The sequence below is a fragment of the Bubalus kerabau genome, chromosome 6 (genome assembly GCF_029407905.1).
Source record: "Bubalus kerabau isolate K-KA32 ecotype Philippines breed swamp buffalo chromosome 6, PCC_UOA_SB_1v2, whole genome shotgun sequence".
Taxonomy (NCBI): domain Eukaryota; kingdom Metazoa; phylum Chordata; class Mammalia; order Artiodactyla; family Bovidae; genus Bubalus; species Bubalus kerabau.
Genome location: NC_073629.1, coordinates 34,725,959 through 34,861,021, shown reverse-complemented (window position 1 = coordinate 34,861,021; position 135,063 = coordinate 34,725,959). Strand labels below are relative to the sequence as shown.

At 44.6% G+C, this 135,063-nt stretch overlaps 4 protein-coding genes and 1 long non-coding RNA gene across 9 annotated transcripts; 3 read left to right on the top strand and 2 right to left on the bottom strand.

Moving 5' to 3' along the window:
* Nucleotides 1-33,022: 33,022 nt before the first annotated feature.
* LOC129655007 (uncharacterized) lies at nt 33,023-39,544 on the bottom strand. Its single transcript, XR_008715704.1, has 3 exons — nt 38,970-39,544; nt 33,646-33,698; nt 33,023-33,118 (listed from the first exon to the last, which is right to left on the bottom strand). It is a non-coding gene; the product is annotated as an uncharacterized LOC129655007 (long non-coding RNA).
* Nucleotides 33,778-36,520, top strand: GPR61 (G protein-coupled receptor 61). The gene is made up of 2 exons (XM_055584825.1): nt 33,778-35,767; nt 36,441-36,520. The coding sequence occupies exon 1, from the start codon at nt 34,161-34,163 to the stop codon at nt 35,514-35,516; it is 1,356 nt and encodes a 451-aa protein (XP_055440800.1). The 5' UTR covers nt 33,778-34,160; the 3' UTR covers nt 35,517-35,767; nt 36,441-36,520.
* Nucleotides 36,182-84,292, top strand: GNAI3 (G protein subunit alpha i3). Of its 2 annotated transcripts, XM_055584827.1 has the most exons (10): nt 36,182-36,242; nt 36,441-36,518; nt 67,383-67,425; nt 67,547-67,688; nt 71,913-72,070; nt 74,414-74,542; nt 77,685-77,814; nt 78,382-78,535; nt 82,802-83,016; nt 83,107-84,292. In XM_055584827.1, exons 3-9 carry the CDS (start codon nt 67,421-67,423, stop codon nt 82,990-82,992), a joined length of 909 nt encoding a protein of 302 aa, XP_055440802.1. In that variant the 5' UTR covers nt 36,182-36,242; nt 36,441-36,518; nt 67,383-67,420; the 3' UTR covers nt 82,993-83,016; nt 83,107-84,292. The 2 variants fall into 2 exon arrangements, with proteins under 2 accessions (XP_055440802.1, XP_055440801.1); XM_055584826.1 differs by lacking the exons at nt 36,182-36,242; nt 36,441-36,518 and adding an exon at nt 39,607-39,868.
* An 8,320-nt stretch (nt 84,293-92,612) lies between these two features.
* GNAT2 (G protein subunit alpha transducin 2) lies at nt 92,613-101,387 on the bottom strand. The gene is made up of 8 exons (XM_055584829.1): nt 101,270-101,387; nt 99,537-99,579; nt 99,102-99,243; nt 97,996-98,153; nt 95,895-96,023; nt 95,534-95,663; nt 93,341-93,494; nt 92,613-92,803 (listed from the first exon to the last, which is right to left on the bottom strand). The coding sequence occupies exons 1-8, from the start codon at nt 101,385-101,387 to the stop codon at nt 92,613-92,615; spliced, it is 1,065 nt and encodes a 354-aa protein (XP_055440804.1).
* Nucleotides 101,388-108,714: 7,327 nt separating this feature from the next.
* On the top strand, nt 108,715-120,690 carry AMPD2 (adenosine monophosphate deaminase 2). 4 transcript variants are annotated; one of them, XM_055584823.1, is made up of 18 exons: nt 108,715-109,154; nt 113,980-114,110; nt 114,334-114,464; nt 114,960-115,028; nt 115,118-115,229; nt 115,466-115,652; nt 115,872-116,013; nt 116,140-116,229; nt 116,481-116,610; nt 116,750-116,944; nt 117,031-117,162; nt 117,325-117,488; nt 117,725-117,851; nt 117,940-118,103; nt 118,444-118,564; nt 118,836-119,009; nt 119,193-119,303; nt 119,626-120,690. In XM_055584823.1, exons 1-18 carry the CDS (start codon nt 109,145-109,147, stop codon nt 119,833-119,835), a joined length of 2,400 nt encoding a protein of 799 aa, XP_055440798.1. In that variant the 5' UTR covers nt 108,715-109,144; the 3' UTR covers nt 119,836-120,690. The 4 variants fall into 4 exon arrangements, 3 of the variants coding, with proteins under 3 accessions (XP_055440798.1, XP_055440799.1, XP_055440797.1); XM_055584822.1 differs by lacking the exon at nt 108,715-109,154 and adding an exon at nt 109,182-110,112; XR_008715703.1 differs by lacking the exons at nt 108,715-109,154; nt 118,444-118,564 and adding an exon at nt 109,176-110,112 and having other exon boundaries at nt 119,626-119,662.
* The last annotated feature ends 14,373 nt before the right edge of the window (nt 120,691-135,063 follow it).

Here is a 135,063-nt window from a genome sequence, read left to right as displayed (position 1 = left end):
GGCAGGAGTAGGGGTACACCCTGTGAAGCAATCTCTCGTTCTCTGTCAAACACACACACACACACACGTACACACACACACACAACCCGATTTCATGCAAGCCAGGGACAAGTTTCCATTTCTGGAAGCTCAAAAATCTTTCCCAGCCTGGGGGAACTCATTCCTCCCTTAGGCCTGGCCACTTGCTGTCTTCCTAAACCAGTATAATTTCTTTCCACTTCCTTCATGGGGCAATTCCAGCATAGTTTCTCTGTTACCTAATCCTCAAAATGAAGGGGGTGGGAGGCTTGTCATCTTTAGGGTAATCCCTGAAACACCAAGAAGCTGTTAACCAGTGTGGGTTTTAGGGTTGGGCATGGGAAGAAGGGCATATAAGCACAGTCTAGATCTTATAATTAAAACTTTAGCTGTTCTTCAGATGCTAGAACCTAAGGGAGAATTTACCTTTCTATTCTTTCTAGTCTCTTACAACAGCAAGAGCAAGACTGAAATTAATGTCTCAATACATTAGCCTGCTAAGAGTTTTAAAAGGAAAGAATATATATCTGTCACAAATTTTACCATAAATTTAAGGGAATGTATTATCTCTTCAAGGGGTTATGTTGTTAAGTTGCTAAGTCGTGTCCAACTTTGTGATCACATGGACTGCAGCACACGAGGTTCCTCTGTCCTCCACTACCTCCCACAGTTTGCTCAAATTCATGTCCATTGAGTTGGTGATGCTATCTAACCCTCTAATCCTCTGCTGCTCCCTTCTCCTTTTGCTTTCAATCTTTCCCAGTATCAGGGTCTTTTCCAGTGACTGGGCTTTTTGTGTCAAAGTATTGGAGCTTCAGTTTCAGCATCAGTCCTTCCAATGGATATTCCGGGCTGATTTCCTTTAGTGTTGACTGGTTTGATTTCCTTACAATCCAAGGGACTCTCGAGAGTCTTCTCCAGTGCCACGATTTGAAAGCATCAATTTCTCGGCTCCCAGCCTTCAAGGGGTATTAGCATGTTAACCCTATGCACAGTATGAAAAGGTCTTTCCTATTTATTTCAGGCATCAGTGATAAGATAGGGAAGGTATTGAGGGGGTGGGAAATTTTGAAGTCACATTGTATTAGTTCTTTATTGCAGCATAAAAATTACCCCCAAACTCACTGTTTTAATATAAGAATATACATTTATTGCCTTTCACAGTTTCTGTCGGTCAGAGATTCAGGAGTGGCTTGAAAGGCAGTTCTGACTTGGTCGTTGCAGTCAAATGGAGCTACAGTCAATGGAAGGCTTGACTGGGGCTGGAGAATCAACTTCTGCAGAGGCTCAGTTCTATGGCTCACTTGTAGGATGGGCTGGCTCTTGGCCAGAGGGCTTGAGTCCTGTCCATAAAGGCTTCTCTATGAGACTGAGTTTCCTCACAGCACAGTAGCTAATTTCCCTCAGAGCAAGAGATCCAAGGGAGAACAAGGCAGAAGTCACCATGACTTAGCTTCCTGAGGTCACACCTGTCACCTCCACTTTGGTCACAAGGATCAGTCCTAATTCATTTTTGCAGGAGACTACACAAAGGTATGAATACAGGAGGAGATGATTTTGGAGGCCATTCTTGAAGGCTGAATATCACATTCATCATCTCTAAAAATCACGTCTATTTTTCAATTTTGAAAAATTTCAAACATACACCAAAGAAAAGAGTCCTGTGAATGCCCATATACCCATCATCCATATTTAATAATCATCAAGGAAATTTCATCATTTTATTTTGCAGAGGTATCCCTGAGAAACTCTTGTTCTTTCCATCCCATTCCCATATCCTGTATTAACTTTCCTAAAACCCAGTGTACCAGGCTTTCTCCTTTTCCTGTTCACTACGTTTATGGATGGATGAGAGACAGATACAAAGAAGGTCTTTTATGCTGGACACTGGCCTCAGAGGTGGGTGTCTGCAATTTGAAGAGGTCACCACAGATATGGTGGTCAATCCCTTAAAAAAATTTTTTTTAGATCATTCAGAAGTAACCTTACCATTTTCAAATTTTAATGTGCATACAGATCACCTGGGGATATTGTTAACATGTAGATTCTGAATCCTAGGTAGGGGGTGGGGCCTGAGATTCTGTGTTTCTAAGAAGCTAATAATTTTTGTGATGCAGACACTGCTGATCCACAGGGCACATTTTGAGTACCAAGGATCTGGAGCTATGACGTCCAAGACAGTAGCCACTAGCTACACGTGGCTATTTAAATTAATTAAAATTAAATAACATGATAAATAATTTCCTTAGTTGCCCCTTATTAAGCACTTAATGGCTACATTTGACTAGCTACCCTTTTGAACATAATCATGGAAAGTTCCACTGGATGGCACTGGTATAAAAATTAACTCATGATAGGTCTGCCACAGGTGCTTTTTAGACCAGAACAACCGTCTATTAATTCACAACAAAAAGAGGACTTTGGCAGGATAAATAGCAACAGGTTATTTATAGTGGGTGTTTATTTCCTCTTGCTGGAGTGCGTCAACCCAGTGTTCCTAAGTAAAATTTGAAAGGTTGTTTGGTCAGCTCAGCATTTGAGCAAAAAAGGTTGGATATGTCTACCAGGTTATGAAACTGGATGAATTGCTTTTCTCTGTACTAGAAGTGTTTTTTTTTTCTTTTTTCTTTTTCAATAACCAGCACTGGGCACTTCAGTCAGAGGTGGTGAAAGACACCTTGTTAGGAAGTTACCTTTTGACTTCTTTCTAAAGACTCCAGGCAGCTGGCCACTCTTGTTTTAGGACAACATAGTCTAATTTGCTGGGCACACTTAGTTGTTTTTTTCTTATATATATGTCCTTATGGGATTCCCAGGTGTAGTGGTAAAGAACCCACATGCCAATGCAGGAGATGTAAGAGACATGGGTTTGATCCCTGGGTCGGGAAGATCCCCTGGAGGAGGGCATGGCAACCCACTCCAGGATTCTTGCCTGGAGAATCCCATGGACAGAATAGCCTGGCAGGCTACAATCCATAGGGTCACAGACTCGAACATGACTTAAGCCACTTAGTGAGCACACATACATATATTCTTATAAAACTTTTCACTTACAATTCTATTTACATATCTGCTTTCCCATTAGACTGTAAGCTCCTTGGGAGCAGGGATTTACCCTTGGTCTGGCTCCTAATAGGCATTAAAACATGTTTGTTGAATTAATTCATTAATTAATAATTGCATTAAATTAGCACATTCATTATATGTTAATCTCAATGCCTAGTGTAGGGCTGTTGGGCTTCAAGCCTTGTAATTGCCCAGCCTTGAGACTGAAGAAACAACCCAGAGACAGAGACATCAATGGTTTATTAGATAGGGGAGTCTTACACACCTGAAACAAAATATCTTGGAGCTACACCCCCACTGTGTATGGCAGGCGGCAGGCAGGACATGGCATCTATCTTCGCTACTCAGGGTAGGCTGCTCAGGAGGCTACCATTTATAGGGGGGATTGACATCAGTTTGGCTCATCAGTTACTAAGGAAACTCGAGGCTGGGTCAGGGGCAAACACATAGGCATTTACCGTTTAAGTGCTATAATTAAGATTGGATAGTCATGTGAGTGAAGCAGGGACTGGTTTATATAAAGAGAGCAAGAGAACAGCCACTTTGGGGAACTTCCCCATGGTCCAGTGGCTAAAAATTCACTTTCTCAATACCGGGAACTTGGGTTCAATCCTTGGTCAGGGAACTAAGATCCCACAATTCGTAGGGCAATGAAGACCCAGCACAGCCAGAAAGAAAGGAAAGAGGAACCCCACACTCATGTTGAATGGCCTGACCATACAATAGGTAAGGGTGAAGCATAATATTTGGTCTTGGAGAAGTCAGCTGTATACTGGCTCTGTGACCTTCGGTATTTCAGTTTATTTTTACTGAATCTCATTCCATTATCTATAACTTGGGAACAATAATAGCACCTGAGCTTATTTCATAGGATTGTTTGGGAGATCAAATGAGCTAATAGTTGTGAATGTGTTTTATTATTTATAAGTATTATCTTTTTAAAAACCTAATTTTCTCCATGAAAGTTAGGAGATCCCCTGGTCTTGATGTAAACATATATACATATCAAAACATCAAAGATAAATAAATAAACAAAAGTAAAAAACCCAACCTCCTCCCCCCAAAATGTACAGATCACCTTGCACATCTGTCTGCCTTGTTCCCACGTTCTAGGGTTTTGCCTGTTTAGAGCATTCACTCATATTTTTAAGCTCTCACTCTCTGGGCTATCTTTTCAATTTAAAAATATTTATAAATTTAAACTTGAAAATTTAGTTTTAAAAATATTCATTTTGTGGAGAACCTCAGTGGTATTGCTGCTGTCAAGATGAGTTTTGTCATTCTTAGAGTTATCTCCAAAAAGCTGGGGCACCGGGATGAAGCCATTTCTGGGAGGGTTAGCAATAAAGGTGAGTGCTTGGCTAAGTATTGCTTAAAGGGTTGAAATTTAAGCCCTTCCCATTTGAGTTGAGCCATTTCATATCTAGCAATTGACCAATGTTTCCGTTTCTAGTTTGTCCCCGAAGGCACTCAATCTGGAGGATTCCTGTTCCTCCCATCTTCAGTCCTAAACTGCCATTCATTTCTCTGATTCTTTTAACTTGCCTTTTAGCATGCTCACCCATTGTTTACTGTCTTTTTGTTTAATGTCTTTTTGGACATCTGACATCCAACTCCCTTTTTGCTACTCCTTATTCTTTTCTTTTTGCTACTCCTTACTCTTTTCCGCCTCCACCCTGCACACTTTCTGGAAACTCTGCAAGGATGTGAATACTGACCAGGGGCAGAAGAGGAATCATTGGTGTGGGTAGAAGGGTGCCATAGACATCTTTCAGTGTCTTGATATCTTCAGTTTTGTCAAATAATTCTTTTTTTATTAAACTTTTTATTTTGTATTGAAGTGAACCCCTTATTGCCAAATTCAGACTTAAATTGAAGAAAGTAGGGAAAACCACTAGACCACTCAGGTATGACCTAAATCAAATCCCTTATGATTATACAGTGGAAGTGAGAAATAGATTTAAGGGCCTAGATCTGATAGATAGAGTGCCTGATGAACTATGGAATGAGGTTCGTGACATTGTACAGGAGACAGGGATCAAGACCATTCCCATAGAAAAGAAATGCAAAAAACCAAAATGGCTGTCTGGGGAGGCCTTACAAATAGCTATGAAAAGAAGAGAAGCGAAAAGCAAAGGAGAAAAGGAAAGATATAAACATCTGAATGCAGAGTTCCAAAGAATAGCAAGAAGAGATAAGAAAGCCTTCTTCAGCGATGCAAAGAAATAGAGGAAAACAACAGAATGGGAAAGACTAGGGATCTCTTCAAGAAAATCAGAGATACCAAAGGAACATTTCATGCAAAGATGAGCTCGATAAAGGACAGAAATGGTATGGACCTAACAGAAGCAGAAGATATTAAGAAGAGATGGCAAGAATACACAGCTGCTGCTGCTGCTGCTAAGTCGCTTCAGTCGTGTCTGACCCTGTGCGACCCCATAGACGGCAGCCCACCAGGCTTCCCCGTCCCTGGGATTCTCCAGGCAAGAACACTGGAGTGGGTTGCCATTTCCTTCTCCAATGCATGAAAGTGAAAAGTGAAAGTGAAGTTGCTCAGTCATGTCCGACTCTTAGCGACCCCACGGACTGTAGCCTATCAGGCTCCTCTGTCCATGGGATTTTCCAGGCAAGAGTACTGGAGTGGGTTGCCATTGCCTTCTCTGAGAATACACAGAAGAACTGTACAAAAAAGATCTTCACGACCAAGATAATCATGATGGTGTGATCACTGACCTAGAGCCAGACATCCTGGAATGTGAAGTCAAGTGGGCCTTAGAAAGCATCACTACGAACAAAGCTAGTGGAGGTGATGGAATTCCAGTTGAGCTATTCCAAATCCTGAAAGATGATGCTGTGAAAGTGCTGCACTCAATATGCCAGCAAATTTGGAAAACTCAGCAGTGGCCACAGGACTGGAAAAGGTCAGTTTTCATTCCAGTCCCAAAGAAAGGCAATGCCAAAGAATGCTCAAACTACCACACAATTGCACTCATCTCACACGCTAGTAAAGTAATGCTCAAAATTCTCCAAGCCAGGCTTCAGCAATATGTGAACCATGAACTTCCTGATGTTCAAGCTGATTTTACAAAAGGCAGAGGAACCAGAGATCAAATTGCCAACATCCGCTGGATCATGGAAAAAGCAAGAGAGTTCCAGAAAAACATCTATTTCTGCTTTATTGACTATGCCAAAGCCTTTGACTGTGTGGATCACAATAAACTGTGGAAAATTCTTCAAGAGATGGGAATACCAGACCACCTGATCTGTCTCTTGAGAAATTTGTATGCAGGTCAGGAAGCAACAGTTAGAAGTGGACATGGAACAACAGACTGGTTCCAAATAGGAAAAGGAGTTTGTCAAGGCTGTATATTGTCACCCTGCTTATTTAACTTATATGCAGAGTACATTATGAGAAATGCTGGACTGGAAGAAACACAAGCTGGAATCAAGATTGCCAGGAGAAATATCAATAACCTCAGATATGCAGATGACACCACCCTTATGGCAGAAAGTGAAGAGGAACTCAAAAGCCTCTTGATGAAAGTGAAAGTGGAGAGTGAAAAAGTTGGCTTAAAGCTCAACATTCAGAAAACAAAGATCATGGCATCCGGTCCCACCACTTCATGGGAAATAGATGGGGAAACAGTGGAAACAGTGTCACACTTTATTTTTCTGGGCTCCAAAATCACTACAGATGGTGACTGCAACCATGAAATTAAAAGGCGCTTACTCCTTGGAAGGAAAGTTATGACCAACCTAGATAGCATATTCAAAAGCAGAGACATTACTTTGCCAACAAAGGTCCGGCTAGTCAAGGCTATGGTTTTTCCAGTGGTCATGTATGGATGTGAGAGTTGGACTGTGAAGAAGGCTGAGCGCCGAAGAATTGATGCTTTTGAACTGTGGTGTTGGAGAAGACTCTTGAGAGTCCCTTGGACTGCAAGGAGATCCAACCAGTCCATTCTGAAGGAGATCAGCCCTGGGATTTCTTTGGAAGGAATGATGCTAAAGCTGAAACTCCGGTACTTTGGCCACCTCATGCAAAGAGTTGACTCATTGGAAAAGACTCTGATGCTGGGAGGGATTGGGGGCAGGAGGAGAAGGGGATGACAGAGGATGAGATGGCTGGATGGCATCACTGACTCGATGGACGTGAATCTGAGTGAACTCCGGGAGTTGGTGATGGACAGGGAGGCCTGGCGTGCTTCAATTCATGGGGTCGCAAAGAGTTGGACACGACTGAGCGACTGATCTGATCTGTAGCCAGTTAGTAATGTTGTGATAGTTTCAGGTGGAGATAAAGGGACTCAGCCATCCATATACATGTATCTATTCTCCCCCAAACTCCCCTTCCATCCTGGCTGCCACATAACATTGAACAGAGTTCCCTGTGCTATACAGTAGGACCTTGTTGGTTATCCATTTTAAATATAGCAGTGGGTACATGTCCATCCCAAACTCCCTAACTATCCCTTCCCCTGCATTCTCCCACCAATTCCCTGCAACCATAAGTTCATTCTTTAAGTCTGTTTCTGTTATGTAAATAAGTTCATTTGTATCATGTCTTTTTAGATTCCGTATATAAGGGATGTCATATGATGTTTCAGCATCTCTGTCTGGCTTACTTCACTCAGTATGATAATCTCTAGGCCTGGTGGGCTGCCGTCTATGGGGTCGCACAGAGTTGGACACGACTGAAGCGACTTAGCAGCAGCAGCAGGTCCATCCATGTAAATTGCATTATTCCATTTTTTATGATGACTGAGTAATATTCCATTGCACATATGTATTGTCTAATAATTCTAAAGTCATCTTGTTCAGTCTGTAGCACTTGCTCATGGTCAGGGTTGTTCTGCTTCTATAGAGATGATCATTCCTGATGGCTAAATCATACACACTTTCTTGACTTTTGACATCCACATATGGACCTCTCAAAGTAGTTCTGCAACAGGTCATCAGATAGATGTGTCTTTGAAATATTGCTGACAGATAAATTCATGGTTCAGAATAATATTTTAGCCTTTAGCAGTGGGGTTCGCCTACCTCAGTCAGCCTGCAGCTGACCATATATCTCAGAAATGAAAGACTTTTGTTCCAAGGCATTGTGACAAATAAGACTACTCTGGAGCTCCTCCCTGGAAGTCTGGATAACCAGGAGGTCCTCCGAAAGGAATTTGGGTTTTCTTTTTTTTTTTTTTTTTAACAAGTTTTAAGAAGTTAAAAGAAGTTTTGTTAGTCTGAAAATATTTTCTCTTCCTGCACATGCAACACTCTCTTTTGATTTTGAAAGGCTTTACATTTAAAATTAAAATTTAACTAACACGAGACTTCTAAGCTAGTTCACATTGTATGAATCTTTGATTCGTTTTTATTATATGTGGAGTTAGTATTCCAGTGTAGGAAGCTGGTATTTTTATGATTTGGTAAAGGATTATAGTTAAACTAAATGATAAACTTGCAGTTAAGGATTTTTTTTTTTCCTCTTGTCTAAGGCCATTGGGCTAACTCTTTGAATTAATAAAGTGTTTCCCTGTAATCATACTTTTTGAGTCTTTACCTATTCATTTGTGCCTGAAATTTATACTCTTTGACCACTTACATTCTACTGTTCTTAGCCTGTTCTCAGGCTAATCCCACTGCACCTGGGCTGGTACTAATTTATGAGATGAGAGAAGTTTAGACTACCAGTGCTGGAAGATGCCTTAGCAGTCAAGTTCACAAGCTGGGTCAAGGCAGAACTGAGTTAACCTTGAAAGAGAGTATAACTTTGTGGTTAAGACCACAATGTTTGGAGTGAGGCTCCTCAGGATCAAATCTTGGCTCTGCCACTCACTGGATGACCTGAACCAATTACTTAACCTGTAAAAAGGGCATAAAGTATCTACCTAATGATGTTGTGTATTTAATAGGCTCATGTGCCTAATAGAGGGCTTCCTAGGTGGTGTTAGTGGTAAAGAACACGCCTGCCAATGCAGGAGACATAAGAGACAGGGGTTTGATCCCTGGGTTGGGAAGATTCCCTGGAGAAGGGCCTGGCAACCCACTCCAGGATTCTTGCCTGGAGAATCCCATGAACAGAGGAGCCTGGCAGGCTACAGTCCATAGGGGTCACACAGAGTCGGATACAACTAAAGTAATTTAGCATGCATGCTCCTATGGAGTATGTAACGTGTGATATGCATTCTGTAAATGTGGGGAGGTAAGAATGGTCTGGTGCCCATCATCCTTGTTTAGGGTTCTTTTCTAGGAGTAGTGCAAAGAACTACTGGGGGAAAGCTGTCAAGGTTATGGGTATAGCAGAGTTCTAAGTGTCGATGAATGGGAAGCTAGAATTAGGAAGCCACAGTGGAGGCTGAAGGAGGGAGGAGGCCCAGGACCAGTAATAGAGCTGCCAGCTCCTCTTGGTTTCATGAGGGCACACCCCAGACTGGCAGGAAGGGCAAGGTCCTGTTCCCCAGAACAGACAGGAGTTCCTATAAAAACATGGGCAAAGGAGACCCTGCCATCCTCAGTTTGGGTCAGACCACCACTCGTGTATCAAGCTCAGTTCTGGGCAGCTCATTTACAATCTGGAGCACAGCCAGAGGAAGGAGATAGAGCAGCATAGAGTCCAGTAATCATACAATAATGCGTTCTCTCACAAACATCTGTTGAGCCCCTAGGGCAGACCACTGTATTACGTGCCTTGGGGTGAGGCTGGGTGGAACAAGATGCAAATATGCTTTATAGAAATAGTTTCTTCCCTCTAGAACCTGCGTGGATTCTATTTAACAAACCTCTATCCATTGCTTATTATGTCCAGGCCTCTATACAGGTGGTGTGGCCTTTGTAACCCAGCAGAAAGAGTGTGGGACTGAGTGTCAAGAGAGCTGGATTCTAATCTCACCCCTGTTGTCAACTATCTATATGACTGTGGATAAGTTACTCTGGGGCTCAGTTTTCTCACAGATAAAATGGACATTATGCTTGGTGCATGTTCAGTTGTGTCCAATTCTTTGCAATCCCATGGACTGTGGCCCACCAGAGTCCTCTGTCCATGGAATTTTCCAGGCAAGGATACTGGAGTGGGTTGTCATTTCCTCCTCTAGGGGATCCTCCTGACCCAGGGATCGAACCCGTGCCTCTTGGGTCTCCTGCATTGGCAGGCGGATTCTTTACCACTATGCCACCTGGGAAGTCTTGAACATCAAGATGCCTACCCTATTAAAATTCCAGAGCCCCTTATCCACTAAATCAGAACTTCTATGGGCAGAGTCTGAGAGGCATTTTGATCATCAAGGCAGTTGGGAAAAACTCCCAGGGCAGTGTTCTTCTTGTGAGGGATTTAGACTACCAACATCAGAATCTCCAAGTAACTTGTTTAAAAAATGAATATCAAGGCCCACCCCAGACTTACTTAGAAGTGGTGGAGATGGGGGCTTGGGAATCTATATTTAAGGTGGAGTCAGGTGGTTATTTGTACCCTACCCAAGTTGAGAATGACTACTGTAGGATTTTATAAGGATTTAATGAGAATGTGTGTGAATACTTATTTTGGTAGCTCATATATGAAGGATAGCTTAGCAATGAGGATCTTATACTTTAGAAGGAAGTCATAATAACCACTTGTGAAAGTTGGAGGGTTGTGTATTAGTCAGAATCTTTGAAACTGCAAAGAAGAGTCACACCTAATAGGTTTCAGGAAGACAGGTTTATTGCAGGACCCAGCAGAGGTTTATTGTAACTGGGGAGTTGCCTTATTAGCTGTAGTCACTATGAGCCCAGTGCTTCCAAGATTTGGAGAATTGAAAAAGTGATTTGAATTGGCAAAAAGAGGCTTGCAACTCCAAAGTCACCCACTTTCTGTGAGTATCACCAAAGATATTTATTTCCCCATGAAGAGCCTCTGAATGAGTCAAATTGCTGCCATCCAACATGGTGCGCCCTTTTGATCACAATTCCTATCAAACTCTTTCCTTCAGCTTCCTGTGTGCCCCACCCACTCATGGTTAACTTCAGTATGTGAGTTAATCCCTGTCTAATCATCCGTGGTTAGAGTAGCAGAGCTAGTTTTGCTCAAGATACATAACAACCTGGGAGGCTGCTTTCTTTGGAAAAGTAGGAGGGAAAAAATATAAAACAGTAAGCATTTTTGAGGACTCTTGATTTGTCTAGTATACATTTCATGGGGGAGTAAACAAATGAAGTGTGGCTCTAAAATTTGGAAATACAGGGATTTCCCTGGTGATCCAGTGGCTTAAGACTTCGTGTTCCCAATGCAGGGGGCCTGGGTTGGATCCCTGGTGAGGGAACTAGATCCCACATGTCACAACTAAAGATTCCTGCATGCTACAACAAAGACCAGGTGCAGCCAAATAAATAAATAAATACTTAAATAAATAAAATGTGGCAATAGGACTCCTTTGTGGAGCCATGGATCCCCTACCCCTAAGTACATGGGCAGACACACAGAATTTTACACATATTTCTTGGGGGGAGTGATCTCATAAGACTTATATGTGGTATCCTAGATTGAGGACCTCTGTGCTTCTGGGCCTCTAAAGGGAAGAACTGTTCTATAGAAGTGTCATAAGAGCAGATTTACATTCCACATGCAGAAACATCTTCTGACATTTCACCTGTCCTGTATTGGATCTTTCCCATCTTGAGGTAATGAACTCCTCCTCACAGGAAGTGTTAAAGCAGGGGCTGGATGACTGTTTTGCTCAGATGTCCCTTCATTTGTTTTTTCATTCATTCTATCACACATACCCCGATTCACATATAGCAAGAACTCCTGTGAGTGTTCAGGAATGGAAAAGTGAAATACAAAGGTGAAGGCACAAGAAGCCTTGTCTGTTCTCAAGGATCACTGGCTAAGGAAACTGAGATATCGATGTTCACAATGCATGGTGGCAGGTGCTATAAAAGCCTGTGTGTAAAGGGCTTACGAGGCCAGAGAGGAGAAGGGAGAAGACTTACAGCGGAATCCTGTGTAGGACCCAAGCTCCTACAGATGACTCCTAAGTTCTCTTCCAGTTCTGGGATCCTATGTAGTATTTGGGACTAGAGAGTCCCTTGGACTGCAAGGAGATCAGTCCTGAATATTCATTGGAAGGACCGACGCTGAAGCTGAAGCTCCAATACTTTGGCCACCTGATGTGAAGAACTGACTTATTGGAAAAGATCCTGATGCTGGGAAAGATCGAAGGCAGGAGGAGAAGGGGATGACAGAGGATGAGATGGTTGGATGGCATCACCAGTTCAAAGGACATGAGATTGAGCAAGCTCCAGGAGTTGGTTGAAGGACAGGGAAACCTGGCATGCTGCAGTCCGTGGGGTCACAAAGAGTCGGACATGACTGAGCAACTGACAAACAACAACAAATGTAGCAGTGGGGCCAATAAGTGGTTTGGGTGGGCTTTATGCATGCCCTCCATGCCCTACAGATGTATGACCTATGTAGGAAAAGAAAAAAAAAAAAACACCAATGTCTTTGCTACGCAAAGTACAAGTTTTCTGGTTCCCTCACTTCCTGCCGCTCCAATCAAAAAGCAGCCTCATAGCCTGCCCTATGCAGAAATTCTGAAACTGCTACTGATTCTAAGGTTGTGTATCTTGCAGTTATCAAGTCATAAGCCTGACCCCTTTCCAGAGGTTGTTGTTTGATGGAGCATCCTCAGTCTACTATTGGGCTGGAAAGGCAGGTATTGCCGGTGAGAACGAGCTACTGAGGATGAGGAAGGGGCCAGGAGGGAGCGTGGTTGAGCACATCCTCCAACCCTGAGTCATCTCTCTGTGTTTGTTCCAACAACTTTGAGGCTTGAAAGCATTTCCTTCCCTCTAGGTTTTCCTCATTTTCTTTGCCTGCTTCCACAGACAGTACACCCGCCCTCTCTCCCTCCCACCAAGGTCACCACTCAGCAGACTTTGATAAATGTCATCTTTTTTTTCTGAAAGTCGCCTTGGAAAAAGGCAATTTGACTGCAGTGAGGCAGAACAGGGAGCTGAACGCCAGCCGCCCTTTATCGACCAAAGCCCAACTCCAGGAACAAAATGAAGCAGAGTGTAATGCTGCCCGGGGCTCCTGGTGATTCCCAGCTGCCTCTGCCCAGGGATTTGTTTGCTGTGCAGAGCCCAGCAGCGCCTGGGTCCTGTGGTCAAGGCTCTCCCTCCCTCTTTTTGTCTCCCCAGCCTTTTGTCTTTTGCCACTTGTTTCCTGGCTGGTAACTAAAGGTCCCTGAGAACCCCCACTGCTCTGGGGGTGGGAGCCCTCTCTACTGTGCAAGCAGTGGGCTGCTGATTAGAGCAGGGAATAAATAACAGCAAGCTAATTATCTCCTGATTGCGGCTTGCCTCACTAACAAGGCCGGGCTGGAGTGGTGATGCAGCGGTACTATTCCAAACATGCTTCTGGGTTCAGGGAAATTTCCATGCCTTTCCAGTCTGGAGACTCTTTCCCCTCCCAGATGCTCTGGAGTTTTAGCTTGGAGATGTTCCCACTCTTGCTTCACCTTGGAATTGAGCGACTCACCCCAGACATGTTTGTGTCAGACCCTGGTGGGTGATGGGTGCTGGCTTCTCATATAAGCAGGGAAAGGCTTTCAGGGAGGCTTGGAGGTTGGCCAAGGTCATGGACAGATGTGTCCTCAGGGACCACACTCTCCAGCACTTAGTATCCTAATTACATCTGCTGCTACAACTCCTTGAACTGAGTGGCTCCCATCAGACCTGCAAGCAAAGCAGAAAAGCGCTAAGAGCACTGTTCTGGGGTCTAGTCCTAGCCTTGACTATCTCTGTGACGTTAAACATGCTCCTTAATCACTCAGGTCATCAATTCCCTCTCTATGAAGTGACAGTTAGGCTTTTCTCTATGAAATGAAGGCTAGGCAAACCTTGGAGTTTTGCCCAACTCTGGAAATATGAGTTTGTGAATTACTATAAAATTTAGACTGTGATACTGAGAAAACTCCCAAGGCCTTTCATGGCCACATCTCCAGTCAGAGGTTTCCTTTCCCCTGTATTATTGCATTGTTTCCCACCCTCCCCACCCACTTGACCTGATCTCTTTAGCTCTCTTAGTCTCTAAAACTTGTCTTGTCTGGAGAGAGGAAGGTGAGGAACATCCTGTTCAAGAAGATATATGTTTTAGCAGCCTGGACTGTGCCGACACGCTGAACCAGTAGCTATCAGCCTATGAATAAGCCAGGGTGTAGGACTGACCAGGAACCCCTGCTGACCTCCTGTGTCAGAGGAGGGAATCAGCTTGTCCCCCAAGCCCTTTGGACCATCCAAACTTTGGGCTGTGTTACCACTGCCACACCAACCACAGAGTCTGCTTGCAGGAAAGGGCAGTCACCTTTCATCAGAGACCTCTACAGGGTGAGTAAGTCTCCTGTCAGAGGTCAGGTGTTAGGCAAGTGAGGTGCCTTCATTTGGTGAAGATGAATCCATGAAACAGCAAATGTGGGCCATGGTTCCCTTGGGAAAGGGGAAGGGCTAAAAGGGGGGCTAGTGTCATGCTTGGGCCAAAAGGAAAATGTTACTTTTGACTTGGTCTGATGGATAGGAAGGGGCTTTCCAGGTGGCTCAGTGGTAAAGAATCCACCTGCCAATGCAGGAGATGCAGGAAACTTGTGTCTGATCCTTAGGTCAGAAAGATTCCCTGGAGGAAGAAATGGCAACCCACTCCAGTATTCTTGCCTGGAAAACTCCAGAGAAGCCTGGTGGGCTACAGTCCATGGGGTCGCAAAGAGCATGTGAGCACACACACCCACAGACACACACACACACATGCACAATCTGATAGAAAGAACCCTCAAGTAGGGATCAGAAGGTCACGTTCCACATGATACTTTACCACTTCTAAAGGGTAAACATGGGCAATTTGTTTACTTTCTGTATTACTTAGGGTGAGCTAACTGACCTGACTAATAACCCTGAAGTCTCAGCGGCTTATCACAATACAAATGGACATCACATTCACATAAGGGTTGAATGCAGATGTTCAGTTGATGGCCTCCCACAGGGTGATTCAAGAACCTAGAATTATCCGTCTTGTGGCTCTGCTAACTGTTTTAGGCGTTGGAATCCTCTACTGAATCCTCTGTATTCAGTCAGCCGATGGAGTAGAGGCTGAGAGCTTGCAGAACTGTGTGGAAGGTTTTATGAGTCTAGAAGTGGCTTTCATTACTTCTGCCCACATTCCACTGGCTAGAACTTAGTCATATGACCACACCTGATTGCAAGGGAGACAGAAATGTAGTCCAGCTTGCACCCAGGAGGCAAAAGAAATGGTTTGGTAAACAACTAGTCTCTGACATACCTTTTTAAAAAGTTTGTTCCTGAACTTACCAGTAGAACAAAGATTCTCTTCTTTGTCATCTTTACAAAGTTAGAATCGATATAAAATAAGAAAACAGATTATGAGAGTTTTAAAAATATAGAATGAAGAATACATACATATTATAGTCTGTTTTTCAGATTCATCTAGAAATAATTTCATAAATACTGGCTCTATTAGAAACATTAAAAGTGCTCTGTTACTGGAACAAATATCTTTAGGTTATGTGATGTGTCTGAATGACTGTAACTGATTTCACTATGTGATGAGGACGAACTTCAATAAGTCCAATCCTTAAAAAAAATGACAAAATGTGCCCTTCCTCTCCTATTTCCCTTCGATATAGATGGAGGATTCAGCCAGCATAGCTGATGTGGTCAGTGAGACGAGGGTCAAAATTTGGCCAGTGCAACCAGAATGTTTGGTGAGGCTGGGGCAGAGAATATGGCCCGTATAGTTAGGAGATTGATTGCAAGTAGAGGACCTGAGAAAATATGTTGAGGATAATGGGAGCCATATTTCTCATGGCTTCTTAGTGAAAGGAGTTACATTTATAAAAAGGAAATAAGCCATCAGAATGGGCATAATTAGTTTGAACCCATGTTTTAAACATAGATACATAGATGTAGGGGTGTGTGCGTGTGTACATACATATTTCTGTTTCTGTCTGCTGAGAGGTCCTATAAGCAATGATACCCAAATAGCAGTGAACACACCAATCACTCAGGTCTTTATTTCCAAAGACCATTTTCCACTAAAAAGAACCAAGACTGATCAGCCTAAAAATTTATAGTTGAACCTAGAGCATCTCCTTGTGCTAAGAAAGTATGGAAGTGCTCAAAGAATGATGGAAACAAAAGGATACATAATCCAGATTGAAAGGATACATGCAGGCCAAGTCTGGGACAATTTAGGCATCAAAGTAACTAATGTTAGTATTAGTATGCAGTATAGTAACCCACTGATTAAAATAGGAAAGGATGAGTTAACACAGATACAAATAAATACATGGTGAGAAGGGAAGGCACTGACTTACACTGGAATGCCAATGATAAAGACAGAAAAGAGAGGAAATTAGAAAATCACCATTTGGTCACCATCATCATAATAAAGGACTTACTTAGGTAAGAACATGGCTGCTAAAACCTGTGGGTGAAAATTTGATGAGGAACCTGATATTTACACAATTTCAGCATACCTCCCCACAAATGCTTATTAATCTATAACCAGAGTACTTATAACTGTATTTACAGTAGAGAAATTTGGCTGACATGATCCTAACCAACTGATAGAAGTTAGCATGCCTGGGGACTTCCCTGGCCATGGGAACCGTGGTCCAGTGGTTAGGAATCTGCCTTCCAATGCAGGGGACATGGGTTTGATCCCTGGTTGGGGAACTAAGACTCCAAATGCCATGGGGCAACTAAGCCCGTGCACACTGCAACTGGAGAAGCGCGTGAATAGCAGTGAGAATCCCGTGGGTCTCAACAAGAGAAGCCCATAGGTGCCTCAACTAGAGAAAAGCTAGTGTGCAGCCAAAAATAAAAAATAAAAAAAAGTTAGCATGACGGAAACAGAACAAGTCAACATTTGTGTCTTTTTGGAGATGAATTGACAATACAGCATCATTGCTGTAGCATTCCTGATAAAAATGCTTAACCTGAATCTCTGCTCATTAGGAACATCAGCCAAACCCAAACTGAGGGACATTCTACAAAATAATTGGACAGTAGTGTTTGAAAATATCAAGGTCATGAACTGTGAAGACAAGGAAAAGCCCTTCAACTCTCCGAGCCTCGGATAATAGTATGCATCTCCTAAGAGTGCCATGTGGCTTAAATAGAAATGTATGTGACACTCTTTTTTAAGTCATTAAATATGATACCAAATATAAATCATTAATAGTACCTTTTTCCCGGAAAACTAAAACTAATAAATGCAAAATTGTCCCTTCAGTCCTGACATTTCTCTTAATTCTTCAACCAGTTACCATCACAACATGTTATACCCAGAGAGACTGATCCTTTAACGGACTGTGAGCTGAGAAGGCCCAGCACCTAGGGAGGAAGGACAATTGATGGCAGAGCCATGGATTGCTGTGATGAGTGTGCCTGTGTTCCTGTGTGTGCCTGTGTGTGTACGCACTCACATCCTGGCTGCTTCAATCTTAGGCCTCTTCTCTGTGAGCAGATGGACCCTGGGGGGACTGATGAGTGCTGTTATAGATTCATAAACATCTGCTGGTGGGGCCGGGGTAGTCCCTTCCTGGAGGAAAGGCCCTTTGCTTCTGTCCCTCCTGACCGAGTCCTTGTGTACACAATGTTGTGATACAAACCACTGCTGGCAACTTGGGCACCGGAGTCCTAGCACCACACACCACACAGGCACTAGGGTAATGAAAATCATCATTCCTGTTTTCTGAAGCCTCTCACAGACATTCCCGCCGTGAGCCTTAAAGCTGCAGCAACCTGTGAGGCAAACATTGCTCTCTGCATCTTGTCACAGATCAGGAAAGTCTGACGGTCAGAGAGACCAGGCCTTGCCCCAGCCCACAGGGCTAATAAATGGCCCTTGCGGGATGCCCAGCCAGGACAAGGGCTCTCCTCATCATGGACATTCTGACGGACACTCTGATGGGAGAGGGTTTAGCGCTGGTGCCTTTCTGTCCCTTTCCAGGCTCAGGGGGTTTGATTCCTGTGCCCCTGGCTTCTCAGAGCTCTTGTGCCACAAGATCCCCATCTGAGGCACCCTATGCTAGGGTTCCCTCACTAGGCTGTCCGACCACCCCTGCCCCCCTACGTTCTGACTAGAACCATGGGGTTCAGCATCTTAGCCCCTCCTGCTTAAGGCTGTCAGTCTTTCTTCCGGAGTCAAAGGAGAAGACAACGAGGATGAGGCCATCCTGCTGATGGCCCCGGGAAGCTGGCCTCTAGAGCTCATTCCTGTGTTCTTCCTGATTCTGAGGCCAGTTGCTGTGTCATCTTCAAGTCCACATAGACATTTCTTTCCTCACGACGCCAGCAGAAGGAGCAATACTTAATTTCTTCCAATTCGCTCTATCTCTGTGAATCAGGCAGGAGGAAGTTCAGCAAGGCCAGGTTACCACCCGACTCCCTCTGCTCTCGGCACCTCCTGCACCCAGACAGACAGATGGATGAACATCAGACACTGCCGTGCCCAGCTGGTCTCTGCTCCATCAGCTCCCTTGGTAGCAGCTGCTCCTGACTGGATAGAGACTCCAGGAGGAGAAGCTGTTTCTGTCAGCAGCGGCAACCAACCTGCATTCTGCTTGGTTCTCAGAGGCCTGAGGAAGAGGGTGCACTCTGGGCTTGTTAGGAATCAATTTGTTGGATTTGTCAGGATGTGCTGGATCAGTCAGGGGCTTCCCCGATGGCTCAAGCAGTAAAGAATCCACCTGCAATGTAAGATACGTAGGAAACATGAGTTCGATCCCTGTGTCAGGAAGATCCCTTGGCGGAGGAAATGGCAACTACTCCAGTATTCTTGCCTGGAGAATTCCATGGAGAGAGGAGCCTGGACCCATGGACAGAGTTACAGCCCATGGGGTCACAAAAAGTTGGACATGACTTAACAACTGAACACACAGGCACAGTGGATGGGTCAAGGGGGATCCACTAGACTTTGATCTGTGGCTTTGGGAACTTAGAGCCAAGGCTTTGTGGTGGAATAGAACCAACGCTGACCAGCTGGGAGCTGGCAAACTCAGTCTCAGATCTGCTCTAACCAGCTGGGCAAACAGCTTCTGCTCACTGGGACACAGGTTCCTCATCCATAACACAAGGAATGCATTCTAAGGGTCCTCTGTCCTCTGTGCTCATCTAGTCAAACCAGTCCACCATCTCTGCATGACTGGAGCCGAGCCTAGCAGGAACTCAAGTCTGGAGTTCAGGCCTTCTGACTCCCAGGCTCAATTCATTGCTGATTCTGGAAACAGAGGCGAGGGTGGGACGTCTGGGGAGCAGAGGGCGTGGCTCATCCTGGCCTCTGTTCATGGGATAAGGGAACTGCCCAGTAAGCAGCAGCTGGACCCAGGGTGGTGCTCAGGGTGGGGTGGGGTGGAGGCAGGATGGAGGGGAACCCGGTGGTTCCCACAACTCTACTGGTAGCCTAAGGACATGTGACTGAAAGTCCCCAGGGCTCCATTAGAACTCATATAGAAGCAGTAGGAAAGGACAGAGAGAACTAAAGCAAAATGCTGAGAGTATTTGGCCAAGCATAGAGAGCCTAAGGCATGTTAGTGGTTGCTTGGGCTTCCCGAGTAGCGCTAGTGGTAAAGAACCTGCCTGCCAATGCAGGAGACATGAGATGAGGGTTCAATCCCCTGAAGGAGGGCATGGCAACCCACTCCAGTATTCTTGCCTGGAGAATTGCATAGACAGAGGAGCCTGGGGGGTTCCGGCCCATAGGGTCACAAAGAGTCAGACATGACTGAGGCGACTTAGCAGCAGCAGAGTTTGCTTTTTCTCTCTGTAAACTGAGAAGTATCGTTTGGGGGATTTTAGAGGTCTTGACACCTTCTAACTCTGTAAGTAAAAAGCCAGTTCATTGAATAAAGCTGAACTCCCCTCTGACAGCGGGCCTCCTGGGGGTGAGGCCATGTGGGCAGTTTGCTCCTGTCTTGGGTCCCGCTCAGCTGACCTGCTTGCCTCCCTCCTCTACCACCTGCCATTCCCCAAGGTTTGGAGCGTCCCCACCCATCTCCCCCCGCCCCCGCTCCCTGGAAACCAAGCCTGGCTCAGGCCGGGGGCACAGAGAGGTGGGCGTGGGCCAGCAGAAACAGCTGCCATAGGTGTCATCTTGCCTAGGGGGTGGAGAGAAGCTGGACTTTAAAGGTCCCCTCTGAGCCCAGCGTGGGTAACCTGAAACTCTTTCCTGCCCTTCTCATCCCCAGAGAGAGAATACTCAGGGGGTCCCCGTGGATCGGATCAGGTCAGAGTTTGTCTCTCCTGCCTCCAGGCTGGAAGGAGCTGAGCCTGGTGTGTGAATTCCAAGGAGCTCAGCACACAGGCAGGCCGCTCCAGAGAGGAGAAGGCTGGCCCTGAGTGCAGAAGGAGGCAGCCACGAGGCGCTTCCCCCACAGACAGACAGGGTATTGATCCTGCTCACACGCCCCCTCCCTCTCTCCACTTCATGGCGCAGCTAATGGCCTGGAAAAAACTGGCCAGCTGTTCCCCAGCTGTGACATAATGAGCTCAGGGACGATCAATGCCTGTTCCGGTCTCTAATTAGGCCGGGGAGCTGGCTGGGGTGAGACTGTGGCCTGTTTCCTGAGGCCACCACTTCCACTCTAGTCCCCAGCTGCTGTCTGCTGGCTGCCACCTGGGCCCATGCATCTGTGGCCAGGAGGTAGCAAGGCCTTTGAGTGGCCCTGGGGAGTCTTCTGACCCAGAGCTCCTTCTCCAGCAGCAAAGAAGGAACTCTGCAACCATGTTAGTGCAGGTGGATAGGCTGGTGGGGAGGACCCGAAGATCCACCCCCCCAGATTCCTGTCACATCCTCTCTCTGCCCGGGTCTGCCACCCTGTACAGGGGCTTTCAATCCCAATCCTCTAACTCTCTGCCCTGGACCCTTCCCACCACTGGTCCCGAATGCCCAAGCCTGGGGCTGCAAGGAAGAGGCTGGTAGCAAGTCTGGCTCCTAGCCCAGCCTCCCTTTGCTATTTATACCTTCAGTCCAGGGAGGAATGGATCGAATTCTCAATGTATTCACTGCAGAGGAGGAAGTGAGGGAGGAGAGAGATAGAAAGGAAAGGTGTACGCTGAGGCAAAGAAACAGAGACGGGGGAGCAAAGGCCCAGGGCAAAGAGGCTCTGAGACTTAGAGAGTTCTGAGAACAGGCTAGGGAGGGCACAGGAGAGAGATTGAAGGAGGGAAGCCAAATAAGAGACAAAACAGTGAGAAATGAGGCCAGCAGGGAAGAAAGAGAAGACAGGATGCAAGAAGCAGAACACACCCTGTACTGGGTAAGGTCAGGCCCCAGGTGTCGGATCAGATGGCTACCAGGGAAGCTGAGGTGCTGGGCAGAGTGTGTCCAGGGGCCTGGTGTGGAATGGCTGGAGTCAGGAGACACTGTTTTGTGCCGACAAAGCGGCACAGGGAACAGAGCTGGTCTGGAGGGATGCCGGGTGGGCAGGGAGTCCCTGCTCACAGAGATGGGTTGGTCAGGCAGGGACCCTCCCCTAGAATCGAGGCTGTGAACTTAGCTTTCTGGGGATGAGGGTGTGGGCTGGAAGCAGGGCAGGGGTCAGAGCAATGTGGGGAGAAGGGGACAAGGTGACTGTTAGGGGATTTGGAGAGCAAAGGCCAAGGGAAGGGGTGTAGGCTTCCTGTAGCCTCCATTTTGGGTCTGTCGAATCTGGCCCTGTGGCTTTCTGGGTAGCCTGGGCCTGGGAGGGGACACTGCTCAGCCAGCCTCCAGCCCTCCTACCATTCACACCATCATATAAAAACCAATCCAATCGAACCCTTTAGAGGAGTCTTTCTGGGGCCTGGCTGATGCCATTCATCCCTTCCTGGGTCCCTTCTCAGTCTTAGGACTGAATCTCTTTCCAGCTGTAATTCCCAGAGGAATGACCTGGTTGGTGGAGAGTAGAAGTGCCCACTGCTATTTCCTGCATCCACTCCCTTACCTCCAGGCCCTGATTCTCTCAAGCTGCCAGGGCCCTGGAGAGAGAAGCCACTTGACGACAGCAGCTAAGACTCAGACTCAAAATCTAGAGCTGCAAAGGACCTTAGAGAGCACCTACAGGTCTAGTCCAACCCTCATTTGGAGCTGGGGCTCAGAGAAGTGGGGAGAGTAGCCACGAGTGCACTGTTCACTCACGCGGGTGCAGCCTGTGAACTCTGAAATCAGTGCTCCTTCCAGGATGCTAGCCTGCCTACTTCTTCCTACCCACCTCCTAGGAGTAGGAGAGATTTTTCTCTTGGGATCCTTGGCCCACTTATCTGGCCTTCCATGCATATATTGTGCGAGTCTAAAAGGTGAAAATTGGGGCCCACAAGACAGCAAGTCCCCCAGGAAGGATATCCCTGATGAGGGTTTGGAAGTGAGGCGCCTCTACCTGGAAACAGCAGTTGACTATTTGCAGCTCTGTGATCAACACTGCCCTCTTGTGGCTACTTACTGTCAGGGCAGCCTAGAGGCCCTGAAATGCAGCAAGCCGTTGGTGTCTTCTCTCCTTCAGGTCCTCACTATCTAGGATCGATCCCCCCGTTCCCGGGGCTGATTTAGATCCTCCGGGGCTACCTTTCCAGGCTAGGCCATCTGAGAGAACAAGCTTTCACACATCATTCTCCAATAGAGTCCTCATGTGGGTGGGCCAGGGCTGACAATCCGTCCCTCTCCACCTTGCCCAGAGGGACTATGCACAGGCTGTCTCTCCATCCCTAAGGAGCTCTGGCTCTAGAAGTCTGGCCCTTCCTCGGACGTAAGGGCATGAGAGTTGAATGGGGATGGGGATCCTGGTTTTAGGTGGGTCAGAAATGAAGGGAGAGGACTTTGGAGGAAAGAAAATTGGGAAAGAAGCCTAGGGCTCGTATCCTTGTGCCCAGCTATGCCCAGTCCAGAGAAGGAAGGGTCAGGTTACCCCACCTCTCAGTTTGTCCCCAAGGGCTGAGTACACGTCACTTAGGGGGCACTGTCCCAAAGATGTAGAGCAAGGATGCCCCCTACAGGCCAAGACCAGGCACTGCTGAAAGTACTCTGTGGAACCCAAGTTGGGAAACCCAGCTCAGCTCTTTGTTCTTAGATCAGAGCCCAGGACCTGGCAGTGAGTGGGCAGCTGGGCAACCTGCCCTGGAATGAACAGCTGGGTGGCCCAGTATGCCCTGTCCCTGCAGATCAGGCTGGGCAACATCTTATGACACGTAAATCTAGAAGGGACAGTCTCCAGGCATTTGAATTACCACTCCGCTCTTCACCTCCCCCACAGAATAGATATGCAGGTCACCTGTGAGAGCCCCACCTGGGACGCAGGGGTATCATCTGGTCTCTACATCACTTCATCGCTGATGGCCCCTTTCCTCTGAGTTCACCCCTTTCCTCGTACGTTCACACACACTGTCTCCATGATGATCTATGTGTTTTTTTGCTCCTCTCTCTAGGCTGGAATGATAAGGAAAATTTCCAGCCTTGAGTTCAACCCCTCACTCTGGAACTTGTGGGTTCAGTAAATACTTATCAACTGACTCACTGAAAGACTGGAGGTGGGGCACATTTGTGGCCCTGTGCTTCCTTGCTCAAAACACTTTTCAGTGCTAACTTTTCAGTCTGGCTTACCAGGCCTTCAGTCTAGCCAGTCTACTTCTCTATTCTCACTTCTTCTCTACATATGTATTATTTTCAGCCAAACTGGACAACTTCTCTTGCCTTGATATTCCATATCATGGAATGTTTTTCCATGTTTTTCCAAGACCTGCTGCTTCCACCTGAACTACTCTCCTCTTCTCCTCTTTCAATTATTGTTGTTCAGTCACTCAGTCATGTCTGACTCTTTGTGACATCATGGACTGCAGCATCCCAGGCTTCCCTGTCCTTCACTATCTCCTGGAGTTTGCTCAGACTCATGTCCATTGAGTCAATGATGCCATCCAACCATCTCATCCTCTGTCACCTCCTTCTCCTCCTGTCCTCAATCTTTCCCAGCATCAGGATCCTCTCCAGTGAGTCGGCTCTTCACATCATGTGGCTATAGTATTGGAGCTTCAGCATCAGTCCTCCCAATGAATATTGAGGGTTGATTTCCTTTAGGATTGACTGATTTGATCTCCTTGCTTTCCAAGGGACTCTCAAGAGTCTTCTCTCAGCACTATAGTTCAACAGCATCAATTCTTTGATTTACTTGGAGTTTAAATCCTATTCCTCCTTTAAGACCCCTGCCACTTCCTTCAGGAAGCCTTCCCAGATTTCCTGAGCGAGTGGGTTCACTTTTTCCTTTGAACCTCCACAGCATTTTGATTCTCCTTTGAAGGTGATAATCTGCTTCATCTCTGTCCTAGACTGTAAGCACCAAGAGGGCAATGTTTGTATTTGTTTCACCTTTGTACCCTCTTTCTTACCTCCTAAACAGAGCTTTGCATATAGAAGGTGCTCAAGAAATAGTTCATGAATTGAGTAACATGAAGCCTGTAGTTCGGGCTGCTGGGAGTTGCAGGAGGTGAGAATGGGATGCTTCAAGGCTTTAGGCGATGATAGGAGTGTCATCAGAATGCGGAGACAAGACATGTACAAGGAGCTGAGTGGGGAGTCTGGGCCTCCTTAGACCTTGGTTGGGGAGGAGCACTTTCCTTAAGAGAACAGGCAGGTGGGAGGGCCTTGGAGATGTGGCAGTTCGAGGAAGGGAACCTGGTATTGGGGAAACTTCGGGTTTGCCCTAGCGCCAAGTATGACAGACCCCCAGCTGTCCTTAGTGACAGGCACAAAAAAAGGGGATAGGAATCCAGAGGCTTAGATTCTGGTCATTTCTCCTTTGCCCTCTAGCTGTTGTAGCCTTGGGCAATTTACTTCCTGTCTCTGGGCCTATTCATCTGTAAAATTGCTATCTGACCTCCTATGGGGCTCTCTTCCCGGCCCAGGAATCACACTGGGGTCTCCTGCATTGCGGGTGGATTCTTCACCAACTGAGCTATCAGGGAAGCCCCTATGACCCTCAAGTGTGTGTTAGTTGCTCAGTCATGTCTGACTCTTTGTAACTGCGTGGGCTGTAGTCCGCCAGGCTCCTCTGTCCATGGAATTTTCCAGGCAAGAAGCTGGAGTAGGTAGCCATTCCCTTCTCCAGGGGATCTTCCTGACCCAGGGATTGAACCCAGTCTCCTGCATTGCAGGCAGATTATTTACTGTTTGAGCCACCAGGGGCTTTCCAGGTGGCACTAGTGGTAAAGAACCTGCCTGCCAATGCAGGAGATGCAAGAGATGTGGATTTGACCCCTGGGTCAGGGAGATCCCCTGCAGAAGGGCATGGCAACCCACTCCAGTATTCTTGCCTGGAAAATTCCATGGACAGAGGAGCCTGGTGGGCTGTAGTTCATGGGGTCGCAGAGAGTCAGACACAACTGAGCACGAACCCATGATGAGCCTCAAAGCTCTGCTATTTTGACTGCAGGTCAAGGTTCTGAAGTAGAAGGGTAATGATTACTAGGGATTTGTACATGACTCTCTCAGGCCTGAGCATCAGGAATGACCCCATCTAGGTCCTGGACCAGAGAAGGTGACAGAACCCAAAGCCATAAAGGAGGCAGGTGGTCTGGGTCAGCTGTGACTGGTCTCAGGATGTGGAAGTGAGTAGCAGAGAGAGACAGCACTCCCAACTCAAAGTAAAGTGTCCAGCTATCAGGCTCCAGGGAAGGGATTTCAGGGACCCCTACTTCCCTTCCCTCTGCTTCCCTGTCCTTTTCCTTGTCCCATCTCCAGAATGAGTAAATAGAGATCTGGGATTTCTAGCTGCTTAGCTGTGTGACTCTGAGAAAGTCACTTAACCTCTCTGAGCCTCAGTTTCCACATGTGTAAATGGAGTTTTTGAAACTAACTCAAGAGATTGTTGTGACATTTCTCCTGTCAAAGTGCCTAGTTCTGGGGTGACTGCTAGATCTCCCTCCCTCCCGGAGTCTGGAAAAAGGCAACTGGCACAGACCGGCCCTCTGGCCACAGGGCAAATGATTAATGGTGCTTTGCAGATACACTGGGATGGGGCGGGGCATGTGAAGGCGCAGGCTGGATGGGAAGAAGAGGCAGAGAGGTATCGCCCAACCAGCCCCTGATACTAGTGAGGAAGGGCCACTCTGCCTGGATACCTATTTATAGTGCAATTAGCAAGGGTCCAGCAGCTCTCTGGGTATTTTTCTTTGGAGGTCCAGCATTGAGCTCCAGCTGATGGATGGGGGGTGGGTAGGCAGCAAGGGAAAGGTTCTGCGGTCTCATAGCAGGCCTGGCCTGCGCAGGCACTGTGGGTGTTCCTGTCACTCTTGTGAGTCTGGTTCATCCAAGGCCCTCAGTTTCTAATCTGGTTGGGAAGGATTTATTTTTGGGTCCCTGTAACCTAGCAATGGGCTCACATGACCAGTGGCAGCTGCAGGCTGAATATACTGTCGGATCTTGGCTCCTGGCAGGGGGTGTAGGCCAGACTGTGGGGGAATAAAGGGAATGGAAAGGCTTTCACCTCTGCTTTCCTCCGACTCCCTCTTCAGCCCCTCAGCTTGGCCACAGATGGTGGGCAGGGGGCTGGCTGCCTGGGGAGCGGGTGCAGCTGGTGCTGGCACAGGGGGCTTTTGGACAGCCAGGAGCTGAGCTGCGGTGGGGAGGTCCCAGCTGTGAGCCTGCTCTCCACATGGGGAGGCTTGCATGTCCATGTGGGTGTGGTGGGGGCTGGGAGGGCGTCATGTCGGCGTCCTGGGGGGCAACACCAGTCTTTGCTGTGGGATCTCGGGGACACCCCTTGTCGATGCTGGAAGCCCAACATTCGGCTTCTTCCCTTTGTTCCCTGTTAAATTACTAATATTCCTTGGAGAGAGAACACATTAAGCTGCTATCAGTGTGAATGGATTTATCAACCTCTTTCTCAAGAGCAGGTTTTGACAGACCCAGAGAGAGGAGAGGAGGAGGGCAGTGGGTGCCACTAAGCAGGCAAAGGGCCGTGGGAAGGGGCTGTGGGAACATACGGAACATTCGAGAGACTTCTGAATACATGGGTGGATGAATGAAAGATAAACTTGGTCCATTTCAAGGCCTCATCTTGCGGAGGCAGGAGTGGGAGGGGTGGACATAATCCCATCAAGGGGATCGAGTAGTTAGGACTCAACACTTTCACTGCTGGGGTCTGGGTTCAATCCCTGGTTGGGGAAGTGAGATCCCATAAGCCATGCGGCATGGCCAAAAATAAAAAAGAGGTGATGGTGGGCAAGGGTCAGGCAGGGCAAGGAGCAAGCCTGGGATGAAATCAGACCTCAGTACTAAATCAGACTTCAGTACCAAGGACCCCGCCAGGATCCTGGGAGGGACTTCAGGACCAGGAAACTTGGCCTGCTGGCCCCCACCCCAGTTGTTTGACCAGCTAGGGTAACTGTATTAGCTCCCCCAAGCCTGAGAAGCAGGCTATGTATTGTAGGCTTCTTATTCCTATTAGATAGGCTTCCCAGGGGGCGCAGTGGTGAAGAATCGGCCTGTCAAGCAGGAGACATGGGTTCAATCCCTGGCTTGGGACGATCCCCTGGAGAAGGAAATGGCAACCCACTCCAGTGTTCCTGCCTGGGAAATACTATGGACAGAGGAGCCTGGTGGGTACAGTCCATTGGGTCCCAAAGAGTTGGACATGACTTAGTGACTAAACAACAACAACAACAAATCCCTATTGGGTAAGTAGGAAGTGAAGAATTTTATCCATTTTATAGATAGAAATACTCAGGCTCAGGCTGAGTTCCTGCTGTTGACCAACAGAATAAAGCCCAGTTAGAACCAAGGACTTCTGACCAATCCAGTGCTCTTTCTTTCTTTTTTCCTGATCACACTGTGCAGCCTGTGGGATCTGAGTTCTCCAACCAAGGACTGAATCTGGGTTCCAGCCATGAACGCTCCAGGGAAGACCCTCCTATAATCCCATTCTAAGTGTAGTCTCTGGTTCTTTGTGAATCCTTGGACGGGGGCCATGTCAGTCTGAGCTAGGCCCCTGCAGGAATGATGTGGGCCCTGATCAGGGACAGGCTTTACCTGATCCCAGAGGGTCTGACTGATGCCAGGATGATCCTGCCAACATGAGAGCACAAGGTTTGATAAAAATCACTTTGCTGTCTTCGGGTTTAATTTGACACTTTAATTACATTTCCCTATACTCAGGTTTATCTAATTTTGTTTTAGGCTGTTTCCTGGAAGGTAATAGCCATTTCTATGGAATTGGCTTTAGGGCCTCACCCCAGAGTCTCATGTCAGACCTCTAGAAAAGCCATGGGAGTAGGGGGAAGAAGTAAATGCTTTGACATCAGACAGACATGGGTTCAAATACTGGCTCTGGTTTTTACTAGCTATGTGATCTGCACAAAGTCACTTCACCTCTGGTACCCATTTCCTCATCTGTGACGTAAGGTGTATGACGGCTGCCTCATAGAACTGGTGTGGGGATTGAAGGCCTCGTATGTAAAGGGGCTGGCACTCATAAGAGCTCAGGAGAGGGTGGACGGGAACAGTGGAGATCACAGTGTGGGTCTGGGCTGGTCGCCGGACTCTTTGTTGTCGACCCAAGGCCTGGGACAGCCACCTTGCCCTCTTCGTGTTCCCTGGGAAATTCATTGTTCTTATGACTGTTTAACTGGGGTCTGGTAAACAGTTCCAGAATTCCCTTTCTTCCTTTTTCGAGACAGAAGGAGTTCCCATACAGGTGAGTCTCAGGGAAGAGGGCTCTGGAGCAGATATCATGACTGAATTCCTTGTCTAGGCTCACGGCTCTGCCATACGTGACTCTGGGCAATCTCTTCACCTCTCTTGCAACTCTACAGTCTTAGGATCCTGTCCTTGGGTGTCAGCCCCAATCCTGAGGGAGCTGTTTTCTTCATAGTTTGTGGGAAGTCATGCCCCTTCATCTCACTTCCAATGGCTCATCACCTGTTCTCCGCCCTTCTGCCAATGATGTTTCTCAGCTCTGTTCAGCCCCACAGATCTGGAACAATCAGAGCCTCCCCAAGTGCCTGCCTCCCACCCTGCCTTGGGGGAGCAGTGCTGTGTTGGTACCACAGGGTGGCTTATGAGGGTGTTCAATTCTCCTGTCTCCACAAGCTCTCACAGCCCCATACCAGAAAAACATACTATCTAAGAAGACGATAATAAAGCGCTTTTTGAGGGGCAAGTGCAGGATTAAGACAAGGCCCTTGGCTCTCCTCCAAACCTGTTCTCTCTATACAGGAGGCAGCTTTCAAGGGAGCCCAAGTTTGGGCCATGCTCTTGAGCCGCAGCCCCTGTCAGACCTGACCTGGGCCCTGTGTCTGCGCTGGCTGGCCTACTACAGGAATGCCTTGGTTCTAATGTCTCAGAACCAAGCAACGGCATAGCTGTCAGAAACCTCAGGGATCATCAGTCTTCTATTCCCTTTGAGGGCTTCCCTGATGGCTCAGACGGTAAAGAACTTCCCCGCAATACAGGAGACCCAGGTTCAATCCCTGGGTGGGGGAGATCCTCTGGAGTAGGAAATGGCAAAACCTAGTCCAGTATTCTTGCCTGGAGAATTCCATGACAGAGGAGCCTGGCTGGCTACAATCCATGGGGTCACAAAAAGTTGGAGACGACTAGCAAACACTTTCATTTTCATTCCCTTTGAACAAATAAGAAACTAAGGCCAGAAATGACAAGTGACTTGCCTAAGGTCACACAGTTAGGAACTGCCAGAGTCAGGCCTTAAACCTGGATCTTCTGACTCTGAGTGCTCTTTTTATGTCATCAGGTTAGCCGGGAGGGTCTCCCCAGTCTGCCATCACCTGGCCTCACCAGGCTTTTGAGCTACCACTCTAGCAGCCTGAGAGGAGTGGGAGGGGCTGGGCCCACTCCTGGGTACCTTGCCTGGGGGCACTAGTGCCTGGCTCCTGGCTCCAGAAGTGGCTCCAAGGGTCTGGGTGGGAAGAAGGAGGCCATTAGGACCCAGAAGCTCTCAGAGCATCCTGCTCTGCCGGCTGCCTCTCACTGATCACTGCAGTGGTTCAGGCTTCAGCAGCCTTGGAGAAGCATCAGCTGAGAGGCGCTATCACATGGGAGCCGGGAGCTGCTCAGCAAAGGTAGGACTTGCCGACTAGGCCAGAAATGGGGGCCAGACCCAGGCCTGGTGATGAGTGCTGAGATACCCCACAGAAGGGTACAGCCCACCCTCCCTTACGGTGGGCAGTTCTGTCCAGGGATGGGCCCCCAGGTATCCTGAAGGAAATATTGGGGTGTGGGCATCTCTGAAGTCTAGAGATGGGGCTTGATCTACAGCTGGAGTATCCACATCCTGCAGACAGACAGGGTTCCCCATCTATCTTGCTCCATGTCATAGAAATGGGTCCCCTACATCCTAGGAATAGGTCCTTTGGCATCCAGGCCGACGGGCAACTCTGTGTCCTAGGCATGGGCAACTCTGCTGGGGGGAGGTGCCATAGCCCCCTGAAAATCTCTCCTGGCTTAGGGGGGGCATGCTCCTGTCTGAAGGAAGGCCAGGCTCGGGTCCTCAGGATGAAGCTCTGTAACTAAGAAACAGGTGCATGTGAATCCCAACACCTCTGCGGCCTTGGGCTGGGCACTTATGTACATCTTGCCTCCTGAGACAAGGCTATTTGTAACTTGACCATACCCCTGCTAGAGGCCCAGACTTCAGCCTCTAGGATGGCAAAGGCTTCCAGGTATTGAGATGTCCTGGAGGTGAGGGAAGGGTTGCTAGAAGGGAGCAGGGAGAGGATAAGAGCATCCAAGAAGCCACGATAACCAAGCGAGGAGTGGAGCGAGGCTCCCTGGGCTTCCACTGTGAAACTGTTACCCCATGTCACTCCCAGCCTTTACCCTGGTCCATCAGTGAGGAAGTGCTGGGGAGCAGGTATGCTGGCTTTTCTTTAGAAGGTAAATGGGAATGCTGAAATTTAGGGAGCAGTGCGGAGATACTGGTAAGGCTCAGAGGGGCTGTGAAAAAGAGGAATGTTCAATGCCTTCTTGCCTAGGGCTCCATTATGGCTGCACAGCACCTCTCCATCTCCACGTGGAACACACATCTGCTTCCCGTGGTTGGGGACCCTGGGTAGGCCCTGTTGGCAGACTCTTGATATCTGAGCAGATGTGGTGGGCCTTGACTCCTTTAGCTCCAGGGCCCCAGAGTCATATCTTCTGGGCCCCACCCCAGGTAGAGGGGATGGGGGAGTCATGGCATAGAAAGAAAAGGGCAAGTTTGCCTCTCCTGGTGTTTCTTCCCACATTTTTTTCTGGAAGCTTGTCTTATGATAAGCGTCTCTACTTGAGCCCTCTCTTTCACCTTCTCCACAGACTCTGAGTCTATGTGATATGAGCTGTCTTTTATCCCCCGGGAGAGGCACATCTCTAGGTAGGTAGTCCAAAGTTAGGACTCCTTCAAGTCCAGGAGCCCAAGTTACTCATTTCAGAAGAGGCTCCTGGCTGGCACACAACTGATGGACTGAGTGTTCCTGGAGTATATCCTGGAGGAAAGGATTCAACTGATCAATCTGAGTTTGATTCAGGTCACAAAGTTGTATTGAGCACCTACTGCATGCATGGCATGCTAGAAGTTTAATTAGTGCAAAGTTGATGGTAATGCCAAAAACCAAGGGTTGTAAGGCTGTAGCCATAGAGGGGCAAGGGACCTATCTGCCCCATGTGGGCCTCTTTACTTCAGTCAGAGAAATCACGGGGTTTTTAATTGAGCAGCCACCAGGCCCTCCATAGCCCAGGAACTTACTGAGCCATCCAATGTTATCACATATGGAAACCTTGAAGTTTTTCTAGTCCAACCCTCCCATTTAACACATGAGGAGAGTGACCCAGGAAACTTCTGACTTGTCTGCAAAAAGCCCATCAGACTTGGCATGGCCACAGTTTGCCTCTAATTTTTATACCTTAGTACACTATGCTGAGGGACTCTGGACTGAAAGAATGGCATATGAAAATAAAAAAAATTAAAATTACAGCTGACTCTTGAACAATGTGAGGGTTAGCAGTGCTGCCCCTTTGAGCAATGAAAAATTCGGGTATAAACTATAGTCGGCCTTCCGTCTCGCAGGTCTGCATCCCTTATTGCTGATGGGATCCTGTAGTACTGTAGTTTACTATTGAAAAAAAAAATCTGCGTGTAAGTAGACTCCAGCAATTCAAACTCATGTTGTTCAAGGGTCAGCTGTACATTGGGCAACTTAGTTCAATTCTGTGCAAACTCAGCATGGATAATGAGACACATAAAACAGATTTTATCAGAGAAATGAGAAATGCTGAACCCGGAGACTTCTTCCTTTGCCAGTTTCTTCCGGTTTACCTCTCTGCTTTATGCTCACCCACCTTCACTCCCCATACATTTTATACAGATGCCTACACCCTCTTCTTGCTCTCCGTCTATGGTAACAGTCCAGAACAGGAGGGTTTTGGCCAGAGGCCCCTCCATGGTCAGCTGCAATGACCCTGGATCCAGGGCCCTGGACCGTGGGAGTTTAGGAGCAGCTCCTTTCCCACCTCCAGGAGCACAGTGACCTTGGGAAGTTAATGAGTGGGTAGAGATGGGCAGCTATCATATGACTTATGCCCTTCTGGCTTTGGGAGCAATGGAGGCTGGATGAATTGACTTCCCAGTTTCCTGCCAGTGGGACGTTTTGTTTTCAATGGTCCTTCTAAACACTCCCAAAAGGGGAAGCTCTTTGGCTCGGGGGTGGTGATGTTAGAGCAAACTCAAGCACAGTCTTTCTCCTTTTCAGATGATCTCTTCCCAGTGGTAGCCCCAGTTCAGTGGGAGACATATTTTTTATTTTTAATTAATTAATTTTTATTTTTGGCTGTATTGGGTCTTCATTGCTGTGTGGGTTTTCTCTAGTTGCAACGAGCAGGGGCTACTCATCATTGTGGTGCCCGGGCTTCTCATCGTGGGTAGTTTCTGTCGTCATGGAGCATGGGCTGGAAGGCGTGCAGGACCTCAGTAGTTGCGGTTGTTGCTCTGCGGCATATAGGATCTTCCTGGTCTAGGGATGGAACCCGTGTCTCCTGCATTGGCAGGCGGAACTCGTTACCACTGACCCACCAGAGAAGCCCGTGAGACATTTTTAGAGATGTTTCAAATTCATCAATTATTTACTGAATGTCTGTTGTGTTGCAGCCACTGTGGAGGGCACCTTCAGGCTAAGCATGGCACGGTGGGCTGGAGTACTAGCCCTGGAGCCAGGCCTCCTGGGCATGTAACTGGACCTGGCCACTTACTAGCTATGTGACCTTTGGTAAGTTCCTTTATCTCTGGTAGGCCCCAGTTTTATCAATTGCAAAGTAGGGAAAGGATATCTACCTCATAGGGTTGCATAAGGATTAAAATGAGTTAATATATGTGGAGTGTTGAGAACAGGGCCTGGTGTGTGGAAAGCACCATATACACATTACTGCTTATTAGGATCTGATTAATACATCCTGCAGCATCTTCCAAACACAGTTGTGAAGTAGGTATTATTCCTTTCATTTTACAGATGGCTTTATGAGGAAACTGAAGCTGAGAAGAGCCACAGAGTTAGTAATTCCCAGACCTGGGACTGGAAACCGGATCTCGTGGTTATTCTCCACAACGACTCCTGCCATTCTGAGGAGACAAGAAATCAGGAAATTTACATAAGCAACCTTAAAACTGGGGCACGATCCCAGAGCTCAGCGGGACCCTAAGAAAGGGAGACAGAGGATTTAGACTCTGGACAACAGTCCTTGAAAGGGGAGAAGGGTGTGGAAAAGAGAGGAAAAGGAAGTGGAAAAGGAGCTGGAGACCACTCAGAAGATGGAGTGTTGAGTTGGTGAGGCTCCTGCATCGCTCCCTCTCTTGCTTCTTTGCAGTCACCAAAGTGGACCGGAGCTGCCTCCTGAGCCCTCAGTCACTGGCCTTGAAGGCTGGCAACGGTGAGAGAGGCTCCAGCAGGAGGCGCTCTCCCCCCAAGATCTGCACACACAAAATTGGGAAGCCTGAGCCTGGGCTTGCCATCCCAGGGGCACTGGACTAGGATGGGGGATGGGCCTGTGACAGGAGGTGCCCTGGGTGTCGTCTTTCGGCCCCATGGAGTCCTCACCCATCCCCCAGTCATCAGGGAACTCTTCCACCCTGGGGAGGGCCCCTCAAACCCCAGGTCCCTCTACTGCCAGTGGGGTCCCGGAGGCAGGGCTGCGGGACGTGGCTTCAGAATCCGTGGCCCTCTTCTTCATGCTTCTGCTGGACTTGACTGCTGTGGCTGGCAATGCAGCTGTGATGGCTGTTATTGCCAAGACACCTGCCCTTCGAAAATTTGTCTTTGTCTTCCACCTCTGCCTGGTGGACCTGCTGGCTGCCTTGACCCTCATGCCCCTTGCCATGCTCTCCAGCTCTGCCCTCTTTGACCATGACCTCTTTGGGGAGGTCGCCTGCCGCCTCTACTTGTTCCTGAGCATATGCTTCGTTAGCCTGGCCATTCTCTCAGTGTCGGCCATCAACGTGGAGCGCTACTATTACGTGGTCCACCCCATGCGTTATGAGGTGCGAATGACGCTGGGGCTGGTGGCCTCTGTTCTGGTGGGTGTGTGGGTGAAGGCCTTGGCCATGGCTTCTGTGCCAGTGTTGGGAAGGGTCTCGCGGGAGGAGGGAGCTCCTGGCGTCCCCCTAGGCTGCTCACTCCAATGGAGCCACAGTGCCTACTGCCAGCTTTTTGTGGTGGTCTTTGCTGTCCTTTACTTCCTATTGCCCTTGCTCCTCATCCTAGTGGTCTACTGCAGCATGTTCCGAGTAGCCCGTGTGGCTGCCATGCAGCACGGACCGCTGCCCACGTGGATGGAGACCCCCCGGCAACGCTCTGAGTCTCTCAGCAGCCGCTCCACGATGGTCACCAGCTCAGGGGCCCCCCAGACCACGCCACACCGGACGTTTGGGGGAGGGAAGGCAGCAGTGGTCCTCCTGGCTGTTGGGGGACAGTTCCTGCTCTGTTGGTTGCCCTACTTTTCTTTTCACCTCTACGTCGCCCTGAGTGCTCAGCCTGTTTCGACAGGGCAGGTGGAGAATGTGGTGACCTGGATTGGCTACTTCTGCTTCACTTCCAACCCTTTCTTCTATGGATGTCTTAATCGGCAGATCCGGGGGGAGCTCAGCAAGCAGTTTGTCTGCTTCTTCAAACAGGCTCCAGAGGAGGAGCTGAGGCTGCCAAGCCGGGAGGGCTCCATTGAGGAGAACTTCCTGCAGTTTCTTCAGAGCACTGGCTGTCCCACGGAGTCCTGGGCTTCCCGACCTGTACCCAGCCCCAAGCAGGAGCCACCTGCAGTTGACTTTCGAATCCCTGGCCAGATAGCTGAGGAGACCTCTGAGTTCTTGGAGCAACAACTCACCAGCGATATCATCATGTCGGACAGCTACCTCCGTCCCGCTCCCTCACCACGACTGGAGTCATGATGGGCTGGTGGACACTTGGAGGGTGATGGGGCTGGGGGCCAGTTATAACTTCAAGGAACTCCTTGTGGGATCACCTTTTCCTGGCTAGCTGGGGCTGGGGTCTCTGCACACAGCTTTTGCTTAATGTTTTCTGGGTCAGCAACAGAGCCAACTGGATGGATATGTGGCAAAAGCCTTGGACATGGCTATGATCCTTGACTACTGGGGGAGGGGACCTGGTGAGATGGTGACGAGAGTCAAGGGTCACTAAGGTGAGATGATGATGATGATGATGCTTTTCAACCAGTGAAATTTCCATGCCTCAGGAAGCAGGGAAATTCTAAGGGCAGGAGTTGGAGGATATAGGGCAGCAGGCCAGGTGTGGAGTTATTCTGAGGACTCTTTAGGATCTTTCATTTTTCAGTGTAACAGTCCATGGTAGAAACTGCACCCAGGCAAGGTAAGAAAATGACCCCTGACTTCTCATTTCCTTGTTAGGCTTAAAAAAAAAAAAGGGCAAAATTGCAGCCAAGTGTTTCCATTTAACAGATTTTTTTTTCTAGTTTTAAACCTGAGGTTTCCTTGAAGTGAGAGGACCAGCTTTATTCCTTTCTTGAGTTTGGTCAGAGCAAGGGGAAGTAGTAATCAGGGCCCATAGAGTAGAAGAGAGGAAAGCTGACTGCAGCTCTGTCTCCCACCTTCCAGGAACAGCTGTTCTGTTGTATTTCTTCTGTCTCTCTCTTAGACGTGAGAGATTGATTTTGGGACTTGATCTTAGCAGAGGGAAGATTAAACCAGGATGGCTCTTTGTCTTTTAGGATGAAGTGGAGGGATTGGGGGTGGATTGCTGAAGGTTGGGGTTAGCATTTGAATTGCTAAGGTGGTTGGATACAGAGAGGCTCACAATAACCCTGACCAATAACACTGTAAATCTTTATTTTCCAGAACTGGCCTCCCTGATCTCTGTCCTCATGGCAGTGACCCATCGCCAGCCCCCTGGACAACCGGGTACAAGAGACTAAGGTTGGGAATGGGAAAGGTGGGGTTTCCATGGTTCATTAAATGCTTCCTTACTCCCATTCATCGCTCTCAAAATTAGCTTCAGTGACAAAGACTTAAATCTCTCTCCTATCTGCAGCCCTGGGTTGGACAGGGGGCACAGGAACTGGGCTCAGCTGTTCACTGATTGAGACTGTAGGAACTGTTAGGTGGTACTGATGGTGGTATATTCAAGGGAGGGGGAATAACTGCAAAACTGGACAGGACACCCATCTGGGGCTACCTGTTCATCCATTTCCCTCATTTCAATCAGGTAACATTAAAGAGTCAAGGCAGGACCAGATGGTGATGTGATCTGTATTTGAACAAATTCCTAGTTTATTGAGCTTCAAGGGGAAGTCGGGTTGGTGAGAGTAGGATAGCTTCCCCTTTGAACAGCTAATAAATAATTTTTATTATAAAAAAGTTATGCTGATATCAACATTGACTCCTTCAGTTCAACCCAGTGCATAATAGCTGAATACCCCACTCTCTGGGACTCACACAGATTTATAGTCACTGCCTTCAAGGAGTGCACAGTCTTAATTTGAATCAGGTACCTTGTTTTATATTTTGACAGAGCATTCACATATAGTAAAGCATTATAGAATTTTAGAGAAATATATTGAAAAATATGTTTATGGTTCTAACTTGAGAGTTCAGCCCATTGCAGCAAGATGTCTACATGGAGGCTTCCTGCAGACTGGAAAGTGTGGGGGTTGCAGATGAAACTCTAGTTGAACAAAATGATTTATTAAGTGAAATAGGGCAGCTTTTTCTCTCCAGATCTAGGAAATTTTCCAGGTTTCTGTCTTCCTACTGCTAGACTTATGCGCAAGGCCTATTGCACTGAGGAGTTCCCTCAGATAATTTATACGTCGAAGAGAGTCTTTTGCGATTGAAGGCATGTTCTCCACCACCCTCTCCTCCCTTTTAAGATAAATTCATGAGGAATCGCATTTTAGAAATAGGGGAAAACATCCAACATCACTGATGAACTAGTAGACTGAGCATTGCCAGCAGGTGGCAGTGTAGTCTAGTGGAAATAGGAAAGAAGCGTGTAGGTGGGGAGGGGGAGCATTGCCTGGAAGCCATTTTGTTAATTTATTTTGCCTTTTCCTTTGACTTTGCCCTCCAACCCCTACTTCATACTTCAAAGGAGAAAGTCTTGAGTGGAAGGATATTGCTAATTTAGGCTGAAATTTCTTGACACTGTGACCTCACTGGCGTTTATTACAGAATTTGACATATGCTGGTTTATTTGCATTTATTTTTCCTTGAGTTGATCATGAAGGAAATAAAATTTTCTCTTCTATTCTGCTGAGAACTTTCCCAACAATTTCTGTCATGACCACCTTCCAGGAGTATTCTAATCACCAGGATCACTTGGTAAAGTTCCATATGTAATTCGTAAGCTTGTGAAAGCAGTTCCTAGGCAAAATTTGACTTATAAATCCACTGAAGAAATCAACAGGTTGAGAAAATTGTGCTCTCAAGTTATTTTTTCCCTCACCCCAGTGTTGTTGGAGTAACTCTCAATCCTAAATGAAAAGCTGTTGTCAAGACTCCCAGGTAACATCTTACAATGGCATTGTAGAAAAGGAGTGAATATGGAATCAGATCTACTTATTCACTGTGTGAACTTGGAAAGATGCTTAATTTCTCTGAGCCTATTTGTTTACCTGTAAAAATGTGGATAACAACCCACAATTACAGGGTTGTTGTGAGGAATAAACGAGATGACACATCGAAGTACCTAGCCATACCTGGCAAATAGGTACTCAATAAATATCGTTTTTTCTTTCCTTCTTCTTGCCCTCTCTCCCCGTAAGTATTGATATTCTAACAGTCACTAGGAAGAGTACGAGACTTGGAACTTTGAAGAACTGGCATTGATAAATTAAGGTGCATGAGGCTATTTAATGTGGTTTTCAAGAAATCCCTCTAATGATCATCAGTCACCGTATATATCTTTCTGTTGGGATCTTATATTCTAAGGTCTACGTTCGACTGGGGAAATAATATTTAATCATAGGGAAAGGTCTTGGAGGCTGCACGAGTTTCCCTCCCTAGAATGTACGGTGAATGTTTTTGTGGGGCTCTTTGGAAGTAACGGTAATGTAGGGCTACTTTCACCATAGAATCCAGGATTATGAGTAAAAAGAGTATCAGTGTGGGGCTTTCATAGGGGATTTATCAACCTCCAGGTGATACTATAGCTGAGAAACAAATTTTACTATGACTTCTCTTTTCGTGTGTTACCACAACAGGAAATTTTAATAGGATGCACTGGTTTGTTTTAGGGTGTGGAACTTTGGTTGACTAATCTTGGTAGAAGTCCTAAGCCCTTAACACACGACAATATGTCAGGGCTAAATCTGGCTTGTGTGGGGGAAAAGGCAGCATGGAAATTTCATGGAAAAACCACATTTTTACCTTATGTAAGATCTGTTACCGATTTCAAGAGATCCTTTACCGATATAGTAGCTGGGAAACCCTCAAGCCCACTGGGTACCAGTAGGTGAGCCAGAGGAGAGGGCAGAAAGGGACTGCAAAGTCCCAGGCATGGTGGGTCTTAACTTATTCCAGATGTGGAGCGTGACCGCGGCGAGGCCCAGACTCTGTAATTCTCATCCCATAGCTCTGGCTGGGACGACGCCAACAAACAAACTATCCTACACTTGGTCTCAGATCTCCACAGCCAGAATTTAACTGGGTTTTCTGGCCAGTGAAAAATTCCCAGCAGAAATTCCCGTGCGGATTGCGGGCTTTTCTTGGGAATTTCCATTCCCCACGCCAATCGGCCGTGCGACCTCGGGAGGGTGCCTTGAACCGGAGAAACCAGTCCCTGGTATCTCTATATTCATCCAAATAAGACAGCCAAAAAGGTGAAAGGGGACTAAAGTCGAGCGGCGCCCGGTAAACTCGACAGAGCCGCCCAACATCTCGGAACCAACACTCGGCGTCCTGGTCTTTCTCTCTCCGTACTTCCGCTTTTGGTCACGCCTCCTTTACCCCAGCTAGGGAGGTCGAAGAAGCAACGGCCGCGGGCGTTGCCGGAAGTGTCGTAAAACGCCGGATATCCGGTTCCCCTGGGCGCTCTGGGAGCTGACGGAGAGGGCCGCCGCCCAGCAGTAGACTCTGTCTCCGCCTGCTAAGCCGCAGTCTCCGCGGTTTTTGAGTGAGCCCCGGCCCGGTCCCTTCTTCCGCCGCCGCCATGGGGTGCACGTTGAGCGCCGAAGATAAGGCTGCGGTGGAGCGAAGCAAGATGATCGACCGCAACTTGCGGGAGGACGGGGAGAAAGCGGCCAAAGAAGTGAAGCTGCTGCTACTCGGTGAGGGGCTGGGGGCGGGGCTGGCGGGAGTCCTAATGGGGGGTCGGGCCGGGCGGGAGAAGAGGACCCCGAAGAATCTGGAGGGCGTGGCGGACGTGGGGCGGGGTGTGGGGTTGGTGGCTGATGCCGGAGGGCGTGATGAGGGGGTGGGGTTTTGGGGTTGTAGGAATTAGGCTGGAAAGAGGGTGTGCCACCATGCTGGATTGTGTTTAGCGAAGGAGCCTCGAAATGTGTTCCAATAGGACATTGAGACTGTATTAGGAATATGGGAAAAGCTCATAAAGGAAGAGCTGATGTTAGAGAAGGTTTTTCAAGGGAAGGGTTAGAGTAAGTTGGTGTTGAGGACGGGAGAGTGTTGGGCTTGTATAAGGGGGCCTGAATAATTAATATAAATAGGGGGTCTTGGACAGAGTGGTCACATAGGACCCTGTCATTTATTAGAGAGTGGACATTTCGAGCTCTCGCTGAGGTGGAGGAACCCTGGGTCATCCAGGAACATAAAAGTGTATGGTTGAAATAACTGACAAGTTCTCAGGTGTAAAGGTAAAGAGTTTGAGTGTAGAGGCTGTGTGTACTTATCCACTATTTCCTATTATTTTTATTTTCTTAAGGTTTTTTATAACTCCTTCCATTGTTTTTATAAAGGGGGAGCTGGTGTGAGCTGAGGGTATTTAAGGACTGGCTTGTTTGAGGTTTGTGGCATAGGATGTGATGCTGACAATAGGTTACGCAGTGGGAGTTGATGAATATTTGCTAGGGATGATGTGCAGTGGGAATGCAGTTATCTTAGGATAAATTATGGAATTGGACTTACTGTAAAAGATGTGATTGTGACAGACTTCTGTTGAGCTGGGCTTTTTTGTTTCTTCAAACGAAAAATATTGGCTTCAGGAATTACTGTTTATTTTACTTGACATTCGTTTTAAGTAGTTTTTATGTACAGTCAGATGCATTTTACTCAGCCTGGTTAGTTTTAAAATTTTTGAGAGATTGTTTTCTAGAAGCTCAGTGAATCATATAAAATACCCTGATGTCAGCTTACCAATAAATCAGGCCACATTTTTTCTTCACTGTTAGTATTTTCTAGGGATCTGTTAGGGAAGAGTAAATGGAAGTAATGGTTTCTGTAAGCAATAGAACTTTGCTTTTTAAAACAATTGATTTTTGGGAAAAAGAAGTTGCTTTAGGAGAAGTGCCAAATTTTTATGGTGTGAAGCTCCAGAGGACAGAATGCACCACCACAACCCAGGGTTTATTTTGTACTCTGGGGTGTTCAGGGTGCCCATGCTAGTCTTTTCATGTTAACGTAGTTGGTAGTTTGTAGATTGCAGAAGGCCTGGTAACAGCTTTTTGAATAAAGAGAGGAAGTTACGCACTGGAGTTCGAGCCTTCAGTTTGAATACTTGATCTTACAGAATGTATGAAAAAAAAAAATTGAAGTTTCAAACTGCTACTCTTCCATAGAACAGGTATCATTTGTGAATGAGCATGGTCCCTGGTATTTAGTAGATGCTTAAATATAAACTGTTAACCAGCATGTGCCAGCTACTGTTGGACATAGCTCCTTGGGATCTTTCAGATGTTTGATATAAACTATAGTACTCAAGGCATTAGCATTGTTTCTATTGATCAGTTGGTTATGAAAGTAAAGGTGTGTTTTTATCTTCTATGATTATTTTGGTTTACATTCATAATCAGAGATCCCCTCAGGATATTAGGCTGTTGTAATACATGACTTTATAAACAGTGCATTTAATTAAAACCAAAATTAAACATATGATCACTTAGGAAATTTCAAAAGCAGTAGGTAAAAATCAAAGTACTACAACATTTGCTTTTACTTTTTAATCAATTTCATTGTTTTAAGTAATTTTTTTTAATATTCTTGAGCAAGTTAAATGAACAGATTCAAGCAGGTTGCAGAGAGAGATGCATTTGCTTGAGTCATGACATAACACATGCTGCCAAGTCGCTTCAGTCGTGTCTGACTTTGTGTGACCCCATGGACTGCAGCCTACCAGGCTCCTCCATCCATGGGATTTTCCAGGCAACAGTACTGGAGTGGGTTGCCATTGCCTTCTCCCGACATAACACATATATGAAATTAAAATTATCTTCTTTGCTATTTCTATAAACAAAATGCACTTATCACAGTATACAAATAATTTTGCTGTTGAATACCTCCTTTGATATACATGCAAGTCATTTTTACTTCCTCTCTGTAAAACTATCAAATTTGGTCTAAGTTGCAATCATTGTTATTATTTTAACAAAATGAATGTTACCAATTAAAGTTACTATAGAAATTCAGGAGGAATGCAGTATTGTAACTGTTTTGTTACTTTTTGGGTTTTTTTTCACATTTGCAATGTCTATTTCCCCTCAAATTTTCCTTATCTATTATGATACTTAACACAAATTTCCAAGACTCTGTGTAACTCCAATTGAAAAATATTTTGGAATTTGTAAATCAGCTATTATTTGAAATAAATGCACCATCAACTAGTCTAGAAATCTTTTTATGCCATCACTGATTTTCCCTACAATGGCATTCAACCTGTCCTCATTTATCCTCAGTCCAGCCCTATGTGTTATTGAGAAGCTCTTGATATACTGTCTAATCATAATATTCTGTAAAAAAACAAAATTATGTTATACAGGGTTTCCTAACCAGAATGTAGTGCATAGGAAGGCTTGCAGTGTGCTGTTTGCAAATGTTTAATGGTTTTGAATTTTTAAATCATTTTTATGATTTTAAATCATTAAAGTAACTAACTTTTCAAATTTCACAGCAGTTAGAATGATATTTGAACATTTTTGGTATGATTCCACCAGTACACTTTCTGAATTTGGCAATTGAAAATATTTGATTTGGAAGATTTGTACCAATTAGTGTTTAATATCATCTGTAACATTTTGTACTTTATTTTTCATGCCATAATTTTATAATATAAAGAAAATGTATGTTATTTTCACCAGATTCCTCCAGTTTACGTTGGTAATCTATACAAGTATTATAATTTTAAGCATGCAGCATGATGTGACCAAAGTTGGGAATCACTGGTATAATGGATATGAGCAGTGTTTTTGGAGTCACATAAAACTGAATTTAATTCCCACCTCCATTTACTAGCTGTGAGACCCAGAGCATGTAACTTAACCCTAGGAATCTTATTTTCACATATAAAGTGGGGATGTGATACTTATTTCTAAAGTTCAAATGAGATAATATATGTAAACTGTTTAGCAAATAAATACTAATTGGTGACTTCTGTTATTTCAATGATTGGAAAACATCATTTTAGTTGCTTTTTTCAAGGGTGCTTCAGACAGATATTTGATTATTTTTCAAATATTAATGAACCCTTTTCAAAGACCTTCAAAGAATTTTAATACAACTCTTTTGTGGTAGAAGGAATTCAACATTATCTTTTAGTTTTGTGGGTTATTGAATGATCTACTCCTGTGCTATCTCGATCCATTTCTTGATAGTTCCCCTTAGCAGACCTTGAGAAAGAATTGTTACACAAAATGAGGTTAATGCTTTCTTCTCTAGGATTTTGCTGGTAGTGGCAGGGCAAAAATTAAGTTGCATGCAGAGTATTAGTTAGTTAGTTAAAGTCGCTCAGTCGTGTCCAACTCTTTGCGACCCCATGAACCACAGCACGCCAGGTCTCCCTGTCCATCATCAACTCCTGGAGTCCACCCAAACCCATGTCCATCGAGTCGGTGATGCTGTCCAACCATCTCATCCTCTGTTGTCCCCTCTCCTCCTGCCCTCAATCTTTCCCAGCATCAGGGTCTTTTCAAATGAGTCAGCTCTTCGCATCAGGTGGCCAGTATTGGAGCTTCAGCTTCAACATCAGTCCTTCCAGTGAACACCCAGGACTGATCTCCTTTAGGTTGGACTGGTTGGATCTCCTTGCAGTCCAAGGGACTCTCAAGAGTCTTCTCCAACACCACAGTTCAAAAGCATCAATTCTTCCACACTCAGCTTTCTTCACAGTCCAACTCTCACATCCATACATGACCACTGGAAAAACCATAGCCTTGACTAGATGGACCATTGTTGACAAAGTAATGTCTCTGCTTTTGAATATGCTATCTAGGTTGGTCATAACTTTCCTTCCAAGGAGTGTCTTTTAATTTCATGGCTGCAATCACCATCTGCAGTGATTTTGGAGCCCAGAAAAATAAAGTCTGACACTGTTTCCACTGTTTCCACTCTTTCCCCATCTATTTGCCGTGAAGTGATAGGACCAGATGCCATGATCTTCGTTTTCTGAATGTTGAGCTTTAAGCCAACTTTTTACTCTCCTCTTTCACTTTCATCAAGAGGCTCTTTAGTTCCTCTTCACTTTCTGCCATAAGGGTGGTGCTATCTGCATATCTGAGGTTATTGATATTTCTCCCGGCAGTCTTGATTCCAGCTTGTGCTTCCTCCAGCCCAGCGTTAGACTACTACTAAAAATCTTTTAGTTTGGGGGCAGATATCTCTGATAAAAGTAGTTCATCTGTGCTCGTCACTCTGCCTCTCCGCCATGGTGTGCTGCTTCATGCTCTAGTTGCTTGGAAGGGAAAAGGGAGTGGATGAGTCCCTGCAGATATTTCCTCTTTTTCTTCCAACCCACTCTCTCCTTCCACAGGGTCTTTCACATCATGCCTTTTTTAAAAAAACAAACAAAAAACCAGGGGTGTGTGTACTCCTTAGGGCTTCAGAAGATCCATAAACTTTATAAAATTGTTAGCAGTATTTGTGGTTACATGGGGTTTTCTGGAGAGAAGAACCATATTTTCATCAAGTTCTTCTATGATACTGCCTAACCTCCTTAAAGTGTGTCATCTTTGGACCCGGAACATCAGTAGCTGGGCAAAAATGGGACATTCAAAATGCAAAGGAAAAACCTAGACACTGAAAAATCTTTTACCTCTTTTCTCTAAAGGTTTTTTACTTGGAATTTTGAGAAAACCGTTTTCTGTGCTTTAGAGGGCTTCTCTTTCTACAGTTCCCCAGTGATTAATGAACTGCTCACTGCCACTTGCCTCAAGTCAGTATATCCAGTACAGAACTTGCCTCCCCTCTTCACTTCTCTTCCCCAAATCCACCTCCTGTGAACCTTTCTGTTCTGGGATTGTCATTCTCAAAATCACCTACCCTGAAAACGAAACTTTTTTTTTTTTTAACTCCTGGCTTGCTCTCATCCATATAATCAGTCAGTTGCCAAGTTCTGTGACTCAGTTGTTAACCAGATTTTTGTATTTCCTGAACCAGTAAAATGATTTTTTATGTTTTGACTCGACTAATGTCTCCAACATTATATTTTTCTTAGTAAATACATTTTTTTAATTCCAAGCACCATCTGTTATGATTACTATTTTAGTTTCCTTTCCTCCATGAAACCTTTTTGATGTTCTGAATTGGATATGATGTATCCCTCTTTTTGAAACCTCATAGTACTTTTTATGCTATCATCTACCTTATATTATGGTTATTTGTAAACTTAACAGCTCCTAACTATGTATGGCCTTTGAGGGCTGAGTGAATTTGGTGTTTTTATATCTTTATATCTGCTGCAGCACCTAATATAATGCTAAGGTGTTTTGCCTGTAAGAAACTCATTCATACTTGTTCCAGTCAAGGAGGTCTTTGTTGAAAAGTCACAGTAGGCAACTTTATAGGCATCAGACATCCAAGGATAGATAAGAAATGAAATACAAGCAGGTTGAATGCATGTGGAATGTAATACATGTCCCCTCCCCCCATTTCTCCTAGAGACTGGTCACTTGCTCTGCTTTGTTGGTAAGTCACCTCTTGAGATCAGCTTTCTCTGCTCACTCAGGACCTCTTTGCTCCTACTTCCCTTCCCCAAGTCTTCAATTTTGACTTACTGTGATACCTCTGGCTCACACACTGCCTAATCTGGTAGTTCAGGTACTTCATATCGTCTGACTCAGGTTCCCAGGATTCTCATTCTGGGTTCCTGGAAAAGAATATCAGATTGGCCCATCCCTTTCAGGTGCCTACCTGTGGTGGGAATATGGCAGGGTTGTGGGGTATCATGAGTTTCATAAGGCTGACCCTTTTAGGGATTAGGTGGGCCAAGTTCTCTATTAAAAAGGCTTGACTAGAGAGTTAATGTTTAATAGAAGATAATGCCTAGCAAAGAGTCGGACACGACTGAGCGACTGAAATGAACTGAATGCCTAGCTAGTAGACACTCATTAAATGTAAGCTGAACTTAATGGAATGAGATGAATTGAAGAGCTAAACATATCATTGTTTAGTTTTTCTTTAATTCACAAGAGCATGGCTGCTAATTTTCAACATCAGGTTGTCATTTTGTGTAGTTGGGAGATGTAATTAAATTCAACTTCAGGTAGATGCAAGATTTTAAGCTCCCATTATCAACATATCCAACTCAGAGATTTTCTTTTCAGCTGTAGGGGGGTTGAGTTCAATCCCTGGTAGAGGAACTAAGATCCTACCTGGTGTATGGCAGGGCCAAACAAAACAGCAACACATCCAACCAGAGTAGTTAATATCACTTGAATTTAATCACCTTTGATTTTTATTTATTTATTTATTTTTATTTTTGGCTGTGCTGGGTTTTCATGGCTGAGCGTGGGCTTTCTTTAGTCGTGGAGAGTGGAGACTGCTCTCTGGTTGCAGTTCACAAGCTTCTCACTGTGGAGCGCAGGCTCAATAGCTGTGGCACACAGGCTTAATTGCCCCATGATATGTGGAATCTTCCTGGACCAGGGATCAAACCTGTGTCCCCTGCATTGGCAGGCAGATTCTTAACCTCTGGACCACCAGGGAAGTCCTACCTTTGATTTTTAATTCAGGAATTAATTTTCTTAAATGCATATAATCAGTTCAGAATCTATGCATCATTGTCCCTACTTTTTCCTGGCTAACTTTTCCCTCTATTATTATTTTTTTTCCCCCCTCTATTATTTTTATGAGCACCAGAAAATTGTCCAGAGCTAAGGGAGGAGGGAAAATGGACCATTTTTCTCCTTGTTAATAACCTTGCTTAGAGGTTTTTGTTAGAGAGTAGGTAAAAACATTTGGTAAAGAGATTGCTCTTAGATTTTAGTTATCCATGCCGTGTCTTCTCCTTCTGTTTGGTTTTATTTGGAAGTGGGGCTTGTTAGGAGAAATGGGAAGGAAGATATGCTTTAAGTATTCAGGAGCTAGAATATTAGCAGTAAAGACCAAAAAATTAAAACATGGGTCTTATAAGAATTGTCTAGAGCAGTGGACGCTAAATTTGTTCAGATTACCAGTTTGTGGTATGTTGTTGTTGCTGTTTAGTTGCTAGTCCTGTCTGACTCTTCGTGAAAGTCCCGTCTGACTCTCTGCAACCCCGTGGACTGTAGTCCACCAGGCTCCTTTGTCCATGGGATTTCCCAGGCAAGAATACTGGAGTGGGTTGCCATTTCCTTGTCTGGGGGATCTTCCTGACCCAGAGATTGAAGCAGGCACCTCCTGCTTGGCAGGAGATTCTTTATCACTGAGCCACCTGAGAAGTCCATAGGGTAGGATGAATTGGGAGATTGAGATTGACATATATATACTATTGATATTATGTATAAAATAGATAACTAATGAGAGCCTGCTGTGTAACTCAGAGAACTCTACTCAGTGCTCTGTGGTGACTTAAATGAAAAGAAAGGAAATCCACAAAAGAAGGGCTATGTATATGTACCGCTGATTCACTTTGCTGTACAGAAGAAACTAACCCAACATTGTAAAGCAACTATACTCCAATAAAAATTAAAAACATTTGTCTTGTAGTCAACAATACAGTAGACTAGCACTAATAAAATCCGTCTATTTGGACTAGTAACTCAATTGAGAAATAGGAGATAGCATGTAATGTAGGGCAGAGACTGAAAACTGGAAGAGCAGTCCTCATCTCTGAGCTTCATTTTCCTTTTTCTGTACAGTGAGGTCCAACCTCAGGGGTCCCTTGTCTGTGAAATTAATATTGTCAACTAGATGGAATATTTTAGCAAGTTATTAAGAAGGCTATATTTGTGTTATTTTTCTTTTTCTTGAGTCTGATTGAAAGTAGTGTAACATAATAAAGCTGTTTAGGAAGATAGTTAAAAACAAGTTTAAAACTTGAAAGACATAAATTCACGAAGTACTTGTATGTAAATATTCAAGAGGATATAAATAAATTCTTCTAGTATTTGATTTTCCTACCTATTTTAATTATCTTCATTTTGTCTAATTCTTTATAAGTGTTGGGCAAGTTAGAGTTATCTTTAAACTTTTATCTATCCAGGCTATTGTTTTACCTATGTAGCAACCATCCGTGTCATTTCTGTAATTCAAGCTTCTTGAACTGAATAACAGTGTTAGGATCACTGTTTAATTGTTCCAGTTTTGATGCAGCACTGTATGTAAATAGAATACACTATTTTTGATGTATTGCTATTAAGTGCTAACAGAAATGAACATATCTGATAAGAACCAAGCAAAGAAAGGATACCAGAAAGACCAAATTTGTTTGATTTGTACCTGAATAATGGCCTGGGTGATCTTTGAAACAATTTTCAGGAGGATACAGTCTTTTGTTTTCCTTTTGGATGTGCCGCACAGCTTATGGGATCTTCGTTTCCAACCAGGGATTGAACCAGGGCCCATGGCACTGAAAGCGCAGAGTCCTAACCAGTGGACTGCCAGGGAGTTCCCAGATACAGTCTTTAGACATGAGTTTCCTTTGATTTCTGAGTTTAACTTAGAAGATATTTAAAGTTTAAGACTTCTAAGGATTAGCTGAGATACATTGTCCTGTTACTGTTTTTTTGCTATAGTCACATGTCTGTATCTCAGATAGGTAAATGTTTTAATAATCATATAAAAGTCTTAAGTTTTTTGAGTGTTGTTAGTATTTTACATCTCAAAAAATTTTCATTGCTTAAAAGTAGACGGTGTCCTATTTTTTTAGCTGCTTGTATAAATCTATAGCTGGCATGACAGGCATGTCTCACCAGGATTGAAACATATACTATTTGTATATTTAAATTGTTCTTGTATTTCCTGCTTTTATTCACGTGGCCTGCTGTTAACACTTATTACACTTGTAAAACAGGGACCATTTAAATCAGACCTCTTTAAAAATGAGCAGTATAACTTGATTCTTGTCATATTGTAATTAATCTTCCTGTAGTGATTGATCATGCAACCTATCTACACTTGGCTAAATACTCAAAATTTCCTTTATCCTTTCAAGTTGGATTTTAAAAGTAAAGTAGTATTCCATTGAATTCTGAGAACTTAGGAACATGTTATCTTTAAACATTGTATTTGGATTTCTGTTTTAGTCATGTATTGAAATCTCTAGTTTTTATAGGTTTTATTTAATGGATAGTATTTTATACTTAGATATGACCTTGGAACTTACCAATATAATTTTAGAATCATTAGGTTAAAAATATTTTAAAATCAGTTGAGGAGCAGCAAAGCTCCTCTTTAGTCACTGCTTTTGAACTAATGAGGAAATGAATTTTGCCCCGGACCTTGAAGTTATGTTTTACAAATTACTGTAAATTACACAAAGATTGTTTTAGAGTGAGATACCTTTAATAGAACATTTCCCCCTCTATTTACTGCAGTTAGAACATGGGAATTGTTAACTTCAGAACAGGACTTGGTTTGAAGTAATGATATAAATACTACAATGATTTATGTAGATATTGTAGTTCTGATGTATGTGACGTGATGGCACAGTCTTAACCTTTCTGTGCAAGTTATTTTAATATTGAGTTATGTATGTATTTCTGAAAATAAAAATTGAACTACTTCAGTTTAATGATGTAAGTCCTTTTTTTTTTTTTTTTACCATTTTGCAGCATTAATAATTCTTCACGTTTAGGCTCATTTCAGATTATTGAAAATAATTTCCTTTATTTGTCTATATCTAAGAAGACACGTGTGTTTCTTACTCTTTTATTTTTATTACAGTTGTAATTGAAGTCCACATTCATGTTCTCATTGATTTTGTAGTTTTCAACTTTTTCTAGACTACTTAAAAGTTTATTAGTAAGCTTTTTGTTTGGGAATAATTTTAGGTTTGTAGGAAAGCTGCAGAAATAATGCAGGGAGTTCCTGTGTAGTTTTTGCTTGATCTTCTTTAGTGTTGATGTGTTACATAGCTGTGGTTTATTTGTCAGAACTAAGAGATTAATGTTGATGCATTAATGTTAACTTCACACTTTATTTGAAGTTCAGCAGTTTTTCCATGAATGTTCTTTTTCTGCTGCACGATCCAGTTCAGGACACTACATTGCATTTAGTCAAGGTTACTTTTTTTTAAGCTTTTTGGTTTTCAGTGTTCAGAAGGAGGCTTGTTTATTGACTTATTTATGATTAGGTATCTGATTGTCTTATGTGTACACAGGTACTTTGCTAGCCTGGAGATATAAATGAGAAATAGACAAAACTCTTAAGCAGTTCAAGTTGTGGAGATACACAAGTAAACAGTGGTAATGGAATGCTGTTATAGAAAAAATAGCCCGTTTTGGGAGAAGGGAGAGACATATCAGGGAAGTTCTCTCCGAGGTGACATTTGAGATAGACTTTGAAGGATAAATAGAAACTCTTAAGGCAGAGAGTAGAGAGAAGCACATCCAGGCAGAGGGAATAGTATGTACAAAGACTCAGAAATATGAATGAGCAAATAGATTTGCCCTGGAGTAAAGGGTTGGCATGGGAGGAGTGTAGGAGGTAAGGCTGGAAAGGTATACAGGGCATTTGGAGAGTATTGATTTGAATTTTTACTAGCTGTATTTTAAAAAGCTACATTTTACTGTAGCTAAGTAGATAAAGATTTGTTGTTGTTTAGTTCAACTTTGTGACCCCGTGGACTGTAGCCAGCCAGGCTGTTCTGTCCATGGGATTTCCTGGGCAAGAATACTGGAGTGGGTTGCCATTTCCTTCTCCAGGGGATCTTCCAGACCCAGGGATCAAAATGCATCTCCTGCATTATGGGTGGATTCTTTACCACTGAGCCACCAAGGAAGCCCCTAGGTAAAGATAAATATAGATAGAATTTGGGGGAAATCATCTAGAGACTTTGCATTCTCCTTTCCTTTTATTACCTCTCTTTTTTGCCATGCTGCTACTAATTCATGCTGTAATAAAGGTTAGTAGAAAGAAATACATGTATGAACCCACTTTTGGGGGTTTTGACTTACAGCATTGGTGAGCATTTATATGGTAAAGGAAATTGAAATTGTAGACATCCATAGGGATGTATAACTGAATTTGAATTGAAACTGAATTGAAATTGTAGACAACTGAATTTATATTTTGTTACTGGTGAATTTTTAAAGTTGGCATTTGCATTCAATTAAATAGGCATTTAGAAAAGTGCTGTATGCTGCCATCAATGTTTGAGACTTAGGTAGCGATATGATTCTAGTATTTTTAAATGTGAAAATTTGATGAATGGATGTAACATTACAGTTAACTTTGTAGGACATCACTGCTATGAATTATTTGTGTGGGTTAAATGTGTATTTCACATTTCTGTCTCACAAGAAAATTTTGAGGCAGAGCTAGCTGGTAAGAAATGTGCCTATTTAAAAATAATTTTCAGTCAGGTCACATGTACATACCATGTAATTTAGCCTTAGCACTACAGTGACTTTATGTTGCTCTGCTTTCAAAGAAATAAAAGGAAAGTTACTCACCAGAAGCCAGGATTAGAACATTGCAGCAGTCAGAAAATGAACCCCCTTCTTGCTTGCAAATGACTGATCCCTTAAGCACACTTGTTATATTTCATAAAAGTGAAGAAGAGAGCCTACTTCCCCCTTTTAATTGACTTGTCCAAAGAAAACACATGATCTTTAGTAACACTGTTCATATTCTCAAGTGAAAATATTTTGAGGAGAGCTACTTGGCTAAGTGAGCTGCATCTTTTTTTTTTTTTTTTTTTAATATTTTGTCCCCATTTAGGTGGTTTATGAACGTTAACTTGCTACTTTGTGGTTTATAATGCGGCTTGTAAAATGATAGGATCCAGTCCATGAAAGATGTGAAGCTGAACAAACCCTACACCACTGTGTAAGCCAGACATATCTTGGTTGTTAGAGATTTAAAAAAAATTCTCCCCATCCCTTATTGCGTATTTACCTTCTAGAAATATTTAATGAAAAAGTAATTGATACTGGGAGGAGACACATAGGTAACTTCAGATAACTGGTAATGTTTAACTTTTTATATTGAGTGATAGGTACACATTATTTGTTTTGTCTCGCACATGTCATAAATATCTCTTCTTACATTCAGTATTTAATTGAAGCAACTTAAAAAGGTTTAAAGGCCAGAAAAGGGGTTTAAGCCAGTTCCATTCAAAGCGGTGGTCATGGTGGTTTTGTTTTGTTGGGTCAGAAGGGATAGAAAACTCACTCAAACTAGCTTAGAGTTGAAGAGGGGAATTACTGTTAAACTAGAGATAGATTTATGAAAGTGCAGGAAGAGCTGAAGAATCAGGCTGCAGAAACTGAAGCAGTATTGGCATTGGCCATCTATTGTCTGCCTTTATTCTGTTTCTTTCTCACTGTCTTCATTATTCACTATTTCTGCCTCTTTTTACTTTGTCCTTACTGATTCTCCTTTGTGTCTGCCTCTCTCCTTTGTCTCCTTGGTCCCATACATTCTCTCTTCCCTCAGTTATTTTTAGTGTCTTCTTTTGTGCAGTCTCTCTCTCAGGACATCTCTGAGTCTCTGTGTGCATTTGTTTATACTGTTTTCTCTCCAGACCAGCTTTCTGAATCCTTTCCTTTATGGGGGGACTTCCTCACGTCTCAGATGGTAAAGAATCTGCCTCCAGTGCAGGAGACCTGGGTTTGATCCCTGGGTCAGGACAATCCCCCGGAAAAGGGAATGGCAACGCACTCTAGTCTTCTTGCCTGGAAAATTCCATGGACAGAGGAGCCTGGCAGGCTGCAGTCCATGGTGTTGCAAAGAGTCAGACACGACTGAGCGACTAACATATCTTTATGGTATTGATGTGCTATAATGGTAGTCTTAGTTTTCACACATTGTGACCTTGTAGTTTAGGATGACTTTTTCTGTGTCTTCTAGTGCAGAGTCCTTCAATAATTGATTGGTTGAAACAGCAGCCCACTCCAGTATTCTTGGCTGGAAAATCCCATGGACGGAGGAGCCTGGTAGGCTATACAGTCCATGGGATTGCAGAGTCGGATACGACTGAGCGACTTCACTCACTCACTCCAGTAAGGCACTTTGAGTGGTCTATCAACAAAATCTTTGCCAAACCTGAGAATGGACATTCTCAGCACCATGGGATAAAATGGTCATGAAATATAGTCATGGCCACTGCCATGGCCTTGAAAGGCCCATGAAAGGAGTTCAGGGTGAAAATCATAAATGAGGCACTCTGTGCTCTGGGAAAAACTGGCAGAACAGGCCTTCAGATAGTTAGATCCTTTCAGGAAAAGATTTTATGAGTTCCAATTCTTGCATCTTCTTATACCTAGAGAAACACTGACGTCATTAATGGTGACATCTGCTTTGGCTATTAAGAAAAATTTGACAGTTAAAAAGTCAAAATAGAGTGGCTATGGTTCAGACAGGGCTTCCCTTGTAGCTCAGTCGGTAAAGAATCTGCCTGCAGTGCAGAAGACCCAGGTTCGATCCCTGAGTTGGAGAAGGAAATGGCAACCCACTCCAGTATCTTTGCCTGGAAAATCTCATGGACAGAGGAGCCTAGTGGGCTGCAGTCCATGGGGTCGCAAAGAGTTGGGCATGACTGAGCGACTAACATTAACACACTCATCTTTTGGAGCTAGGTCACACAGGGTGTAGGTCTTCTGTCAGCCTGTGACTGGGTGGGTCCTGTGTGAGGTATTTACTGATTATCCAGTCTTAGGGAGGGCCATGGCCCAGATCCTGTAGTCCCCAACCCCCAAATGAAATAGGGATGTCTCCAGAAGAGGTTATGGGCAGGCAGGTACTCTTAATATATCAATTAAGTTTAATAAAAATAGTGCACTTTTAGTCTCTTTGGTGATTGGTATATAGTTACTTCCTGGAAAAATCTTTCTCAGAGAGGAGACCCTTTATCTTTGTCCTAGTCACAACTCACTGCCATCTTTTATTGTTAAGATATTCATTCATTCTTTCATTCATTCAGTGAACAAATATGTAATAAGCACTCATAACATTTCTTACACTCTTTCAGGTATTGGATATAGAGTGGACAGGACAGATGGATAGCAGTTAATTTCACTGAAGCGGATATTGGGTATAAGAGAGCTGGAACAGGGTTTGAGAATAAAGTTTAGAGGGGAATAGGGAGAATAGGGGCTTCCCTGGTGGCTCAGATGGTAAAGAATCTGCCTGCAATGCAGGAGACCTGGGTTTGATCTGTGGATTGGGAAGATCCTCTGGAGGAGGGCATGGCAACCCACTCCAGTATTCTTGCCTGGAGAATCCCATGGACAGAGGAGCCTGGTGGGTTACAGTCCATGGGGTCGCAAAGAGTCGGTCATGACTGAGGGCCTAAGTACAGCTCAGGGAGAATAGGAGACTTGTGAGTGAGTCCAAATTTATTGTCAAATATAGTTGTGAGGTGAGAGTTGAAGACGTAACCACGAGTGGGTGTGGGCTGACTAAAGATAGCAGAGGAGTGGAAATGTCCTGTTTCTGTTAACTGCCCACATTGAAAATTCCATCTATCGCAACTGGCATTCGCAAAATGTTGATTAGGCAACCACTGAATCTCACAGAAACTCAAGCCATTTCCCCCACAGTTATTATGTGTCTACTCTGTCCTACAATGTGCTCTAGATTGGGGATAGGGACACAAAAAGAAGGCAGTGTTTTTGTGCTTTCGAGGAGCGTGCTTTTGAGTTTAGGGCTAGTGGAATACTAAACAGACCCCAACTCAAATAATTAAAATAATTTGTTCAAGTATTAGTGTTCTGGTGTTTGACATTAGCCTATGTAGGATCAGATTGAACCTGGTCAGAGTCACTTTGAAGGAGAATTACATAGATGTGGAAGGATTTTCAGGTTGTACCAAAAAGTTTCATTACCATTTTAATCAAAATCAAGAAAAACCCATTAGCAGTTTATGAGATTAGGAGCTGGAAAGAAAGTCAAAAAATTTTTTCTTATTGAGTATCCAGAGCTGGCTAGAGATAAAATGAGTTGATGTGACTGGGAAGGACAGTTTGAGGCTTAATTTTGGAAATTAACCTCTAGGGCTGATGCTGAAAGGAAATAATCTGTGCCAGCCATCAGAGCAGGGAGTATTAATTGACTGTGTTCAGAGGGAATAGGGGAGGCTTCAGCAAAGAGTTGAGATTGAATTGAATAGTATTTTCAAGAATGTTTAAATGCAGAAGACTGGCATGCTTGGAGGGACAGAGAGCTAGGTGAAAAAATTATGTTTTAGGTTAAGGAAACTTGTTAATTTCACAAGAAAAATAGATCTAACTTCTCCTTTAAGACCAAAATTTCTAAACTTATTTGTCTTTGAAGTCACAGTGTCTAGCAGTGCCAGGCAATGCAAGATATGTTTGTGGTTTTTTGTTTGTTTGTTTCAAAGGCAGAATAACAATTTTTGTTTGTTCTGTGACGTTTTCCCCATCTGTAATTTTGCTAACCATTTCTTTTACTGAGTTAGAAAGCTGGAAACTAGTCTTTGTGTTAAGTATCGTACCTTGAGACCTTCCCTGGTGGCTCAGGCGGTAAAGCGTCTGCCTACAATGCGGGAGACCCGGGTTCGATCCCTGGGTCGGGAAGATCCCCTGGAGAAGGAGATGGCAACCCACTCCAGTATTCTTGCCCGGAAAATCCCATGGACGGAGAAGCTTGGTTGGCTACTGTCCATGGGGTCGCAAAGAGTTGGACACGACAGAGTGACTTCACTATCCCTGTCACTGTCGTACCTTGAAAAGCGTGTTGGATGAAATGTCAGTTTTTTACTTTAATCTGAATTTTTATTCTGTTAGCTACTTTTGCCTTAATAGAAAGGAATCAGTATGAACAATAGATAATCTTTTTTAAAACATTTATTTTTAATTGAAGGATAATTGCTTTACAGTATTGTGTTGATTTATGCCAAACATCAACATGAGACCCCTCCCACAATAGATAATCGTATTGGAAATAGCATGAATTGTGCATCTGTGCTCTTTAGTTATAGATATTCACTTTTTTTTTTAATGAAGAGTAATCAACTTGAATGTTATTCTAGTTTGAGACTGTATAAATACAGAGTATCCTTGAGCATGATTATAGGAGCTTGGCTGCTAGACAGCTCTTACCTTCTCACTGTTGTTGCGCTCTTTAATTCTTTCTGCTCTTTGTTCCTTCTTGACTAGAGTGCATAATTGGAGAACATGCTGATCACTGTATTATGGTAGTACTGTGGATTGTTGAATTAATAGGAAGATGTGGCTCCATGGTTTGATTTGAAGCCTCTGTGTGTCAGAATTAGTTAGTCTGCCTTTAGTATTATAATACAGTCATTGAATATTAGCATACAGCCATAAAGCACATGGAGGCCAAAATCCTTCAGCTTTTATGTATAAGGAAACTCGGCATTAAATTAGGTTACTTGCCCACAGTCACAAGCTAGTCACGGCAGAGCTAGCACCAGAGTCTCCTCTTGCATAGAGTGTGTTACTACGTGGCTGCCCTGGTGGCTCAGGCGGTAAAGAATCTCCCTGCGTGGGGGAGACCCAGGTTCAGTCCCTGGGTTGGGAAGATCACCTGGAGAAAGGCATTTGACTAAAAAAATCTTTTTAAGTGCCTGAGTTGTAAATGAAAGGTGAGAATAATTTAGAAAGAAAAATAAAATGTACTGACCAAGCTTTCAATTTGCTGCGGGAGAGATGCTGTCTATACCTGTTCCAGTCATGTGTTCCCATAGTGTGATTTTGGAGGCCTATGGAGAGTCCACGAGCTATATCTGGTCTAGCACTGGCTAGAGGGTTATCCAAAAATAGTGACATGCTGGGGGCTGTGCAGACCTCTAGAAAAGGGGTTATGCTGCAGCTATAATCCTGGGCTTTTAGAAGTTTCATGATTTTTCCCCAGAAACAAGTATTTGAAAGGAAAAGATATTTTCCAGGTGCCACTGGAGTAACTACTAGTATATGAGGTAGAAGGAGGTAGTAGTGCAGAGACCTGTGGGGGAGCTGAAAGAAACAGCTGCAGAGGTGCAGATGGGTGAGAAGTGTGGGAGCGGAGATAGCAGACAGGAGAATCTAGAACTGCAAATAGATTTAAGGAAGAAAGTGTCTTTGTTCCTCAGGGTGGGGCAGAGAAAATGACTAATGCTTTGATGTAGTTTGCTGCAGCTTTTAGGTTGTAAGTTGCTGTTGAAGTGTGTGAATCCAGGTTCTATCTATAGCATTGTTGTTGTGAGAGAGCAGCTAAGTAGTTACACCATGTCTACTGCGATTTTGAATCAACATCAACATCAATATCCAATATCCAACAAGTTTTTATTAAGTTAAGCTCTTTGGGCCTTAACATCACTTGGTGGTACTCAGAACAGAGAAAACAGCATTCACAAATAATGGCTAGTTAAAATTTATTGAATACCTACTATGTACTGGGCACTGCTTTAAGAACCTCCTATGGACCCCTGTTTTATAGATGAAGAAATTTATTATACCTGATGGCACACAAATATGAAAAAGCATAATAAACTTACGTACCTTCTTTGGGTTGACTTTAAAGTTTTCTTTTAGTCAAAAGTGAAAGAAAAAAAGAGGTATCAGGTGACATGGTGTTTTTGAGCGTCAGCCATCTTTCAGGGTTTTTAAAATCAGTGTGTATGTAAGCTAAATGTGTTTCCTGATATATAATGATTTATTTTTGCTAGCAATTCACTGACCTTAAAAAAGAAAACCTGCAAAGAAATCATCACCACCTCTTACTTTTCACACCCATAATATAGTATATGTTGTGGGAAGAAATAGAGGGGGCCTGTGATGTGAAACCTGCTCTCAAGAAGCTCCTTAAAAGTAAAATTTAGAATATATTTAGGTGATTACAGTGATTTTACAGTAGACTATGTACTGGTAAATTGTCTTTGGTTTTACAGTGTTGGTGATTGTATGCACTAAGCTGTACAGATGTTTCTTTCTTGTTCTGTTTGACAGTTTATAACATGATTTTTAAATTATTAATAATTCTATTCCTTTATTCTCTGCAGACTGCCTTGCTTCTTTTATTGAGAACAGAGCCATCTAACTTAGTTATTTGTCTTCATTTTCTCCTTTTTTCCTTTTTATATAGGATGTCCCTTAGATAAATATTGTTATAAGGATAAATTTTTTAAGCCGAACTTATCCCATTCCTTCCTGTCTCTGGAAACTTTCAGATTTTTCCCCTGTATATCCTGTCACCTGCCCAGTTCTGCCTCTTCTGCCTACAAAGTCATCTTCAGTTCCTTCCGCTCCAAGCCAGAGTCTGTCTTTGCAATTCCTTTATGTCTACTCCATTCTTTATATCCTTACTGTTGAAGATTGGACATAATTAAAGGAATCTCTCCTTCAACTTGATGAATTTTGAAGGAAGATATGTAAAAAGATGTAGATAAAATTAGGAAGTTTCAAACCCCACATATATATTGGGGGAAGAAGGTGAGACAAGGAAAGCAGTTTAGGGAAAACCTAAGAATGAGAAGTTACTAGAGAACTTACTTTTGAAGCAGTGGAGCACAGAGGGTTGAGTGAAAGTAGAGTTCAGACTAATAAGAAAAAGGCTTATAGAAAATGTTATAAGAATTTGGAGAATTATTAGATAAACTGATTAAAAAAAAAAATAGAGCCATTTGGAGATGACAGGAAGGAAGAGGGGCCTTAAGCTAGAAGTTTGAGAAAATTATAGCAGTAACATACAATAGATGTAATGTCAGGCTCAGACATGTGAAGAATAGAAAGGAATAATCTGAGAAATGCATAAGAAGATTTTGTTACAGCCTGATGTAAAGAGAGAAGGGTGAGTGGCTTCCAGATGACTCTTAGATTTCGTACTTGGAAGAAAGTTAAGATGGTGGTGCTTTTCATAGTGATCTAGAGACTGAATGGGTCAAAGACTTGGTATAAAGTGATTCTTTTCTTTTCTTGTATGAAATGCCATGGAATGCCCACTGAAACAGATCCTGTGTTTAGTTCTGTGGTAAGAGGTGCTTTCTTTTAAGAAATAGAACTAGATGCCTGGTAAAAACCTGTATCTTGTGTGATAATGTTATATGATAAAGAGAAGACAAACTGACATTTTATGAGTAGCTTTGGAAAAACATGAAAGAGAGCAACATTTAAAAAAAATCAGCACCTTCATAGAGTAGAACTTAGTGGGATGAGTAGAAATTGATTCTGAGATTAATAAACTTATTTCACTCAAAATAATCCAACATCAGTGATTGAAATGCTGTTTTCATTATATAGAATGGTACACATTACTTCATTAATCGCTGCTTTTCATAGTTTTGTAGTTGTTGCTAACATAGGATAATCTAGGAATTGTGTGTCTGAGACTGTATAAAATGTAACTGGTATGCTTTTGTATTCTCTTCCTCAGAATGAAATCATTAAGGTTTTTTTAGATATGCATGGGCAAAATGACTTCTTTCCAACACTGCTGTTCAGTTCAGTTCAGTTGCTCAGTCGTGTCCGACTCTGTGATCCCATGGACTGCATGCAGCATGCCAGGCTTCCCTTTACATCACCCAACTCCTGGGGCCTACTCAAACTCATGTCCATCGAGTTGGTGATGATATCCAACCATTTCATCCTTTTTCATCCCCTATTCTTCCTGCCTTCAATGTTTGCCAGCATCAGGGTTTTTTCAAATGAATCAGTTCTTCCCATCAAGTGGCCAAAGTATTGGAGTTTCAGCTTCAGCATCAGTCCTTCCAAGGAATATTCAGGACTGATTTCCTTTAGGATGGACTGTTTGGATCTCCTGGCAGGTCAAGGTACTCTCAAGAGTCTTCTTCAACACCACAGTTCAAAAGCACCAATTCTTCAGTGCTCAGCCTTCTTTGTATATTTCAACTCTCACATCCATACATGACTACTGGAAAAACCATAGCTTTGACTAGACAGACCTTTGTTGGCAAAGTAATGTTTCTGCTTTTTAATATACTGTCTATGTTGGTCATAGCTTTTCTTCCAAGGAGAAAGCGCCTTTTAATTTCGTGGCTGCACTTACCATCTGCACTGATTTTGGAGCCCCCCAAAATAAAGTCTGCCACTGTTTCCATTGTTTCCCCGTCTATTTGCCATGACATGATGGGACCAGATGCCATGATCTTAGTTTTCTGAATGTTGAGCTTTAAGCCAACTTTTTACTCTCCTCTTTCACTTTCATCAAGAGGCTCTTTAGTTCTTCTTCGCTTTCTGCCATAAGGGTGGTGTCATCTGCCTATCTGAGGTTATTGATATTTCTCCAGGCAATCCTGACTCCAACTTGTGCTTCATCCAGCCCAGCATTTCTCATGATGTACTCTGCATGTAAGTTAAATAAGCAGGGTGACAATATACAGCCTTGATGTACTACTTTCCCAATTTGGAACCAGTCTGCTGTTCCATGTCCAGTTCTAACTGTTGCTTCTTGTCCCACATACAGATTTTTCAGGAGGGATGTCAGGTCGTCTGGTATTCCCATCTCTTGAAGAAGTTTCCACAGTTTGTTTTGATCCATAACAGCCAGAGGCTTTGGCGTAGTCAATAAAGCAAAAGTAGATGTTTCTCTGGAATGCTCTTGCTTTTTCGATGATGCAGTTTGATGTATGGCAATTTGAACTCTGGTTCCTCTGCCTTTTCTAAATCCAGCTTGAACATCAGGAAGTTCACGGTTCACATACTGTTGAAACCTCCTGGCTTGGAGAATTTTGAGCAGTACTTTGCTAGTGTGTGAGATGAGTAAGGTTGTGCGGTAGTTTGAGCATTCTTTGGCATTGCCTTTCTATGGGATTGGAATGAAAACTGACCTTTTCCAGTCCTATGGCCACTGCTGAGTTTTCCAAAATTGCTGGCATATTGAGTGCAGCACTTTCATAGCCTCATCTTTTAGGATTTGAAATAGCTCAACTGGAATTCCATCACCTCCACTAGCTTTGTTCATAGTGATGCTTTCTAAGGCCCACTTGACTTCACATTCCAGGATGTCTGGCTCTAGGTGAGTGATCACACCACCGTGGTTATCTGGGTCATGAAGATCTTTTTGTATAGGTCTTCTGTGTATTCTTGCCACCTCTTGTTAATATCTTCTGCTTCTGTTAGGTACATACCATTTCTGTCCTTTATTGTGCCCATCTTTGCATGAAATGTTATCTTGGTATCTCTGATTTTCTTGAAGAGATCTCTAGTCTTTCCCTTTCTATTGTTTTCCTCAGTTTCTTTGCATTGATCACCGAGGGAGGCTTTCTCATCTCTCCTTGCTGTTCCTTGGAACTCTGCATTTAGATGGGTATATCTTTCCTTTTCTCCTTCGCCTTTTGCTTCTCCTCTTTTCACAGCTACTTGTGAGGACTCCTCAGACAACCATTTTGCCTTTTTGGATTTCTTTTTCTTGGGGATGGTCTTGATTACTGCCTCCTGCACAGTGTCAGAACCTCTGTCCATAGTTCTTCAGGCACTCTATCAGATCTAGTCCCTTAAATCTATTTGTCACTTCCACTGTATAATCAAAAGGGATTTGATTTAGGTCATAACTGAATGGTCTAGTGGTTTTCTCTACTTTCTTCAATTTATGTCTGAATTTCACAATAAGGAGCTCATGATCTGAGCCACAGTCAGCTCCCAGTCTTGTTTTGCCTCTCCATTTTTGGCTGCAAAGAATATAATCAACCTGATTTCAGTATTGGCCATCTGGTGATGTCCATGTGTAGAGTCTTCTCTTGTGTTGTTGGAAGAGGATGTTTGCTATGATGAGTGTATTCTCTTGGCAAAACTCTGTTAGCCTTTGCCCTGCTTAATTTTGTAATCCAAGGCCAAATTTGCCTGTTACTCCAGGTATGTCTTGACTTCCGATTTTTGCATTTCAGCCTCCTATAATGAAAAGGACATCTTTTTTGGGTGATAGTTCTAGAAGATCTTGTAGGTGAGGTCTTCATAGAACCGTTCAGCTTCAGTTTCTTCACTACCATAAGAAAGTTCTTTGTGTGCTACTTGATTGTTACTATTTTAGTACCACCCCTGATTGTCAATTAAGTGGTAAGAACAGAGATAAAACCATATATAAATGTTCTTTTTGATTCTGTAAAAATGTAGATATCTGAAATTTTAAAATGATTTGAATGTTATTTTAACCAGTTTTGGTTGATAAAGTTGAGAAATATTAACAATGTATTATAAAGGATTATGCTTTTAAAACAAAAGTTATTCATCTGTTCAACGTTGCTTACCTATGTAACCGATTTATATCAAGCGCAGTTCTAGACCCTGGGAATACAAGGATGAGTAAACATTTATGGAGCTTATATTTTGTGGAGAAGACAGGAAATGAACAAATAAATAATGTGAAGAAGTGATTGGTAGTTTGTAAAATATAACAGAGTAAAGGGAGAGAATGTGATCAAGTGGGGGCTGTTTTGATAGATTAGTTGGGGAAGGCTGTTTTGAGGGAAGCAGAAACCTGGATGCAGAAGATTTTGCAAAAATTTATTCCAGGCAGAAGGAATGGTAAATGTGAAAATCATGAGTCAGGATCTAGCTCATTGAGAACCAGTTTGGTATGTTGGAGGAAAAGCAAGAAAGCTGGTCTGACAAGTGCAGAAAACAAAGTGTAGAATAATAGAAATTGAGGGTGAAGGAGCAGGCAGGGGCTGGAGCATATTGGGCCTTATTGCCCGTGAATTTTATTTTGAGTGTAATTGGACAATATAGGAGAGTTTGTGGACAGAGTTGTGACAAGGTCTGATTTACATTTTACAAAATTCATTCACGCTACTGAGTGGAAAACTGACCATAGGAAAGGTGAGATCTGAAGCATTCGACCATTTGGAGTCTTTTGCAGTGACTAGGTCTGTGATTTCCAGTATGCTCATGACCATCCATTGTGGTGCAAGAAGAAACTGTTAGAGCTGTATATTTATATTTATTTTTAAAAGTTAAGCTCTGCCAATTCAGTACACATATCTGTCCTGGCACCCACAGTCCATCTGTATATTAGCTGCATGTCACCAGTTTTGGCCTGAGCCGGTGGGTAAATGCTGATGTCATTTACTGAGAAGAGAAGACGTGGTAGAGCAAGGTTGGTTTGAGGATAAGGGTGGGGAAGCAGTAACTCATTTTGGACACTGTGAGATGTCTACTAGAAATATGAGATTATCAGGTAAGAGATTTACATTTATGACCCTGGAGTCCAGGTTAGAAGCCAGGATTTAGATTAGAGATTGAGAATCATTAGCAAAGAGGCAGTGTACAAGAAGTTTGGAACCATCCTGTGTAAATGCAGTTTTCAACTTTGGCATTCACTATGTAATGGTGGACAAGTGAATTTGACATCTCTATAAAATGGAGAGAGTAATAATATGTACGTCACTGGGTTATTGTGAGGGTTAAATAAGTTAACACAAGCAGAGTGTTTGAACAGTGTCTAGCATGTATTCAGTGGATGTTGCTGCTGCTGCTGCTAAGTTGCGTCAGTTGTGTTTGACTCTGTGCGACCCCATAGACGGCAGCCCACAGGCTCCCCCGTCCCTGGGACTCTCCAGGCAAGAACACTGGAGTGGGTTGCCATTTCCCTCTCCAACCATGAAAGTGAAAAGTGAAAGTGAAGTCGCTCAGTCGTCTCCGACTCCTAGCGACCCCATGGACTGCAGCGCACCAGGCTCCTCCGTCCATGGGATTCTCCAGGCAAGAGCACTGGAGTGGGGTGCCATTGCCTTCTCCCCAGTGGATGTTAACTGTTAGCAATTTATGAATGGTGTTTAAAACTAGGAGGTTAGATGCGATGGCCTAGAAAGTGAATGTAGGTAGAGAAACCATCCAGGAAAGGAGCCCTGAAGCAATACAACCTTTAGAATTCAGAGACAGGACGGAAGACACTGAGAAGGTGTGGGGTAGGAGTCAGACCAGTAGGGTGTGGGTTCTAGTAGCTGCCTAGTGAAGAAAATATTTCAGGAAGAGTCATCAACTTGGACAAATTCCGCTTTTGAGGGTTTGAGTAAGATGAGGACTGAGAATTGACCATTGGATTTGTTAAGATGGAAGTTACTGAAGACATTGAGAAGTAGTTTCAGTTGAGTAGTGCATAAACACCTGATTGGAATAGGTTAAGGAGAATTAGGGGTACAGAACTGGACAACATGTGTATATATATATATATAGAGAGAGAGAGACAACATAGAGGGGTTTGGGAATGAGAGGAAGAGAGAAAATGAAGTGGTAGCTAGAGAAAGATTTGTGGAGTCAAGAAAAGGTAGAAAGTGGGATGTGTTTGAGGGACTTCCCAGGTGGCAGTAGTGGTAAAGAACCTGCCTGCCAATGCAGAAGACATGGATCCCTGGGTGAGAAAGATCCCCTGGAAGAGGGCATGGCAACTCATTCCAGTATTCTTGCCTGGAGAATCCCATGGACAGAGGAGCCTAGTGGACTACAGTCCATGGGATCGCCAAGAGTTAGACGCGGCTGAAGTGACTTAGTACGCATGCATGCATGGGGTGTGTTTGTATTGATTATAAGATAGAAGGTCAAATACCAAGTTTGTATACTGATGAGAGTGAACTAGTGGGTAGAGAAAACACAGTGATGTTTGAGTGACATGGACTAATTGTAGCAGCCAAGAGCTTGAGTAGGTAAAATAAGGTGGATAAGTGCAAAGTTGGAGGGGTTAGTCTTAAGATAGTTCATCCACTGGTGAAGGTAGAGAAGATTAATGGAGGTGCAGATAGACGAGGTGGCAAGAATACACAGAAAAGTGAAAGTGAAGTCGCTCAGTCGTGTCCGACTCTTTGCGACCCTGTGGACTGTAGCCCACCAGGCTCCTCTGTCCATGGGATTCTCCAGGCAAGAGTACTGGAGTAGGGTGCCATTGCCTTCTCCAGGGGATCTTCCCAACCCAGAAGAACTATATGAAAAGATGTTCATGACCCAGATAACCACGGTGGTGTGATCACTCACCTAGAGCCATACATTCTTCACATACATCCTGAAATGTGAAGTCAAGTGGGCCTTAGAAAGCATCACTATGAACAAAGCTAGTGGAGGTGATGGAATTCCAGTTGAGCTATTTCAAATCCTAAAAGATGAGGCTATGAAAGTGCTGCACTCAATATGCCAACAAATTTGGAAAACTCAGCAGTGGCCATAGGACTGGGAAAGGTCAGTTTTCATTCCAATCCCATAGAAAGGCAATGCCAAAGAATGCTCAAACTACCGCACAACCTTACTCATCTCACACACTAGCAAAGTACTGCTCAAAATTCTCCAAGCCAGGAGGTTTCAACAGTATGTGAACCGTGAACTTCCTGATGTTCAAGCTGGATTTAGAAAAGGCAGAGGAACCAGAGTTCAAATTGCCATACATCAAACCGCATCATCGAAAAAGCAAGAGCATTCCAGAGAAACATCTACTTTTGCTTTATTGACTACACCAAAGCCTTTGTGTGGATCAAAACAAACTGTGGAAACTTCTTCAAGAGATGGGTTTACCAGACCACCTGACCTCCCTCCTGAGAAATCTGTATGTGGGACAAGAAGCAACAGTTAGAACTGGACATGGAACAACAGACTGGTTCCAAATAGGAAAAGGAGTACGTCAAGGCTGTATATTGTCACCCTGCTTATTTAACTTACATGCAGAGTACATCATGAGAAATGCTGGGCTGGATGAAGCACAAGTTGGAGTCAGGATTGCCTGGAGAAATATCAATAACCTCAGATAGGCAGATGACACCACCCTTATGGCAGAAAGCGAAGAAGAACTAAAGAGCCTCTTGATGAAAGTGAAAGAGGAGAGTAAAAAGTTGGTTTAAAACTCAACATTCATAAAACTAAGATCATGGCATCTGGTCCCATCATGTCATGGCAAATAGACGGGGAAACAATGGAAACAGTGGCAGACTTTATTTTGGGGGGCTCCAAAATCAGTGCAGATGGTAAGTGCAGCCACGAAATTAAAAGGCGCTTTCTCCTTGGAAGAAAAGCTATGACCAACATAGACAGCATATTAAAAAGCAGAAACATTACTTTGCCAACAAAGGTCTGTCTAGTCAAAGCTATGGTTTTTCCAGTAGTCATGTATGGATGTGAGAATTGGACTACAAAGAAAGCTGAGCACTGAAGAATTGGTGCTTTTGAACTGTGGTGTTGAAGAAGACTCTTGAGAGTACCTTGACCTGCCAGGAGATCCAAACAGTCCATCCTAAAGGAAATCAGTCCTGAATATTCTTTGGAAGGATTGATGCCAAAGCTGAAACTCTAATACTTTGGCCACTTGATGGGAAGAACTGATTCATTTGAAAAAACCCTGATGCTGGGAAAGATTGAAGGCAGGAAGAGAAGGGGACCACAGAGGATGAAATGGTTGGATGGCATCACCAACTCGATGGACTTGAGTTTGAGCAAGCTCTGGGAGTTGATGGACAGGGAAGCCTGGTGTGCTGCAGTCCATGGTGTCACAAAGAGTTGGACATAACTGAGCCACTGAACTGAACTGAACTGAACTGAGATAGATTGAAGGGTTTGGTTATAGGAAAATGAGATAATTTTTTCGGAGTGCTTTACTTTTTCCCATAAGAAGGAAGCAGAATCATTAACTGAGTCAGAGTGGGAAGGGGTTTGTAAAGTTTGAGAGAGAGGAGGTGGTGTCAGATAGGCATCTTGGGAAGTAAGAGAGAGTTCACTAGGGAGGTGCAGGTGGAATATCAAGGCATTCAGGGGCCCCATCTGATAAAAGTGATTCCAGGTGGCTGAGGAGGGAAATGTGATTTTGAGGGAATATACAGTGGAAAGGTGGTAGAGACAACGCCCCCTCTGCTTCTGTTTTGAACTCTTTAGTCATGGCCTAGAATTGACCATTGGATTTGTTAAGATGGAAGTTTCTTCTCAGGTTCATGGATATAGACAGAGGAATTAGTGAACGTGAATAAGCCAAAAAATAATCATTTCCTTTTTGCCTGTATTCAGTACCTGTATCATGCACGATGTTTCATGTAGATGATGAGTTTGTAGAGGTGTTTATGTTGCCATATCTCCTTTAGAGTGCCTGCTTTACACACGTTATATCAAGATGGCACTGGGACACTTTCAATGAATTATATTTGGTTGCTGAAGAAAGTAAAAAATATATATCTGTGTGTGTGTGTGTGTGTGTGTGTGTGTGTGTGTGAAATCTCTAATGGAGAAGCTTTGTAGTTTTTCCTGATAGAAAAACCTCATCAAAGTTTTCCCTGGGACCTGTGGTTTCTGTTAATCTAAAATTATCACTCATGTGACTTCATACTTTTGAGCTGGATTACAGATGAATTCAAAGTCTGGTTTTCTTTTCTTTCAGGTGCTGGAGAATCTGGCAAAAGCACTATTGTGAAACAGATGAAGTAAGTTGGAACATGGTCTTTTGTAAAACTGTTCGATACATTTCCTCAAAATGTGTACAAGTCCATAGTGTCTTTCATTTTAGTTTCATGGTAATGATTTGTGGTTTTCTTTTTTTTAAAGAATCATTCATGAAGATGGCTATTCAGAGGAAGAATGTAAACAATATAAAGTTGTTGTCTACAGCAATACTATACAGTCCATCATCGCAATCATAAGAGCCATGGGACGGCTAAAGATTGACTTTGGGGAAGCTACCAGAGCAGTAAGTGTTTCTCATTTCCTCTTTACTTGCCCTTTTTCAGTAGATGCAGTTAAGCAAAATCTGCTTCATGTTTTAGGGAAATAAATTTAAGTGACAAGATGTAGCAAAGTACTGTCTCTGCTCATTTGAGATGTGTTAACAATCTACTTTAAGAGATATTTGATTACTGCCACAAATATAAATCTAGGAAATCAGATTCTGTGGATATACTGTAGGTTTTTGTGGTAACTTTTATTTACTTGCTGCTTTTACAGCACTGTTGACGTTTGTAGTAGTAAATGATAATAAATTAAAATGATCTCAAAGACGTTGTCATGATAAGTAGCTCTGCTTTCTGAGGTGTAGAGATTAAAAACAAATATCAGTCTCTGGGATAAACTTGATAAGGACATGAGCACCTAGTCTCAATTTTAGAGACAATTTTCCGGTATTCAAGAATACTGTATCCTTATACTACACTGTACTATAGGTTATAGAATTGAGTTTTACCATGTCCTAGTATAATTTTTGAAATGCCAGATATTCAGAAGTTGTGTTGATTGATTATAATGCTTATTGGGCCCTGAAAGTGTAGTTTGTAAATTAAGATATTTGATACAGTGGGAGAGGGCCAAAATGAAGTTGCAGGATTTTTTATATCATCATTAGCTAAATTTCAAGAGAAGGCTGGGAATGTATAGAATGCTTTCCTAAAACTAAGGGAGTCATCAGCTGTGTTCATTGTCATACTTAGGTGCTATGGTCAATAAAAGGAAGTGACTTTGGGAGACTGCCTGGAAAGGCAAAGCCTCTATGTCTGTAAAGTAGCTTAGGAACTCTTCTAAGCAACTGTCAACTTTTCAAATGCAAATTAATATTCAGTAAATAAGTGGGAAAAGTATTGGAGGGAATCATAGTAAAAGGATGGTTATAATTGATAATGTTAGACTAGGAAGTCTAGAGGTGCCATGAAGGAAGGGAAGCTGTAATAAGGATTGTAAAATGATTGGAGAGAAGAGAGCAAAAGAAAAAGTGAAGAGGAATGCGTGGGGCATGACTTTGACGTTTTTGTAGAAATTCCATATCACAGAAATTAGGGACTGTTTTTCTAACCCTCTGAGCAGGAAAAATGTGGTAGCTGAGACAAGAATAAATGAAGTCTTTATTTTTGTCTTATTCCTTTCTATCCTTTCTCTCACCAGCCTGTCTTCTTCTTCCCCACACCATCTACCAGTTCTTTCTCGTTTTCTTACTTTCTTCCTCTCTTTTCTCATTCCTTCTTATCACCCAACTCTGTTTCTCTGTCATATTTGCTGTATCCAGTAACTGGTTAGTAATACTCTCTTCCCTCTCTTTGTTGGCTTTTTCTCCGTCTCAGTTATTTACTTACTTTCTTAGTTTCCTCCTTTTTTATTTCGCACTCTCTATCTGACCTCCTTTCTATCCTGGCCATTCCTGCTCCCTTCCTTTCTTTCCTCTGTCAAATTAGTTGTTATTAATCTTTGGGTCCCATCATTCCTTTGTCACCAGATGCAGTTGACATTCTGTCTTAGAATGTTCAGGCTGCTATAATAAAATGCCACAGATTGAGTAGCTTATAAATAACTGAAATTTGTTCCTCATACTTCTGAAGGCTGGAAGCCTGAGAACTGGGTGCCAGCATGGTCTGGTTAGAGCTCTCTTCCAGGTTGCAGACTTCTTGCTGCATTCTCACTAGGCAGGAGGGGAAGGGATCTCTGGAGTCTCTTTTATAAGGGCATTCACCCATTCCTGAGGGTGCCACCCTGATGACCTAAGCATCTCCCAGAGGGCCTACCTCCTAAAACTATCCCTTGGAGATTAGGATTTCAACATAGAAATTTGAGGGGGATACAAACATTCACACGATACTATCCCTCTTCCTTTCATTTCTTTTTTGATCAAATCAGTACCATTAATTTCCAGGTCCTAACACTCCTGTGTCACCAGAAGCAGTTGACATTGTTAATTCCTCTCATGCCTGCTGAATCACCTAGCCCTCCAGCATCTACTCATCATAATCTACAACCCTATATAATTTTTTGAAGTTTCTCTTTTTTTTCCTTTCATATGTAAGGATTTATATTTATAGCTCCTCACTTATCTTTTGCTAGTTTTTTGTAGTTGGTAGGGGAGAGAATGGAAAAGCATAGAACTGGTGTGGGATAGGTTGCTTTTTCATATTTGCTTTATAGGTGGAGGTATGATGATCACTGAAAAGAGGGGCCTCTTTATGGACCTGTAAAAGAGGATTTATTGTGGACAAGCAGGAGTAGGTCTCTGGAAGGGCTTAAGGGAAAGATGTTTTCTCCTAAAGCTTAACAAAGTCAAGACAGCAAAAATATGTAGCAGTATCTCTGTTTTAAAGTTTCTAAAATTAGAATCATATTTTAAAAAACTAATACTTATTGAGGTTTTTGAATACTTACATGAGTATAGGTCAAATTTCAGAACCAAGGGACTATAAAGTCTTTATTTTTTTTTTAACTTTTTTTAATTAAAAAAAAAAACGTCGTTTTATTTTTGGCTGTGCTGGGTCTTTGTTGCTGCGTAGGCATTTCTCTGGTTGCTGTGGGTGAGGGGTGCTCTAGTTGTGGTGATGGGCTTCTCCCTGCTGTGGTTCTGTTGTGGTGCACGGGCTCTAGGGGCGTGGGCTTCAGTAGTTGTGGCTCCCAGGCTCTAGAGCACAGGCTCAGTAGTTGTGGCATAAGGGCTTAGTTGCTCTGGCAGCATGTGAAGTCTTCCTTGATTAGGAATCAAACCTGTGTCTCCTGCATTAGCAGGCAGATGCTTTACCACTGAGCCACCAGGGACGTCCCTATAAAATCTTTAAATGTTAAATAAGGCAATATACCATATATAACTTCCTTGGTGGCTCAGACAGTAAAGCATCTGCCTGCAGTGCGGGAGACCCAGGTTCAATCCTTGGGTCAGAAAGATCCCCTGGAGAAGGAAATGGCAACCCACTCCAGTATTCTTGCCTGGAAAATCCCATGGACAGAGGAGCCTGGTAGGCTACAGTCCATGGGTTTATACCACATATGTAGAAGGACATGCCCACTGTTGAGTACATTGCCAGTTTGTGTAATTTTTGAGCTTTTCTCATTCGTTCCATTTTTATAAAATTATTATCTCTGAAAATAGAGGAGGGGAATACAGATACTAGATAAAGTTTGTTAAAGAGGGATGGGTCTCAAATACTACTGGGAAAAATACTGAAAAGAATCGCAAAAGAAGAATATTACCTGACTACTTGTAATATAGTTGATTGCTCCCCTTCCCCCTTTACTACTTCTTTATGAATTTGTTTAGCAGTTGCATTCTTACAGTTAATTAAAAATCTCCTGAGACAGATAAATAATGAGATTCAAGGCAGGGAAATTATCCCATGAGATCTGTGTTTATTTTTAAAGTATCTGACAAGCAGGGCTGGTTAGGACAAAGCAGTCACAATTCTCACAGCCCTTTCTGTCCTCTTTATCTCTCACATGTCTTAGTTTTTAAAACTAGAACCACTTAGAAAGCTGTGCCTGTGACTCAGGAAGTTTTGATCAAATCTCTTTGTGGTACTTTCTTTTTCTTCTTCTACCTTTCTTCCTCTTTCTTATTTAGAAGATTATCATACTTCAGGGAAACCTGGAGACTCTGAATTTTTCCCTTAGGAATTTATTTCCCCCACTAGACATCCAGACTCTGTAAATGCTTCAGTCTCTTCTTCTTCCTGTTCTAAGATTTAGTGGGGGGGCGGGGGGAGGGGGGTAGAACAATGTTGCCTTAAACTTGATTAATGTTTTACTCCCTTTGATGTATTTAGACTTTACCTCTTATCTGCTAGTCTTTTCATTTCTATTTTTTATTGTAGGCTTCCTTTAACAGAATGGGGATGTATTCCATGTGCCTGTCTCACAGACCAGTTTTTTCTGTCAAAGAAATCATGAGTGACCAGCATGGAGATTTGTAGGACAGTCAGGAGAGATCATTTCAGGGATTGGTGGTGTGAGGAGTGGGAGTGCACTTCTGACTGTAGTGCGGTGAGAAGGGAGGAGACAGGCTTCATTGTAAATTCTCTCAAACTACACTGCCAAGAAAGGTCTCTTTCATGTCTCTTTTTAGAAGTAGTTAACCATGTATTGTATGTGGTACCATTTGCATGTGTGTGTTAACGAGACGCTTGTTAAGTCTTCAAGAAATAGGGAATCATCTCTCTCCCTTAAATGCTTTCCTCAGGACGATGCCCGGCAATTGTTTGTTTTAGCTGGCAGTGCCGAAGAAGGAGTCATGACTCCAGAATTAGCAGGAGTGATTAAACGGTTATGGCGAGATGGTGGGGTGCAAGCTTGCTTCAGCAGATCCAGGGAATATCAGCTCAATGATTCTGCTTCATAGTAAGTAATTTTTCCTTGTGAAACTAAAACAAAAAGTGTCTTGGTGACCCTATCGAAAGTTCAGTGCCTATTCTTAAGGAAATAGGAACAGACACCCTTAGAATTCTGTAGGATATATTTATAAAAATTGTTTCAGTTTAGGGTTATAGAGCCATTGGTCATTTTGTGTGGCTTGGAGAAAAATATTTCCTCTTGGAATGTAAATGGGAGACTTGGCATCATTAGAGTAGCTCTGTGGTCATTTATTGGAGAAGGCGATGGCACCCCACTCCAGTACTCCTGCCTGGAAAATCCCATGGATGGAGGAGCCTGGTAGGCTGCAGTCCATGGCGTTGCTGAGGGTTGGACACGACTGAGCAACTTCACTTTCACTTTTCACTTTTCTGCATTGGAGAAGGAAATGGCAACCCACTCCAGTGTTCTTGCCTGGAGAATCCCAGGGACGGGGGAGCCTGGTGGGCTGCCGTCTATGGGGTCGCACAGAGTCGGACACGACTGAAGTGACTTAGCAGCAGCGGCAGCAGTGGTCATTTATAGTAAATAAGTGAGAGGAGAGAAATCAATTGCAGCTGAGTCCTGAATTTCTTTCAACTCAGTAAGTTCTCTCTGCATAAGGGCTTTACATTGATTGCCAGCTAACAAGAGAAGTTAAAATTGTGATATCCCTTTTATGCACACAACTCTCTGGCTGGGCTGCACTATGGCTTTCTCTGGTACTAGTTACCACTTAAAAATCTTTTGTCTAGATCACAATAATAGACTTTGTATAGAAGGAGAATGTTGAGTCTTGGGACAAAATTGAAGCATCTGTTTGTTAAGAAAATTCTCTGGAGTGTTACATAGTTTTAGAAAATTTGTAATTAATACTTCTGTTAAGCTATTACATGTTGTCCTATATTGCTTCTTTTACAGTGTGTTTATAAGACCTATATTCAGAATGTGTGGGTTTTTTCTTAATGTTGTTTTGGGGTCTTAGTGTGCTCTTGTTACCTGTATTCATCTCTGTACTAAATGAAGGCATTTCTAAGCATTAAGGTATTTTTTCCAATATTATATTCTACTTTTCCTATCATTCTAGCTTTAAATTGTTATAAGAAGAAATTAAATGATATTTGAGAAACATTTTTTAAATGAAAACTTGACTTTAGAAACATGTCAGTTCAGTTCAGTCTCTGAGTCGTGTCCGACTCTTTGCGACTCCATGAATCGCAGCACGCCAGGCTTGTCTGTCCATCACCAACTCCCGGAGTTTACCCAAACTCATGTCCATCAAGTCGGTGATGCCATCCAGCCATCTCATCCTCTGTCGTCCCCTTCTCCTCCTGTCAGGATTCTATAATTTTCTCTGTAGTCATCAAAGCTAGATTGTAATTTTTAAAACATGCATTCAGTAAGCTCTGAATCCTCTAACTATACCTGAAGACACATGATTTATAGAGTTTTGTGTTTTTTTTCATAATTGTTGATCTAAGCTTGACTGATTCCCTAACATTAATGATGGTACTTAGCTTTGTGTGTGTGTGCATGCTGAGTCGTATCTGACTCTTTGCAGCCCCATGGACTATAGCCTGTTAGGCTCCTGTATCCGTGGAATTTTCCAGGCAAGAATACTGGAGTTGGTTGCCATTTCCTACTAAGTTTTATAGAGGGTCAGTAATGATTCACTTACTATGGTATCAGCTGTTCTTTAAAAAAAAATTGGGGGGGGGGACCTGAAATTGTGAAGAATTTAATTTAGCTTTGAAGCAGTTTTTAAATTATTTCACTGAACAAATGAAGTTTCTTTGGAGGTATTTATTTGTTTTTGGCTTAGATTAAAAAGAAATCTTTAACTTTTCTGTTTTATGAATGAAAACAGGAGGAAATAAATACTCATTCTTACTAAGCTTAGTAGTTCTTTTTAATTTTAATAATTCAAACAGCATTTCTAATGTCCTGGCAAATGTTTAAACAGACAAATGACCCATTAATTTAAATGTCTGAGGGCTTTTGTTTGGTTGGATTTTTGTACTGTGCAGTGCACAGTTGATTTAGTATTAAATTTCAGGAGTCTTTATTAAGAATAGTGTTTTCATGTTTTTTAATTGGCTTTCACAGTTAAATTTTCGTAGAATTAATACCACTTTTGTGTAGTGTATAAAGAATCTACTTTAATTGTCCTGTGTTAGATTCCCTTTTTTTCCCTCATTATCATTTCTAAGAATCTGAAGATCTGATTTATTCTGCCACTTTAGTGACAGGTACAGATTCTGCTTTCAGCAAGGAACTAGTTTAGTCTGTTGACTTGCTCTGCACATGGTTGGCTTCATTAGGTAAAAATAAATGTGTATTTTACTTACTTAGTTACCTAAATGATTTGGATAGAATATCCCAAACCAACTACATTCCAACTCAGCAAGACGTTTTGCGGACGAGAGTGAAGACCACAGGCATTGTGGAAACACATTTCACTTTCAAAGACCTATACTTCAAGTAAGTCACTATCCTTTTTCTAGATATGCCAAACACAAATATCTTTCCTTTATTTAGTATCTGTTAATCAGGGTATAATTTATCTAGGCAACTTTCTTTGATTCAGAAATTTATAATTATATTCATCTGCTAGTATTTGGCTGTTTTAAGCGAATGGGTCCAAGTGTTTATTCTTTCTCCAAATAGCGTCAAATATGTTTTCTATTTGGAGCAATTTGAATTCAAAATTAAATTAGAACTTACGTATCAATAAAAGTAATCATGTGGTTACCAATTTATTTTATCTTTAATTTTATTCTTTTCAGCTGCTTTTTTATTGGAATCACCAAAACAGGTATTGAATGTTTGTTGTTTAGAAGGGTAGCAACAATACTAAAAGGATAGAAAGTAGTGTTTTGGTTTAGTTTATGTGGCTTTGTTCTGGCATTTTGATATTAAAATAGAATGCTTTTCTCACCAGTGTCAACCGTTTCTTACTGGATCTCACTTCTCTTTAAGTTTAATGGAATGAAGCTAATATTGTCCTGGCCTTTGACTGATTAGTGCACAGTATAATGCACAGCTTAATTCTTAATACTATGTACAGAGTGGAATATTGATCTAGGGGTAGAGTTAATTTGCAGAAAGTAAGATGATTTATAAGCAATTACTATTTTAGAGAGAGAAAATTCTATTATTCTAATACAGAGGATTTTCTCATCAGCATTAGTAATTCTAGAATAGGCTTCAGCTTGTCTCTGTGTTAATAATAGACCTGTCTTTTTGGTTCCTGTTTTCTGCTTTTGTGACCTTTGAGCTTAGGAGTAAACTTTCCCTCTTGAATATATGATGTACTTTTTAGCTACTTTGTTATGCTTATATGTAGAATGTGACATTCAGCATTATTGCATGCAGATGTAACTTCTAGCTCAGATTCTCTTAGTTTTCTTTTCTTTGAAAAAAATTGCTTCATAGAATTCTGTATGCAAAACAGTATGCAAAATCCATACAGAGTTTACCTATTACTAGACACTAGTTGAGGTCTTGAAGTCTTAATACACCAAAATGGATTTGAAACCTGATGGAGGAAAATAGCAGTTCAGCTGAATATTTTTAGAGTAGAAGAGCTGCTTATCATAGTACTGATGAATTTATTAACAAGAATAGCAGAGTCTCCATGGATTATAAGTCATGAAACCGAAAAAATGAGATGACTATATGCTATAAGATTAGTAATCCATTTATAATTATATGTCATGACCTTTACTTATTTAGTGTGGGAAACTTGTTGATGTCATAGTTGATCTTTAGTTAGGTAAATCCTATTGGTCTCTTTATGTCAGGATTAATAGCCTGATCTAATTAAGGTTCTGCACACACTTTATTGTTGGCATGTAGATATCTTGTTATGAAGTACTATCACTTCTTCCTTTTCCTCTTCTCTCTAGGCAAAAACCACTATCCATTTATTCAAACATTTATTGAGCATCTGGTATATGCAAGGCATTCTGTAATTGCTTACTTGCCTCTCTGTTATGAGGTAATGTTTATAAAATGTTGATGTTAGTGAATGATACTGTAAATGTTAATATGTGTGAAAAGCCCACTTTGGGAACTTCACAGTGTTCTACCAGTTTTATGGATTTTATAGAAAGAAATGGTAGAGCATACTGAAATTATTGGTGTACCAGTGTATGTCTGCCCTTGAAAGGTCCATGGTGAAATATGTGATGTTAACTTTTCTAAAACTTATAATATGACCTTGTATTAGCGCCAACTTGTGATTGCCTCATTTCAGGGGTCAGGACTAAAGTTTCAAAAAACTGCGTATGATCAGCCAAAAGTGAAAGTGGGTCATGAAGAGATGAGATGACTGTTCTTTTAAAACATACACTGAAAAATTATTCAACTATGTCTTAAATTTCTCTCAATCTCTATAGAAAATATTCTCTTGAAATAGACACCTAGTCCCTGTAGATCTGACACACTGAACCAGCTTGGCAGAGTTTAACCTTAAAACATTTTATCGTTGTCGTCAAGCATACGTCTTAAGAGTAGCTAACCATTTGTGTACATACCGCCTCAGACCCTAGAGCCAGTTAAAAAACAAAGCAGTGCAGGTCCTCCTTTTACTGTAGGTGGCAAAAGAGGACACTGCTGACACAAGTTCAGCAGTTTACTCAGAATATCAAGTTAAGTCTCCCGGAAGGGATTAGTGGACTAAAACTAATCAGAAGTGGAACATAAGGTGTGTGAATGGTTTTGAGGCTTTGTTATTATTAATTAGGTTGAATGAGACTTGAAGTTGGAAAATACTGGTTAAGTTTTGTGTTTAGATACTGGGTTCTTAAAGTTCTACCATAAAATATAATTTACTTTTTTCTGCAATTAATCTCAAAAATATTTTCCTTAAAGTAAGAAAAACATATCTCAGTTATAACTCAGTTTAAAGAAAGAAAAAAGTAAGGAAAACAAAATTTTGAATCAGTAGAGTTATGGAAGCAAGTTGGGGATTTATGTTTTTTCATTGTTCTTTTTCTTTTTTATCTCTTTTAACTAAAGAGATAAATCGTTTTGAGAGGTAGAGTGGTGTTGTGAGTCCCAGCTTGGGTATAGGAATTAGAACTCCAGTCACCATTTATTAGTAGTGTTCCCTTGGGCAAATGAACATATCTGCACCTCAGTTTCTTCATCTGTAAAATGGGGATAATAATAGTACTGACAGGAGTGTTATAAGGGTTAAATGAGTTAATGTACTTAAAGATGTTTAGGGTAGTGTCTGGCAAATGTTAGTTATTATTTTTACTATCTCAGATTGTTCAGTATTGTTCAGCTCTTCATTTTTCCTGTCTTTTTTTCCCTCCTTCCTTTAATCTATTTCACTGCTCACTCTGCTGACTTTCGGCATGTCTGGCACAAGCTTTATGAGGCTCAACTGTTTTTTCTAAAATGAGAATCTTGATTGTTCTTCAACTTTATTTTCTCATATTGTTCTCTTACATTTAACTACAGATAATTTTTATCTGCTTCTTGTTTGTCTTTTTTTATTATAAATGGGGTTTTTAAAATGCAGTAGTGGGAACTTCCCTAACCATTTCAGTTTAGAAATGTGTGTGTGTGTGTGTGACCTTGCTAAAATTGTGCATTCTTTCCCCTTGTTCAGGATGTTTGATGTAGGTGGCCAAAGATCAGAACGAAAAAAGTGGATTCACTGTTTTGAGGGAGTGACAGCAATTATCTTCTGTGTGGCGCTCAGTGATTATGACCTTGTTCTGGCTGAAGATGAGGAGATGGTATGTTGGAGCTTCTGGTAAATAAAAGACCTGTCTAATGCAAGCAGGAAATGGAAAATAACTCTTAGGAAGACTTTGGGCATCCATTTACTCATTGAACCAGAACCTAATAGTCTTAATTTTTCTCCTTGTCAGTGAGATTAAAATTTCAAATTATTGATCTATACCCTATTAACCGTAAGGAGATATGGCAGCACACTGAGTGTAAGGACAGGATTAGGTCTCTTATTAGCTAGTCCTCATTCCCACTTCCCAAGCTTCAAGAATTATAAAAATAAGGACTGACTCAGCTTTTGTATTATCAGTATCTGACTAGTTTCCATGATTGCCCATCAGTGGTTTTAAAACTTTGCGGTGTGGGACTTATTTTGTGATCCAGTGGTTAGGATGCCACACTTCCACCGCAGGAGGCATGGGTTCAATCCCTGGTCGAGGAACTAAGATCCTGCATGCTGTGTGGCATAGTCAAAGAAAAGAAATAAACCCTTTTTGGTCTCTTTTTCATTAATAGTTAATCTGCTTTTACTTTTTGCTACTGACCTATATCATCCTTTGTTTCTTTCTCAGAACCGAATGCATGAAAGCATGAAACTCTTTGACAGCATTTGTAACAACAAATGGTTTACAGACACTTCGATCATTCTGTTTCTCAACAAGAAAGATCTTTTTGAGGAAAAAATAAAGAGGAGTTCATTAACTATCTGTTATCCAGAATACACAGGTAAAGGGTCATGAAAGATTTTGTTGGAGGTATACATCTTGAATCAAAACTTTCATGACCTTCCTACAGCTGTCATTCGTTTTGAATGTTGTGTGTATCTCCTTGTGGAGAGTGTTCATTTGTAGTGGTATCAACATTAAGCATGTGCTTAAGACCCCTTAAGTCTAAAGTGCTATTCCAGATATAATCATATTTATGATGTTTATATTTCTGTCCTCATTTTTTGAGGTAAAGAAAGATAAAAATTTGATATAAATATATTCACAAAAAACAAGGATAAGATAGAGTTTTGCACTCAAGAAACTGACATAGAAAGAGAGAGAGAGACGCATGTAAAGAGTTTCATTTTAGTGTGACATGTTCGTTAATAGAAGAACCAAAGAAGTGGTTACCTCAGTGGGATCAGTGTAATCTTTTTCTAGAGGAAATGACACTTGGAGTGAGAGAATAGGAGGATGAACTAGAAATCATCAGGCAGGTGGGGGAGGAAAAACATTTTAGGAAAAGAAGGTAGCATATATAAAAATCTGCAGTTAAAATTGACATGATATGTCATAACTGCCATGACTAGTAAGGACATCAGTGGCTTCACCTGAATTTAAACCAGCTCTAGATAGGAAAAAAATCTCACTCTCCTCATTTGCTATTTCAGTGGAGAACACATCTCATATTTTAGAACAAATAGGGGTGCCTTGCTTAAATAAAAATAGCATTTAATGTATAATTGTGTGAAAGGTTTATGGGTAAAGCTGTATTTTTGCAGCATTGTGACAGTACCATCTGCTTTAATATTAAACAGCTTGTTATTTAAATACTGGATCAAAATGGTTGGCTTCAAAATGTCGTCATTAATAAACTAACTTCATGTGCAAAAAAAGAAAAAGACATGATTTGTTCTGAAACCTAGGAGGAATTTGATATTGCTGGAGCTTAGACTGTGGGGAGGAGTGGTTAGAGAAATGGGCAGGGATGCTCATAGAGGGCATTGTATGCCATGCTGAGACACAGGGGAACTATTGAAGGATATTCTTTGGGGTACATGATGTAGTAGAAACAGATTTTTTAAAATTACATAATAGATGCCAATAAAGATAGATAGTAGGGGAGTTGAATTAGTAAGGACTTCCAGTATGCACATAGAAACTTTTGGTGAAGGTTCAGAGATACAGAATTCAGGGACAAGAATGCAGACGGCTCTCAAGAATGCAGCTGGAATTAGGAAATATTGTCAGAAGTCCTGGAAGCCCTTCTTTCCCCATCTTTTTTCTCTCCTGTGTCTTCTCTATTCTTCTCTCTCTCCTTACCAACTCTCTCCTGTTCAGTGTATATGATAAAAGTTGGCCCTGTCGTGGTTACTGTATCTCCTCCATTTAAAAAACCAGGCTAGATTGGGATTTGTTGGCCCAAGGTTCAGATTGACTGGCCAAGGTTTAAGTTAGGCAAAAACCCTTAGCTCAGTCAGTTGTGTTTAGGGTCAACAAACGTGAGCGCTAGGGCTGTACCATTATGACCTTTAGATCAGAATTAAGTATTTCTAGGAAAGTAGACCTCTTGTTAGCTGAGCAGATGCTGTAAATGCTTTATATAATAAGGTGAAAGGGTGTAGCTAGGGTAAGACAATGGAAAAGAGTCAGAGGTACTCTTGATTGGTACTTGGTATGTTCCTAAATATAAATTCATTTAGGAATGTTAAATATAAGTTCATATTTTGGAATGTCGGTTTTGAAGTTTCTGAAACATCCTGATAGAGATATTTAATAGATAGTTATATATATGACCTTGGAGCTTGGGGAGAGGTTAAAGGTTAGTAACAGATGCTGATTTGGGATCATGTGTAAATACAACATGAAAATGGATGAGATGACCTAGGGTGATGATATAGAATGAGGAGAGAAAAGAATAGAATGGGAGCAAATACCAGCCTCTGTAGGCAGGCGAGAAAGAAAGGTTTATATTGGATATAAAGAGAAGAATCTGGAAAGCTCAAGTGTCATAAACTAAGAGGAGAGTTTAAATAGTGCGGCGTGGTCAACAATGTCATATGCAGATAAGTAAAGTAAATGCATTTTGAAAAAATGTCTTGTGGAGCTAGCAGTTAGAAGATCATTGACTGTTAATGGAGAGCATTATCAGTGGAATGATGAGAGCAGAGCCAGGACCAGTGAGTTACTGAGTGGGAAGTGAAGAAATAAAGACAAGTGTAGCTTCCTCTTGAGCAGCTTAGATTACAGGGGAAGGAGAGATCTTTAAATGTTTATAGGCTTAGAGGTGAGATCCTAAAGCATAAGAGAAGTTGTTAAAAGTGGACGTAATGAGCAAAATTTGTAAGCAGGTGGGAAAAGAAGGAATTGAGAGTCTAGATAGGATGAATGGATAAATAAATTAGTATATCTGTACTAAGGAATATTATTTAGGTATGTGTGTGTGTGCTCGATCGCATCTGTCTCTTTTTGACCCCATGGACTGCAGCCTGCCAGGCTTCTATTTAGCTATAAAAAGGAACAAAGTATTGATAATGCTACAACTTTGATGAATACTATAAATTTTATACTAAATGAAAGAAGCCAAACAGAAAAGGTCACATTTGTATGACTCCTTCTATATGGTATATCCCAAATAGGCAGATCCGTAGAGATAGAAAGCAAGTTGGTTGGCAGGAAATTGACATGGGGAAATGAGGAATGGTTACTTAATGGGGTATTTTTCTGGGGTGGTAGGAAAGTTTGAAACTAGAGAGAGGTAGTGATTGTATAACATGTGGCTGCACTGAACACCACTGTATTGTAAACTTACTGCATGTTATGTGAGTTTCATTTCAACCTAAAAGGTTGAGATGTAGTTTTAAAGCCCTGTGCCCTCTCTTTTCTTAGGGAATTTAGAACTGCAGCCTCTGTTAAGAGTGAGGAGGAAGATGAGAGTTGGTTAAGTTCATAGAAGGTAGCCAGATTTTAGAATGGGAGAAAAATCTTAAGTAAAGGATTGATGTTAATGTTTCAGCTGGGAATCTTCACTCACAGCAAAGAGTTGTCAATATCTTATCTATTTTTCGGTAGGGGGTGGGGTGAATTTCCAAGCCTGTTTTCCATTGCCGTCATTCTTATTAAGAATTTTCACATCATGTTTTGGTCATCTGTCTAAATTTTTGCCTTTTCATATTCCTCATGGGGCAGAGAAGGGGGCAGCAGAGGGATGAGATGGTTGGATGGCATCAGTGACTCAGTGGACATTAATTTGAGCAAACTCTAGGAGAGAGTGGAGGAAAGAGGAGCCTGGCATGCTGTAGTCCATGGGGTTGCAAAGAGTCAGACATGACTTAGTGACTGAACAACAGCAGCTGCTTTAATTTACAGAGGTTCTGTACATCTCAGTAAATCTTATTCAAGCACCTATCAAGCTATCTTCCTTCCTCTTTTAAAATATTGTTTAAATAATAGTCATTTTTTTCTTAAGCTTTCCTTTGTTATTTAGTCTTCTTTATATACTTGGTCGTTGATATTTTTTTGGTCATGCTTAATGTCACTGAAAATAGCCCCTAATTCTCAGGCAACTGTGTGTTGTCTTTGTTGAGTTTCCCTGGCTCTGCAGCCAATTTCTAAGGCTATTCTAAAAACTCACAAGTAGACAAGATTGTTTCGGAAGCAGGTAATTAAGAGTGTTAATTTTAAATGTTATTGAAATAGGGTTACTTTGGATAACCCCCTCTTTGAAGAAATAACAGATTTATTGAACCATAAAATGCACCACTTAAGAGTGTGTAACTCAAGCCCCTTCCCATTTGCATCTACTGTATTACCTTTGGTTATTTAAACTATTGCTCTAAGGCTCTGAGGCTAAGCTCTGTTAAAACTGGATGATTTTGAAAAGAAGCAGGAGTTACCCTTTTGAATTGTTTATTTCAACATCGATCCAAGGAACACAAGTTCTCTTAACTTTTTAAGCAATTGTGTTCTTCTAGAAATGCATCCTCCTATTTCCCTAGTTTCTTTTTATACTTTATAAATTTTTTAGCTAAAAAATGCAAATAAAAGGGAAAAAGGAAAAAAGTTTTGTTTTCCTGGATCTTTCTGATAAGTTTACTGACAATGAGATTGTGCACTCAAGAAACATGTGATTATAGAAAAACCTAATCATTATAGAAAAATAGAAATCTGTTTATTTCAGTTGGGTTATAGTCCCCCTCTCCATAAGTAAATGGTGATGGCCTGACTTAATTGAGTTCAGGCAGCTGTTATAATTTGAACTGAGAATATTGGGTGTCTGCTTCAGGTTCCAACACATATGAAGAAGCAGCTGCGTACATTCAGTGCCAGTTTGAAGACCTGAACAGAAGAAAAGATACCAAGGAGATCTATACCCACTTCACCTGTGCCACAGACACCAAGAATGTGCAGTTTGTTTTTGATGCTGTAACAGATGTCATCATTAAAAACAACTTAAAGGAATGTGGACTTTATTGAATAGAGTGTGGATGTTAATAAAAGGTAAAACTTTGAACAGTTTAGTTATAGTGCTGTAGTGATGTCTCCTGACTTTGTAAACTTTTTCTAATTACAGCTGTTTTTCTTTTCTAGTTATTACAGTGTGGAGTGTTGAGACCAGACTTCCTTTGCTGCCTCATTGGGCAGCGCAAGCATGAACGGGACCAGGGAATGGCAGCAGCATGCAGAATCCTAGCACTCTTTTAGCACAATCTTCTGTATTAGGGAACTCTTAATTGACACAAGATGCTAAAGTCAGACATTGGAATTGGAGCAACTGTAAAGTATGATTTGATCATCGAGACATGACTTGGATTTCATAGTCTCAAACGTTTAGGGCAGATGTGAAGTTGAGGTGCTGCATTCCAGAACTTCAATATGTAGCTTAACTGTTTTTCTTCTTCCCTCTTGACAAACCACCAGTAGTTCATTTTTTTCAAAATTTTTTTTTTTTCATCAAGGGAAGAATAACTTCACTGAATTTTATTTTTTTGTGAAAGAACCTTTATTAAAACACAAACAGTCTTAACTATGCACATAATGTGACCAGATCATCTTGAAAATATTCCTCCTAGTAGGAATTCTTTGTTTTTAACTCTAGGTATGGTCAGAATATAATATTTCCATAATAACTTAATTCTTTTCAGTTATTTGGGCTCTGATTATAGGTTTTTTTGATAAAATTTATGTTACTATCCTGCTCAGAGTACCATTATGGTTTCTAAATGGCAGTTACGTTGAAGAAGTCTATAATAAGATTCTAGCTCTCCTTTTTTTTAAAGCTTGTGGTTGAAGGTTAACCTAGTTTATGCTAATCACCAAATTACTAAATAAATGCTGATGTAGTATGATAAAGTCAGCTTCTTGGATACAGACACACCTAGGGCAGCTGTCAGTTAGAAAAGTAGATGCTAAATTCCAAACAGAACCAATGACTTTGCTGCTACATATCTGCTAAATTGATCACTTTGATTCTTGCTTGTTTGTCTTAGTCATAGGGAGTTCTGTAAAAGATGCCCCATGTTTTCCATCTTCCAATGGCCTTTTCTGTTGAGAAACATCTGAAGTGTATTAAAAGTGCATGCTTTTACTTTGTAAATGTGGTGCCAAATCCCTGTTTGCCATTGTTTTTACTGTAGCAATGTTGATTGTAGTAATCCTTAGTCAGTACCTTGTTTTGCTGCAACTATTGATTTTGGGACTTTTTTCTACTTTGTCGTGTGTACAGATTTTAATCTGTTATAGTTGACAGCAGTATTAAAATGGTGAGTAAAGAGTCCAGGTTTGTTCCTGTTTGTAATTAGTCCTTTCTGGAAATATTTTCTTCTGCTGTTTTTTGCCCCTGCTGAGTGTGCTTAGGCCTTTGTCTGACAATGGGTTTAGGTAGAAGGGTTCTCTGAAGGTCTTAAGTCTTTTGATGTAATAGTATTATTGAGTCTTGGCCTGATTGAGGTTGTTATGTCATATCTGTATAAGTGATGCACAGTCAAAACCCATTTTCCAGATTTACACTTTGGTTTTGTGAAGAGCTCTTTTCACCTCAGCCTGCAGGTCCTTTTGTGCAATGTACTGCAAATGTCATTAAATATTGAATGGTCCATTAGGGGAAGGCAAAGGAAGAGAATGCAGTTTGAGCATTCCAAATCAGTAATTTGAGCAGTGCCTTTTGGGGTCCAGTCTTTTTGGATTGGATTCTGTTTCATCTTTTGATGTGACCTTTCAGTAGTTTAAAAAAAATAAGGTTGGTGGTCATCAAAGCTGGTTCAGAAAGCAAGCCACAGCACTTCAGTGCCTTTATTGGTAGGTTTTTTTCTTTTTGCTTTCTTGGGAAAATTTTAACTCTGCAGGTGGTATAACTCTTATTATCTAACAACTTTTTTTTTAGGATTGGCAAAACTGGATCTAAAAGAAAGAAAATTATCAGCTTCAATTGGTGATTGACTTATGCCCACAGTGTAAATAAGGGATAGTTCTTGTTCATTTTGAATATATCTTTTCCTTATTGTATTCTGTGATGTAGAATCATTTGGAAATGAGAACTGGTAGAATGTTACTTTAACTGTAGTTTTTCTATAGTCTGGGCTAGTGGGATCGTGTTGTTGATAACCCAAAACAAGAGATAATCCAAAAAAGTTAATTTAACTTGAAATGCATTTTGTATTTTCATTTGAATATGTCCATCTGATGTGTTAATTTTTTAGCCCTTTCATTAATGAAAAATAGTAATTCTCCACTTTTTTGACTTTACACCATTTACATTTGTCCTATATTTATGTGAGGATCACCTCTTACCCCTCCATCCCAAATAATTTATCAAAATGCACATTCGTTGAGGACACAGTTTCAGTCAGTGGTTTTCAAATATGCCTTCAGTCAAAATCACCTGGATCCATCTCAGAGACTGACTCTTGGATGGTGGGCTAGCAGTCTATAATTTTAAAAAGGTGATTTTGATCTGATGAATCTGATGGTCTGCCTTACAAACCACTATTGTGTTTTGAATTAAAAGATCTTTTCTTATAGCAGAGCCAAAATGTGGGGATGACACATCATATCTACTAGCCTGGAGAAAAAGGATTGATATTTGTAATCAAAGAAATGAAAAGTTGCCTGTATCTTTTTGATGGAGAATACTGAAAATTTGTGATGGATCATGTTTCAGAATTTAGTTGGCCAGGCTTTGGACCATCTAAGAAATCAGCACATCTAAGAAAGTTAAAAAATTAAATAACAGTAAATAGCCATTAGCAGGAAGGACTGTAACAGCAGCTTTATTTTGTTGACAGTCACATCTTAGCCACCTGATTAAAACTCTGGGGTGTAAAATTGCCATCTGTTAGGCTCCTATGTAAAGAGGAAGTATTCTGCTCCTTAATGGTCAGTCTTAGGGAATAAATAACCTTAAAATTTCAGCCTTTCAACAGATTTCACCTCCTGGCATGAAAATTCTAAGAACTGTTAAGAGTTATTCATAAGTGGATCTTGAAGTGTCATTTTCATCTTGGATGGTTTGACTCTAGACCTCTAGTCCAGTGCATTGTACCTGATGGGTTGTGACTTTTCACAAGGTGCTGCTCTCTAAGAATAGGTGGACCACATTTTAAAAACCTGTTTCCTTGCCTTGTTCATTTTTTATTCTCCTATGTATTCTATTTGTGTTTTATTTATACACATTTTGGGGTATTTAAAAATAACTGGTGGTTCTTCTAATTTATTTGCTCACCTTATATTCTTAAATTCTCTCTGATTTGTGGCCGTTCTCTCTGATTTGTAGCTATAACTTTGTTTGGACCTTGATGGCCTGATCTGACTAGTTACTTTTTTATATTTATCCATTTGCTTAGCATAGTTCTGGCATTTCCTGTTGCAGAGCTCCTTGCTGCATTGGCAGTTACATACAAGGGGAAGTTAGTCTCTCAGTCAATCAAAAAGCTGCCTTTGAATGGTTTTTTTTTTTCCTTTTAGATGTTCAAAAAACAGTGGCCCCTTACTCATTGATACAAACCTAAAATATTAATAGTACTAATTCCTTTTACTGATTCCCTGTGAAATCTTTCATATGTGATACTGACTTTAAGAATAAAATTATCTCAGTTTCCCAGTACTACCAGGTAATTTTCTTCTTCCAGTTTAGGCTTCAAAGTACAAATCAGAGATCTGACCTGAACCAGCCACAGGTCTCCTTGTAAACTTATGACTGTCCAAACACAAAAGAAACCCAAGCTGCTTAGAGACCTGGAACTTAGATACCTCTTGCTATCAACTGTCAGAAAGTAAAAGATTTAATTTAAGTGAGGCATACTGAAGAATAGACTTCCAGGATGGTCAGGATCCTTGTTCCTTTACCCTTGTTTAGCTTTTGAATTCCCATTCCCCCTCACCACCCACCCTCCAGTTTTCTCACAATCTTTTATGAATTACTTCTCCCGAGGAGAGCATATTTCAGAACAAATCAGGGCAGGACAGTTATTTTCTGATACTTTGTCAGGCCTGCACCTGGCTTTACTCAAGGCTTCTCAGGAATAAGAGATAATGTGGAATATTATGCAGCAGCAGATACCTGTGGTGCACGATTAACATAGAGATTCTTTGGCTAACCTCAACTCAATTAAAATGTCCAAACCAGGTCCTGGGAATATGTATTTTTTAAGTAAATTCCTCAGGTGGTTCTGATGTGACTAACCTGGGCCAACATCCTGGGGACAATTGAATAGACCTTATATTAAAGATCAACATGAATAGTAAACAACCTGTAAATCACTAGTGAAAGACTTGAGTTATTTTTTATTTGCAGTAAGTACAAAGCACCTTTTGTACATAACTTAAAGTGCCTTTCACCCAAAAAGTTAGTTTGAGGACTGTTTAGCCAAAGAGCATTACTGCATTTTGGATAAGAGTATTTAGTTTTTATACAAAAGTTAGACAAAACAAGAAACTTGGGGTTTCTATACATTTATTTCATTTATTTCACTCCATTTATTTTCAGTGAAAATAGATACACAAAAGTAAAGATAAAATCCTGTAACAAAGATAACTATAATAACATGAATATCCATTTACAATCAGTAGATAAAGAACAAAACTAGCTATAGGATGAAAGTCTTTTGGGGATGAGGTAGGTAAAGGGAATGAATGATTGAGGAGTTAAACATATGTCTCTGTATGCCCAGTGGTATATGTTTTCCTTTCCTGAAATCTAGTGGGAATCAACATGGTAGGAGAAATAATCAAATATTAGTAAATATACTTATAGAGTACACTGTCTCAGTGTGTTAGCATTAGCTGTAAGATCATTTACAGCTGGAATATTAAATTCTGTACAACCTTGTTGTACAGATAACCTATCTTACCCCCACACCCCCGGCCATATTCCTTTGGGTTATCCAAACATTTTTACCAAGAGGCTTGTTTATATGTAAGAGAATCCCAGTGGACATAACAAATTATAAGAAATTACCTGTTTTTTCTAACTGTTCATCTTTGCTTACATAGGATGAAGGGTTCTGTTACGAGGTTGGAGAGTTGCTTGATGTGCTGGGCTCTGATCTTTTCCCTGCTTCCAGCTAGCTATGAAATCTTTCAGTCTTATATCCCTCATCTAAAGATGGACTAAAGTACTCCTTCCAGGTCTGATATACTGTAGTTCTGATCAAATAGAAAGAACATTAGAAATGTTTCATAAATATTCTTGATGATACTCGAAATTGTACTCCACTCCAAAAAAAAAAGTAATTCTTGAGACAATACCTACAAATGCTCATTGTTGCCGGTTGTCTTTTCTCAGAATCACTTTTCCCTACTCATTTCAAAAACCTAAAATGAACTAAATTACTACAAATTCAACTAGAAATTTTATTTTGTGAAGCAGGGTGAAAAGGTCTGTAAAAATTTTGCATTTAAATCCAGTTCTTTATTTCTGATTCAAACCAGTGTTTACTTTTCCATGACCAAAGGGCAGAAAAGTTCCTACAATCTGCAGTTTATCTGTTTGACCTCACAGAGATGTCTTCACACTTCTGCCTAGCAGGATCACCAGAGGCTCTGGCACACTTGCAGTCCCTGGCCCAACACTGAAGTCCTGCTGGAATCTGTGCTCCGGGGGCTGTGCCGGGTAGAGAGGGCAGTGGGAGGTAAGAGCTCTTCACCCTTCACCACCTTCTCCACCCAGCAGGGCCAGCACACTTTGGTCTACGGCATATCTCCAAGTATAGCATGGTTTTTGAAGGTTCTTCTTTTTCACCTTGGGGATGGGGCCACCCAGATTTTTATTATTTGGGGTACATGTAGGTTAATTTTTTTTTTTTAATCAGAGTAGGAACTATTTTGAGTAAATGTGTCTTTTATATGGTTCTTATACTGAATTTTTGTGGTCATTTTATCCATCCTTTAATTGACAGAAACATAAAAGCACATTTCCAGTTATATTTTTTGTATTATTTTTTTATTGTAGTAAAATGTACATAACATAAAATTTGCCATTTTAACTATTTTTAAGTATATAGTTCAGTAGTATTAGGTACATTCATGTTTTTAGCAGTATCACCACCATCCATCTCCAGAACTTTTTTCATCTTCCCAAACTGAAACTGTACTCATTAAATAATAACTCCTCACTTCCATTCTACTTTCTGTCTTTATAAATTTGACTACTTTAGATTCTTGATATAAGTGAAATCATATTGTTTGTCCTTATGTGTCGTATTTTTGTAAGAAAAAAAGCAACTGTCATCAGATTGATATGAAATGGAACTTAATTTACATTTGGCTTACTTTCATCAATGTCTAATCATGCAATTCAAGGAAAACATGGTCTCTGCCCTCTAAGATAAGGACAGGAAATTATACCTTCAGCAAGCAAAGCTGTTTATATTTTTATTATTCTATACTAATATCACATCCATTTTGAGGCCAGTTTGTATTTAGTTTGGAGATGGTTTTGTTAAATAGCTATGATTTAGAGCTGGCATAATTTAAAAATAACCAAGGACTTGTTTGGGACTAGAAGGAGCTTAGGTGAATGAGAAAATTGACTTTGATGTTACGGTGTTTGGTGGACTGTTGGTATTGTGCAGATAGAAAAACTACTGGCTTTGGATTCAGAAGACCTGTTTTGGAGTTCAAGTTCTGTTACTTCCCAGCGGTGTGATCTTGAAGACACCCTACCTCCCTTGACCTCCGTTTCTTATCTATAAATTGCTAGTGATGGACCTGGAATATTTTGAGTTTCTTCTAGCTTTATCATCCTAAGCATTAAGGTTGCAGTATATGAAAACAGGGTTGAGTATTAGTTTCTAACCTATCTTGTTACAGAAAAGAATTTGTGATGACATAAAATTTAACAGTATAATGTAAATTTAAAATGGAGCAAAAGAAGACATATAGACAGCAGAGTGAGTATATGGCATAATTTTGGTTTTAAGCTTTCTAGCAGCTGTTTTATGCAAAGAGAACTTTTCATGGACACAATCAAAATGTCCATGAGATGAAAATAAGCCAGTAGGATAGAAGTACCAATGTAGTTGTCTCTAATAGTGTAAGGTTTAGGAATCATCTCTGGGTCTGACCAACAGTTAAGCCGCAGTAAGGATTACTAGGCTTTTTGGAAGCCTACCTAGAACATTTGAAGTCACGTCCTGTTACCTTTACTCAGAGAAGAGCCTGGTGTTTGCTAAGAGCTTTAGGAAATTATTTTGACTTTGTTCTAAGGAACAGATGAGTGGATGACCAAGGCCACCAATTTTTATTCTGTGTAAACTCACCAGAAGAGTTTTAGCTTGAAAGCATTATAAGATGAATAATCAGATTCTAACCTGAGTAAAGCAGCTATAGAAGTGTTGTTTTTAAGTACTGCTACTTCCCTATCCAGCCTCCAAGATAACTTTTCTGCAAAGTGAATATAATAGGGCATCTTTTGGCTTGTGGGAATTTGTTTATAAACCAGTTAAAAGTTGAGATGTCTACCAGAGCAGAAGAAAACTAAAATATAACTGTTTTATTCTGCGAGAGATTGTTCTACCATAAGACCTGTCCCACTGACTCTGTTTTCATGCTAGTACTGTAGGGCAAGTTCTGTATGAACAGTAATAACCAAGGAGTCTGTGTTGGGCTTCTGTAGTTTGACCTATAACCAATTCCTGCCTAGAGTCAAAGATCAAGGAAAAGGTAATTTAGAAAAGCAAACAATTTGCCGTGGTTGGAGGGTAGATGGGGTTACCCTACTTGAAGGTGGAATTAATGGGAAATCTACATTTGGGCCTTGAATAGCTAAGATCATAGCTGTAGCAAAATTCTTAACCTGGGGCTTCAGAACTCCAAAGATACAACTGTTGTTGGTTCAGTATGTTGGTTTCCTTTGTAGTTCTCTGAGTTTTGTTTTATGCATTTTGAAGTATCCTGAGAAAGAGATCCATAGGCTTCATCAGACTGCTAGAGGGATTTATGATACCAAAAGGGAAAAAAAAAAAAAAAAAACAAACACCTCGGAACCCCTATAACTTGAGTTAAAGCAAAGAGGTTAGTGAGCATTAGAGCGTGCCCTTTAGAATAGTCCCTGAACAGTGCTTGGATACAAGAAATCTTGCCCAGATTTTTTCCCTTCGGTTTAAGTTTTTTAATCGGCAGTAGACAGTAGTTTTCCTTATTTCCCTGGTAATTTTCCCAAGTTGGTTTCTTTTCAAAGAATCAGAAAGACTATTAAATGAATCCAATTTTAACACCTGCAAATTTATTCTTCAGTGTATTTCAAGCTCATATGGCTCTCTAGTATCAATATTGCTAGTAGTAGCCTAAGTGTGAATGTGTTTTTCTGGCAAGGAGCAGATTTTCATTTTAATTGACACTTTCTCTTATATACTAAATCTTGGATGCCAAGAGCTTTCCTCACTAGTAGTTGTAAATGCTAAATCTATACTTGACTTCACCACCTCCTGTCAAGATAAATACAAGCTTTGTTTCCCCTCAAAGGAGTTCAAGGGATAATTTAATTGTTGGCCTGTTTGGGGAGATGTTGTTTTCAGCCAGGCATCACATGGATCCAACTGCAAAGATTTCCAGTGCCTAAAGCAAAATCAGCTGCCTTTTTTGTTCTGAAACATGTAGCAGTTGAAATGAGGATTTTAGGATTGCTCACTTGTTCTAAATTCTGTGACAGAGAAGTAGCAGCAACACAATCATTAATACTCCAAGTGGGAGTGTGTTCTGTCCTCCAGGTTCATTCAGAAAGTGTCTTATATAGCTGAGAGAGTTACTTAGAGAGATAAGTATCCCTGTACTTACAGAGATATAGGGAACACAGCTTGGCAGTTTGGGAGCAGAGGGATAATATGATTTAATGAAAATCATTTTGGGGAACTCCCTGGCGGTCCAGTGGTTAGAACTCTGACCAGGGTCTGGGTTCAATCCCTGGTTGGGGAACTAAGATCCTTCAAGGCAAGCCATGTGGCCAAAAAAACAGAAAAAAAAAAAAAAAAAAACTGGATGTGTGCCTTAGAGCTCACAAACTAACATCCATCTGGTGATTCAGATCTCTTAGCTAAGGCACATAAATGTCTTATAGTAAAAAAGGGTGGTAGGTTTATTGAAATTCTGTTTTTAACTAATTTAAGTTTGTTTGCAGATTGCAGGGAAGTTTTGCTTTTTTGTTTGGGATAATTCATCTAAACCTTGGTGTTGAATTTCATTGGTGGGAGCTTTAATATAGGATTTCTTTGTGTCACCACACAGTTTTTATGTGCCTTCCTTCAGTTATGTTGTGATCATTAGAATAACCTTGTGAAGTAGTAGAGAAGTTACCTTCATTTTATAGATGAGGGACTCAAGGCTCAGACAAATGAAATATTTACATTTTTGCATCAATAGTAAGTTGCAGAGCCAATAACGGATCCTGGGTGTTCTGATTTCCTGGTCCTGCATTCTTTAAACTGTGCTAGCTATCCCGCTTTTAAAAGAACAAATGAGACACAGTTGCAATCATACATACTCCATCTCCAAGGGAGGATGGATTCATTCTTCTTGTCATAATATATTGACCTTAAATTTTCTGCTTAAAATTAACGAGATTCGGAGCCTGTTTATAGAACATACTTGAGGAATGGTGAGAACTAGAAGAGTCCGCAGTCCTTGAGGTTTTCTTTGATGATAATATCTGTAACTGCATCAAATACAAATTTGACATTCTGTGTATCTGTAGCACAGGTCATGTGACTGTAGATTTCTTTGACATCTTTTCTCATGTTGAGGTCAAGGAACTGACTCTTGATATAATTCCCTGCATCCTCATAAGAGTTGTTCCCTGGTTTTCCAGAAAAATAGTAAAGAAGTGGGATAAATTAGGCTTTCTTAGTTGCTCCCTTACTTTTTAAGTGACTGATTTGATCCTCAAAATGTGTTAGACAGTTGTGGTTGGGGGTTTAGTTTTGGAGGGTGGGTCCTCTCCTCTCTTGCACTCCAGTGTTTCACACTTGAGCAAAGGAATTGAGGAGAGAGGTGTCTCTGTCTCTTTAGACACCTTTGATTTCTGGCAGGTATCGTTTGAATAATCAGCAGTTCATCTGCATTTAATGTCTGCTGTATTCCAGAGATATCTGAATTTAAACCTCTAACTGAATACTCAAGTTTCTCAGGTTAGACATCCAAATACCTCTTGGACATCATAAAACACATAAGACAATATTAAAGAGATAAGGGATCATCAACTCAGCAAAGCAAAGGAGTTAGACTTACTACTCCTTAAAGACAAGTTCCTTAGTATAGGAACTTCTTGGTATAGGAAATGAGGCAATTGCCTATCATTACTATGAAAGAATTGTCTCTAGCCTTTGGCACTTACCATCATACTCTGGAAAACAAATGCTGAGATGGACTTTCTTGATTTTTTCCTCAAAGAGATCCTTCTTGTTGAGAAAGAGGACAATGGAAGTGGCCGCAAAGAACTTGTGGTTACATATGCTGTTGAACAGGTGCAGTGACTCATGCATACGATTCTAGTGAGAGGAAATACCATCAGAAATATCAGATTGGGTTTATGGCATACCTGTTTGCTTCCTGTTGTTGCTCTCCTTGAAGAGACGTGCATTCCAAATGTAAAAGGAAAGATAGGGAACAGCTTATCTCCATTTAGTGTGGTAGAGTAGATCCAAAGAGATCTGACTTCCTTCTGATCTTTGTATCAGCTGTATGATTTGGAGGAAATTACTGAGCTTTTCTGAGTTTCTGTTTCCCTATTTCATAGGATTATTATGAAAGTTAAATGAGATCGTGTGTTTGTAGTGTCCATGGTGATGATGTTGTTTAGTCACTAAGTCATGTCTGACTCTTTGCAACCCGATTGACTGTAGCCCTCCAGGCTCCTCTGTCCATGGGATTTCCCAGGTAAGAATACTGGAGTGGGTTGCCATTTCTTTCTCTAAGTGTCCATGATAGTAGCTGGCATATCGGTGTACAGTAAATGTTTTGGAAATCTTTGGCAGCCAGGGCACAGTTAAGGACTTTGATATCCTTAAAGGCTGCTGATTCAGGGTTGAAACTGGGTGCCAGTTAACATGTGTCCACTTCCATCTCCAGGATGATTTTGATAGGTTTCTGTTAGACAGTCCTAGATCTCAGTTTGGGTAGGAATATAATAGGGATTATTTGGCCCTAGTGCCAAATGGTAAGGGCTAAAAAATTCTCCAGTGCCACACCACAAGCACTTCTGCCTTGTTTCCTTTTCTGATCGCCACTTGGAATGAGTGAGAAGTAGTGCTGTAATCTGCGGAGTCCAGAGGTTACCCAGTGCCCCCAAAGCAGCCTTTTTTTAGGGAGCAGGACTTTAGGGTCTTGCAATGTGCTCTTAGCTGACTTGGGCTCAATCTTTTCACCTGATAAAACAAATATAATTTGTAACCTTCGCTCATTGCTAACACTCCTACAAAATCCTTTAAGACCTTGTAAACTTTAAGGTTAAGGACAGAAGAGTTCTTGGAAAATGAATGGCTCTCTAAGACATTTTGGCTAGAGGATATTCAGAGTGCTGTAATGTGAACCTGAGGCACTAAGGAGAAGGCAGAAGAACTGGAGCAGGGGGTCAGAGGGTAGAAGCTTTGTCTTCTGTCAGTTCCCTGTGGGCCTCCATTTGTGGAGCAGATGTTTATGTGAATTTGGGGTTTTCCATGCCTTTGACATCCTCTGTCGAGGAGCCTGGTGGGCTGCAGTCCATGGGGTCGCTAAGAGTCGGACACGACTGAGCGATTTCACTTTCACTTTTCACTTTCATGCATTGGAGAAGGAAATGGCAACCCACTCCACTGTTCTTGGCTGGAGAATCCCAGGGACGGGGGAGCCTGGTGGGCTGCCGTCTATGGGGTCACACAGAGTCGGACAGGACTGAAGCGACTTAGCAGCAGCAGCAGTCTAAAACTCGGATGCTACCTGGATGGGCTGACAGTATTCTACAGAGCTTCTGTCTTGTAAAACTCTGTAGGCTCAAGAGAACCACTCTCAGGTAGTTCTCCAGCTGCCAATTTAAGTGACATGTGAGAAACCTGGTTTGCCAGTCTCTCTCTAGTCCTGTTGACACGTAGTATATATTTAGGCTTCCAAGTGAGTTTACTAGTTCAACCCTTCTATCAAGTTGCATAAAGATGCACATCATACACTGTTCTGCTCTGTCATTTTCACCTCCTTCACTTCCATAGGCAGCCTGCAAGAGTACTAAGTGTAACTCTTGCTTTGCCAAGTTAATGATCACTTATCTGTCTAGTACTCAGTTTCTTTGATGAACTGTTTGATGTCCCAAGTAGTACTTGGATGTCTCATCTGAGACCAAGCTCTCAGTAAATCTGGACCTCTAAAGGGCTAACCTAGAACCTGCAGGAGAAGTATTTCTAGAATTATTTGCCTGAGACATCGATTGCTAGAAGACTGCTCAACTATTATTGTTAGCGGAGATCACCCAGGTTGGGCCATTGGAGTGACACAAAGCTTAGAGGAAGGGTCATGGGGGATCGATTTATCAAGGCTGCTTGGTGCAAAAGTCACTCACCACTTCGTCATCTTCCACCAGCACCATATCATAGGCACTGAGGGCTGCACAGAAAATGATGCAGGTGACTCCCTCAAAGCAGTGGATCCATTTCTTTCTCTCTGATCTCTGCCCTCCCACATCAAACATCCTGAGAGAAAAAACACCTGTTCTTAAATGTATACCCAATGTATGACCCACATGCACTTGGTGTTTACCCCAGAGAGATGGCCATCTTGGGGCCAGTTAGCAGTAAGATGGGAAGTGGAGAGGAAAGGGGGGGAAGTAGTAGTAGTTCAGACTGGGCTTTAGTGAAGGCCAAGAAGCATTCCTATGCCCCCTTTGGGGTATCTGACATGTTCTGAGGGAACAGTGTACTCACCTGAAGTTTAAGTCCTTGACAGAAAACTTAGTCTCAATGATGCCTGTGGTTTTGACTCTGGATCGTAGCACATCTTGCTCATTAGGGAGGTAGTCAGGGGCCGTAATTCGGTCTAATTGATTCAGGTAGCTGGAGAAAAGGGGTTGTCAATTGATATTAAATTTTCCACAGCCGAAGTCAAGAAAGGTGAAGAGTGTTACCCAAAGGCATATAACTGTAATATGGTGATAGAACCAGCACCAGAATCTGTATTATTAAATCTAGGAGTGTTTACTTCAAACCCTTTTCATGTATCCTTACAAAAGGAAGTTAGGTCATCAGATAACTTTTCCTTACGTTTCATCTGACTGCAAAGTTTTCTAGACTTTTGAATGAGACTTGGTGGTTTAAATCAGGGGTCCCCAACCTCTGGGATCTAATGCCTGATCTGAGGTGGAGCTGGTGTAATAATTATAGAAATAAAGTACATAATAAATGTAATGTACTTGAATCATCCTGAAACCATCTCCCCCTGTGCCCTAGGTCTGTGGAAAAATTACTTCCATGAAACTGGTCCTTGGGAGCTGCTGGTTTAAATGGGTGTCAAAAGTTCTATCAGGAAGCAGGAGTAGATTAAAAGGGATTTCAGAAACACATGAGACATGAACCAGTGCAATGCATAGACGTTGTATATCAAGGTGAAGGGAAAACATTTGAGATAACTGAAGAAAGTTGAATGAACATTGACTTGGATATTTGATGACATTAAGGACTTACTAAATATTTAGGTGTGATAATGATGTGACTTTTTTTTAGGAATATATTTTTAGAGATACATAATGAAATTTTTAGGATGAAATGGTATATCTGAGTTTACTTCTAAATAATCCAGTGGGGAATGGATATAAAATGAAACAAGTCGGCATCAGTTGGTGACTGCTGAAGCCAAGTGATTGATTGTATTCTTGTTTTGTATATGTTTGACAGTTACCATTAAAAGTTTAAAAAAAAAAAGACATATATGAAGTGAGATGACAGAGAAAGAAGAAAAGTAAAGATTTTTTTTTATATGCCAGGGCTTTTCACATTTAAGTTCTCATTTAACCTCATAAACCTTCAGGTTTCATATCCCATTTTCCAGATGAAGGAAAGATCCAGAAAAGTTAAATAACTGGTCCAGGACAAGAGGCATTGTGGGTGTATTGTAAAAAACCTTCAACTCTGTGGTCAAATAGACCTAGATTTAAATCCTAGCCTCTGCCATTTATCTGTGTGACTTTGGGTAAGTTAATTTATTTCTCTGAACGTCAGTTTTTTTCCTCTATAAATGGGACTGATAAAAACTACTATCTACCATGAAGATATATTGTGCAGATTAAATGAGAAGATGTACCTAATGCACTGAGCAGTGTCTAGGCCTGAGTGAGGGCTGCAGGGACAGTAAATGATAACTTTATTATTAGACCAGGTGATAGAACAGTGGCTAAATCCGGGTCTTTTTGATGCTGAAGCTTATGCCCGTCTGTGAGACCGTGCTGTCTGTGTAGGTTTGATACTCTGTATACCTTATATTTTGGAAGCAGCTTTGCAGAGTTGGTGCTCTCTGACCCCTGACCTTTGCCGTGGCAGTTTGTGTCCTTGGGCACCCTGACATAAGATACTAGGGGTGAAGGAGAGTTTAGGTTAGTGACTTAAGTAGACCCTGTGTTGCACTGAAAGGGCCATCATGAATCATGTCTCCTAAAGGAGTATATGGCAGAACTGTAGGACTGTATTAGTATTCATGATTCTGAAAGAAGAGGCTCTGTGTTTGACTTAAGACAGGGACTGAGGCTGTTAACAGAGCATCTCTGTTTTGGATTTTGAGTCTTCAGCTTTGTAGGCTGCAGTGGACCAGTGTTAAAGCAATAAATACAGAGTGAAGGGAACTGGGGCAGAGGTCTCAAAGGCATTAAATTCAGAGCATAGTAAAACACTGTTCAAAGCCTAACAAGACAGATATACAGGCTGAATTCAGTCCTTGGGTCTCCATTTTTCAGGGCCAGAAAATTTCAACTGGCTGAGATTTCTCCCAGAATGTTGCTGACACTTCATCCCACCCTGCCCCCAGTCAGAGTCTTACTAAGATGCTGAGTCATTGAGCTGGTACTCTGCAGCTCTGTCAAAGCAGGCTTGCACCCCACCATCCTTCCACAACTTTCTGATAACCTCCACTAGCTCAGGAGGCATGGTGCCCTCTTCAATGGAGTCAGCCAGGTTGTTGAGCTGTCGCCCGTTATCCTGTAAGGCAGAAACCAGGATCAGAATTACATGGGAGTAATGACGTTCCAGGAGGCTTTTGGGAATTCTGAAAGGAAAGCATTTTGCATTCTGTCAAAGCCTCAGGTGGAGGCGGTGTTCGACAAAGATTCTAAGTAAACACACTGATGAGTTTCTGAGGGTGCTTCTGCGATGTGGAGGGTGGCAGTTCATCCGGCCCTGGGATGTCTGGTGGATAGCAGAGATCCCAGCGGCTTCCTCTGAGGTGTTTTCATCTTCCATCCTTAGTCCAAATGTGGGGGTCCTGCCAGGAAATGTGGGTCCTCTGCCTCAGGGAGATTGGTTTAAAGACCAGACTGACCATGAAGTGGACAAGATGGCAGACAGGAACTCAACCTCTCTGTTTCTTCAATTATTCAAATCTAGGAAAACGATAATACTTGAACTAGGGATTTAGCTTATGAAAGTTCCACACTCAAGGCATAGAACCTGAGGGGAGCAATTTAAATGGTAAAATAAGACAAAAAGGCAGAGGAAGCTGAGAGCAGATTTTTTAATGAACACTTACTAAGGTAAGAACTGCATGCTTTGCTAGGGCTGAAGTAAAGATTTGAAGCTCAGCAAATGAGCTTCCCTAGTGGCTCAGATGGTAAAGAATCTGCTTGCCAATGCAGGAGACTGAGGTTCAATCCCTGGGTTGGGAAGATCTGGAGAAGGGAATGGCAACCCACTACAGTATTCTTGCCTGGAAAATCCCATGAGAGAGAAGCCTGGTGGGCTATAGTCCATGGGGTTGCAAAGAGTTGGTCACGACTGAGGGACTAGCACTTGCACATTTTTCAAGTGGGATTTTTGTGACATAAACCTTTTTCTGATGCACGTTTTCTCATAGCTTGTTGGCCACTGGTTTGTTTCTTCTCCTCATTAGCCTTTCTTTCCACTCTTAACCATATACCATTGACCACGTACCACACAGCTCGCTTCAGCATAGTCAATGCCCAGTGTGGGCATGGCCCGGATGATAGCCAAGATGGATTGCAGCACATTGCCGTAGATGATGGCCTTGTACTCCAGGCATTCTTCTGGCGAATAGCCATCCTGATGAATAATCCTGCAAGGGGAAGACACCCAGCCATTAGTTGGACCTGAATAACCAGACCTAAGGGATTGTGAATTGGGGGGGATTTAAAGGATTATAAGAACTCAATCTCTCTATTCATACTGCTGTCCCAGAGTAGAGAGTGAGGGACACGGGGCATGAAGATAAGGGACATTGGGAATAAGGTCCTTTATATTCTTTACATCTGGGTTCCTAAAAGCTTTAAAGAGCCCTTTATCCTCGACCTCTACTGATTCCACTGACTTCACCCTACCTCAGTCCTGTGGGGCTTTGTTCCTACTCACTTCATCTGTTTGACGATAGTGCTCTTTCCTGACTCCCCAGCACCTGCAGGGAGAAATGCTTATGCTTCAGATTTCCACCAGTTCTCCCCAACCCTCCAGTAGATGGCCTGTGAGAAGTCTAAGCCACTGCGCACTTGGGAGCCTTTTTAGGGGAGAACATACAGGGATGCTGACTACCTCAGTTTGTACCAGCCTTGAGCTCAGGCCATTTGATCTGGGATCGGAGGAGAGTTTCTTAGCATCTGCATTGTCGACATTTTGAGTGGATGAGTTTTCTGTGGAGGGCTGTCCCATGCCCCTTGGCCAATACCCACTAGAGCCCAGTAGCATTCCACTCTTCCAGTTGTAACCACCAGAAATGCTCTCGACGTTTCCAGATGTGTTGCAGTAGGGGTGCAGGTGTGCAAAACCTTGTTGAGAACCACTGATAGATTCAGGGAAATTCCTTCAACACAGTTTTGCTTTGCCTGTTTTTTCTCAGGAGTGATCTTGGAGCAGGATTGTGGAGAACTCAATCACTTCACTGAAACACTTTTTATTATCTTGCTATTTCCCTTACTGATTAAAATGTTCTTATATCCTCATTCACACTTCACTCTCCCTCCATCAAAAACTGCATACCCTTCAACCCTCTCCCCCAGTCTATACTATCCCTGATGCCTAAATACCCGCCCCCGCCCCCCCATCCCCACTCCACCACTTATCCTGTGCTTGGTTCCTCTAAGCTTCTTATCCTGAATGTAGAAGAAAGCTGCTTAGGCTTAAAAGCTCGCTCAGTGGCCTTGCCGTCTCTTTCCCCTTGGTAGCCTCCTGGGCTCCTTGAGTCTACTTAGAGAGGTGTGCTTTTCACTGTGTCCTTAGTGCTGTGCCACAGATCAGCTGAGGAAAAGGAGGCGCCTTAGCTTGGGGCTCTAGTTCCCAGGCACCTCGTGGGCTTGGACACCCAGCCAGCCAGTCTTCTGCTATAAAGATCTTAGCTGCTCCAGCTCGCCTATCTCTACTACCACTAGGGCTTTTTCTAGGCCAGGTTTCCCAAACTCTGTTGTCTTAGTTCTCTTTACAGCCATGATCAGTTTCTGACTGACTGGGGTGCTTTTCTTTTTTCAGCACAAACCTGTGATCTGCTTAGGAGCTCATCAAGCTCCTGAGCCTCCCATCTGGCAGGGGCTTTAGAGGCAATCATGGAATAGAAAGCCAGGAAAGGACTTCTGTAAAGACTCCATTCCTTCCCACTCAGGGCTCCCCACTTCTAACGTTTTTAAAGATTTCTTTTTTTACTGAAAGCAAGGAGAAGGAACCGGTAAAAGTCATATTCCTGAGTCTACATAACACTAACTATATGGTAGAACTTCTCTATCCTTTGAGTTCATTGACTCAGAGTTCTCTGACTGCAGACTTAGTTAAGTGTCTTCGAGCCCAGAGTTCATGGTAGTTGCTAAGCTGTTAGGTGTTAGGTTTGGTAGATTTGGAGATGGGTGGGTCCACCCTGGCCCTTGCACTGTTCCTGGTTCAAGGAAGAGCAAAATGATTCCAGAGCAACTTTGGTAGAACATCTTGGGGTGGCTGTGCTCAGCCCTAGAGCTCCTGATCCCCTAGCCTGAGACTGCATGGGGAAAGGACAAATAACCTTCCATCCCTCCTCCCCACATGGCAGGCTAGAACCCACCTACCATGCAGGATAAGCGGGAAGGAGCAGTACCTTCTCCTCTGGCTCATCGTCCCATCTCGCTCACCCAGCAATAGCAGCTTGACGGTCTTGGCTTCCTTGTCAGCATCCTCCTGCAGCTTCTTTTCTAGCTCTTTGGACCTCTTGGCCAGTTCTTTGTCCTCGGCACTGGCTCCACTCCCCATCTTTCATCCGTCTCCTCCTCGGCAGCTTCCTCCAGCCCTTAAGCTTCTCCTCCAGGGTTTCCTATCTGAGAGATGGGAAGATAAGGAAAAATAAATTGGGATCGAGTATCAGTTTCTTAGTCCTTCTAAAAAGCCAGTCTGTAGGGAGCTGGGTGAAAGAGCAGGTGCTGTGTGGCACCCTGCCTGTCTTGCCTGAGACTCCCTATCCCAGCCGCAGACCTACTTAAGTCTAGGGATTGTAGCCTTTATATCTAGTGGTGTGATGGGCTAAACCAATTAAGAGCTCAGTATGACAAAGGGCAAAGACTCAAGTGTTTCCGTAACTAGGGACATGATGTCCTGGATTCTGACACAGGAGGTTGGGATGCAGATACTGGAACTCTCTGGAGTAAGATAATGGTTGGCTCCATACTTTGGAAGGGCCGATCTCCTAAAAGTCTTTTCCTAGATACACTTGCATAGAGCTAGAGATTAGAGGTGCAGAGGAAGCTCTCCCCATGTTGTGACTCCAGAGTTCATGGTTTCAAGGCATCAAAGCACTGCTTCCATCATAGCAGGCCGGTTCCTGGCAAGGAATCTGTTTAAGGGTTTGCCCTTTTTTGGAAAGATTAGAAATGTTCCCTCCAGCTCCTCCAGTGGCTGCTGCACTAGGAAGCTATTAGCATTCCTTTATGTTGGCTTGTCTCTTTTTACATCCTCCTGTTATTACCAGTTAATCACTTCATTATTATCGGTTTTACAAATGGGTTTCCCCAGACCGAATTCCTCCCCTTGGAGGTCAGGTACCAAATCTGATTCATCTTTGAATACTTCAGATCTTGTGGTTTATTTGTGGATCCTCCATGATGGTTTGATGGATGAAAAAAGGAAGGAAAATGAGTATATGGTAGAGAGAATGGGGATGGTGGTGGTTTATTTGCTAAGTTGTGTCTGACTCTTGTGACCTCATGGACTGTAGCCTGACAGGGTCCTCTGTCCACCGGATTCTCTAGGCAAGAATATTGGCGTGGGTTGCCACTTCCTTCTCCAGGGGCTCTTCCCAACCCAGGAATCAAACCAGGATCTCCTGCATTGCAGGCAGATTCTTTACCACCTGAGCTATGAGGGAAGCCCAAGAATGGGGCTGCTTACCCATTAAACTCACCTGAGGCCTATCTTCACTTGGTGCGTGAACTTGGTATTTATTGTGGAGGGTTTGTGTTGCCTCACATAACAAAGTGCTTCTTTGGAAACTAGACTTCTAGCCTCTGGCTCCTCAAACGTCAGAGCAACCCTTCCTCTGGCTGTCATCCCAGCTGCCCCTTCCCAGGGAGAAATGAGAGTGTGGCATCCTAAAGTTGCCTCCCAGACATATTGAAGACTCTCCATTGGTCATCTTTCTCTAGGCCAATAATTTAAGTTTACTTAAATGAGTTGCTGTGGAAGCTCCTTATTGGGACATACTGTAGTATATTGCTACCCAAAGTGTTGTGCAAGGCCCCGCACACATCACCAGGGAGCTTCTTAGAAATGCAGAATCTTAGGGCTTAGCAGAGACCTTCCGATTCAGAACTTGAATTTTAACAGGATCACAGGAGACTGTAAGGATACTAAAGATTGGAAAGCTCTGCCCTAGGGAGTACGAGAGAACCATTTTTTCCCCCTCAGTCTGGCTAAATCATAAATATTACCTGAGATGTTTGTTTCTGTATTTCATCAAATATTAGATGGCACTGATTGAAAGATCATTCTGATTTCAAAGATGTTAATACGTACATGTTTTTAAAAGAGTGTGTTTTTGAATCAATAAGTTCCAGTTGTTGTTATTGTTTAGTTGCTAAGTTGTGTCTGACTCTCTTGCGTCCCCATGGACTGTAGCCTGCCAGCTCCTCTCTTCTTGGAATTTCCCAGGCAAGAATACTGGAGTGGGTTGCCATTTCCTTCTCCAGCAGATCTTCCTGATTTCGGGATTGAACTCACATCTCCTGCATTGGTGGAGAGGGTTCTTTGCCACTGAACCACCAGGGAAGCCCTGTGTTCCAGTAGTAATGCCAATCCCAGAGCCTGAGAAACCGTATTCTAAATTAACAGAGTTTGAAAAATCCTGATCTAGAACAGTGGTCTCAGCGTTTGGTATAGATTGGAATTTACCCAGAAAGCCTTTTAAAAAATACTGATTTAATGAGTCTAGAGTGCAGTCCAGGCATGAAGAGTTTAAACATTTCCCAGGTGATTCTAACGTACAGCCAATGTGGAGAGCCACTGACCTTGAAGGATATAACTTGTTTATTCCTCTTACAGTGGAATTGTGAAGCAGTGGCCAGGTAGACTGAGAAAGTGGGAGGTAGAACCTAGGTCTCCTTGCCTGCCAGGTACTCGAAGCCATCCTTAATCATCATCTTCCTTTCTACTGCTTCTTGCCTGCATATCTGAGAAGCCCTGGGCCTTGGGCCCAGACTCTTGGGGCTGATGAAGAAGAAGGCAGCCGCCAAGGTGCCTTCCACAGTGATCATCTTTTCCCAATCAGAAATTGGCAAGTGCTTACTGAGGGAAAACAGAAGAGTCTTTGAAATTGTTACCAGCTTGGAATCTTGGCTATAAAGTTTTAGTAATTATACCTCACCAGCTCTGCCTAACCTACCCACAATATTGACAACGTATACCCAGGGCAGAGCTGTGCTGCAGCCTGCACTGTTCAGAGCAAGGAACTGCTGGGAACTGGGCTAGACAGTTTACATGGTTCATCTCAGTTAACTCATGCTAACTTCAAGGTAAGAGCTCTTGTCCCCAAATTACAGACCAGATAACTGCGACTTGAGGGTTAAGTATCAATAATTTGTTCAAGGTCATATAGCTTAGTAAACAGACCAGGGGATCTTTATTTCCACTGCCCCATAAAAGCAGCCACTGAAAGAATGTTGGGCAAAAAAGACAGGCAAATTGCATGATGAGCTCAATAACAGCCGCACTTGTATTGTTAAAGGAACCACTAATTTGTTTCACAAATGGGGAAAATGTGTTTGTGCTTGTTCCTTTTTCATCTGGGTTTCCCTGGTGTCTCAGATGGTAAAGAATCTGTCTGCAATGCAGGATACCTGGGTTCAATCCTTGGGTTGGGAAAATCCCCTGGAGAAGGGAAAGGCTACCCACTCCAGGATTCTTGCCTGGAAAATCCCATGGACAGAGGAGCCTGGGGGATATAGTCTATGGGTCGCAAAGGGTCAGACATGACTGTGTGACTTAACACTTTGACTTTCTTTCTCATCTACCACCTCTGCAAACTTCTGTGCTGCTTCTGCTTGTTTCCTAGCTTGCTGGGCTCTCAATTTCCACTACTGACCTGAGTATGGGAACTCCTGTACCTCGCCTGCCCTCTTAATTGTGTAGACCTGCTGCTGTACATGACCACCATGATGCCTCCTGTCTCCTGTCTTCAGCTCCTGTGCCTTTCCTGTGGCTCTTCTCCTTTATTATTGCATTTAGGTTTAATGTCCTGATGGAGTCAGTAAAGCATGTAGGTGCTATTCCCATTTTAGAGGTAGTGAACTGAAGCGTGAGAAAGTGATCCTCATGTTAATAAACAAGTTAGAATCAGCCGGAGCTCAGGTGTCTTAGTTCATAGCCCTTATAACTGAAACAAAATTTTTATCTTCTTTAGCAACGACTTTACTGTTTGAATATTTGCATAACCAAATTCTGAATGAAAGAAAAAAAAATAATCATTTTCCACTTGAGTCCTGCTTTCTGAGTTAAGAGGAAATCTCAATATCTGTCTTATACCCAGTGGTAGGGATTGTGGATAAAGCCTTATCACCCAGCTGGAGTTTGGGGGCAGGGCCATGAAGAAGGAGGAACTTCCTTCAGGACCTTACAGTCCAAAGGAAGAGATGGTGTAAATTCACAGAGAAACAACATAGTTAAAGGAACACTCCAGCTAATGCTGGAGAATTCAGAGCTGTTTAAAACCTAGCCTCGATTCCTGGTAGGAAAGACAATTATACACACATCTCACTGGCAGATGGATAAATTCTATAGTAGAAGAAGGGAGGAAAATTATAAAATAGACTTTCAGCAGAAAAGCAAAACAACAGAAATGGAGGATAGGCACTTGGAGGAGGAAAAAAGAGCATGAGAAAAAGCATGGAGACATGAGGTACAAAGTGTGCTTGGAGAAGACTGGCAAGTTTGATGTGATGGAACTGGAGTAAAAGTGAAAAGTGCATGGAGGGAGGAGCTGGGAGATGAAACAAGGAAAAGTGAGGCTAGCCAGTGAAGGGCCTTGAATGACAAAGGTTTGGCTAAAGCTCACTGAAGACTTAAACAAATATGGTTGGATACTGCTGCATGTTGCCATAAACAATGCTGGGTGGCTGGGTGGGGGGCTGGCTTCCGATAGAAGCTGAGAAAAAGCTGAACAGCTTGATTCTAGAAGGATCTAGGCATAAGGTATGGTTTGGGAAAGTGTCATGGCCAATGATCTCTTTGAGGCTGCCCGTGTTCTCTCCCAGGCCTACCATCTGCTGAGAGTGGTCTGGCCTCGGTAGGAGGCTGACATCACAAGTGAGCATCAGGCAAGAAGATAAGCAGTTCTTCAGAGATGAGTGCATTTTCAGTGAGGCCTGGGGCTCAGGGAGAGCCATTCAAGAAACCATCTTGTTTCCAGGCTAGGAGGTAAGGAAGCTTGTTTCAAGCTAAGGAAGATCTCAGAGGCTCAAAGACAACATTCGGTCCCCAACATGAAAACAGCTAGAGGTTGGAGAAAATGACTCACTCCTTCATTTCCCAAACTGTTCTAGATAGACAGTGAAATCCCACCAAGATTCTTGCTGATAATGTGTAGGTGGGGAGAATGCTGCTTAACTGTAATCAGTGCAGACTTCTAGCAGGGACAGCATACCAAAAGGCCTAGAAATAGGGAGGATTACAGGGTGAAGGGTGTGCTGTAGATAGGACTAGGGAGGGAAAGGAAGAGACTAGTGGACTGGTTTGCCTTTCCACCTACGGGCTGGTTAGGTAGGTAGGTCTGGATTAAGGGGGAGTCCTAAAAAGACCTGGTTCAATGCACAATACCTCCCCATAAAACTATGTCAAAATTTGCATTATATCAATATAGATGACTTCTCAGGGACTTCCCAGGTGGCGCTAGTGGTAAAGAACCCACCTACCAATGCAGGAGATATAAGAGACATGGGTTTGATCCCCAGGTTGGGAAGATCCCCTGAGGAAGGGCACGGCAACCCACTCCAGTATTCTTGCCTGGAGAATTCCATGGACAGAGGAGCCTGGCAGGCTATAGTTCATGGGGTCGCAAAGAGTCAGACACAACAGAAATGGATTTAGTGCAAGCACAATATAGATGACATTCTGCATGGTTTACCTGGTCCTTGATTTAAAAAAAATTTTTTTTAGATTTATTTTATTATTCATTGTTGAGAGTGCAGCAGCCTCAAAATTCGTAAAGGCTCCCAAACCAATTTAGTCTAGGGTTAAAACACAGAAGAGTATTAAGTGGGTGGGGTGTAGAGGCTATTACAGATTTTCCTAGACTTCTGTTGCTTTCCATTTCCTTGATTATAAAAATAATGGATATGCATGGTAGACAGTTTTTAAAATGCAAGTAAACATAAAGAAGAAAATAAATATAACCCATAATTCCACCACTCACAGATAATCATTTGTTAAATTTGTTGATGTAGTTATTTTCTATGCATATGTGTCACTTAATTAGGACCATACTGTATTGTACAGATTTTTGCACCCATTTTTTCCACCCTAATTTTACATTGTAAACATTCTCACCTTATTAAGAAATTCTTCAGAACAATTTTTAATGGTTGTATTTAATTGTGTGCATATGACATAATTTAAACATTTTCCTGTTGTTGGGCTTTTAAGTTTCCAGCCTTTCTATGTGATAAACATTGCAGTTATGAACAATTCTGTGCATATTTTTCTTGCAGCTTTTTTTAAAGAACAAATTCCTGGAAGTGGAATTACTGTGTCAAATAATATGAACCTTTTTAAGACTCTTGATCATAGGTTGCCAAATGCTTTCAGAAAAATTCTACCAGTGTTTACAACCACCAGTAGAACATGTGTGTGTCCCATTTCACTATTACACCCTTGCCTGCTTTAGGACTCTTTTCCAATTAATCTTTGCTAATTTGATGGGTTAGCATGGTTTATCCTTGTTCTCTTTTCAGTTTTATCGATTCTTTGTGAGGTGAACCTTTCCCCCCTTGTTTACAGAGGCCTTTTTTTTTTTTTTTTAAGTTGTCCAGGGTGAAGAGCATTAGGCAGGAATCAATGGATGCAATACCAGATTCGGGTAGAGAATAGGGTTCAGGGTCCACAATCCAGTCTGGGTGGATGGAGGAGGAGGCAGAGTTTGGGAAGGAATTTGGCTGCAGGGATGGTGAGGACTGGGAGAAGCTGGACAAACAGCATTAATACAACTGGGTTTGGGGGACAAAGGGCTCCCACAAGGTGGAGAATAGGAAAAAGACTAAGCTGCTAATACATTAGGTCTTTTCCCCCATAGGTTTCCTTTAACCCTGGTGGTAGGATTCCCTGCCACTTGGGAGTAGGGGTGCTGGTTGGGTGGGGTATCTGCAGTCCCCAAAATAGCCCAGCACACCTTCTTTATAAGCTACAGGTGAATCAACTGAGAGTGTACAGGGGACCGAGGCCAAGGACACAGCAATAATAGGAAACATTGAGTGTAACTAAAGCCAGGCACTTCTGTTACTTCATTTATCCTAACAGCTTATAAAGTAGGTTCTCACACTCATTTTATAGAGGAAGTAGAAGCAGCACAGAGAAGTTAACAATATTCCCAAGGGCAGTCAGGAAGTAGGTGGAGTCTGGAATTGAACCTAGGCATTCTGGCTACAGAGCCTGAGCTCTTGACCAAGTACACAGATAAATGTGGGAATGGGAGCCAGAATTGCAGGGCACACCCTGCCCAGCTACGCCTGCCTGAGTAAGAAAACAGGCGACCTAGAATAAGAATGCGGGGAAGGGCTTCAGCTAAAGGAGAATCCTGGGATTATAATAATAGCTATCTGTCTTATTGGGCACTGGCTTTTTGCCCAGCATCTTGCAAAGGTGCTTAACGTTTAATTCTCACAATAACCCCTTTGAGTGAGGTACTGCGATTACCCCATCACTTTACTCGTGAGGAAGCTGACGCACAGAAGTTACCCAAGACGCTGCCGGACGGATGCGAAGTGCCGGCTGCCCACGTGGCGCCCGGGAGAGGGAAAATGGCGGGGGCGGGGCCGCTTAGCGGGGGCGGGGCTGGGCCCGGGCAGGGGCGGGGCCACGGACCTAGCGGTGCCTGGGGCTGCGGAGGAGAGCGCTGTCGCTGGGGCGGCTTTGGTGAGGTCGCACCTGTTGCGTGACTCCCTCACGGTCCAGCTACCGGAATCCGACCCCGAATACCCTGAAAGTGTGGAGAGAAGTCCAGACGAGTTCCGGGTCCCGCTCTCTGGGGAGCACGTGGCCTGCCCGCCTCCCGAGTGCCGGGCTTGGGGGTCGGGGCTCCGGGGTCTACAAGGCCAGTACAGCGGCCCAGGTCGGCAGGGGGCCCGCCTCCAACCAGCCAGCAATTTTGAAAGACTGTCTTACTTCTCCCATCTCAGTGCCAGGGCAGGGGCCCTTGGAGCCACTTGGCAGGGTCTGGACCCTAGCCCTCCTCCCCTCCCTCGTGACCGGGTTTCCAGGCGGTGCAGACCCTGGCGGACAGACTCCCTGGTTCCCCACAGGGCTCGGGCAGCATGGCCTCAGGTGAGTGTGTGCGTGTGAAGGGGGGCAGGGTCTCTGGGACAGAGAAGTGCAGTGGCGATAGTGACAATAGGGTGGGCACTGCCTTCAGACCTAGGGAAGGCGGCCGGCTCCTGGGGAGCGGCCAGGAGAGCAGAGCCTGAGTGTGGAAAGACAAGGAACCGTCAGAAGCTATTGGGGTCGCTTTCCCACACCCCAAAGAAAGCCCCTGCTTCCTTGCCTCCTTGTCTTCTAAGAGGGCAGCTTCTGTGGACAGTGGAATTTTCCCAAGACAGGCTCCTCCCTGGATTGGACTGGGATTCTCAGTTCTACCCCATCGTCCCAGAACTGAACCACCTGGGGCCGGAGGTTCAGATAAGGAAAAAAGGGGATACTGCCCCAGAGGGGCTGTGTTTTCACGGAGTCCGCTGACCCTGAAAGAAATGTGTTCTGAGCTTGGGGTACCTGCGCTGGATCCCTCTCTCTATTATTATCTTTTTTCTCCCAGGCTGGCTGGACCAGTTGGCTTGAACTTTGACTCTCTTGCTCCAGAGCCCTGGCTCATAGCGGGATTAGTAGGGTGCTTGGGGCTGGCCCATCCCCATTCTGTTTCCTCATTTCTACCCCCTCAGGCCCAGTTACCATCAGTCGAGTCACTCCAGGGATTGAGAAAGGGAGGGATAAGGGGCAGGGATGGAGGCCGCCCCTTCCTGAGGTTGCCTAGACAACATCAGAAATCGTGGCCAGGGCCTCTTCCGCCTGCGGGGCCTCTGCTTCCTGCATCAGTCACTCCCGCTGGGGGCGGGGCGGAGGAAGGGGTTGGATGTGGCAGAGCCAAGCCCAGCTGGTGCAGCTCAGACTACCCCCGCGGGCTCCGCGGCAGCCTGAGCCATGGCATCTTATTCATCTGGCCCCAGCAATCCCAAGGCCAAATATCCCTTTAAGAAGCGGGCCAGCCTCCAGGTTTCCTTTGCAGTACCAGGTGAGTGTATGCCTCCTGTCCTCAGTCTGGCCCTGCTCCCCACCCTCACCTCTCACCCAGGCCACTGGTCCCCTAACGAGGGGGACTTCTCTGACGCCTTCTCGGCAGTGATGCACCTTGTCCTCTTCCCAGGGACAGCTGGCTTGGGAGGCGGTTTGGGGCGGAGGTGGGGTGCAGGGTGACTGGTTTCCGTGTCAGGGATGCGGTCCTCTGTAATGAGGAGTGGGCGTGGGTGTGGGTGCAGCAAGAGTGTACTTGCACACGTGTCCGTGTGTGGCTGTGCTAAGATTATTTGCATGTGGAGTGTGTGTGGAGTGGGGGATGTGTGGGACTGACTGGTTTGCGGACTGGCCACACTGCTGGCGGCTCGGGCTGTCCTCCTGAGGTTAGTTTCTCTTTCCGGGATCCCAGATCTTGAACCCTCTTACTGGTTGTCTGACATTAGGGCATACTTACTGCTGTGGGCATCCAGGGGCTGAGGGCTCAGCTGTATCTATTGTTTGCAGTTTGTTCATTTCTGGTCTGTCTTGCGAGCTTCCTCGGAATTGTGGGGTGCCCTTGGGCCGAGCCAGTGTTGGGGCTCAGGCTGGGGCTGCTGCCTGCCTGCATGTGGTCCTGCACCCTTTGGTTCGGCTCCCACTCCAGTAGACATCTCTGCACCATTTGGAGCTGGCAGCTGTGCCCATCTTCCTGAAGGCTCCACTGCCCAGATCTGTGTTTGCTGAGGGAATCTACCTGCTGTCTGCTGGTCTCAGGCCTGTGGCTAAGGGAAGCCCACCCCTACTTTGATGACCAGGTCAAGCTGGTGTTGCCCATCCCCCCAGCAGCTGTCTGTACTACCTTCTGTTTTTCTTATGCTCCTGAAGATGATGGCCTGAGTTCTGTATTGGCCTGAGGGGCTCTGTTCTCTGTGCCCAGGTCTGTGCCCCCACAGCGTGTGTCCCCTGAGGCTAGATTTGTCCACATTCGGGTGGTCGCATGGTGGGAGCAGCTGATACTTGTAGGTCAAAGCCTCGAGTAGTGTCTGCCTACCGGGGCAGCCTTGGTAGTGAGTGAGGGGCTCTGGTCAAGTGTGTAGACAGGTTGGCAAGAATCTTGGAGTTAATGGGAATGGCTAGGGCATAGCCCCCTATGACTTTTGGCCACCTCTCCCACGCTCTGTGTGTGTGTGTGTGTGTGTGTGTGTGTGTGTGTGTGTGTGTGTGTGTGGTGTGTGTGTGGTGCTGTGGCACAGACCCTGGGAGAAAGTGACCAGTAGGTGACCGGTCCTCAGGGAGTGGTGGTTACTGCCTGTCTGTCACCTTTAGTGAGCCCTGGCAGTCCTTTATGGTGGTCCAACAGGCTGAGGGGATGGTGCTGCTTGCTAGGACCTGTCTGGGCCACCCCAGCATTTCTGAGGAGGCCCTAGGTCACCCTGCTAGGGGAGGTGGTTGAGATCAGGGCCTCTGTGTCAGTTCTGCTGACTTGATACAGACCAGTCCTGGGGGTCTGTGGCCGGCCTCTCTGGAGGGGTTAGAAAAGGGGAAGATTGGGTTGGATCAGGGTTCTTGGGCGGAATACAAGAACCTTAGGCTGTGCCTTAAACTCTGAGGGCTGAGCTAGTGCCCATCTTTCCTTCCTTTTTCTGCTCTGCTCTCTTCCAAGTCAGAGATAGTGTCCCCACCCCACCCATTCTGTTCCCTTCACGCCCAGTCCTGTGTGCCTCTCTGATCTGGGACCCGAAGCTCCACCCACCCCCAGTGGGTGGGACTGCATGTGGGAAGTGTTTGGAGGGTCCCAGAAGTTCCTAATCACAGATGATGGGGCTTTCCAGAATGCTTGCAGAGCCGTATCTCTGTGTACCTTATGGTAGCTGTGTGGCTAGGCAGGGTAGGACCCCTTATCACCCCATTGTAGGCAGACTTGAAGCCTCCAGATGGTAGAGACTCACCAGTAATTGGGAACAGAGTCAAACTTAAGTCCTCCAAATTCTAGCCCTATGTCTGAACCTCTCTTCCCAGGCATTTTGTCCTCGACAATAGGCTTGGAGAAGAGTTGGAGGTCTAGGGGGCTGTGAACTGGTCTCTGGGGCAGCAGGAAAGCTCTATAAATTGGTTGCTCCCTGGACTGAGTGTCTACCCCTGGTGCCAGCCAGCACATCTCCCCTGCAGAGGCCCCGTCTCTCCCAAGGGACCCCATAGTCAGGGGCCCAGAGGACAGTGGTGAGCAAAACAAGGCCACTGGGCAGAGGGAGCTGACCTAGGGGTGTTGGGGTGTGGAGCCCAGGAGGGCTGCTGCCCTCTCCTGCCCTTTGGTCAGCCAGGCCCTGCATGCTATCCCCTAGGACACTGCATTTTAAAGGGGCTTGTCCCTTCCCTGCCAGCCCACCCTGCCCATATCAGCCTGCTCTGCTCCTCCCCCTTGGGGGCCCCACTTTGGGCTGGGCCCTGGCACTGTAGAGGTTAAGGCCTTGTTCAGTTTGGGGGTTTCTCTTATCTCCCAGCTGTGCTACTCCTTCCCTTGATTTCTGAGCTCCCCTGAGCTTCCCCAGCCCCCTGCTTGCCAGCATCCCAGGGTCTCCCCTGCACGCAGCTGCACTTGGTACAGCCCATGCCGGCCCCTGAGCTGTCCTGGGGGACTGGCTGCAGCTCCACTCAGCAAACAGGCGGGCGAGGGGCACAGGGCTGCTGGCCGGCGCTGCCTGACTCTGCAGGTAGGACCCAGGCAGGCAGCAGGGTGTCTGTGTGGGGGGCTAGATCCTAGATCTGGGACAGATACCCCCTCTTCTTTTTGTCCAGCTGTGGGACAGGACTCAGGTTTTTGGGAAGCAGCCTGGAGACTTCAAAGCGTGCCACCTGGGTAGAGCTTCCAGTCCATCCCTGAGCCACAGTGGGGAGGGGAAAGGAGGGTGCTGAAGGGGAGCACCCCAGAGCTGGCTGGAGAGCTTCCTGCCGGGGAGGGTGGCTTGGGGAGCCCAGGGAGGGTTCTTGGGAGTGGGCTGGGAGCTTAGGCAGCCTCTCTAGACTCTTCAGCTTCAAGGTCTTTAGTGCCAGCCTCCTGTGGAAGCTGAGGAATCCTTCCCTCTGTGGAGAGAGACTCCAGCTGCCGATCCTCCCTTCCTCAGGCCCTCCCCAGGGCCTCCGGCCCAGATCCCGGGGCCTCTGAGTGGCGCAGACTGTTTGTGGCAGCTCCCTTTGGAGGGGCAGCCAGCAGTGGGAGGGGCAGGCTGAGGCCAGGCCACATCTTGGCAGTCCTGGGGTCCTGGGGGAGAGGGCAGGCCTCCCAGGAGGAGGTCAGGGTCCTGCTCCCAACCAAATCCTCCACTTCCTCTCCTCCTCTTCCCTCGGGGGCTGGTCCCCAGGCCAGAGCCGAGTGGCAGCTGTGCTCCCCCAGGCTCTGTAGGTCTAGGTCAGCCTGCCCTCGAGGGGCCGTCTGCTCATCCAGAGGCAGATCTGACCCTGGACTGTCTGCCATGGAAGCTGTGCGCCGGGCTTCGCTGGTGCGGATGAGCACCTGGAGAGAGAGAGAGTGTGAGAGTGTGCATATGTGTGCATGGATACGTGGATGCTGCCTGTAGCAGGTACTCACCTGGAGGTTCTCTCACGGCCCGATGGAGTGGCCCCTAGTCCAGGATCTAGAGTTTTATTCCTGGGGTGAATGAGTCCGTTTGTTGTAGGGGCAGACTCTTAGCCCCACCCCCGAACCTGGAATGGGTGAGGGGTCCCCAGGCCAGACTGCAGGTGAGGTCCACGGGTAGGCTCACGCCTCAGCCTCTGAGCGGGGCTGGCCTGTCTCTAGGGCTGCCCTGGGGTCATGCCAGGGCCCAGGGCTTCCAGTGCACCCAGGCCCTGGCCCACACCCTTTGACCCCACATCACTGTCTCCACAGAGGCTCGGGGTGGGCTGGGGGCCCCTCCGCTACAGTCTGCCCGATCCCTGCCAGGCCCTGCCCCCTGCCTCAAGCACTTCCCGCTCGACCTGCGCACGTCCATGGATGGCAAATGCAAGGAGATCGCCGAGGTATCGCTTGGCACCACCCCCTGCGTTTCCCCACTCACCCTGGTTGCTGCCTCCACGCCTGGTCCCCACTCCCTGCACCCCTCCACCTCAGCTGTCCCCTTACTTTATATTTGGCTCTGCCCTGATCCCTAGGTGGTCCCAGGTACCCCCAGCCCCTGTCCCCTCCCTGCATCCCTGGACCCTGATGGTTCGGCCACACTGACCCTTCCTTCCCTCCCACCAGGAGCTGTTCAGCCGCTCCCTGGCTGAAAGTGAGCTCCGCAGCGCCCCTTACGAGTTCCCGGAGGAGAGCCCCATCGAGCAGCTGGAGGAGCGGAGGCAGCGCCTGGAGCGGCAGATCAGCCAGGATGTCAAGTGAGCCCCCAGCTGCAGAGCCAGGCGGCCACAGGGCGGGGGCTTGGCCAGGCTGCTGCAGGGTGTAGGGTCACAGCCAGGCGGCGGCTATGGGGTTGTGGGGAGGGGCACAGGGCAGTCCGCCCAGAATCCCTCTGTTTGGTCCTGGGTGCTTGCAGAGCCCCGTGGTTGTTCTCTTACAACCAGTCCTGCCCCTGGGCCACCCCCGGGAGGTGGCACAGAGTAGTGTGGTGTTCAGACATAGGCTTTGGGGTCAGGCTGCTGGGCTCTGCCCGGTTCAGCCTTCTGCCCACCAGTGTGTCCGGGAACATGTTGCTTAACTTCTGGGTGTGTTTTCTCATCTCTGACGTGGGGCGAGAGCAGCCCGCGTGGCCCAGGGTTCTTCAGCCCTGTGAGGGCCACACATGACAACACGCTCACGGCACCTCGGACGGTGTAGGGCCCTGGCTGGGAACACGGGCCTCATCATGGGCCTGCCTCTCCTCTCACCTCCAGGCTGGAGCCGGACATCCTGCTTCGGGCCAAGCAAGATTTCCTGAAGACTGATAGTGACTCGGACTTCCAGTGAGGAGGGCAGAGGGGTACGGGGGCTGCGGGGCTGGGGCCTGTCCCTCTGCTGCTTCCAGCCCCTCTCTTGTCCTCCCCACTTGTAGACTCTACAAGGAGAAGGGTGAGGGGCAGGGTGACCGGGGCCTGTGGGAGCGCGACGCGGTGCTGGAGCGGGAGTTTCAGCGGGTGTCCATCTCTGGGGAGGAGAAGTGTGGGGTGAGTGTCCCCGTCCTTGCATCCTGCTGGGCTCCTCAAGTCTGGGCTATGGGGATAGAGGCTAGAGGGGCTGTTTCTCTTTCTAAAAGCTGGAGAGGCAGAGGCTCTGGTTGGGAGCTAGTCACCCTGTTGAGCATAGAATGGTCTGAGTGTTTCTGGGGTACGGGCCTCAGGAAGGAGGTGAGAGCAGGCTGGGTCTGGGACTGAGGAGAGCGCGTCCACATCTCTGTCTCTAGGTGCCCTTCACAGACCTGCTGGATGCAGCCAAGAGCGTGGTGCGGGCGCTCTTCATCCGGGAGAAGTACATGGCCCTGTCGCTGCAGAGCTTCTGCCCTACCACCCGCCGGTACCTGCAGCAGCTGGCCGAGAAGCCCCTGGAGACACGCACCTACGAGCAGGGCCCCGACACCCCCGTGTCCGCTGGTGGGACCCCCCATCCCTGTCCTACTCCATGTGCCCTGGCATCCCAGCCACCCTGAGCCGTGTGCCCAGGAACTTCAGCCTGCCTCCTTCTTCCCAGCCTCTTGGCACGCAGGGCGGGGAGGCAGGGGCAGGAGCTGTCCTGCTGGGGCCTCTGGGCCGGGAAGCGGGTGGCCTGGAAGAAGAGCCCTGGCCCTGACTCCACCCTCCTCACCCCTGCAGATGCCCCGGTGCACCCACCAGTGCTGGAGCAGCACCCCTATGAGCACTGTGAGCCGAGCACCATGCCTGGGGACCTGGGCTTGGGTCTGCGCATGGTGCGGGGCGTGGTTCATGTGTACACCCGCAGGGAACCTGATGAGCAGTAAGAGGGGTGTAGGGTGTGCTGGGGGCCGTGGAGGGGCAGAGACTAAGGGGATGGCATTGGCTCAGGAGGGCCCACAGGGCCTCCTGGCTTGCTCTCCTCACTGAAGCTCCCCTTACACACCAGCTGCTCAGAGGTGGAGCTGCCATATCCCGATCTGCAGGAATTTGTGGCAGATGTCAATGTGCTGATGGCTCTGATCATCAATGGCCCCATGTGAGTCCGCGCCTGTCCCAGACACTCGGCTCCTCTCCCAGCTCGGATTTTTCCAGTCTGGCCCCTGACACCTGTCATCCAGTCTCACCCTTTCATAGTCCCTGAGTCCTAGACGTCCTCCATCTTCGGCTGCTGTCCCCTTGGCTGCCCCATTCCTGACCCTCCGGCTCCCGCCCTTGTCTCTGCCACCCAGGCCCTCCCGGGTGCCTCCCTGCATGCCTGAGCCCCTGCCTGGTTCTTCTCCTGCCCAGAAAGTCATTCTGTTACCGCCGGCTCCAGTACCTGAGCTCCAAGTTCCAGATGCACGTGCTGCTCAACGAAATGAAGGAGCTGGCCGCGCAGAAGAAGGTGCCACACCGAGATTTCTACAACATCCGCAAGGTGGGCCCTCCCCACCCAACTGACCCAGCACCCCTGTCCAGCCTCCCCCTCCACAGCCTGCCCGCCTCCCCAGCATCCAGTTTGGAGAGTCCTCCCCCATCCCACCGCCCAGGCCCCAGCAGTCCCCGTTCCGTCGCAGGTGGACACTCACATCCACGCCTCATCCTGCATGAACCAGAAGCATCTGCTGCGCTTCATCAAACGGGCGATGAAGCGGCACCTGGAGGAGATCGTGCACGTGGAGCAGGGTCGTGAGCAGACGCTACGGGAGGTCTTTGAGAGCATGAACCTCACGGCCTACGACCTGAGTGTGGACACACTCGACGTGCACGCGGTCCGTCGATGGCACGGGGGCTGAGAGGCTGGGCTGGTGTGCAGGCTGGGGTTCAGGGGTGACCTGGGTTGGCCTTTCTCCCCCAGGACAGAAACACCTTCCATCGCTTTGACAAGTTCAATGCCAAATACAACCCCATTGGGGAGTCTGTCCTACGAGAGATCTTCATCAAGACGGACAACAGGATTTCTGGGAAGTACTTTGCTCACATCATCAAGGTGAGGAGGAGGGCAGCCCTCCCTGACTGAGAGCCTGGGTGGCTGGGGGTTTGTGGGGTGGGTGAGAGGCGTGAAGAAGTCAGACAGAGCGTGCCTCGTGGGCACGGGGACAGGGATAGGGGAGAAGCCTGAGGGTGACAGTTGCCCACGCATGCTGCTCAGGAGGTGATGTCCGACCTGGAGGAGAGCAAATACCAGAACGCGGAGCTGCGGCTCTCCATCTACGGGCGCTCAAGGGACGAGTGGGACAAGCTAGCACGCTGGGCCGTCACGCACCGTGTCCACTCCCCCAACGTGCGCTGGCTCGTGCAGGTGCCCCGCCTCTTGTGAGTGTCCCTGGGCGTGGGAGGGAACGTGGGGGGCAGAGGTCATGGGGCCAGGGCTGGCCTCCTGCCCTCTGGGATGGCTGAGCCTCCCCCATCCCAGCCAAGCCCTCGGAACAGGAGGGAGCCCTGGCTCCACTCACGGTCTCTCCAGCCCCTCTCACTCAGTATGGCTCAGAAGTGCTTCTGTGGTTCTGCCCTGACCTGCGCACGCCCGTGTACCTACATCTCGCCCGCAGCGATGTGTACCGGACCAAGGGCCAGCTGGCCAACTTCCAGGAGATGCTGGAGAACATCTTCCTGCCATTGTTCGAGGCCACCATCCACCCTGCCAGCCACCCGGAGCTGCATCTCTTCCTGGAGCATGTGAGGGGGTAGCCTGGGTCTGGGTGTGGGGAGGACACTGCCTCAGGCCTGGCTGTAGCTCTGGGCCTGACCCAGCATCCTGGGCCAGGTGGACGGCTTTGACAGTGTGGATGATGAGTCGAAGCCCGAGAACCATGTCTTCAACCTGGAGAGCCCGCTCCCTGAGGCTTGGGTGGAGGAGGACAACCCGCCCTACGCCTACTACCTGTACTACACCTTCGCCAACATGGCCATGCTGAACCACCTTCGCAGGTGCCTGCCCTGGGCTCCGCAGGTGCTCCCAGCCCCCGGGAGGGGGTGGGCAGCAGGCCCCGGTGCACCTGCCTGGCGTCTCTACCCGCATGGCTAGCTCTCAGTCATCAGGCCTTGCTCTGGGCCTGCCCTGGGACCTGCTGGGGCCACCTGACCCACGTCTTACCCCCAGTCTTGGATCTGATGGGTTGTTTCTCTGCCCCTGGGGCTCTGTAGTTCAACCCTGACAGCCAAGAACCTACCGCTGACCCTGGTCCTTGGCCCACACAGTCACTGGGTTGGGGCTCAGGAGCCTGGGCGCACCAGGCTTGGGACCCAATGCTGTCTTCTGGCCCCCCAGACAGAGGGGCTTCCATACGTTCGTGCTGAGGCCACACTGCGGGGAGGCGGGGCCCATCCACCACCTGGTGTCGGCCTTCATGCTGGCTGAGAACATCTCGCACGGGCTGCTTCTGCGCAAGGTCAGGCTCTGCACCCCTGCCTCCGCCATCCCAGAGGCTCCCCTCCTCCCTGTCCATCAGGCCTCTTCAGCAGCTGATCCTCCTCCTCACCCACCCCCAGCTGGGACCTCAGCCTCCACACCAAGGCCCCAATTCAGAACCTGGCTGTAACCAACCCTCTGCAACTCCTGCCCAGCCTGGACTGCCCTCCAACCTGCACTGTGGCCTGGACCCCCCAGAACCAGGTGTCCTCCCCAACCTGACAGGCCCACCCTCCCTGTCGCCCACCCAGGCCCCGGTCCTGCAGTACCTGTATTACCTGGCCCAGGTTGGCATTGCCATGTCCCCGCTCAGCAACAACAGCCTCTTCCTCAGCTACCATCGGAACCCGCTCCCCGAGTACCTGTCCCGTGGCCTCATGGTCTCGCTGTCCACGGACGATCCCCTGCAGTTCCATTTCACCAAGGTCAGCGCCCGGTAGGCAGCCAGGCAGGCGGGTGTCCTGGGGCACAAAGGCCTTCTGGACTGAGGGGCCTCGGGGCTGGTGCTGCCCTCTGCTGGTGGAGCGCAGTGTGCCTTGTGGTCAGCCCCCGGGAGGGGTGGGCAGCAGGCCCCGGTGCACCTGCCTGAGGGAACCTGGCCCCTGCAGGAGCCGCTGATGGAGGAGTATAGCATCGCCACCCAGGTGTGGAAGCTCAGCTCCTGTGACATGTGCGAGCTGGCACGCAACAGTGTGCTCATGAGTGGCTTCTCCCACAAGGTACCCACCCCCTTGCCATCCCTCTCCTCCCCCGCTCTGCATTTGGGAAGGTCCCGGGGTGCTGGGCTCGGTGGTGAAGAATCTGCCTGCAATGTAGGAGACTTGAGTTCAGTCCCTGGGTTGGGAAGATTACCTGGAGGAGCAAACGGCAACCCACTCCAGGGTTCTTGCCTGGGAAATCCCATGGACAGAGGAGCCTGGCGGGCTACAGTCCATGGGGTCACACAGTCGGACATGACCAAGTGACTCACACACACAGACACGCAGGGCTGCTGGCCCCTCAGAGCGAGCTGCAGCCCTGCCCCTTACCCTGCCCCTCCAGGTGAAGAGCCACTGGCTGGGCCCCAACTATACCAAGGAGGGCCCTGAGGGCAACGACATCCGCCGCACCAACGTGCCGGACATCCGCGTGGGCTACCGCTACGAGACCCTGTGCCAGGAGCTGGCGCTCATCACGCAGGCCGTGCAGAGCGAGATGCTGGAGACCATCCCGGAGGAGGCAGGCATCACCATGAGCCCCGGGCCTCAGTGAGCCCGGCCCCTGCGGTGCCCTTCATCTCGGCACCTTGCCCATGCTCTGTCTGCAGACCCTCCCAGCCTGTTCTGGTCTCTGCACGTGTCGTTCTTCCTTGTTCTGTCCTGCATGTTTCCACCTGTGTCTGTCCCTGTGCTGCCCCGGGCCAAGTGGAGCCGCTTTGCCCTCGTCTTGGCTCACGTGGCACCTGAGGGCCCAGGTTTGAGGTCTGCCCCACCGGAAGCTCTGTCCCAGGATCCTCTGAAGCCTGACCGGTCCTTTGGGCATCTGAGAGCTCAGGATGGTTGTGGGGGGCTGGCCCCTCTAACCCTTGGGGTCCTGCTTGGGCAAATTCAGCCTTTGACTGGAGCTTGAATTTAGGCCCCCGTCTTGTTTATGTGGCCGGGGAGGCAGTCAGGTGTGGCCTGTACGCGTATGTTGTTGTGGGCATGGGCCGCCTGGGATCTGTGAGCTCCCCCAGCTCCTCGGCAGGTAGGGTTGGCTGAGTCCCAGCCTTGGCTTCCTGGACTCAGGCCCTGGAGGTGCTGGACCACCGCCTCTGCCGAGTCACTGCCCAGCAGCTCTCTCTGTTCTTTTCTGGTCTGTGTGCTCCTCTGGTGTCAGCTTCTGGTGCCTCTGTGGGAGGGGGCAGCCGCCCTGTGCCGTGTCCGGGACCCTTGTAGCAGGAGGGTCCCGGATCTGCCACCGGCCCTGAGGGTAGTAACCCCACTGTGATCCCCAGAGTTTTGACCACACCTGGATCCCCCCTGGTCCCCTGTGTTGTGATCTGGACTGAGGCCTTTGCTGTGAAATGCAGTGTTTCATACAATCCCATCTTTCCTAGTGCATGAGAAATAAAGATTATTTAAGTAATGAGGCAGGTGGAGTCTCTGTTGGGAGAGGGAGAGCCGTGGTGGATGGTGGCTGAGGTCAGATCCAGGAGCATTGTGGATGGAGGGACAGCAAGTTCTGAGGGGAACGAATGGACTTGACTGTTTATGCATGTGGGAACTGACAGAGGAAGCGAGGTGGGAGGAGAGGCCCACCAGGGACCCAACTGCTGCCCCTAGGCCCTCATCCAGCTTGGCCCACCCCCTCTGAAATGGACAGTTGGCTCCAGGTCTGGGGCACATCCATATCACATCATTTTGGGGAGTAGCATCCCCTTTCCACTTTCTCCATCCTCCCTCTCAGCCTCCGGTAGATGTGGGAATATGTGCTTACATGCAACCCTGAGGCCAGTGGTTCTGCAACTCCAGGAGCATCAGGTTCTTCTGGGGAGCTTGTTTAAAATGCCATTTCCAGGTCCTGCCCTCAGAGACTCTGAGTCAGTAGGTTGGAGGCGTAGTGCAGAAATCTGCATGTTCCCAGCAGATTCTCTTGCAAAGAGTTGGAGCAAGCCTGTGCCTTCTGAATGCAGACTTAAAGCAACTTGGCTTCAGTCCCATGGTTAATGCATGGTTTTTGGGACCACCTCCTTGGGCACAGAGGTTGTTGGAGTCTGTTGTTCATGTAAGGAGGAGAGTAGGGTCTTGGGTTGGTGATAGAGAAGCTGTTTCCTGCTGCTGCTGCTGAGTGGGGAGAAAGACGCACTGTTCATTCTCTTCTGACATAATTAGCCCTGGAACAGCATGAGCCTGTGTGACTGAGGGCCTGGTGAGGGAGCAGGAGGCTGGCTTCTTGCCTACTCTCCGTCAGCCTGCCCCTCTCCAGCCCCATCTCTCTTCCTGCATCTGCGCCTCTGGGCAGAGGCTCCCTAATGCTGCTGCCACCTGAGGGCTACGGGCTCGCTCCTGGCCAAGACCCAGGGTCCTTCTGTCTTCAGAAGCCATCTCTAGCCAATTCATTCTAGCCATTTATACAGTGGAGAGCAGAGTGTTAGAGCTGGATGATGAGCAAGAGATTGTACAAGTCTGGCTGATATCTGTTGGGGATGGAATGGGCCCAGGGGATGGAATGGGCCAGTGGCTGAGTCTGGGCTAGAGCCAGGGGAGCTCGGGGCCCACACTGGGCCTAAATCTGCCCACGGGAGGATCTTTAACAGGCTGATGGGAACTTACTTTTCAAGGAAGTGAATGTATTTAATAAACATGCTATGTCTTCATTTGTAAGCTAAAAAAAGGATTTCTAGAAGGGTTCCTTAAAGGCAAGAGCTGCCTTAGGACAGCAAAGACTCCCTATTTACTCATTGTAAATTCTGAGACCTCACTGTAAGTATATTACCAGTTTAAAAAGTTTCTTAGCAACTCCCCCCCACTATTTTTTTTTTTTTTAAACTTGTGGAGTTTTTGTTTCTCAGAAATTTCTCTTTTAAACACTTATTGAGAGCAAATAAATTTAAATCAGCCCTTAATACTTTTTCCTAACTGAAAAGAATAATTTTCATGAAAGAAATTTGGAAAATACAGAAAAGTAAGAAGAAAAAAGTCCACTCATAATGCACCAGTTTCAACAGATATGTGGTCAACTTCTGAGATACATTTATATGTTTAAAATATATTTTATATTACATATTTTTTAGCTCTTTTTTAAAAGACATTAAAAATATTCTTTTTAATTAGAGGATAATTGCTTTACAATGCTGTGTTGGCTTCTGCCCTATATCGACATGAGATCATACATGTATTATTTTGTATTTTAAAAATATTTTAATGTCTTTCCACATTTCGTTAATATTTTCATATTCTTTATAAATTGTAATTACTGTACACTGTCCCATGGTGAGCCTCACCATAATTGACCATCAGGGCTCTTCTTAGGAATAACTGTGGCCTAATGTCATGGCTACCTACCACTTGTCTACTGTGGTACCAGACCACGGAGGTTTGAACTTTGGCTCCACCGCTTACTGGCTATGTGACCTTGGACAAGTTACTTCCCCTCTCTGTGCCTCCATGTCCTCACTGATTCCATAGGGATAATAACAGCAATAATAATAATAATAGCAATGAATAATAATCATCCTCACAGGTTGACTCTGGATTCATTGAATCTCTGGATATAAAGCACTAAGTGCTCAATAAGTATTAGATATTATCTCTGCATATTATGGCTTTGGGCTTCCCAGGTGGCTATCATGGTAAAAAACCTACCTGCCAATCCCAGAGATGCAGGAGGCCTGGGTTTGATCCCTGGGTCGAGAAGATCCCCTGGAGAAGGACATGGTAACCCACTCCAGTATCCTTGTCTGAAAAGTCCTATGGACAGAGGAGCCTGGTGGGCTACAGCCCACAGGGTCGCAAAGAGTTGGACACGACTGAAGCAACTTAGCATGCAAATAAGGTTTTACAGAATATTCCTAATCTTGATACCATGAGTAAAATGACCAGGTCCAAGGTATGTATCATCTGTCTGTCTTACTGCTTCTTGATAGAATGAATCAAAGCGTGTAAACTGCAGTTAAAATTCTTTCCCGCCCTCTACCTCTCCCACGCCTCCTGTGCAGTCCTGCCTCCTTCCCTTTCATGGGATCACGTTGAGCCCCTCCCCATGACCGGCTCGGGAGGCATGCATGGAAGGCTTTGTGACGAGGCTGCATCTTCCCTCCTTAGGGCTTCTGCCTCTTGCATGGAGAAGGGAGTGAAGTGATGGTGGATGGCAGAGGGAATTTAAAAAACTAGTCTGCTCCGAAAGGCCCCAAACAGAATGCAATAAAATAGGCAAGTCAGCTTGCCTTGGCCAGTCTGCCTTGAATGGGGCCAGCCATGAATAAAGTCTGCACTGGGGGACTGTCCCTTGTCAGTCACAAAACACTGTGGTTGGGTGGGTTGTGCCAGGACACATCACGCTCTGGCCTGCCCTGCTTCACCTTCCCGTGCCCCATCCTGCGGGACTTGAGGGGACCAGGGGGGCCACTGGTTGTGCCCCTAGATGGGAGGGGCTGGTAAGGCTTGGTTAGGATGACAGTGATCCTAATTTCCAAAGCTTTTATAAGAACGGTCACTCCATCAAAGCATTGCCTCATTCGTAAATGTATTTATATGGAATTCCAATAAAGATTTAAGCATCAAATCACATTTAACCCAACATTTGGCAAATCATTCTGCTTTCAAAATGAGAATAATCTATGAAGAAAGTGTTAGGCACTCAGTTGTGTCTGACTCTTTGCAGCCCCGTGAACTGTAGCCCACCAGGCTCCTCTGTCCATGGAATACTGGAGTGGGTAGCCATTCCCTTCTCCAGAAAATCTTCCCAACCCAGGGATCGAACCCAGGTCTCCTGCATTGCGGGCAGATTCTTTACTGTCTGAACCACCAGGGAAGCCCAAGTTGCCCAAATTAGGATGCCCTGGACCATCTTGGGTGGGTGGTCTTGCAGCTGGACCTGCTGGGGCAGCCTGCATGTCTGGAGATGGGGAGGAGCCAAGTGTCCTGGCTTTATGAGCAACCCTAGGGCTTCCCAGGTGGCATTAGAGGTAAAGAACCTGCCTGCCAATGCAGGAGACAAAACATGGGCTTCATCCTTGAGTCGGGAAGATGCCCTGGAGGAGGGGCACAGCAACCCACTCTATTCTAGTATTCTTGCCTGGAGAATCCTGTGGACAGGGGAGCCTGGCAGGCTACGGTCCTTAGGGTCGCAAAGAGTTGGACACGACTGAAGCGACTTAGCATGCACCCTCCTATTTAGGGGCCAGGGTGGACTTCCAAAGGCCCAGGAAATGTTGGAGATTTGAAAGAAAATCTTTGAGGGCTGCAAACTATGAAAAAGACAATGTCAAAATTGCTGAATGTTTAACAACGTGCCTTCAGAAAGTAACATCAACTTTAATATTTAAGTTTGGTATCCATACACATGTCATTATATTTGAAAACAATTTGTAAGTTGGATTTTTGGCAAGAGTTCCAGACTGTGCAGGATGATTGAAGAGAAATCATAGCCAATAGTTAATTGAATGAGTTACTCAGAGGCAAGTCATTTCAAAAGGAAATTCATGAACATCCTTTCACATTTCAAGCAAAGAGGGTTCTATTTAATGAGGGATGTGCGTGCAATTTTAATGTTTGTTTCAATAAGGGTGGGGCCTTATCTAAGAATCAGATGCAGCATTTGGAAAGGACTGAAAGCGCCCCACCCGTCCCTGAGCCTTTCACCTGGCTCAATCTATATAGTGTCAGGGAGGTAGTTAACTTTGTGACCCCTGGTTAAAATTACTGTTTCGTGGTATACAGCTCTTTCACTTTATTGCTGTGATCTTAGGCAAATTGTATGAACTCTGAGTTTCAGTTCTCTTACCTGTAAGATGGGGATACCAAGGTCTCCTGCACTGGTTATCACGGACATTAAATAAAGCTCTTAGCTGGGTGATCAGCACACAGAAAAGCCAGAGTGCTCATGTGAAATTTATGAAACCTTAATGCTTCCTGTCTCTATCTTTCTACCCATCCCTCCTTCTCCCCAGCAGACCATGGAGTCCGATTCCTGCCGATGCTTTTTGCTCACATCCCAGAGTCAGCAAAGACATTTATTTGCTGGGTGAAAGGCATGTATTGGGGCAGAGGTGGGGGAGGGGAGCAGAAGGGAGGGAGTACGTGCTGAGGGCCTCGGTGGGTGAACATCTTGGCAGAGGTCAAGATGGAGATGGTAGTGTGGTAGTCAAAAGGCTGCTGGAGGAAGTGACCCTGCAGGCCAGATCCTCAACCTGTCACAATGCCTGGAGATGACTGCAGCACAGTAACTGAATGCCTCTGACCCAGCTCATGGGAGGCCTGCAGCAGACCAGGCACACTGCTCACCAACTTATAACAGGGAATCAAAACACCAGCAGAGGGTTTCTCAAAAGTCCACCTGCAAGGGCTTGGTGAGTAGGGAGATGGAACCAGGGGTTTGAACAGCCTCTGTTGGCCCTGGACCCCTTCTCCTCTGCAGCCATATGCCCCCGGGCAGAGCCATGCTAGCTCATAGAGTGCCTTTGTGTAATTAGAAAAAGATGCTTCTTCTTTGAAGATTCAGGACTCACGCTGGGGAACACAGCTTGGTGAGCAGACAGTAGGCTGGCTTTTGGTCCCTGATCACCCAGGAGCTCTTGTCAGTGGATACCCCGTTGGATGGAGATGGTAGACTGACACTGGCCCCTGGGCCCCTGCAACCTGAGGGTGTGTGTACAGCCACATTGTCACTGATGTCACTGGCTCTTGCATCTGCCCTTGGAAGGTGTCACCCAGCCAGATCTGGGAGTTCCTGGCAGCATCCTACTTGAGCTTATAAGTCAAATGAAGCTGCAGGCGCCTCTGATCCACCCCTGTCTTATAGCTGAACAAAGTTCAGTGCCCACAGTGCTGCCCAGGGCCCTCAGTGCTGCGGTGGGGTTCCACAGACTCATGTCACGGTGCCCCCAGGGCAGTCTGCCTTGGGTGCTGGAGCCCCTGATGTGAAGAATTGGGTGGCTCTTTTCCTTCCCCTCTGCCACATACCATTGCTGTGCAGCAGGGGCCTTGCCGGGCTGCTTGAACACCGGGTCACGCACAAACCCAGGGCTGATGTTCACCCACGTGTCACCTTTGTGGGAGATAGAAAAATGTGGGCCCTTTGGGCAGGCGTAGCCCTGATAGCGTTTTGGGGTAGAGAAGAGTTTTTGCCCCTCCCCCCCACCGCCTCCCCTCGCCCCCCTCGCTGGCCCAGGCAGCCCAGGCAGCCATACCAGGGCAAGTTCCTTGGTGAGCAGAGTGTAGACTGAATTTCAGCTTCCACTTGCCCCACTGATAGCCCTATGCGGTTTCAAACAGATCCACACGGTGGCGCTAGTGAGAGCCTTGTGAGACGTGCAAGGGCTTCAGCTCCTGCCTCTGAGGCTGGGCTGGGGCACCCTCTCCAGGCACTCATATCAGTGTCTCATGATGCTGGCACCTATGGGGCCCCACCCCACTAGCCCAGTAGGCAGGCTGGCTCACATATGAATCCTCCCATTGAGATGTGGCTTAGGCTAAGGCAGGACTCTCCCAGGAGAAGAGCTGCCCGGGGTGAGCTGGTGTGGACACTCTTGTTTCCCCTACGAGGATTTGAATCCTTTTGCTCTGCTGCTCTAGACCCCATTCCACTCCTCTTCCCTCGTCACCACATTCTTCTTTCAGGTCTATGGGCCACATGTAGTCAGGTCCCTGTCCTGTTACAGTCAGCAGATCCTAACTGGCTTTCCTGGCTGCCCAGGCTCCTCATCTGGAGCACCTCTTAGTTTTAAGATGATTTCTACAGGAGTTCAGGCTTCCCCAGAGGCTCACGTGCAATGCAGGAGACGTAGGAAATGGGGTTTGATCCCTGGGTCAGAAAGATCCCCTAAAGGAGGAAATGGCTACCCACTCCAGTATACTTGCTTGGGAAATTCTTGGGACAGAGGGGCCCGGTGGGCTACAGTCCATAGGGTCACAAAGAGGCAGACCTGACTGATCAGCTGAGCACTGCAGGAGTTCATTTCATCTCCTCTGAGTGGATTTGCCTGTAGCCTTCAGAGCTTGAGGAAGGCCCATGTCCCTGACATGCTCTGGCTTTACCCTGGTCCTAGTCAAGGAGACAAGGCTCTTGCTAAGAGGGCTGGCAGAGGCGAGTGTGGGCTGTGGTGGTCAGCAAGGAGGAAGCTCTGGGCTCCAAGGAGGAGGTGGGCTTTGACTGGGCCCTGCAAGGATGTGGAAAACCTGTATGGAGGAGGGAGAGGGAGGAAGGCATCCTAGGGCTGGCTGGGGGGCATCTCCCCTTCCTCCTCTGGTGTGGGGTCAGTGTCCTGAAGGCCACATGGACAGTGCCTCCCTGGGGTGGGGCCTAGAGGGGTCTCCTAGGCTCTTGGAGACAGGGACTGAGTCAGCTGGAATGGAAGGCTTGTTCTCAGTGGGTGCTTCCCATGGGTGCTCAGCATATAGCTCTGGCAGGGAGTTTGGGGTCCTGAATTCAGTTGTCCAGGATAATGGTAACAAGGGCTCACACTTACTGAACACTTTCCATATGTTACTGTTTTAGGAATTTTACATATACGATTTCATTTATCTCCAAATTGGCCCTGTGAAGTAGGCATTATTTTTTTTTTTTTTAGGCATTATTATTATTGCCATTTACAGAGGGAAAAAGCACAGAGTAGTTAAGTAACTTTCCCAAGGTCACACAGCTAGGAAGTAGTGGACCCAGGATGCCAACCCAGGATATCTGGCTCTATCTTTTGTGTCCCACTATCTTCTTCCTTTGGCTTCTGTGGATGAGGTGGCCGAGGAGCCCATTATGGCTAAGGTGGGGGCAGGTCCTTAGACTGTAAGAGAAGGGTGGCCATGGCAGGCCCCCAGAATGAATTTTCAGTGTAAAATATGGTTGCAGCCCTGGACCTGAGCAACAACCTCTACCCTCTGGGATGGCAATTGGGGGTTGCCCTGCCTCTGTAACCCAAAGTTAGAGTCAACTCTTTGTCCCCATTTTCTGTCACATACCTACCAAGCCAAAGCTCCATCCCCTGGACTCTCTGTGAATGTCCCACTTATATACTTCTTCTGGCCCCTAGGTCTTTGATTTCCTTACTGCCTCCTGCCTCCTGGGGAGAATTTTTTTTCTCCTAGGGACTACTTACCATTCGTATGGCTATGACAGATATAGTTCTCAGTGCAACCCTTATCCAAAACCTGGAGAAAACAGGATGCCTTCCACTTGCTCCTGTGAGTCAAAGAAAAACCACTGTTATTACTTACTTGAAAACTGGGGGTCAGGAAAGGATGGCTTTTTCAATAACCGGATATGCATAAAGAAACGAGGCCAACTCCACCCTCACGCTATGTACAGAAGTCAATTCTATGTGTGTTGAAGATCTGCTTTTATATGAAAATATAGAGGAACATCTTGATGACTCTGGAGTGCAAAGATGTCTTAAACAGGAGACCAAAAGTGCTAATCATGAAGGAAAAAATGATAAATGAAGTTTATATTAAGAAATTCTATTTATCAAAAGCCACAGGATGAGAACATAAAATAAAGGGCTTGCATCTAGAATAAAGAACTCCTAAAAAGCAATAATAGAAAGGTAACAATAGAAAATAAACACAGGTCTTAGGCATTTCACAGAAGAGAACATCTAAATGACCAATAAACACATGAGGTGTTCATCTTCATTTGCCATCAGGGAAATCTAAACTAAGACCTCAGATTGCTACTACTGGACATCTGCCAAACTGGCCCCAAAGGAAAAAGCTTGGTGGCGTGCCAAGTGTTGATGAGGGTGTGGAGCCGCTGGAACGGTCCTGTGTTACTGGGGGGAGTGTCAATGGGTGTGGATACAGAAAGCTGTTTGGTGGTATCTGGCAAAGCAGGACAGGCACGCCCTGTGACCAGGAACCCCACTCCTTGGTAGGCTGTCATAGCAGCACCGTCCAGATAGCTCAGTGCCGGTCAACTGCAGAACAAAGAAATGGAGGCGGCTGAGTCACACAAAGGGATGCCAGACAGTGAGGGAAATGAGCAAACCACAGTCACACACACACACCGCGCAACACCACACAGGCAGGGCTGCTGAAGAAACAGACACATATGCTAAGTGACTCCAGTTACCAAAACCTCAAACCGGGCCACACCACTCCATGGTATTAAAGGTCAGGCTAGTGGTAACCCTTGCGGGGTAGTACAGACTTTTAGGGCTGTTTGGGGTATAAATGATGTCCTATTTTTTTCTCGATGCTGTTAGCCAGAGTCCGGATTTTGTGAAAACACATCGAACTGTATATTTGTAACTTGTGTACTTTTCCTATACATATTTAATACATATAGGAAATAAGAATAAGAAGTTAAAAACCAAAATCATGGGGACGGGTGGGACTAACCCACAGACTTGCCCTGGGAAACCCTGGGATCCGAGCCAGGTCGTTCTCAGGCACAGGACCAGGTAGAGCCTGCAAAGCAGACTCGGTCTCTGTGGTCAGGTCCCTGGTATCAAGGTGGGAGATACAGTGATGGCCCTTCTACCCAGAGGAGATCTGCCTCAACCTGGGGCTCACCTCGATGCAGGGGACACAGAAGATCCGGAGGCTTCTTGCAGAGTCAGGGCTGGGTTTGGCAGTGGGGGTGCTGCAGGGGAAGCGTTTTGGCCAGGGGAGTGACAACCGGCAGAAAGTCTGCTTTCCTGCCTCCGGGCTGCAGGCTCTGTGTTTGCCAACCTTACCTACCCTGTCCACAACAGCCGAGCTACTCTTTTCTTAAAATTGATTTAAAATCAATTCACGTAAAAAAAAAACAAAAAACAAAAACGATCTCAGGACTTCACTTCCAGTGGTTAAGAGTCTGCGCTTCCCATGCAGGGGGCACAGCTTTGATCCCTGGTTGGGGATCCCACATGCTGTGCAGGAGGGGAAAAGTTAGCATTGTATTTGATGAAAATAAAAAAATAAAAATAATTTAAAAAATCAGTCTCAGTGTAACTTCACAATCACGAGGATGGCTGTAATTGGAAGGAAGAAATAGAAAATTAGTGGAGAGGTTGAAACCCTCATACATTGCTGGTGGGAGTTTAAAATGGCGCGGCCGCTGTGGAAAACAATTCGGTGGTTTCCCAAAAAGTGAGTCACAGGATTACCATCAGATCCAGCAATTGCAGTCCTACCTACATATTCGAAAGAAATGAAAAGTGGCATTTAAATAAATACATGAACATTTATGTTCATAGCAGCACTGTTCATGATAACCTAAAAGTAAAAATAGCCCAAAGATACATCAACAGAAGAAGGGGTAAACAACAGTGGTATATCCATGCAATGGAATATTATCCAGCCATAAAAATAAATATCCATCCTCCAAAATAAAATAAATGAATAAATTTTAAAAAGAAGAAATGGAGTCCTGAGCCATGTAACAACATGGATGAACCTTGAAAACACTGCACTAAGTGAGAGAAGACAGATACAATAGGCCATATACCGCATGACTCCATTTATACGGAATATCCAGAACAGGTGACTCCATAGAGACAGCCTGGGCCTGAGGAAGAGGGACAATGGGGAGCAGCTGCATAAGAGGTATGGGGCTTGCTTTTGGGGTGATAAAAACCTTGGAACTAGATAGAGGTGGCAGTTTCACAATATTTTAAATGTACTTAATTGCCATTGAATTGCTGACCTTAAAACGTTAAATTTTATGTTAGGTGAATTTCACCTAAATGTAAAACAAATGTGAGAAAAAATAACCAGTCTCAGTTTTCTTACTGGCAAAAAGAGTCTAAAATACTACTTACTTCATGGGAGGTGGTAAGGAATAAAACAGTATGTTCAAAGCGGCTCCTGTTCAGCTCTTCAATAAAAGGTGCCTGTTGTTCTCTGAATGCCACTTCCTAAGGTTGCATCAGGGATGCCCCAGTCTCCCTGCTGGCCCCTGGGAGCTGTGGCTTACCTCCCTGGGCAAAAATCCCAAAGAGCTCTAGGTGTGAGGTGGTACCTAATGGGCTATTGTTCTCATGTGGATGAAGATATGCCCCTTGCAAGAGTAGTGGAGCCGCTGCGGAACAAGCGAGTGTTCTGTGGGAGGTCTGGAGGGGCTGAAGCTGGGCATTCCCAGGGCAAGAGGTAAGGGGTGGCTTTTCCCCTGCCTGGGAACTACAAATGTGACCACCAGGAGATGGACCAAATATCAATGTATATATCCATATACCTGGGCTTCCCTGGTGGCTCAGTGGTACAAGAATCCACCTGCAATTCAGGAGATGTGGGTTCAATCCCTGGGTCAGGAAGTTCCCCTGGAGGAAGGCATGACAACCCACTCCAGTATTCTTGGCTGGAGAATCCCCATGGACAGAGGATCCTGGTGGGCTACAGTCCATAGGGTTGCAAAAAAGTCAGACAAGACTGAAGTGACTGAGCACTCTCGTGTCCATATACCTAATCTTGCCTTGCTGTCTTTGAAATTCTTCATACTTCTGTGGATTGCCTGTGTGCACATAATAAACTTGATTTTCTCCTGTTAATCTGCCTTATGCCTGCCAGAAGAACTGAGAGGAGAAAGAGGGGAAAACCCTTCTCCCCCATGGTCAGGCAATCTCTCTAGGCTCCTCTCCTCTCCTTCTCTTGCATGCACCCTGAATAGAATAGAGGTTGCTGTGTGTTTGGCAGGGAGGGAGGTGGGCTTGGAGTGGAGGGCAGGCCCTGCCTAGGCCTACCCCTCCATCCACCCCATCCAGCTATTGAACTTCTGGCCTTGCCCCTGACTCCAGGGCCTGGCCAGTGCTGAGGCAGGACCAGCGTGGGAAGGCTCAGACCCAGGAACTGGTGGCTTGGAGTTGGTCTCCTTGCTGGAGGTTCAGGGATCTGGGGATGCGAGGGGTGTCCGACCCCTCTGTGTCCTGAAGCCACAGCCTTTCCTTCTCTCCCAGCCACTTCTGCGTGAGTCTGCGTTACCTCTGCTTCATGTTTCATTGGTTAGTTCTCAAGCCAGGCTTAGTTGACCTGTCCCAGATTGCCCACTGAGACCACAGCTCTCATTGGCCCTCCACAGGGGGTTATCCCCAACTCCTGATGCTCTACCAAGGGCAGAACTGGAACGAGACCACCACCTCTATTACATCATCACTGCTTAGAGATTCCTGCTTCTCCCACCTCAGCTCAGGCCTTCTGAGGGCACACAAGGCCCAGTTCCAGTCTGCTGGAGCCAAGCCTACAGCCTGCTTTGTGCTCCCGCCAGACCCACTCGTTGCCACTGCTGACTGAAAGAAAAATGCATAAGGCTGGAGCTGTGAGTGTAAGTTTATTCAGCATCTGACCAAGGACTATGGCTCAGGAGACATTTGCTCAGTAAACGCGTACTCAGCTCTGAGTAAACCGCCAGTTTTTTTGTGATTTTTGGCTAGAGACTATGTGCAGTCAGGCGTACCTCTGGGTGAAAGATTAACGCTAGTCACAAAGGACACATATCTCAAGTTAAGGATTGTGGTGTTTTCCTATGCATGAAAGGGTACAAGAATCTGGAGTCATTAAAGTTCTTCCTGAGATGTGCATCTAACTATGGGCCTGCTTGTCCACGGTGCAGAACAACCTGTTATTATTATTCTTGTTTCCTCTGTCTGAAGCCCAAAGTGCCCTGTTGATCAGTGCAGTGGGTTAATCCTTGTAGAAATGGGCGATGAGCAAGGCTCTCTGTTTACTTATAGTTTCTCCCCTTTTGGTCATAAATTCTACCAAGGTTTGAGACACATTTCCTGACCAATTTGTCCCATGGTGCCAGGAAGGCTCATTCCTAGGTCAAATGAGGATTTTGTTGGCAGGTCACTTGATGTGTTATGGTTGGGCTGGGCCCTTCTAATGGTAGCCATGAAGGTCTCTGCACCATTTGTCTCACTGTTATGGTCTAGGGCATGATTCTGCCTTGCTGCTTCTTCCCATACCAAGAGTTACAGTACAACAATAATTTTAATCTTATATAGAACTATATATTTGATTGATGATTTCAAGTTGCCTAATAATCATTGTTTTTGTCAGAGGCTCATGTACATATTGGGAAATACAAGAAACTATAATCTTGGGTTTTCCTGGAGGCTCAGTGATAAAGAATCCATCTGCCAGTGCAGGGGGCACAGGTTCAATTCCTGGTCTGGGAAGATCCCACGTGGCATGGGACAACTAAACCTGTGCACCGCAACTACTGAGCCAGAGCCTGTGAGCTGCGACTGCTGAAGCCTGCATGCCCTAGGGCCTGTGCTCCACAATAAGAGAAACCACTGCAGTGAGAAGCCTGCACACCACAGCTAGAAAGTAGCCTGCACAGCAACGAAGACACATCACAGCCATAAATAAATAAATCTTAAAAAAAGAAACAACAGCTTGTAAAATAGAATACAAGTCTTATAACATTAATAGGGCCATAAGTGAAAATTTAAGTCAAGAACTCCCATTAGGTGCAGCCTAGTATATCCCTGGTTACCTGACCCAGTCTGTTCTATACCAACTACTATCTTTAAGGCTAATTATATATATTGATATGGTTCATAAGGTGGGGCTTGCTAGGTAGCTCACCTGGTAAAGAATCAGCCTGCAGTGCAGGAGACCCCAGTTCAATTCCTGGGTTGGGAAGTTCCCCTGGAGAAGAGATAGGCTACCCACTCCAGTATTCTTGAGTTTCCCTGGTGGCTTAGACAGTAAAGAATCTGCCTGCAATGCCAGAGACCTGGGTTTGATCCCTGGGTTGGGAACATCCCCTGGAGAAGGGCATGGCAACTCACTCTAGTCTTCTTGCCTGGAGAATCCCCATGGACAGAGGAGCCTGGTGGGCTACAGTCCATGGGGTCACAAAGAGCTGGACATGACTGAGTGACTAAGCACATTGTTCATAAGGTGCCCAGTCCAATTTCCTACTATTATTAAGCTGATGCATGTATTAAATTTAGTATGATTTAAGGAAACCTTCAGCCCTATGTAACTAATTCTTGTTGATACTAAATTTCTGTTAACAGTTTTAGGAAACCATCAGGTCCTCCACTGGAGTTCAGTAATTTCCAACCCCGTTCAGTGTTTGATCTAAAAGTTATCAGAAACCTCTACTTGTCAAGAAGTTCTTTCTATGAATTGTCTTGAAGACAAAGCATTTTGTAAGAGTATCAAAGTAAAACAGTAACTATTTATAAATGTCAAAACAAAACGGCATGGTTAAAGATTGGATTACAATGTGATTGACAAAGAAATTTGGTTAGTTCTATGACATACGACATTTTAAGATAATAACTAGAGCTGTGATTGATAACATTATGCCAGAGCATATGCAAATTTCATATAATTCCTAGAGCATTTATATTAATAACATATATCCATAAAATATAAATTAAGAAGGTTTATTATCACTCATTTGACAGTGCTTCCCATGTAATTTAATATATCAAATAAGCCTTGTTTAATATCTTTCTTCGAGCTGTTTCAGAGTCCTGCTAAAATGTTTCAAAGTTAGAGGTTAAAAAGGTTTCATTTAGAATTTTATTTGGGAAAGTTTGTCAAGATATCACAAGATTTTAAAACACTTGGCCAAATAGGATCACGGTCATTGTGAAACAATGCTTATTCACTTAACCAAAGTGACAAAGATTTCTAAGGCAAATACAGAAAGTTACAAAGGTTACTTAAAAGGTGAAGAAACTGTACAATCTGTTATCAAAAGCAGATTGATATTCCAAGAAACCTTTGTCCTTTTAACAGAGAGAAAGCCAGTTTCTAGTTTTGCACTTACTTTTAATATAAAAAAGTCATTCATTCAATTAAATTTATTCTCACCTTAGCCAGCCCTGACCATGCACAAAACTCTTTTCTCAGGGTTTCTTACCCA

What these genes read in the sequence shown, in the direction of transcription:
- GPR61 (XM_055584825.1), top strand. Translation starts at nt 34,161, where the DNA reads ATGGAGTCCTCACCCATCCCCCAGTCATCAGGGAACTCTTCCACCCTG.
- GNAI3 (XM_055584826.1), top strand. Translation starts at nt 39,751, where the DNA reads ATGGGGTGCACGTTGAGCGCCGAAGATAAGGCTGCGGTGGAGCGAAGC. An exon ending in AGTGAAGCTGCTGCTACTCG is followed by an intron (nt 39,869 to 67,382) that starts GTGAGGGGCTGG and finishes CTTTTCTTTCAG; the next exon opens with GTGCTGGAGAATCTGGCAAA. An exon ending in CTGTTATCCAGAATACACAG is followed by an intron (nt 78,536 to 82,801) that starts GTAAAGGGTCAT and finishes TGTCTGCTTCAG; the next exon opens with GTTCCAACACATATGAAGAA.
- GNAT2 (XM_055584829.1), bottom strand. Translation starts at nt 101,387, where the DNA reads ATGGGGAGTGGAGCCAGTGCCGAGGACAAAGAACTGGCCAAGAGGTCC. An exon ending in ACTATCGTCAAACAGATGAA is followed by an intron (nt 99,244 to 99,536) that starts GTGAGTAGGAAC and finishes TTCCCCTTGCAG; the next exon opens with GATTATTCATCAGGATGGCT. An exon ending in ATGCTGAAGCGAGCTGTGTG is followed by an intron (nt 98,154 to 99,101) that starts GTACGTGGTCAA and finishes TCTGCCTTACAG; the next exon opens with GATAACGGGCGACAGCTCAA.
- AMPD2 (XM_055584822.1), top strand. Translation starts at nt 110,022, where the DNA reads ATGGCATCTTATTCATCTGGCCCCAGCAATCCCAAGGCCAAATATCCC. An exon ending in CAGATCAGCCAGGATGTCAA is followed by an intron (nt 114,465 to 114,959) that starts GTGAGCCCCCAG and finishes TCTCACCTCCAG; the next exon opens with GCTGGAGCCGGACATCCTGC. An exon ending in ATGCTGAACCACCTTCGCAG is followed by an intron (nt 118,104 to 118,443) that starts GTGCCTGCCCTG and finishes CTGGCCCCCCAG; the next exon opens with ACAGAGGGGCTTCCATACGT.